The 144,179-nt window shown below is 38.9% G+C and overlaps 5 protein-coding genes and 2 long non-coding RNA genes across 13 annotated transcripts in view; 4 read left to right on the forward strand and 3 right to left on the reverse strand.

The window, feature by feature from the left end:
• Positions 1 to 8,580: 8,580 nt before the first annotated feature.
• Positions 8,581 to 11,233, reverse strand: LOC130570859 (uncharacterized). Its single transcript, XR_008965025.1, has 3 exons — positions 11,058 to 11,233; positions 10,614 to 10,692; positions 8,581 to 8,677 (listed from the first exon to the last, which is right to left on the reverse strand). It is a non-coding gene; the product is annotated as an uncharacterized LOC130570859 (long non-coding RNA).
• A 213-nt stretch (positions 11,234 to 11,446) lies between these two features.
• Positions 11,447 to 30,936, forward strand: LOC130570994 (nuclear ubiquitous casein and cyclin-dependent kinase substrate 1-like). 6 transcript variants are annotated; one of them, XM_057361591.1, is made up of 9 exons: positions 11,447 to 11,737; positions 13,596 to 13,645; positions 13,950 to 14,046; positions 14,451 to 14,497; positions 14,578 to 14,730; positions 14,872 to 15,027; positions 15,342 to 15,497; positions 17,367 to 21,302; positions 21,637 to 21,686. In XM_057361591.1, the coding sequence occupies exons 1-8, from the start codon at positions 11,721 to 11,723 to the stop codon at positions 17,606 to 17,608; spliced, it is 918 nt and encodes a 305-aa protein (XP_057217574.1). In that variant the 5' UTR covers positions 11,447 to 11,720; the 3' UTR covers positions 17,609 to 21,302; positions 21,637 to 21,686. The 6 variants fall into 6 exon arrangements, with proteins under 6 accessions (XP_057217574.1, XP_057217575.1, XP_057217572.1 ...); XM_057361592.1 differs by having other exon boundaries at positions 14,875 to 15,027; XM_057361589.1 differs by lacking the exons at positions 11,447 to 11,737; positions 13,596 to 13,645; positions 13,950 to 14,046; ... (2 more) ...; positions 14,872 to 15,027; positions 15,342 to 15,497 and adding exons at positions 25,285 to 25,458; positions 25,604 to 26,212; positions 26,324 to 26,401; positions 26,700 to 26,965; positions 27,311 to 30,936 and having other exon boundaries at positions 17,622 to 21,302.
• Positions 30,937 to 31,236: 300 nt separating this feature from the next.
• si:ch211-117k10.3 (Krueppel-like factor 15) lies at positions 31,237 to 37,093 on the forward strand. Its single transcript, XM_057361594.1, has 3 exons — positions 31,237 to 31,381; positions 32,540 to 33,571; positions 33,689 to 37,093. Exons 2-3 carry the CDS (start codon positions 32,604 to 32,606, stop codon positions 33,855 to 33,857), a joined length of 1,137 nt encoding a protein of 378 aa, XP_057217577.1. The 5' UTR covers positions 31,237 to 31,381; positions 32,540 to 32,603; the 3' UTR covers positions 33,858 to 37,093.
• A 508-nt stretch (positions 37,094 to 37,601) lies between these two features.
• elk4 (ETS transcription factor ELK4) lies at positions 37,602 to 49,352 on the forward strand. The gene is made up of 6 exons (XM_057362019.1): positions 37,602 to 38,166; positions 40,200 to 40,469; positions 41,974 to 42,669; positions 42,777 to 42,959; positions 44,840 to 44,956; positions 45,086 to 49,352. The coding sequence occupies exons 2-6, from the start codon at positions 40,263 to 40,265 to the stop codon at positions 45,185 to 45,187; spliced, it is 1,305 nt and encodes a 434-aa protein (XP_057218002.1). The 5' UTR covers positions 37,602 to 38,166; positions 40,200 to 40,262; the 3' UTR covers positions 45,188 to 49,352.
• A 432-nt stretch (positions 49,353 to 49,784) lies between these two features.
• mfsd4aa (major facilitator superfamily domain containing 4Aa) lies at positions 49,785 to 60,904 on the reverse strand. The gene is made up of 10 exons (XM_057362016.1): positions 60,283 to 60,904; positions 57,610 to 57,808; positions 56,216 to 56,452; positions 55,385 to 55,550; positions 54,159 to 54,274; positions 53,901 to 54,074; positions 52,428 to 52,575; positions 51,111 to 51,181; positions 50,895 to 51,015; positions 49,785 to 50,218 (listed from the first exon to the last, which is right to left on the reverse strand). The coding sequence occupies exons 1-10, from the start codon at positions 60,516 to 60,518 to the stop codon at positions 50,103 to 50,105; spliced, it is 1,584 nt and encodes a 527-aa protein (XP_057217999.1). The 5' UTR covers positions 60,519 to 60,904; the 3' UTR covers positions 49,785 to 50,102.
• Positions 60,905 to 62,452: 1,548 nt separating this feature from the next.
• Positions 62,453 to 111,846, reverse strand: cdk18 (cyclin dependent kinase 18). Its single transcript, XM_057362042.1, has 16 exons — positions 111,493 to 111,846; positions 93,365 to 93,500; positions 81,844 to 81,971; positions 78,285 to 78,410; positions 77,413 to 77,469; positions 76,307 to 76,421; positions 75,197 to 75,291; positions 74,923 to 74,985; positions 74,327 to 74,450; positions 74,027 to 74,147; positions 72,818 to 72,915; positions 72,067 to 72,172; positions 71,868 to 71,910; positions 64,864 to 64,954; positions 64,613 to 64,690; positions 62,453 to 64,059 (listed from the first exon to the last, which is right to left on the reverse strand). Exons 2-16 carry the CDS (start codon positions 93,480 to 93,482, stop codon positions 64,025 to 64,027), a joined length of 1,398 nt encoding a protein of 465 aa, XP_057218025.1. The 5' UTR covers positions 93,483 to 93,500; positions 111,493 to 111,846; the 3' UTR covers positions 62,453 to 64,024.
• A 28,173-nt stretch (positions 111,847 to 140,019) lies between these two features.
• LOC130571372 (uncharacterized) overlaps positions 140,020 to 144,179 on the forward strand; it is a 6,089-nt gene continuing 1,929 nt past the window's right edge. The window contains exons 1-5 of one of the 2 annotated variants that reach the window (XR_008965073.1): positions 140,020 to 140,282; positions 140,578 to 140,651; positions 140,934 to 141,013; positions 141,964 to 142,123; positions 144,132 to 144,179. The exon at positions 144,132 to 144,179 is cut by the window's right edge and continues 1,929 nt beyond it. This is a non-coding gene — a long non-coding RNA (uncharacterized LOC130571372). Of the gene's footprint in view, positions 140,283 to 140,577; positions 140,652 to 140,933; positions 141,014 to 141,955; positions 142,124 to 144,131 lie in introns of both variants that reach the window. The other variant, XR_008965074.1, reaches the window with a different exon arrangement.

Below are 144,179 nucleotides of genomic sequence, written 5' to 3' on the forward strand. Positions count from 1 at the left end.
AATACCTCAATTACGACCGTCTGTAATGGAAATTGTCACCGGCTATCTATACACATTATACAGTTTCCTTAAAGGCGTTTGTACGTCCGCCACTTCGACACGCAATTCGCCAACAAAGAAAACAAGTTCAGCGAGCTTTTAGGGAACAGAAGCGCGAGCGATATTGATTTTATTGTTGTTATTATTGCCTTACAGTTTGTTAGATAACAGCTTTCCGCAGCAGAAAATCCGCCAGTACTTTTTGCTTTTTGTTCTCCGCGGTGGGAGTTTGAAGACAAGATCGCATCAATAACAACACTCTCCAAATAAAGCCTGTACCTACAGCGTTGTGCGTTTCTCGTGCTGTCCCACGGCTCCCTTGATGGCTCGTTCCTTTTAATTTGGGGTCCTCGGGCGAAGGGAGACAACGTAATTGCTACATCGTTTCAAAGGGCGACGTGCCATCCAAGACACAGACGGGGCGCGTTTGTAGAGTAAAACAACGCCTGTTTCCTGCACCAGACAGCCACTACTATAGATTCCCACTTTAATATCGCTCTGCTTTGTTTTGCATTTGTACGATTCATATCAGTTTATATAAGAGATTAGAGCTGATTCAAATATACCCCGAATTTGGCTCAGCGCAAAGATGGGGGGAAATCGGGCGAGCGTCTATATGTGGCCAACTGGAGTGGACGCATACGAAATCTTGTTAGCGATGCGAGGCGAGGGGGTGCCAGAGGGCCTGGCAATGGTTACGTGACTGTAATGGACCGATGCGCGTTAGCTGTCAACTTCATGTCACGGGCTTCAAACTATAAGGCAGTTGTGGAGACAAGCGCTCTTCATTAGGGCCGGGCATGCATCCGATGGCCACAGGAACAAATGGCAACGTTCTGTCATACTCCTCTGGAAGAATTACAAGTCGAGAAAGTTTATTATGTGGTAGAGGCACTCAAGAGGAGCGAGATATGGTAAAAATAAAGCAATGAAAATGATGTATGAGGCTTCAATCTGGGAGCCACGCGACACGTCGCTCTCAAGCTGTGCTCCTCAAAGTTGTCTTAATGAAGAGCGCGGAGGAATCACAGCCAGATCTAATAGATTCAGGAGGAAATAAGGCTCGCTTGTCTTGGCAAATACGTGCGTGCAAGATACTTTTTTGTTTCTTGGTATTAGTTCTTAAAAGAGCTATTAAACAGGCACCAGCGAGTGGCCGTCGAGCGCCGTCTCGAGCCAGCAGACGCAGTCAGGATGCTGCGGAGCTGATTGATGTCGTGTCATTAGCGGTTTGCTCAAGGTAAACTTCCCGTTCTGTTTCAGATGGTAGGTACAGCAGATATTTTGGGTAATGTTTTCTTAAACATAGGCTACTGCATCATGAGGACATCGTGTCGATGCAATACATGTTAAAGGGATAGTTCACCCAAAAATGAAAATTCTGTCATTTATTCACCCTCATTTAGCCTACTTCAAAACCTGGAACTGAAACCTGTGCACCACAAAAGAAGATATTTTGAGCAACGTCTCAGTGGCTTCGTGTCCTTACAATGGAAGTCAATAGGGGCCGATGTTGTTTGGTTACCAACATTCTTCAAAATATCTTCTTTTGTGTTCTGCGAAAGATAGTAAGTCTTACGGGTTTGAAATAACTTCTCAAATTTTCGGCAGTATTTGACTTTTAAATCCAAAGAGAACGGTAAGAAATCATATTCGACATTATAACCTTAATTTATTCTACTTTATTTATTTACTTTGATATATTAATCGCCTAAATAAAGGTGATCCTCATATTTTGATTCCCATTTTCATTAAAAGTGTCTGTTTCCACCCAGGAAGCCTGCAACCCACACGAGCTATTTTTCAACGGTGACGCTTTAAAGACGCTGCTTAGCTTCAGACATATTTCCGAGTGCCATCAGGAAGGGCAAACATCACTCACGCTCGGATGTGACAACATCCCACTTGCTTTAGTTTATATTTAGCATCCCCCTCATCAGGATCACATTGAGTAACTGTCTGTGATTTTGTTTTTAATTGCGGCGAATTAGCATCTGGCTGGAGCGCACGTGTGCTGGAGACGTTTGAAGAGATGCCCACTGTGGTGGCAGACGTGGCCTGACGGGCAGGGTTTTTTACTGACAGCTAGGGACTCTGTGAAATGCAAATGTGCGCGAGCGAGAGATGATGGCCATCCGACACGGATGCGCATTTTGACATTTAAATGGCAGACGCTGTGACAGAGGTCATTGGCTTGCTGACAGTGACATCACATGACCTCTAATCACCCCTCTGTATCCAATACCCTGCTCATCTCCCGCCTGTTAAGTTGAAGATTGAAGTGTCTTGCTGCGAATTATTTGACGCATGAATAAACACTTTATTGGGACATGAGTGACATATAGGAGGGTCTGTGTTTTTTTAAAGCACTTGACATAATCAAATTAATCCCAGATTTAATATTTACAGCAAGTGGCGTTGACTTAAGCAGCACATTAAAAATGCACCGTGTCAGCGTTATTCCGCGCGTTAATTTCAATTTGTTTCAATTCTCTGAAGTCGCCGAGAATAAATGCTTTAGCTACACAATCTCAATGACGAGGCTTTGTCTTTCGTCAGGCGTAATGACAGGTTAATTGTTTAGGTAAACAAATTGCTCCGTTTGCTCTTTTTTAAACCCTGATTGACTTGTTGTATTTCCAACTTATTTAAATTGAGAAAAGCAATTAATCGAGAAGAGAGGTGACACTACACAGAAATGCATCTTCTTATTTGTTTGGAGATGAAGTTGACATTTAACCGGAGTGTCTTCATTTATTCTGCGCTCTCTTTCGTTTCATTTTTTTCCATTTTGTGCTGTTTAACCTCGACCTGACATCTCACGGAGAGCAGCTGGATTAGATTTGGTGATGGAAGGCTTTTATAATTGAGGCTCCGCAGGTCATTTCTTCAAGGGAAACCTAGTTAGTCAACATGATCAATGAAGAATCAATGGGAATTATGTAATACGACTAAAGTCGGTTTCGTATTCATCTTTGTCTGTCTGTCCGTCCAAACGTACTGCAAAAGAAAACATGTTAGGGTCACTTCAAAGTCAAAAGATCAAACCCTAAACTGCATTAAGGAAATAAAGCTTATTCAAAGCGTTTAGATATGTCTTTGTTTTCGCAGTTATTATTCTCTCTCACAGTTATACAGTATAACAGATAAAGTCTTTATAAAACACATTTTGAAAAGGAACAGAATTGTATTTAAGTGTACTGTGAAAACAAAACTTGCTTTATGTTTGCTCTGTGTTGGTGAACATTTCAATTACGAGTATTAGGAACAATCATTGTCGCAACCCCCAAAAAAGGAAGGAATCGATGTTCGTGGTTTTGATGCAGCGTGCTTCCTGAACCTCTCAGCTGGTGTGTTGTGTCTGTTGGCCCTCAGCCTGCTGTGTGTGAAGATCGCGGCGCAGCTGTGATTGAAACGTGTTATAGATCCACAGCAGCGCACAAAAAAACGATCAATACAGACAGTAAAAGGCTACACCTCTGTCTGCCGATCTGACGAAGAGCCCTCGTTCACAATCTATATACTCACAACTCAGGAAAACTTCAAGGTTGAAACATTGAGAGAAAAACACATGTGTTCCATATCTACGAAGGACAGAATAAAAACATGAAGAAAGGAGACAGTCTGAGAAATTATTTCAGGCCGTCGTGTTAGTGCAGCACAATGATGTGAAGAACATTGGATTTAAAGGAATATGTCTGTCTGTCTATTTCTGTGACGTATTTAAAGAGCCATATTTGAAATTCATATTTTCCCAATGCATTCGTTTTGCACTATTAGTTTTCCAATGCATATGTCCATAAGTCGCAGCTAGTAACAAAAGTTTCGTAAAAAGTAACAGAACTCGGTTCAGACAAATAAATATAGATTTCTTATCACAACTTTTTTCTGTTTATAATGTTTAAACTGGCATAGAGGAGCATATTTTAAAGACTACGGATTACCCCCAAAATTATTTTTTTATATAATTTGTGTGAAAACCAGGCAGAAATCGAATTATGAGATAAAGAGCATCAAAGTTTGATTTCAACAATGAATTTCAATCTAATTTCAATCTTTGACATGGCCTTACTCAGGCCTAGTCCACATGTACACGGGTATTTGTATAAACTGAGTTTTTCCTTCTTCGTTTAAAAAAACCCCCGCGTCCACCCGAAAACGCAAAAACACGCTATAAAGCGCTATCAAAAGCATGTCAAACCAACAGGTGGCGATGTAACCCTAACCATAAAGCCGTGTTAGCCAATCAGAAGCCTGGAATCGGACATCAAATAAAGGAGATAGCGGTACGCATTCCAATTTCCAACGTCATACGCCAAATCTCCATCTACACGACAACACTGAAACCGGAGTTTCTAATAGTCTTCGCCCTGGCCGGAGTTTTCAAAAAACTTCGGTTTCAGTGACCGGGTACTGCGTTTGCGTGTGGACGAACGGCCAAACCGCATAGAAAAAACTGTGGTTTTGAAAATACCTGAGTTCGTGTGAACAGGGCCTCAGTCCATATAAAAAATACGACTTCAAACTAATTATTTTAAATTAAATTGACAGAACTTAATCATTTCAACCACAATGTTTGAATGAAGTCATGTGACACACAAGCCATATTTAAATTTCACACTTTTTTGATGTCAGCTTTGCTAAGTAATAACCTCTAAATCATTTTCAGTCATTTTGGACTACCTCGATCATGGATGGATGTGCTTTTTGGTACTTTAAAAGTTTGGGTCCTGTTTTGTTTTAACATGTTCTACTTTTGTGTTCATTTGATGAAAAGTCGTAAAGACCACTTTGGAAGAAAACGCTGGGCCAGAAGAACTCGCTGTTTCAGTTTTTTACCACTGCACCTTTTGTTCAAACGTTCGGGGAAACATTTATAACCGCATCAAAATGTTAAACAAATACCTTTGAGATTTTATTATACATTTATACATTATACATATTTTATATTTTTAAAAATAAATATGAAACTGGAAGTGCTTCTGGACCAGTGTTTACATCTTGCAAAGTGGTCGCTACATCTGGGATGTAGAATAAAAGGCACGATGCATTTGTAATTCTCTTTGACTAGACTCTTTGTTGATGGAAAACCTTGAGCAGGAGTTCAGGAAAATGCAGTCTAATACGTTTCCCATCACATTCATCCTTGAGTTAGCAAGGCCAGACATTTTGCATCCACAGTGAACTCTAGTGGTGCGGACTGCAATAACACGCCGTTAATGTCTGCTCATCTTTCAGAGAACTAAGATGTCAAATACTATTATGTCAAACAGCAAACATCTCTATCATTCTCTGGTGGACAGGGAGAGAGAGAGAGAGAGAGAGAGATGTAGAGCGAGGGCGAGCAACAGACAGCACAGTGTTGCAGTGGGTTTCGTTGTACTTGGCTGTAGGCTAGTACGACAACTAGCGCTGATGTAAACTGATCTGTGAACGGTGTAATAATACACAAAATCGGAGGGGGTGATCACTGTCACCCAGAGAGCGTTTCGAGTTTTACCTTATGAACCAACACATGGGCGTCCATCTGCTATAGTGTCTTGACAACCTTTTTTCTTCAAACGTTTGATTTTCTCAAGTGGCGTTTCAATGCACGATGTTGGAAATGCACAACACAGCATGAGCATCTAACAAGGTTTTTATAGGTCTTCAAAATGTCAGCACTTCCCCAACTCATTCAATTTTCCGCCGCATCTACGTACATACACGTCTTGGCCACAACTTGCACTTCTACCAAGCGATGATTATTTCATCAAAAGAAGTCTGATTTTCAATCAAAGAAAGAACGCAGCGTGACCCCCCCACCCTCTTTCTCTCATCGGCATTCTTTTTCATCGCATACGGTTTGAAGTTTGATGTCTTAATTGAATATGTTTACAGAGAAATATGCTGCCTTCAACACGACGGCAACTAGGTTACCATGTTTTGCTACAAAGGCGGCGTCCTCTAGTTCACCCCGAAATCTCTCTCCGTCTCTCTCGCTCTGGCTGCCAGTTTTCACTTTGATCCCTCTCTGCAGACACCAGAAGAGACGACAGCTTTTCGGCGCGTGTGCGCCACTGAGGACAGAAAAAAACAAGCCACGTTTTAAAAATGTATTGCCGGATCTCGTGTGCGGCATCACACAAGCTGAGTTTTGAATGACCTGAGAACAGTTTCTTCACTTACACATATGAGCGAACACACAGCTCTGACTCGCTGGTGCCAGATGCCAAAAGCCGTCGTGTCACATTATCGTTCTGAATCGAGAACATCAAGCTGTTTTTTTCCAACAGGTGGCTGACGTCTATAGGAACAAACAGTTATGACACGACTCACCGTCTTTGTTTACTTGCAGGAACATATGGAGAGATCTGCAGTATATTTGCTTTGCCAAGGGAATGGTTTATGATGATCTGATTCCCATTCTGAATACTGGGAACCCTTGAAACTTGCGTGTGCGCCCTGGATAGACTATCGATGTGGAATTAGATCACGCGACTCTATTAAACTCTTTCGCAAACTCTATTACTGTAAATGACTTGAAAGACATACCATCCCTAACACACGTCGTGTTCTGGATGCTGGTCTCTAGTCTGGGATGCTTCTGTGCTGGTGTCCCCGAGGTTTTAACTAGCTTAAAGGAACAGATCATCCAAGAATTTAAATTTGTTTGGGATTTACTCGCATTCAAAACGCATAAAAGCAACAACTGACCAGGAATAATTTAGGAGGCCAAACCTTTTCCAATGTTGACCGATGTCTCTCCATTAGCAAAGATGTCATTAAAAAGAATGATGTCGTCTTGCTTCGCAGGTGCAGGTTACAGGTTACGTCCGCGCTTTAAAAACCTCCCACTCCCCTGCGTTGGCCGGTATCTCTGAAATCTGAAATCCAGCCTGCTGAACCTCTGATATCACACTTCAGTCAATGCTGTTGGGAGTTTATTCAAACACATTTCAGCTCCCTGCAGCCGCTGTACACACAAACGCACGAGAGCCGGCAGTCTGGGTATTTTGAAGACACTTATTTACAAGCTTATTCTTGGACAAGAACCCTGCAGAAAAATGAGAGCAGACACACAGCGAGAGGACAGCGGGAAACTGCAATAATGTTAGACGCATGATTCGAGTCATTTGAAGTACTGTATATCACATCAAATGACTCGGTATGTCTAATTCTGTTCACGAGTTTAATAATAAGAATCATTATACACAGAATCATGAAACCAAAGCCTATTTCTCATATTTTTTCATGCTGTCAAATGAACAATCGCATCCAAAATAAACCTTTTTGTTTATGTAATATGTGTACTGTGCATAGTAATGTGGTATTTATAAAAAATACACATATATGTATATATTTAAGAAAAATATAAAATTACTAAATATTTATTGATTTATTAGATGTTTTATTAAATATTTGAATACATATTAAAATATTATACTATAACCGATAAATACAAATATAAAATAAATATGCACAGTACAGAGTCAGACATATATTATGTAAACACAAACTTTATTCTGGATGCGATTAATCGCAATTAATCGTTTGATAGTCCTAATGCTGGGTTCACACCAAGCGCAAACATTCGCGTTCGACGCTCTTTATTACTGGCGGGAAAATTTCATTATTTTCGCGTGAGTGACGCGATCTGACAAATATTTTCGAGATTGAACATTCGCGGCAATCGCGCCACCCGATTCTCGTCATTCGCACCGCCTGCCGCGAGTTTGCGTCTACGCGTCTTTGCATTGACTTTGTATGTAATTTACTCGCGCAAAACGCTTAATTCGTGTTACAATTGTGTGTACATATCAACACTGTTAATTTTTTATAAATCCCAATTTATAAATGTGCGTGGAAAATTGTGTATGCACATATTGACAATGTAATTTATATAATAAAAAAAACACAGATAGATCACATCTATACTATTCATATTGTAATAGTCCAACTGTCCTTGCGTTATATGGACACAACATACAGTAAACAATGAATGTTAGACGTATGTGGTCTTTTAACAGCTAATCGCAAGAAGCTTCTAAAGGAACCATTTTTCTCATTTGCTCTATGCAGATTTCTTTAATCCCAAGAGTAATTGGATTCCAAGATCCTCCCCAAAAACATTCTCTTACATTTCCGCAAAGCAACACTGGGTTTTAATCTGCAGCGAACTCCAGATGGCTCGCAGTAGGTCTTTGAAACCAACAAGAAGAAATGGCTGAAAATTAGGGACCGCAGAGCTTCATCACCCCCCATAGCAACTTATTTAAATTAGAACAAAGACATTTTGCAATGAAACGTTCCACTCAGCCAGAGGGCATTTTAATGCTGGAATATATTCAATGCTAATGCCTTTGAAACTTTGAAGAGAATGGTTTTAAGGAATTCTTAAACTGTATTGAAGGGTTTAAAAACTTCCACACGGTAAGATAAAATCTTTCAATTATTAAATCTTCAAAATGTTAATTTCTACAAGACAACTTAGAAAGTTTATAAGCTTTATACATTACGCCTAAAAAGGAATGCCATTAAGTTGAACTGGAGATGAATTACCTCTAAAATAAATCATATATAAAAATACAGACGTATGCATGAAGTTGGTCATCTTTCAAATAGGAGGAGGGTGAGTAAATGTGTGACTTTCTTTACTCTGCAAAACAAAAAAGAAGATATTTTTAAATACATTGGTATCAAACAATGTTGGCCCCTATATTGACTGCTATTGCATGGACATAAAACCACGGAGACATGCCTCAAAATAGATTCTTTTGTGTTCAAGAAAGCAAATGTCATATACAGGTTTTGAATGGCATAAGGGTGAATAAATGATATTTAAATTTTGACATCATTTTTATTTTTAAGCAATAAAAGTGAAAGTGACCTATTTGTTAGGTGCATGGGCTAAACTGTGATTATAATCACACCTGAAAGGTATCGAACACAACACGAAGACACATTACACATTATGATATATTAAAGACAAATGTGGCCGACTCGAGGGTCCTGCAGAGACCGCACACTGAGGGTGAAATGTCGTGGGTGTGTCAGGTAAGGGAGACAGACAAAATGTGATCCAGAGAAATGGTGTTCATACATTTTTAAGTGTCCAAACACTTTCGGGGTCACTGTGTCGTCATACCATTAAAGGATCAAAGTGGGCACATTTTACTTTCATTACGAAGAATGTGTCATACTTCACAAAGAAATAAACATACTCTGATATTCAATCATCATAGTCACGTAAAGGGATAGTTCACCCAAAAATAAAAATTCCATCATCATTTACTCACCCTCGTGTAATTTCATAGCTGTATAAATGACTTTGTTCTGATGAACACAGAGAAAGATATTTGGAAGAATGTTAGCAATTTTCAGTTCCCGGGACATCATTGACTACCATAGTAGGAAAAATTAAAAGGAAGTCACAAAGGTGCCCCAGAACTCTTTGTTTTCCTAAATTCTTCAAAATATCTCATTTTGTGTTCAATAGAACAAAACAAACTACAATATTTTTTTCCTACTATGGTAGTGGATGATGTCCCAGAACTGAAAATGCTAACATTCTTCCAAATATCTTTCTCTGTGTTCATCGGAACAAAGAAATGTATACAGGTTTAAAACAACCTGAGGGTGAGTAAAATATGACAGAATTTTTTTGGGTGAACTATCCCTTTAATGAGGCTGGACGAAATGTTTAAAACTAACCGTCCCACAGCAGTGTCATACTGCCCTCTAGTGTGTCTATTTTGTCGCTGCACTGAGAGTCTGAAAATTCTAGTAAGACTCTAATAAAATGAAAAATATATATAGTTCCCTTTGCTGAGGACATGATGACAATTTTAAATTAAAACCATTCAATTAGTTAAAAAGAATTTATAAACATTTTGTCCATTTAAAAGCATTGCAAATGGCATTTTACATGCCTCAGAAAAGCACCAAACAGAATTGAATACGGAGTATTTCTTAAAATTTAATTCATTTCCAGGATTTGAGGTAGCAAATATGATGCAGAATTAGGTTGAATTAAGTGTCTTAAAATTATACAGTTGGATTTAAATGAAATGAAGTTTATAAAATACTATAAGTGTAGTTTTAATAATAAATATCTTAAGAGAATAAATAGGCATAATTAGTTGAAATGAGTGAAATATTGTTCTGTCACAAAACGTGCTGGACTAATACAATTCTCCCTTTGTGTTACTCAAGGTTATTTGTTATTGCAATTTACACTTTGTTCATTAACCATGAGCAATTAGAATGCAGTTTGTGCGTGCAGCCCGCACACCTGTCTGCTATAAGAGCAGTGTTGTCGTGCATGTCCTACTTTTTGCGTCAGCGTTTTGTATGTGAATTTAAGATGTGATTTCTATGTGCACTCCAGGCAGAATAGTAAGCGGTTGCTGTGGCAACAGATGACATGCTTCCAAATAAACAAAAGCAGTATATTACTGACCCTGGATGCTAACACACCCCCTCTTCAGAAACGCATACGGCTATGTTTTTGAAGATTATAGAAGGTTAAGAAATGCAAACACTGATGGATGGCCAAATAAATAAATAATAAAATGAAAGGATGAGAACCTTACCTGGTTGCCATGGAGATGTACCTTCTCCTCACTTCAATAACTGCTGAGCAGAGAGGATTCCAGAGTCTGAAACCAAAGGCTAAAGAAATAGAGGAAAAAGGCGTTTTCCAGCAAATAAAGCAAATCAAATATACAGTCACTGTATATGTTTGCTTAAAAATTAAAACATTTAATTGACATTAGACACATACACTGTTTTTACTGTGTATTTCGGCCTAATACACATTGCCTTCTGTGTTATTCTACAAACTAAATATTATGAAACCTACAAGGCTGTACACGTTTATTTTTTAATAATTAGTAATAATATTACAATACGAATGTAAAACGTGAAACATAAACGATGAATATATCATCATTTTGTTAAATAAATAAAAAAATTACACGGTTCTCTTCGAATAAAATTACACTTTTATTATTAATAATGTTATTTCAATAGCCTACCTATCAAGTTAGGTCACGTTGCCGTATAAATAGCCTGATCAATTCAATACTTCTGAGGGTCTCAACCCCCTGTTTCTTCGCTCTCATGAATGAAAACGTCATGTCCATTTCTATGAACTTATATTCAAAATAAACAACCAAAAAGTTATTTCACACTTAAACTGGGACATCTTTAATGTCGTTTGGGCCTTTTTTTGTTTCTGAGCCATGCTGTTCAACCTATCCGCAAACGAAGGGGGAGGGTAGACGGTTTGTACGCACAAGGTGTGATGTACAACCATGTTGTCCAATCACGGACCACACTATCCTTCAAACGGACCAATAGCGACCCTCTCCAGGCAAATCCTTTTTCCTAGGACAGCCGAGTGGGCGGAGTTTGAGGTAGAAAACCCGCCCATTGCCCAATCGTTAGGTTGCGCGAAGGCTGCAGTTTCAGTTTGTTTAATTCACCATTTTGAGTAGCTGAAGGTAAAATTTAAACTAAATACTTTCGTAGGACAGGGATATTTCCCGCATTGTTTAGTTTTCTCCACAAGGAAAGGGCGTTGGTTGTTCGACGTTACCTTTAGGCCCTCTTGGCTTTTAAAAGATCACGTTTTGTTAGCATTTTCCTTGCTTTTCTTTTGCTCTTCACAATTTTAACCTCTACAGTTTTCCTGCAAAATGGCAAGACCAGTGAGGTACGTGGGTTTACATTCGTCCTGCTAGATGGCCGCTTTGCGTGCACGCTGACTTTCTAGGGTGCACGCATGTGCCGAGCATACTTAGGTTTGGGATAAAATAGCGTTTAAATATATATTTATTGGCTTATTCGTGCATGCATTTCGCTCGTTGTTGTATCTTCCAGTGGCGGTGGGCGGTCGATGTATCTCTGTTTTATTTTAATGCATGTATTTTGCACGCGCCAAATGTGCATCTTGCTATCTAATCTTCCTCGTGCATCACCTACCTATGAAACGCATTATATTTATGGGCGAGAATAACTAAAGGCTTCATGTTTCCTCGTTATGCCTGCGAGAATATGGCTTCCCATTCATCCTCGCCAAATGCTTCAGGAGGGGGTAATAAAACCCCACATTGGAGGTGTTCATTGGCCCGTTCTTGTGATTTTGCACCCTATAATGCCCCTCCAACCAGGCAGATATGCGCAAATTCCGTAACACACCTTCTGATGATGCAGAAACAAAAGATTGCGAAATGACCGACGGCAGCCCGTTGGTATTTTTTTCGGGTGGAAACGAGTTTTGAGGTCTTTTTCGATCGCGGTAAATTAACACGACGCCATTGACGTCGGAGGGGGGCGGGGCAGCGGGCAGCGACCACACCTCCAAATTGGTGTTCTGAGAAAATGTGCGTTATACACCTTATTTAGCGCACATTACAAGGTGTAATATACGAAATGCGAGCGGATCTATGTTGTTTAGGTTATTTATGGCCACAGAAAAGACTGAGGGCTGAACGTAAAGTGAAACCATGCGTACATATTGTCGCGCGCTGTCCTTAGGAACATTTGCCATGGTAACAGCCGTTTCCGCTACATCATAGCTATTACAATACAATACAGCTAAAACATAATATTAGCGCCATCTGTCATAAAAATAAATAATAAAGCTTCTTAATAAATGTTACCACGAGAAATATGAAAGGTTCATTACAAAGAGTCATAATTACATTAAAGCATCAAAATTAAATATTGTACATTACACACAATTAAATATCTTTTTATACAAATGTACTAATATGATTTTAGCTAACATAAACTTGCTGCTTGTGCAGTTTAACTGAGACCTTTAATTATGGTATTTGGGGCAAAACCATGATTTTGTGTAAGGTATGTGATGGAGAGAATGTTGAAATTGTTGTTAAAAATAGGCGAAAAATAAACATTTTGTCTTTATATGCACGTAAAATGTCAATTATCTCTCATTGACATTTTACCTTAGAGCAGCGTAGTACTATGATTTTATTATCATAGATTTTATAAGTTGCATTAAATAAACGTGCCTGCTAAATAAACAATGGATATGTCTTTAACATACATTTATTTTATTATTAGCTTGGCTTACCGTGGTATTCTTTCGAAATACCACGTGAATGCCATGGTATACGATATTGGTAATTATGTTATAATCGTTTCTAAATCTCATTTTAGGTTTAACGCATGGCCTTCTCATCTATCCAGAATGTCTGCTTTTAGGAATGAAAAACAAATTAAAAGTCCTGCTGATGTGACGTGCAAGAGAAAAGTTTTAATACACAGGACAGTCGAGTTCAAGTGGCTTGTGACTCTTGGTGGTTAAATAGAACCGAGCTGCAGTGTTAATCAAACCTTCATTGAAATGCCAATTTAGAAACTGTTTAATAGCCATTAATCCAAGTAAACCCAATGAAGTGAAGGACGTGAAATGTGCTTTCATTTCTGAAAGAATGTCTTCTTGTCTTTAAGCTCTTCAAACTTGAATGACTGTTATTGGCACTTCTGTGTAACAAATGCACAGTTTGGAACTGCTGTTAAAGTGTTTTGTTTCTCTTTCACAGGAACAGAAAGGTGGTGAATTACTCTCAGTTTAATGAATCTGACGATGCAGGTAAAAACACAGTCATTACTTTAAAATGAACATTTTAATTAAATTTTCAGCTTAAACTGTCAAGCAAATTTCGGGGTCATTTGACCACAAAATTTTGTTTTATTTTAATACATATTTTTTGAATTATTCATTCATCATCATTGGCATCATATTTAATTCAATTACTTTTGACATTTGACAGTTTTTATGAATTTTGATGAGTTCGTGAGATTCATTCAGTTATCCAATTATGTCAGTTTTACACAATTAGGTTATGAATTTCATAAGCATTTTATTGTGTGATTCATCTTCTTTCTGTCTTCAGATGAGGATTATGTGAAAGCTACTGACACTGTAAAGAAGGTACGCGCTCCTCCTCGTGAAATCAAGCACAAGAAGACCAAGAACTCACAGGAGGACAGGTAAGGATCTCTTTAACTTCTGAGCTGTCATGTTGAACGGTGTGTTTATGGGCCGTAAAATAGGAAATATACTAGATGGCTTATGGGTCAATTTAACCAAAAATGCAAAATACAGTCTTTTTTTCTTATGAAAATGTCGCATGCAAAAGACATCTTAACGATCCTTAAAATTGTGAAACAAAATAAAATGTCTTTTCTTTGAAAATTTCATGTTCATGGCAGGTTTTGTGAATATCGTCCGTGTGTTGTAACCGTTCAGGGACCATGAACCTTTTTGATTCATTTTCTCCCTATGACCCATATAAGCCGTGGTTAATTATAACTAGCGAGCAAATACAGCAGACGAGGACGTTCTTTTATCTGACATGTCTCTCCTCATTACCTGCTATTGTGTCGTTCTACAGTGAGGATTCAGATGACAAACTCTCCAAATCCAAAAATGATTCGGCAGGTAAAATATTCTGAGATGTTTCGTCAGATGATGAATAAAGCGATGAACGGAGTGATTCACCTGCAATGTTGTGTTCTTAGATGACTTCGGTAGCGATGAAGACAACGACTTTGGAGAGGAGGAGGACAAGGAAGACGGAGGAAGTGACTATGATGATAAAAAGGCCAAAAAGGGAAAGAAAGCCAAGGTCGAGAAGCCTGGCAAAAAACTGCTGAAGAGGAAACGAGGTGGAGGTGAGCGACAGAAAAATGTTGATCTAGAACTGTGCACATCTGAACATTTTTAGGCGAATTTTGACCAAGTCTAAATATGGATGCCTCAACAGTTGATCCGGCATGTTGTTGACTCGTCCGTGTTTGTTTGTGATTGGTCAGCAGATGATAGTGATGATGACAAAGAGGTGAGCAGGAAGCCGAGGCAGGTGAGACAGGCCGCATCAAAGGCCGTGTCCAAACAGAGAGAGATTCTCTTAGGGGACGGAGGCAGTGAGGATGAGGAAAAAGATGAGGAGGAACAGGCCTTTGTTGACCGTAAGTTTGGCGCTTTTTTGTTTACAGTCAAGTTCACTCTGAATACGGCAAGGAGGAGAGGAGAGATGTTGAGGAGAGATGTGCTGTTACCTTTCTAATTGATCCGACCTTTTTTTTTTTGTCGTGCGGATGTCAAAACTATTGAAAAAATCCTACTTGCTTGTGAGGACAAATTCTAGGGTTTTACAAAAGCTGTTTTGAAGTGGACAGCCATACAGCAATCCCCTGACAAGCACCCACAACACCTGCTACATGAGCAAACATCACCCACGTTTCATTATGGCCTGGCTTACGTTTGCGTTTTTCTTCTGCAGAAGAGTCAGGCAGCGATGAAGACTTCATGGTTGATGACGATGATGACAGCGACTACGGCCAGTCCAAAAAGAAAGGCAAGAAGGTGGTGCCGAAGGGAGGAAGAAGAGTGGAGAAGAAGGAGAAGAAATCTCCTAAACCCCGGCTAAAGGCCACAGGTAAAGGCCGCCGCCTCTCTTACGATGACACATGCCCTGCGTCTCGATCAGCTCCCGAGATGGTGAATCAGTATGTCGTGTACACGGGTCCGGGCACTCATTGGGACACCGTTCACTTATTTTCCTGTGACGTGACTGCTTAAGCGCGTTGTTCTACTTCACAACTGGTATTAATCAACAACCAGCAAAACCGACATTTCTCTGACTTCAAAAAAAAAAAAAACTGATTGAAGTACATATGAGAGAAACACTTTCATTATTTTGTTACATGTCAGTGCACAAATTTGGCCGATTAAATTGAACTGTTGTGTTGCCTGCCGGTCTAGCAACGTTTGTTTATACATAACATAAAATATCGTTTGTCTTTTCAAAAGTTATATCGCATTTCATAAAGTTCATTGAGTTGGCTCCTGTGATTTTGGTTAAACGTCTTCAAAACTTGTCACGTGATTTCAGGTAAGGGAACGGTTTTTGCGGTGCATTGTGGGAATTTTTAGGGAACGAACATTTCAGTGCACTGGAAGAATGAGACAGAAGTGGTGCTGCCCCCAAAGATGAAAATTCTGTCATCATTTACTCACCTTCGAGTTGTTCCAAATGTGTATACATTTCTTTGTTCTGATGAACACAAAAGAAGACATTTTGAAGAATGTAGGACAGCGAACAGTTCTGGGGAACTTTTGACTACCAGTGTTTTTTTCCTACTATGGGGGTTGACATCTGTTTGGTTATAAGCATTCTTCCAAATATCTTTCTCTGTGTTCATCAGAACAAAGAAATGTATACACATTTGGAACAACTCGAAGGTGAGTAAATGATGACAGAATGTATCCCTTTAAAATGGCTGACTCCCTGGTCAGTGCCCTTACTAGTGAACAAGGGAGCTGGTTGAGATACAGCTGTGCTTCATGATAACATGTTTAGTCTTAATGTTGTTCATGTATAGTTGTAAAAACAAAGAAAAATGCACAATGGATTGCGTAATATATAATGTAAGAAGACAGTTTTGGTCTAACCGGAACGTTTGTTTTCAGTTCAGACAGAAATTAATCGTCTGTCTTTATTTCTGTTCTTTAAAGCCTCTGATTTTCTTTCTTCTGTTCACACAAAAGATATTTGTCTGATTTCCCCCCCAATGATTAAAATGGCCATACTGCTAAAAGACCACCATTAAACTACTACAATAGGGAGGGGTCCAACAAACTCATAAATGATGTTAAACATTACATTAATGATCTGATATTATGTGTTTTAGTTCTTTTTGGAGACTTGCAGTGTGAATCATTGCGCAAAAGATCTATTTATGTGTTCCCAGAAATCAAGAAAGTGTAGATGTAAAGATTCACCGTGATCCAGTTGAGGATTCAAGTCTGTTGAGATGTTAAATGAAGCGCAGTACGTGTTTTGAACAGCAGGGGCCGCTGTGTTTACGGCAAACTTGGATTTGCTGATATTTCTTAAAAAAGCAGACAGTCTTAGTTTGTTTATTTTAAAGATACTTTTATATTATTCAATTTTTATTTGATTTTGAATTTGTCAAATAACAAAACTAATTTGCAATTTTTAAACGGAAGGTATTTTTATTTTACAAAGAAATGTGCAGCATTTGAGAAATAATAAAAGGGCAGCTGTTCATTTCTAATTTGTCTCGACTCATTTTGTAAGAAAAAGTCATATTGTGAGATCAGTATCGTGCATCGCATCATGAGCTGAGAGAATCATTGCATCCCTACAAGAAAGCCATACAGATTTGAGCTTACAAATTTCGATCAAATGTTGTACTAGAGTTTTGGGTCACGCTGCACTTGAGCATCTCCACGAATGGAGTAAAAGTTGAGTCCTGTAAACGCTCTTCCATGTTTTCCTCAGTGAACCCCAGTCCCATGAAGGGCAAAGGAAAAGGTCGCCCCAGCGCAGCCAAAGCGCTGGAGAAATCATCACCAAAAGACGATGACGAGCCCGAGAGCCCCCTCGAAGACGAAGAGGAAGATGAGGTGGAGAAGAAAGCGTCTCCTCCCTCCAAAAAGACAAAGGAAGACGCCCCCGATGATGAGGACGAAGATGATGAAGAGGACGGCTCAGAAGAAGACGCTGCATCCGGGGAAGATTAGCCATGTTATCCACAACTTTCCCCTTTTCTCTTTCCCTTTACTCTCTTTTTGTTCCTTTTTGTCTTTTCTGGTTGATTTGATTTTTGTTTTTTCCCCTCCGTGTCTGTTATGGCCTGGCTCAACGGTTTGAACGGTTTTTATTTTCCTTTCTTAGCCTTTCATTTCAGTATCACAGAAGACATTTTCCTGGAAGTGAGCATATATATATTATTGCGTGAAATGAGTCTGTTTATTTATAGGTATATAAACTCGAGAAAACCTGTTTTTCTGACCGGTAGGGTTGGCGCTCGCCCAGGGTAATGACATGACATGACAGTATTCTCCAACAATGTCGTCAGCTTTTACGCAAAATCTCATGTGTTTGTTTTCATAGCATGTATAAAGCTTGGCTTCACTTGCGCTCTCAGTCGGCTGGCGTCAGTAATGCAACGGATGCAGAAGAAAACTGTGGAAATGGTTCGTAAAGCCTTTGGGCCTTGTTTGTGTAAGTGAAGTTGTCGATTGTTCATAAAACCATTGCTAATGTGATTTGCCGCAGCAAATTTGTTGTGACGGTTCACTTAACAGTGGCTTTTAGTGATGAAACGCAAGAAACATGAATTTCTGTGTAAATCGTTTGTAATTCTCTACTGGTTTAATGAACAACACACACCGCCATTTGTTGGATGCGATCCAGTATTCCATACACGGCATATGAATTAAAAAAGAAAATTGAATGGTTTCCAAAGTAATTTACACAACTCTTCTTTCAGGTTTAGTGGGTTTGCCGCGTAGCGAGTGTACGGGAGGTGACTACGAACAATTCACGTCCTGCGAATGATGTCTGTGGAGTTTTTCTAGGAAGCTGGTTGTCATGCCATTTCTCGATCCGTAATATTTCATGGCATTTGTTCTGTTGTTAGTGGCCAGGGTTTTCTTTTGTCCCTGGATTCGAGTTTGTATTTATTCCAAGTGCGCTACAAGCTTCTTTTCATGTTGTTAGTAAGATGAAGAAATGCAGATGTTCTTGTGAGACCTGACGTTCACGTTTCGAGAGCGGCTTCATCCAGGGTCGCTATTACATTTTCGTTGTCGTACCTTTTAAATAAACGCTCGATTTGTGTAGTTTAAGCTGTGCCGGTTGCCGTTTGAAAGGATTGTTCCAGATCAAGAACTAGTTGAGCTCTATTGACGCGTCTCTAGCATGCGGTCACAACAAAATCTGTGTTTCCAATGAACACCATACGTTCTCTCTTGTTTTCAGACATCAAGGTCGAGTTTTAGGGATGCCACATGCTGTCCGTAGAGCTCAACATGTGTTGTATGCTAGAATAGTCTTTTCTCAAATCGTTCAATTTGCTCTGACCTCTGTATTATGGGTTTGCTTTCTTCGTCCTCCAGATCATCTCGTGTAAAGACTGCATCGAAACCTTTCATCTGTCAAACTGAGACGTGCAGTGCAAGGGTGCTGAGATCGGGCCTTAACATGGTCTACTGTACGAAAATGTGAAGGTCTCGCACACAGTCGCTGCCTTACAAAGTCTGTATTTACTATAGTACCGCAAAGCCGAACCAGCGCTAGCTTTAACGCGTACCCGTTTCGTCTAGAGATTGTATTGCCGGCGCTCTTCGGGAGTCAAATATTGGTATTCTTTGTGCCCTGGATCAGATGTAGTGATCTCATGACAGAGAGAGGAATATTTGCACTGTGATGAAGAGGAAGAATCGTAGGTTACGTGTGTTTGATCGAAGTATATTTGTGTTGCTGCTTGTTTTGAGTTCCAGACACGTGTGATGTATATCCCATGATGCATTTCAAGGGGCTTTCTGTCTACAGAGCATAAATGGCATTCTGACATTGTTCGATCCTTTCTGCCAGGCATCTCTGAATATTTTAGACTTGTGCTGTTTCAATTCGGTTTTTAACCTCTAGCTGTCCAAAAATGTATGAATGTTTTTCGTGTGCTTTTACAATTTTTTTTTTTTGTCCGTTTCATTTTTCCTCCAGATTTTTTGTAATGTTTGTTTTTTTAAGAAAAGAAATAAAATGTATCTTCATTTTAATGACAAACCATTACTGTTTGCATGTCTTTTACTCGAAGGACTCTGACGCACCCACACTGCACCTTTCTTGTGTATTACAGTTCAGTGAAACGTTTCAAATGAAATGTTATTAAATATAAGATCATGTTCTGAGAACTTTGGCATCTTTGTTAAACGTGACGGGTTAATTTCATTCAAACCAAATGTGATGCACTGACAATAGATGAACTATTTACTTTTGTACCGAACTACATTTTACAGTTCCTGGTTAATTTACATCTAATGAAAGGGTTGTAGTCTATGGGCTATGAGTACTTTAATTCCGTTGCTGTAGTTTACCAACGCGACTTTAACTACAGAACAGGAAAGTCAGGTTTATAAGAGCGCTAAAGGAACAGTTGGCAGTTTTGACGTGGTCCAAACAAGCACCTGCACTGAAAATGTGTGCAAGTTTTTGTGCAAACAGTTCACCCAAAAATAAATGACAAAATGTTCATTTTTGGGTGAACTATCCCTTTAAATTGTGTCCTTACAGTAATTTTATTGCCTTAGATAATATTAACAATGAGCAACATATTTCTTAAGCATGTATGTTTTTTATGCAAATACAATTTAGGTTAGTATGTTGTGCATTAACCAGTGCTTACCAAACACATTATTTTTTAAATACATATGAGTAAATGTTCAAATTACCATATTGATAAATGCTGTATTGTTCATTGTGAGTTCATGTTAATAGCAAGAAATATAATCCTTATTGCAAAGTGTGTTTTACACACAAATACTACCGGTCACTTGTATGACAACTCTATGTGGAGATACCATCCAAACTTTCAAAACTATTTTCACCCGGAAGCAACAATTTCGTTCGAGCATTGTGAACTTTGACTTAATTGAAAGCAAAGAACTGTGAAGAAGAATATAAACAATTATGCTGATATGTAGAATTTTTCACAATATTTTCATTCCACTGTTACAATATTGTGCACAAGATCCAAACTGTATTTCAAACTGGCATAAGTTTAATCAATGCTCATTGTTTTGAAATGGACCATTCGCGTGTGAATAAGGCTGTGTGACATGCAGATTCGGGTGGGTAGGGACATGACGTCAGGTAAACACCTCGGCAACATTTTTACCATTCTTGGCTAGTTGTTGTGTGCAGTCTTTATGACCTCATATTAACAGGTTAATTAAAGGTTCTTATAAGAATAATTTCTTTTTTGCTTTTTCATAGTTCAAAGAACCATTTGTGAAACAAAAAGTTTTTGCATTATAAACATTACCTCACCCTAAAATGAGGTGGATTCATAATTTTGCTCACCAGCACTCGGATTATTAAGAATATTTTTACATGTTGCAGTAAACCTTTAAGGGAGACAAACATTTTATTGTAATTGTGGAATAGCTTATTTGAACAATATCACACATAATACAATTTCCAAAAGAATGTTGCATTTTAAAGCACTGCCTCTGTCATATCGTCATATACTGTATACTCAATTTATCCCTCCCACTTTCTGTTACGTTCCTGTAACTGCTGCTCGTACTTCTGATGTCAGAACTTAGTTGTACACATTCACGTGGGAATCAATAAAGGCAATATCAAACAACAGAAGAGGAGACTTCTGACTTTAAGAGACATGTATTACATCTGATGTAGCCTATACCTGTGAGTTGTGTAACCAAAATATCAAAGCATTATTGTGTGTTTATAACTATTTTTATACGAAGCAAAATGTAGGCAAATAGTCACTGTATATTTCTTAAATGATAAGCGGTACTGTATGTGAATAGCTGTTGTATGCCATCATAGATACTAAAGAAGAGAGACTATTTTTAATACTTAACAGTTTAACAAAAGTTCATTTGCATAGTTTTGAGATCAGGGTTGTCCTATTAATAATAAACTAAATGTAAAGTCTAAAGAATGTTTGCCGTTGTTTTACTCCGACACCTGATAAATCTGTCTTACAGTACAGGTGGTTTTGTTTGCGTTGCTTCAGTTTTTCAGATCTCCAGTGTTGAACAGACCTCATGTGAAGTTCACTGTCAGGTAAGAGAGATTTTTCCGCTCCATTGTGTTTGACTCGGGTACTTGACATTGTTTTACTCTTACGTGCGACACGGGTCAGATGTTTTGAATTGACAGCAAAGTAAAGGAGTGTCACATGCAGGACTGAAGTTGTATTTGTTCGTGATCTCGTCGTTTACCATAAAAGTTTTCAAGAACTGTGCAAAAAGGGGAAGTTATAGCAGTTACTGTCATCTTAATAGTAATGTACTGAGTTTTGAACTCAAGTGACCTTAAACTACGTCTACACACAATAAAGTCATTTATTCGGATTTCCAAAGCTTTAAGATGTAGCCACAAGTAAAATTTTCTAATAGGAATTTCGAATTCCTATTAATAATTCCTACCAGTAGCCTATTGATTCCTATTAGACTATCATCACTTATATAGTAACCTACCGTGTTTTATATTTTTTTTACAATAAACATTGTAAATATCAAAATAAAAATCATGTTAAAAAACAGCAATTTTCTGGCAGCTGGGGCGCCAGAAGAAAAACGTAAATTAACATTTTTTCCCATTTTTTATTTGCTGTCTTTTGCTGTAATTTCAATTTTTTTACTGCATTTTAAAAATACAGGGGAAATCTGTAAAAAAAATACTTTTTATACATTATACGTGCAAATACTGTTAAAAGCAGATTCTGTAAAATTAATTCTTTTTTACAGTGGAGATTTTATGTGAATCACCAAATATTATATATATATATATATATATAATGTATGTACTTTATATATACATGAACTTGTTCTTGTTCATCCGTGGCAGGTGGAACTGGGTGGAGGTGAGATAGATATCGATGACCTCAAAGCTAACAGAAATAAACAGACATTAAGCAACACCCAGATCCCATTTTGATTTCACCAGGTCTATAAAGACAAAGATGACCTGAGTGCAAGGAAATTCATTATCACGTTATATGTACTGAACAAACACAACATGTGCTGCTGTTGACTCACGGGGCGTTTTCTCCGATCACACGTTCTGCGTGTTCTGCTGTTTAATGGTCTATGGTGTTTGAATCTCTAATCATCCACGCATACATCCTTGTGTAAATATGAAAATGGGAATATGTGTGCGTAACATAAAATGGATTTGGGTTGATTTATGGTGTTTGCCACACGCTGGCACGCACTATGGCACATAATGCAATGATGTTGAGGGTATCTGTCAGGACAAGAATGTTCTGGTTGGTATTAAGGTGTTACTAGGTGGTTGCTAGTGTTTTGGTCTGTTTGCTGGCTTAAGTGTCTATGATATTCTGATATGTCAATTTGGCTTGGCTCCCACATTCATTTTAAATCTATTTGAATTTTATAAGCATCAACTTAGTCTCTGTGTTTTTTTTCCTAAAATTGCATAGAAGAAATAAAAAATAGAATCATATGAGACAATTGTTAGCGCTAAGATCATAAAGAGGGGCAAAATGAATGTAGATTGTAATCCATTGCCGTGGCTGGCATACAGAGGGGAGGGTTGGTGCATAAGGTGTCTTTATATGCAGACGATCTTTTGGTATACGTGTCTGAACCTGGAACCTCCATTCCTTTGATGTTAGGCAGATTTCGGCTCAATTTCAGAATATAAATTAAATTTGAGTAAGGGAATTAATGCCTATCAATACAGCAGCCTTGAAATATCCACTATCACCTTTGCCCTTCAAAGCCTTCTTGAAAAGTTTTAGATATCTGGGTATAAATGTGACGAAAAGCTTTTCAGACTTATTTGATCACAACGTTGTCTCGTTAGTTAACAATCTTACACAAGATTTCAACTGCTGGTCTCTTCTTCCTATATCTTTGATTGGTAGGGTTAATTGTATTAAGATGAACGTACTACCTAAGTTTTTATATCTATTTCAATGCATTCCCATTTTTATACCAAAGTCTTTTTTTATTACACTTGATGGTACCATTTCTAGTTTTCTCTGGAACAAAAAACCCCCCTAAGATTCGTAAAGGCATTCAACAATTGGGGGGTCTGGCTCTTCCAAATGTTTTAACATATTACTGGGCAGCGAATATACGTTCTATTCTATTTTGGTTCCACTCACACAATTTGGTCAATCCCCCTTCCTAGCTGCACATTGAGCATACCTCGTGTAATAAGGCCTCCTTAGTTGCACTTTTATGCCTCCCATATCCATTGTCCCCAATTAAATATTCAAACAATATAATTGTGAAAAAAAATATGGACCCAATTCTTGTGGCACTTGGTCTTCATAATAAACCCTTGTCTTCCCCAATACATTCCAACCCTTTGTTTCATCCTTCCATTTTGGACAGTGCTTATGCCTTATGGAGAGATTGTGGACTGGTTTCTTTTGAAGATCTTTACTTTGACGATGTGTTTGCCTCTTTTGAGCAGTTGACCTCCCAATTTGACATTCCCAAAAGTCATTTTTTTAGATATCTACAAATTCGAGATTTTGTGAGGAAAAGAATGCCTAATTTTCCAAATTTGCCACCTGCTTCAGATGTGGATATTATTCTAGGTGTACATCCCTGTACTAAAGGGTCAAGATTAGTGAATATCATTTGCAATTTGTTTCGGATTATTTATGCACTGCCCATGAGCGTGACAGGTGTCATTCTTTTTAACTCTTTTGGCCAGACGTTTAATTCTGTTGAATTGGAAAAATACCCAACCTCCGTCTCACACCCGCTGGATAAGAGACGTTCTTTACTTTATGAAATTAGAAAAAATAAGGTATTCTCTTCACCGACTTAGCACCATTTTTGTCAAGCTTTGGCAACCCCTTCAGGACTACGTTCAAACTCTACAGCTTGACCCGGTTTTATTAATTAATCCCCCCATATCCTTTATCTTCAATTTCCAACTCAATAATATATGGCAACATCCTGCAGTACTTTATTACTTGTTCACAGATTGCACAAAAAAAATCTTCCTTTTATTTATTCATTTAGTATTTTTTAATTTTATTTCTGTTATTCAGTGTTTTTCTTCACTATATTTTGGCATGTTTGTTGATGTTTTTCCTATTCCTGTTTTGTTGTGGCTGTGTTGTTTTTGTAATGTAATTTAAAATGGTTAAATAAAACATTAATTTAAAAAAAAGTAATCAAATGTCTTTAACAAAAAAAATGAATGTAGATTGTAGAGGTAGTCTGCATTTGGGTAAATTTGATGAGAAATGTTTGAGTTCATATATTGAGATCTTCAATATTGACTTTTGCAGACTTGGCAAATCTGAGCTCGGTTTGAGACATTGTTGGAACTCTAGATTTCTTGTTGTTTCAACTTAAAAAATTAAGTTAACCTGCTGCCTTAAAATTTTAGTTAATTAGTTATTACGTGCATTTAATGCAAAAAAATGTACGTTAACTAATATTTTTAAGTTGCATTAACTAAAATTTTAAGGCAACCAGGTAACTTAATTTTTTAAGTTAAAACAACAAATCATTTTTACAGTGTTGATTTCTAAGAAAACTAATCGAGATATCCAAGGGATCTCGTCTGTTATTTTTCTCTCTTATGGGTAGAATCAAGAATAATGGTGTGGTTATATTACAGTTGGCATAATGTTGGATGTGTGCATGAAAAACTACTTCTATTGCAGAATAAAAGCGAAATAAGACAGAAAAGGTGGACATGCATGGCAGGAACTCGCAGCTATTCTTGATTAATTCATTAACATGTGGCCTGGAGGTATGTTTGGCTGCTGGGACGATCTTCATCCCACCCAAGCTGCTGGAGGCAGGGGTGGAGGAACGCTTCATGACCATGGTGTTAGGTAAGATCAATAACAGAATAAAATGTCTAAAATGTTTAAGAATTTTATTTAGTTGTTTGTTGGATAGTTAGATAATAGATGGATGGATGGATGGATGGATAGATCTAGATACTATGCTAAACATACAATATTGTGTTTTATCCAGGTGTGGGACCCATACTTGGGTTGATCTTTGTTCCATTAATTGGTTCAGCGAGCGACGGCTTCAGAAGTAAATATGGCCGTCGCCGGCCGTTCATCTGGCCTCTGTGCATGGGCGTCCTCCTCGGACTCCTGATCATCCCTCAGACGTCCACCCTGGTCGGCCTTCTTACAAAATGTGAATGCCGTTGGCCGCAGGTCTCGCTGTTGGTCTTTGCTATCTGCTTGATGGAGTTCTGTGGGCAGGCCTGTTTCACCCCACTGGAAGCGCTGGTGTCAGATCTCTTCCCCGGAGAAGAAGAAAGCCGCAAGGCCTTTTCCTTGTATTCGCTCATGCTCAGCCTGGGTGGTTGCGTGGGCTACCTGCTCTCCGCAGTCGACTGGACCCCTTTGGACACCGTGGTTTACCTGGGAGGACAAGAGGCTTTTATCTTCATAGTGCTGACCTTCATCTTCCTCGCTTGCTTGATGGCCACAACGTTCATCTGTGAAGAACAAACGGGTGATGTTGAGGTGTCCAGGAAGGCGAAGTCCACGACCTGCTTTTGCTTCTGTCCGGTATTGCCCAGACTCAAGCTTCTGCCCAGAACAATCTTCAGCCTTCTGTCTGTGGGTCCGCAACTTTACTCGCTGTGCAGTCGCATGCCCAAAGTCATTGCAAGACTGTTCGTGGCTGAGCTGTGCAGTTGGATGGCCCTCATGTCTCTTATGCTGTTTTACGCAGATTTTGTGGGAGAACGATTGTATGGTGGGGTGCCCAGTGAAAATCCAGGTTCCCTGGGAAGGATACGATATGACGAGGGTACGGTTTTACATGTAGTGTATACTTCCATAGTTCACCCAAAAGGGAAAATGCTGTCGGTTTTATTCACCCTCTTGTCATGCAATATCTGACTCTTTCTTCTGTGGAAGGCAAAAGAAGATATTTTGAGAAATGTCTCAGTGGTTTTGTGTCCATACAATGGAACAATCGTGTTGCTTGGTTGCATTCTTCAAAATATCTTCTTTTGTGTTCTGCAGAAGAAAGTCAAACAGGTTGGAATGACATGACAAATGATAAAAGAGCTTGCATTTTCATCAACTCGCCTCTCTCTCTCCAGGTGTACGAATGGCCAGCCTGGGTCTTTTTTTGCAATGTGTGACGTCTGTGATGCTCTCGTTGGTTATGGAGCGTATGGTGTTGTGTATAGGACCTAGAAAGCTGTATTTGAGCAGTGTGGTGCTGCTGGCAGTGAGTACAGCAGTCATGACCGTCTCAAACAGCGTCGTGTTAGTCACCATCATGGTTGCAGCGACAGGGTTTACATTCTGCACTCTACAGATTCTACCGTACACGCTAACATGTCTGTATCACTCCAACGCACAGGTAAGAGGATGCACATACACCTTACAAATGTGTCCAAGCAAAGTGGATAGTTCAACCAAAAATAGAAATCGTCATCATTTCCTCGCCTTTGTGTCGTTCAAAACCTGTATGAGATATTTTGAGAAATGTGTCCATACAATAGAAGACACTGGGGTTACCAACATTCTTCAAAATATCTTCTTTTGTGTTGTGCAGAAGAAACAAAGCCATACAGGTTTGTAATGACATGAGGGCGAATAAATCATGACAGAATTTCAGTTGTCAGTGAACTATCCCCTTTAAAATATCAAGTAAAGAATGTTGTCTCTATATGGGAGTGTCACAAACATTTGCACTTGTTCACAGGTGTTCCTTCCCAATGAGAGAGACGAACCTCACGGGGACGATCGTGTTCTGTTGATCAAATCAGCTGAGATACCATCCTTGACCACACAGAAAAGAACCAATGGTTGCATCTCCGGGACGTCTGGTGGCACGTTAAAGACGAAACCCTTACAAAGCAATATACCACCAGCCTCACAATCGCTTGATCTGCATGTATCTGTGACCATAGACCCAAAGCCTGCACAACCACCCGCCCTCAGGGGCATGGGTACAGATATAGCCATACTGGACAGTGCTTACCTGCTATCTCAGGTGGTGCCATCGCTCTTCATGGGCTCCATAGTGCAGCTCTTTCACAGCGTAACCATCTACATGGCCTGTGCGTTTTTGCTGAGCATGGTGGCTGTTTATTTCTCTAGAAAGATCGTCTTCGAGAAGGCGGATATGGAAGCATGTCGATGATTGTGTCGTCGTTTCAAAACCTTATGGGACAGCTGGATCTGTTTTTTAGGTCCGTGTGTGTTGTATGTTTTTAGAAGACTCGTGGTGACGTATAAATCATTTATTTGACATGAAGCGTTGGCCGTTAAACGTTTGCTAATATATTCCTGCTTGGGAGGATCAAGCAAACAGCGCAATGTTTGGAAAGAAAGTGTATTAACCGTTTACAGGAGCTGTCAAACTACAAATGGTCGACTTATAGTTAGGGACGGGCACCCAAACCCGGTATTAAACGGGCCCCGGGGCAAAATTATGAAAGACCGGAGCATCGATAAGCTCCGCCCTTATCGGTTCTGCTTTCGGTCCTCGGGAAAACATCTTATATGTTATTGCTACGTTAACGTTATCTTGCACGTTTTATCTCAACAATAGTTTCTCATTTTCAATAACACCAAGAATTTAGTCTTTGGCGCAAGCATATTCGTTATTCCCAGCAGAGCGCGCGAGGCGGCACGTCACGTGTCTCTCGCGCAGTTTGTGTGTCTACACAGCGCGCGCACACACGAACACGAACAGCCGCACAGAAGAAAGACGCTCTTAATTCGAGAGAGAACTAAACGTTCAAAAGTGTGGTTGCACTTAAGCAAAGTTGATGCCGACAGTGACAATGCTTGCAGCCACAAGTGCAATAAAACCTTTGCTTGTAGGGGTGGAAACACAAGTAATCTGTCAAAAGTGCATCATGTACAGACAGAGAGATGCACTGTTTTTGACTGCTTAGCCCTTACTTATGCCCCATCTATGTATGCTGAATGCTAACAGACGTTACCTGAACTCCAACTCCTTGACATTCTTTATATAATATATGCTAATGCCATTCACCCTATTTAAAACAACTGTAAATTCGATCTAAATGGTTTCCATAACCTTACATTAAAACTATGCTAATTCCACATGGGTGAAAGGAAATTACACATTTAATCCATTTTCTATTAGTTAACTACTTAAAAAAATAAATCAGCCTGCATGTGTAATCATTTATTATTACACTGAGAACTAAAATAATTCAGTGCAGTATACACAAAATAAACATGTACAAATACATTACATTACACTATTTAGAGTAAAATTCAATTACCCTTTAGAAAAAAATATGACAGAGTCAGTAAGGATAAGGATTAAGGAAGAACTTACGAAAAAGAAGAATTTCTTTTGTTGTAAATTGTTTATTTTATTTATTTTGAATTATTTATTTATTGTTAATTATGTTAGTTCAAATAAAGCAATGTTAATTCTGTTCCTAATTTGTTTCTTTTTATATCAAACAGTACCGATAAGAATACCGTTAAAGTACCGGACCGATAAGCAGTATCGATAAGAGTATAGTAATACCGTTAAAACGATACTCATCCCTACTTATAGTTGTCTCAACAAAATTATAAAATTCTGTAGTTTATTCAGCATAGTGTTATTCCAGACCTGTATGTGTCTCTTTGTTCTATGGAACACAAAAGAAGATATTTTGAGAAATGTCTCAGTGGTTTTGTGTTCATACAATGGACGGTTCAATGTTGTTTGGTTACCAACAAAATATCTTCTTTTGTGTTCTGCAGAAGAAAGAAAATCAGGTTTGTAATGACATGAGGGTGAATAAATGATGACAGAATTTTCATTTTATGCTGTGAACGTTTCACAACACATTCACACATATTATATTAGAGAATGTGTGGCCTAATGGTATATTTATCAGGGTGTTGACTTGATTTTACTGTTATTATTTTAACTATTGATTTGGCTAAATGATTTTCATTTAACCACCGTCTTGTGTGACTGTGGTTTTTGATATTGTATTTGCAATATTGCGCAGTTTTGTACCCTTTAATAGCCTATTAGAAGTTATGATAAATTATGACCTTTGAATGTAGGCTAATGTGTTCAACTCTAATGCCGAATGGCTGAAGAGACCAAAGCCTGTCAAAATGTTAATAGCAGTTGTTGTTTACACACATTTCAATGCATTTTATGTAATTTATTAAAATGTTTTTTATATAATTGTGTTGTATTTTTAGCTGTACCATTTGTTTGGGTTCTAACAGATAAAAGCGATCTGCAAAACAATTAACATAAAAAATGATGTGTTTAAAGTTTCGTATTCCGAGGAAAATCAGCACACTTATGCTGCCTTCACATGCTCTCGGAAATTCGATAATTCCCACTTTAACCCGGAAGTAATTTCTGGATTTATGCTGCGTTCACGTGCTCTCGGTAATTCGATAATTCCCATTTCTGATGTCATGATTCCGAGCTGGTTGTGTTCAGGCGCTTTGTTGTCGGAAAGAATGGAGGACGCCAGATTCATGCTTGCGTGTGTCTTGGGATAATGTTCTATGGTAATACACATCCTAGTGTATAGTTTTACTGCAATATTGCTGAAATACATGCTATTTTCGCAGTGTACAAAACATTCAGTAGGCTTCAAATGATTAATAATATATATTAATATGTAGGCCTACTAATTTGACGACAAGACAAGGCAATGAAGCTGTTGCGGAAAAACGAACCAATCATATCTGTCACAGCAGAAATCCTTCTCCCATCCTCATGTTAATTGTGTAAGGCCCGCCCATCTCGGGTATCAAAATTATTTCCCAACTTCCCAGTGGGAAACATCAGAGGGCGTTCATGTGCAATTTTTACTCATATTTCCGATAGCACGCGAAGGCAGCATTAGTGACATTAAACTTATTTTTAGTAATATTAAAACATTAGTGTTACTAAGCATTAAAACATACAAGTATATGCTAACATTAAGAGCACTGTTCCATAAATTATTTCCGGGAATTATCGAATTTCCGAGAGCACGTGAAGTACAGTACTTGCAGTATATTACGTATGTTAAAATAAATAAGAGTAGTATGTTTTTCGGTATGTTCTTACTCATCTACTGCCCTCTTGTGGCTTTGTAAAGCTGTTTTCATTTTTACAGCATTCCTAAAACAGTCTTAAAAATTTACACCCTCGTGTTCATTCATTGGCAGATGAAATGAATTCATTCATTCTTCAGTTTTCTTAGATTTTTAACTTTTCAGTTGCTGTTTTTAATTCCATCCTCGACTCTACAGATGTCTGTATTACGTGTTGCCGTGTTTTGAACCAGCCACGTGGAGTCGTGGCCATTTCATCATTCATTATTCCATCTTTAAATAAAATCATGAGTAAAACATACGTCTTTAAACCTGTTGTTTTTGTGTTTATTTCATATTTGAAAATATCTCTCTGTTTCACGACACGTATAAATCATAGAATCAACGCATTTAAATGCAGAAATGCAGTGTGATTTTTTACAGTCTCGGTTTCGTTGGATGTTTTTCCAATCTTTATACATAATTTATAAGATTTTTTACTCCGACCAATCACGCGCTTCGTTTCGGTGCGAGCCCCCGTTCGGACAGCCAATCAGAGACGAGGAATAGGATCCGTGCCCTCTAGTGCATCGCGATGCGTGTCATGTGACAGGCCTCCGTGAAAAATGCCAACATGGATCCGTGGCAAGGACGATGTTCTTCCCAACAATAATATCAGAAGGGACAACTGGACTCATCATATGTCGCACATCCACGATCCGGACGACACGATTCGTATTTACTCGAGGTAACGAGACACGTATAATAATCTTAATCCGGATCGATAAACTAGATCGCTGTAGATTTTCGTGTCGATCTAAATGACCCCAGTCTGCTGAACTTGACACGTGTCTTTGGTGGATGTTGTGGTCGTGCAGCGGGAAATTGTGCAGTTTTTCTCGGCTGCGTGTTGGGAGCATGTGTGTTTGTGCAGGCCTGTTTTCCTGCCTTGCTGACGCACTTTTCTCCAACACATGTTTTGAGCGTCGTGTGTGTCTGGTGTTGTTTATTATGCGTAATGTGTCAAACATTTCTGTCAGGGTCTTAGTTTTTATAACGGGAAAGTGTGCGTTAAGATGTGATGTTACTGTTTTGTGTTGTGATGATGTTTTTAAACAGCCCCTCCCCTTTCTGCCCCATAAAGCCCATAGCGTTTCATCTCTGAACGCATGGCAATGTAGGTCATGTTGTGCATGTAAATATTGTTCTGGAAAGTGTTTGGACTCCCAAAATACTTTTTGGTGTATAAGATGTCACCTGCAAATAAAATTTTCTCATAACTAACTTGAAATTTGTGCCTTGACTTTTTAAACCAGCTAGTCCCAGTGCGATTTTCATAGTGGATGTATGAAGCAAAAACATTTTGTTTGCTTAGTTATGAACAGTATCTGAGTTGTTTTACGATTTAAAGCCTCACACAATCACTTTTTGACTTGATATTTTGTGTTCATACGTTTTTGGGCTGAATCTCCCAAAACATGTCAAGAACATGTCAGTCATATTTCACCCCGACCCCCCCAAAGAGAGACATTATATTTATATTATATTATATTATATTATATTATATTATATTATATTATATTATATTGAGCAAATAAACATTAGATATATTTTAGGACTTTGAGAAGATACGTTTTGCATTGCGACAATTACTGTACTACAGTAAAAAAGAATAACTACTTAATAATAAATAATTAATTGCAATAGAGATTATTTTATAAAAGTATAAACACCGTTCAGCTAATACCGCTATGATGTATAAATATGTATAAAATAAAATATACATTTTTCTTTAATAAGTAATATTTCTCATATCAAATATATTATTTATATTTTGGGTGAATTATTGCATGAAAATTTGTTGAGTATTTGATCTTTCTCATTTTTACTGTTGTTTTTTTGGCAGCGTTTACAAACTGTGGTGCTCACTGGCGATACCTTCATCCTTCCTCTGATCTTCACACCAACAAATGGTCTCCATAAGCGAAAGAGCGGTGGCCACTGCTAATGAATCGTTCGCGGACAACGCCTGGGCCACCTTACACTTCGTAGAGGCAGGCAGCAGCGAGGCGGGCAGCTCCATCTCGTGCTCCAGCCCCGAAACCGGAGATGCCGGCGCTCGGCTCAGCTGCAGCTGCAGCCCGGGCGAGGAAGATGACGACGACGGGCCGCTGCAGATCTATTTCGACTCCACTGAGGACTTGCTGGCTCAACCGCCCAAGCTGCCAGATTTCATATCTCAGCTACCCAGCACCTTCTCTCCCACCCTGGAGGACATTGAGGAATTCCTGATGGAGAAGATGGAGCTGGTCAACTGTGCTCCTCTGAGTCCAGAGGAGAAAGCGAAGGAGGACGACAACGACGACCCTCCGGCTCATCCGTCTTCCCCTGGTGACGCAGGGTCGAAACCCACCGCAACAACAACGACGACGACCCCTGCGGTTCAGAGTCTCGGTGCCGCGGCTACTAGCACCGCTCCAGTGCTTGTCGGTGCTCCATTGGTGCTACAGTTACAACCGCTCCAGCTAAGCCACGCCCTCCCACAACCAGACGCCCAAACGGGTGTGCCCAACGGGCTCCGAGTGGCCCACCTGGTGCTTGGTGTCCAGGGGGCACAGAACATTACCCTTCTCTCACCGCAGGTGCCCTCGGCAACTTTACTCCCTATTGTTGGCGAAGCGTTCAACCAAGACCAAAAGTATGTGAAGATCGCCCCCCTGCCTTTCACAGTCAGGGCGGTGGGAATCACCGGCACGGGTCTGGTCAAAGCCATCACGCCGCGTCCATCCAGGCCCTTGGCGGAAACCCTGCGGGTACACAAGTGCTCTCACCCGGGGTGCGAGAAGATGTACACCAAGAGCAGCCACCTGAAAGCTCATTTCCGCAGACATACGGGCGAGAAGCCGTATCTGTGCAGCTGGCCCGACTGCGGGTGGAGGTTAGACAGTTTTTGAAATGTATTGGTTTAATGGTGTGGGAAACTATAATAATAATAATAATTGAATAAATACATTTAGGTTTTTTCTCACGAGCTGCTGTTTTCTGTGCTTCAAAGGTTCTCTCGATCCGACGAGCTGTCACGCCACCGGCGGTCTCACTCGGGAGTCAAGCCTTACGAGTGCACGATGTGCGACAAAAAGTTCGCCAGGAGCGACCACCTTTCCAAACACACCAAGGTGCACCGGGGTCCGCGTGCCGGCAGACTGGTCAGGGCCAACGTCTGACTCGCGGATCCCCACACAAAGCCGGAGTCTGCCTCTCAGTCCCAGAGGGAAAGCAATGATATCTAAACAGGCTCGCAAGCTGTAACCCTTCGCCTTCATTTTGGTCTGTTTCCTCCCCGACTTTTTTACCGTTAATCCAGACGTTTGTTTTTCTTGGTGCTACAGTCAGCTGACTCGAAACCCAGGGATGTGATTGTCAAGCTCAAAGCAGATTTCTGGCTTTCGGTGGGCTGAAGCGAAGCTTCCATCACGTTTGGTCTCTTATTGTTGTGAAGCTTCAGGTTATTATGGGATCTGTTTTATGCAGGTCTTTAAACAGGTCACAGAAAGTGAGAGTTAAAGGGCGATAACAAATCCATCTTGTACATTTTGTGAATATTGCGTTAGAGGGTGGAAATCCACGAGGAGTTCAGTATTTTGCTTGGCTCTGGAGTGTTAGCTAAAGCCAGAATCCTGTGGAACTTTCCTTTTAGATTAAATCAAGACGATATGCACTATGGCTTAGGCATTGTGGAACATGGCCTCTGTCATTATAGGGTGAAAATAATGCAAACTGTCATATTTCACCTTAAAATCTAAACAAAAATAGAGACTTTGCATTAAGAAAATTAAGCCTTTTTTGACAATTCAGCCCATTCATTTGTAAAAAGTCTGCTGTAATGGGGACAAATGTAATTCTCACAATTGTAATGTGAGATGTAATGGTATTTGTTGTATTCAATACTGTTTGATAATGAAAGTGGGTTTTTTTTTTTACAGTAGGTTTAAACCGGGTCCCCACTTTACGATTTTGAAGATTTTTTGTGATTGTCGCACATCGTAGCCAGATGTCATAGCTGAATCACCGCCGACTGTCATCTCTGTACGACACCTCAACATTTATGACTCTGCTAAAACTTCATCGCAAAGGCAATAAGTTGGTAGTCAGTGAACGTAAAGCATCCGACATCCAACCCAACACGTTATCTCACATTCCTCATTTACAGCGTGGATGCAGTTTTACTGTTATGGTAATAAGAATGAATGTTAACTGTTTTAATTGTTATGAAAATAATTGTGTAATGCTGAAAAAGGCTTAATTTTCTTTTTTTACAAATTATAATTTATTTTACCCCAAATTAAATAATATAAATATAATATAAAAAAAATGACCCAGACTTTATAGCACTATTGAAATACTCTGGTTGAGTATAGTTCTTTCAAATATGTTGTTAAAGGGATAGTTCGCCCAAAAATGAGAATTCTGTCATCATTTACTCACCTTTCCAAACCTGTATGACTTTCTTTCTTCTGCAGAACACAACAGACGATATTTTAAGGAACGTTGGTCACCAAACAACACTGGCTCTCATTGACTTCCATTCTAAGGACACGAAGCAGCTGAGACATTTCTCAAGATATCTTCTTTTGTGCTCCACAGAAGAATAAGTCTTATATTTAAATGAGCCTCAACAAATGATGACAGAATTTTGGTTTGTGTGACCTGTGCCTTAGATTAGGTCCGATTTGTTGTGTGAGGTCACACCATATTTAATTTTTTTACTTGCTCGTATTGTTTTGGTCCCTGTGCTTTGGAATATCACGAATTTCTCTGGCCCAATCACATCCCTGCACCAGCTGAAAGACATTATGTGCATCAAGTTGCTTGTGCTGTTTTCTTGTGCCTCATCTCTCTCAGTCTGTTGAGAGTCGTATGCCAAACCAGAGCCTCGCCCGTTTATGGGTCTCTGGATAACATCACTACATGGAAGAACAAACTTATGTACTGTAAAACATATAAGCTAGAAACAATGTTCTCTTCGATCTGTAATCACAAAAGAGAATTGTTTCCTTTATGTCGTTGTAATGTGCTTTGCATTAGGTCAATGCATTTTTCTACGTAGTGCCGTCACGGTCGATAAGCTAAATCGCTGAGAACAGATGTACTGTTCACAAAAACCGGCAGCTGGTTGCTTCCTGTCGAAATGAAGCTATTTGGACATCATATAACCGATACATCATCGAAGGCTTCTTCTCATCCATTGGACAGGAGTTTATATACAAGATCATGTTCATCTAACACACGGAGGTCATTTTATCCTGTCAAACTCTTAACGTCTTTGCCTTTTAACATCTGTCTTAACATCTGATGCATTTTAATTCTGTTCCCTTTCTTGCTCAACAAATGTTCGGTTTCTTCACATATTAGAACTGGACTCAAATGTGTGTAGCTGTTGTAACGAAGATATCTGAACGATCAAGTAGGTTCATCATCTCTAATATTACACGGTTCTGATTCACAGTATTTAAGATAGTACTATCATGTAACCCTGATTTTAAAAATGCTCTTTTCTTTGTCCAAGAGACATTTCTGTTTTGGAAATTATGCCATTTGTTTTCCTTTACCAAGGGCTCATCCTTGATTCTCTGCCTCCACCCTCATCCCAATAAAAACGTTAAATTATTTCCTTTATCATGTTAATGCATTTACAGTTTCCATTTAACAGCTCATCCAACTATAGCTGCTCTCATACCATATAGCTGGTGAAATGTAGGTTATATTTTTGAATAACTGAAGAATGCTATTTTGCTATGTAAGAAAATAAAATTACAAAAAAAACTTTTGGTAAAGCTGTGATATGTGAACTTTAAGGTTTGGAGAAATCTAATCTGTTCAAGGTTAAATACAAGTTAAGCTCTATCGACCGCACAGATATGTTGCACACTGACAATGATGTTAACTCGGTCCTCGGTTTGTAAAAATAAGCAAAATATTATGTACACTAATGCACTTACAAGTATTTTATATAGGGTAATGCATTGGCATGAATGTCATAAGAATAGGTACAAGAATTACACATGTGAATAAGAAGAAAGTAAGATAAAATCACTAATAATCTTATATACGTAAACTTATAAAGTGGTAAAAACTTTATAAAGAAAAACTCAAAACACAGAAATGATATCACAAAGAACTTAACTTGTGTTGCACCTGGAATATTCTTTAAAATATAATGGAATGGAGTTTTAGGGGGGTTTAAATCCTTTTTGTACAAGGTTGACTTAAGAATGTTGAACGTTGTTGTTTCTTGACAAATGCTTTGTGATGTTAGTACACTGCAGGAGAATCTTCCAGTGTCATTTATTTCTCATGTTTTTCTGCAGTGATGGAGATTGTTTGGAAGGCACGTAAGACATTTTTATCCTGTCACTCTTTCCTACACACAAATGAGAAGGAATGAGGCTATGTTATAAATAAATGCTTGTGTAAATGACGGTGGCCTGAGGATGTGGAAATTTATGCCATTACATTGTGGTTACACTGAGGTGGTGTTTCTGTCATGCACATTTTGATTATCTGAGACCCATCAGGTGTTTTAGTAATGATGAAATTCACAGAAACACAAAGCACCTTTTAATATTCATTCTTATTCTTATTGCATTATTGGTTACTGATTATTATGATTATCAAATGATTCATGAATATCAAACCTCTCAACATAGAAACGGAATGCATTTGACTAAAGAATGTATATTATAAGATTGTTAAATAGTAATGTAGGTATCATCGGTTCAAACTCAACAAGTGTTGATTCATGAGCTCCACCTTTGAACTCCATATAGATACGACCTATATACACACATTCACGCATTATATTAATATAATATATATTCTATAAAGTTGTATAAGTTAAAGAATTGATTTCGTGTTTTATATGCGTTGTGTGCATGAAAATGTCTATCACGAGATGATCTAAAAATTATATCACAGCACAATAACCGGCTGCGCCGCATTGCTCGTGTTTCGCAACTTTCATCAGGAAGATTTTAAACGCTTTAACCAGAACTCCAGGTCGATTTTTATTCGGACCTTTATTCATTTATATCCTCGCAGTGTTCACATGTACTTAGTATGTTCTAATGGAGTGAACGCGTGTTTTCATCTGGTGGTCTTTGATTCTCGTCGTTTCCTGTTTTGTATTTTTGTGGCTGCAGTTCGGTTTTGAGTAATTTACGTGAGATGGAGCGACGTTTCTTTTAGCTCGTCGCGTTTTCTCTTTTTCTGTCCCTTTCGTCGTCTTGTTGTAAATCCGACAGAAAACCGCTTCGAATGGTCGGGTTTTAACGTATATTTTCTGTCAGCGCAACTTCGCTAAGACTTTCGTTGCTAGCAGGCTAGTGCGCTAGGCTAGCTGACCAGACCACCACCTATCTGTACACGATGTAAACATACAGGGAACAGGGTTTTGCTCGTTTTATTTTATTACATTTTATTTTAATTAAATAAAATTGTGCTCGAGGTGGACTCTGGAGAACAGAAAGCTTTCAGGTGAGTTTGATAGACATTGATTTATGCTAATGAGCTAAACTCAAGTTCTAACAGGTTGCTGTTCAGTGTTGTTTCGTGTGAATTCTAACCCACAGTTGCTAAATTTCCCGTTTAATAACTTATTTAAAAGTATTTCAGGAGGCAGTAAATAGTGAATAATGCACTTTGACCCTTTATTAAATGTGCGGCATGCTTGCGTTAGGCTCTTATAAAACAACCAAACGAAAGTGCTGCATGTTTATACTGTTCGTATTATGGATTATAATGCAACGAAAACCGCATGCTGTATTTTCTATTAGTTTGACACAGGCATACAGTGTAGGTGAATTTTGTCTTGTTTAATGGATTCATTTTTTAACATTGACGTGTTGTAATGCATGCTGTTAACGTTGCATTACACTCAATTATACTGCACATCAATACAACAGTTGTAACGTAGATTTTTACATTACTTTTACATTCAAAATCCATGTCAGGTATGTCATTTTAGTTTTTCAATGTGAATGATATAGGTGGTAAACTGTCTGTTAAAAGTCCCTATGATGTAACGTTATAAAAATCCAGCATGTGTGAAATGATGCCATTAAAGGGATAGTTCACCCAAAATGAAATTTACTCACCTTTGAGTTGTTCTAAATCTGTATAAATGTCTTTGTTCTGATGAACACAGAGAAATATATTTGGAAGAATGCTTATAACCAAACAGTTCTGACACCACCGTTGCCTACCATAGTAGGAAAAATTCCTTCATAATGTTTTGTTCTGTTGAACACACAAAATAAGATATTTTGAAGAATGTAGGACAGCAAACAGTTCTGGGGCACTTTTGACTACCACTGTAATATTTCCTACTATGGTAGTCAATGGCGTCCAAGAACTGTTTGGTTACAAGCATCTTTCTCTGTGTTCAACCAAACAAAGATTTGGAAGAACTAGAGAGTGAGTAATTCATGACAGAACTTTCATTGTTGGGTGAACTATCTCTTTATCAGTCAAGGTAGTAAATTAATAAAGTCAGTTCGGTCAGGTATTATCAGGGGTAATATTAATATTTTAGTAGGGTTCTTTTGTCCATATAAATCCAAAAGTTCAAACCAAAAGCCATTTAGACGAAGGCCTGCTTGCTGGTCTTTAAATTTGTGATTCAGGTAAATGTAAGCGAGCTTTAGATCTAGTCACAACGATGTCAAATTTTAGGTAATGCGACATGCAAAATCTCACCTCAAGTGGGGAAAAGGCTGAAACCAATAAGATGGATGTTGGTTTGAAATAAATACATTTAAATCAAATATTTAGTAATTAAATGAACAAAATTCACTTCTGTAATATTCAGCTGAATGTGTGATGCATTGTGTATTTTAGATTTAAAGAAAATTCACAAAGTGATTTAGATGTAGTAAATGTCATTTATGTAATAATATGCAATGCATCAGTATCACCATGTAACATGCCACAATTTTTAACACAAGTTTATTTTGATCTTAGCTCCGTATGCATAGTTCAAAATTCCCAGACCAGCTCTCCTACATAACGGTCTGTAATAAACGCAATGTCTCGCCTCTGTGTTTCTATTTCTGTGTGTTCTGTTCCGTCAGATTGTACGTGGGTTTTCTCTCTTGTCTCCCAGCTGGATGCTGGATGAGTCAAGGCAGATTTAGTTTTAATTTAAGCTGTTTATACACATTCAGCTTGCATTCACCACAATGCTTGGATTACTCTGAAGCCAGTAGCATTTGGTGTTTAATATTGTGTTTATATTTATGATGTGTATTCAAATGTTCACTTGAACTGTTAAGCCTTAATTTAGTTGAAGTCGGTCTCTTTGAATAAAGCAATTATCATTTAACAAAAATCATAATTGACAAACTCAATGTTGTGTCACTCAATGTAATTTCTGATTCACCAATCGATCAAAATAGCCCCTGAATATAAAAGCTTGGTCTGAATGTACGATTAAAAAAAATTGGCCTTTATTGTCGTTTGGTGTCGAGTGCAGTCATCCCGGCATCTGAATGTATCCTTTTATGTTTCAGCTATCGTCAGGATATTTGCCCGAACAGGGTCCCATAGGGGAACGTTTCTCACCAGCGGAGATCATGGACAGCTCAGTGACCCTGTGGCAGTTCCTGCTTCAGCTTCTGTTAGACCCCAGTAATGAGAAGCTGATCTGCTGGACCAATGAAGATGGAGAGTTTAAACTCTTGCAGGCAGAGGAGGTGGCCAGATTATGGGGTGCCCGCAAGAACAAACCCAGCATGAACTACGACAAGCTCAGCCGGGCTCTGCGTTACTATTACGACAAGGTGCGTGATGTCATGTTATGCTGTTTTTTACCTTGAAAGTGAATAGGGACAGATTCACAATACAATCTTTTATATCAAGTATAAGGTATTTTTGGTATTGCAAAAAAACGTGTATTTTATTCATACACTGGCAAGAGAAATACAATTAGCCTACTGCCCGTATTTCCATTACAAAATATTTTGGTAGGTCTTGACTCATGAGATTATATTATTATATCTAGAAGGGTCCTAAATGAAAAGGTTTGGGAACCTCTGCATCAGATTTTATTCTGTTCCTCATATATGGCTTGGAAATGTAGAACACTTGAATTGAATTCATATGAATATGTATGTTTTTGACATGACCTGGTTACTTTCTGTTTTTAGCCATTAGAGTGGGTAAATAATGACATCGTTTTTTATATTGAAGTTATTGTTTATGATAATGGTGAGCTCTGTTGCCTCTCACCACCCACACACCCACACACACACACACCCACACACACACACACACACACACACACACACACACACACACGCACAGGCTTTGGTTGACTATCCCCGTGGGGACAGTCCATAGGCGTAATGTTTTTATACTGTACAAACTGTATATTCTATCCCCTAACCCTATCCCTAAACCTAAAGATCATAGAACACTTTTTGCATTTTTAGATTTGTAAAAAATATTGTTCTGTACAATTTATTCGCTTTTTTGCCCCTGGGGACCTCAATTTTGGTCCCCACGGTGACACGAGTCCCCATGTGTTGGTGTGTATTCAGGTTTAGGTCCCCACCGGGATATACAAACATGAACGCACACACACACACACACACACACACGCACACACACACACACAGCTAAAGTCTCCAGCTAAAACAGTGTCACTGGGTGTGTTTTCACAGTAGTAGTGTTAGGTTAGTCAGCTGTGGTTTATTCCGCATGTTTGAGGCTTTCGCAAGCTTTTGGTGTTTGCCTTGGCACCCTGGGCAAGGGCATTGTTTTCCACATTCCTCCTGCTTTCTTAAAGCAGGTTAATTTACTAGTTAATTGCATGTTATTGTGTTTAGTTGAGGTGACCGAGGGTTGGAGAGTATCACAGATTGGCTGGTAAACATGCAAGGTTCTTCGTTGACTTTTTCATTTATTTGTTTGTGTGATTTTCTTAGTTGTACTGAATGAATGAGAAAGTTATTCATCAACATTCTAACCACCATTCTGAAGTCGTTTTCTGATCCTCATTCTATACATTTTAAGTTATCATTTGCATTTGTAGGTCAAACAGTACAAGATGACAAGTTATTTCAACTTAATACTTTGGGTTTGTGGTTTGTTGCAAAAACACTAAACAAAAGTGACAAGTGACATTTCTTACATTTCTGCACATGGCAGATGCTTTTATTCAACAGTGTATTATGTATTATATTCAACAATACTATATTCATGACCTCTGCACCACTAGCGCAGTGCTCTAATAAACTGATGAATAGATGTCATGGTGTTTATCTTCTCCAATCCCTCCTGCAGAACATCATCAAAAAAGTCAACGGGCAGAAGTTTGTGTATCGCTTTGTGTCCTACCCTGACATTCTGAAGGGAGACGATATAACCAGGACAGAGGGTGCAGATGGGGGCTCTGGTGGGGCTCTGTCCCTTCCTGACAGACCCACACACATCCCTGGGGATAAAGACAGTAAAGCAGCGCCTGACCGAGGCGGTGGAACACCGGGTCAATCCAAAGCGCCCAGTCGGAACGACTACATCCACTCCGGCTTGTACACATCCTTCACGCTGAACTCGCTGCAGTCAGGAACGCAACTCTTCAAATCCATCAAGATCGAAAACCCAGGAGAAAAGCTAGCGGAGAAAAAGGTGAGCCAGGACTCGCCCCAACCACCCACAGTCATTAAATTCGGGACCATTCATCAGAACAGGACGACCACACAGTCTCCTACAGAGAGGCCTGAACTTCAATTGGCCCTCATGCCTGCCAGGACAGAGTCAGAGATCAAACACACGAGCTTTTCACATGTAGTGTGTGCGTTTGTGGAGACGCCCCCTGTAGAGACCACCGCGATGGGCTTCCCGTTCTCAGGAATCTCTCCATCGCTAATCTCTCGATATCATTCGTCCTCATCATCTCCAATGACTGATTCACAGGAGCTGGTGATTGACAGCGAAATAGAGTCAATCTCCTCCCAGCCTTCAGAGATTCAGCTGCAGGTACATTCATCTCTGAGGAATATTGTGTAAACATGTTTGTTAAATATGTTGCAGCATCTAAATGTTAAAAACTGAAAAACCAACGTATCTCTCTCTTGATTTCTCAGATTTCCAAGGACATGTTCTTTCAGGCATCCCATTCTCCACCTCAGAGTCACAGCGGAAAGTCTAAGAAACCCAAAGGCCTGGAGCTGATGCCCACGCTGGTGGTGACCAGCTCTGACATCATCAGCCCTCTCAATCTAAGCCCCTCCCTCCCTACAGCCTCTCTCACTCCAGCCTTTCTGCAGGTGAGTCTGACCACATGACCACTTGTTTAGCCACTTATAGGGAGCGTTCACCCATTTATTCACCCTTATGTCATTCCAAACCTGGATGACTTTCTTTCTTCTGCAGAACACAAAAGAAGATATTTTGAAGAATGTCGGTAACCAAATGACATCGGTCTCCATTGACTTCCATTGTGCAGATACAAAACATTTCTCAAAATATCTTCTCTTATGTTCTAGAGAAAAAAGAGTCATATACATGTTTTACATGACATGAGGATGAATAAACGATAACAGAATTTTTATTTTGTGAGCAGTCTATAAAATGTGTGAAAATCACATAGACTTAAATAAAAAAGAGATCCGTTTTAAGCAAAATAGAGGTGATTATATCTGGTCAATTTCTCTCAATTTCTCAAGTCTTTTTAAACGGGAGTAGTGCAGTCAGTCGATTAAAAATATGAATCTGATTTAATCACGATTAATCGCACATAACATTAATGATTGTAAATAGACTTTTACGTTCAAATTTTTTCGCATTTAATCTCCAAATTAATGTAGAAACAACAGATTTCTTCAACAACATAATTTTATGAATGAAAGCCAACATTTTGATATTATTACTGCAACTGATGTCTCCATTAAATTGGTTATTTCTTTATTTTAACATTAATTATAGTCGTTCAACATTGAAGTACAGAATAACCGAGCGCTCTCATGTCTAACAGGTAGGAAATATACAGAAATTGAATTAAGTTCTCAAACACTTTGTCTTTAATGGTAAATTCTACATTAAATACAGAAGAATTCTCATTTAAAGCTACAAAACACATTGAATTCCTCTTTTCTTTTGTGCTTTGATGAACATTAGTGACAGGAGTCACAGCAGCAGGTTTCAGAACGCGGCCCCTTTAAGAGCTGCTGCTCTACGCAGATCCGACGCCCTCTCCCATTTTCACAACTCTTTGCATTCATTTAGGATTTTATATACCACGTTGAAATCTGTGCTTACAAAAATGCTAGACAAAATGGGCTTTCTGGCATAATCTTGTGTGGTTTTGTTCATTCAAGCACGAAAGAGAACTTAATACTGATGCTGTGCTGTCTGACAGATTGACCGACGCAGCCTTTAGCCCGTGACTGTACACACCAGACGGGACTGCTGTCGCGTTGCTCGTTGTGTCGCATCCCACAGATAGAAGCTGTGTATCTACACTGAACGCGTCAACTGTTTCAAATCCGGCTTAAAGGCCTTTACATGAATAAGAGCGTGATTATTTAATGTAACACTAGACAAAGGATGACCAAATAAAGGGATGCTGCTTTAATCGTGTTAAATATTTTAACACGTTAATCTGAAAAAAATGGAATCGTATGTGTTAGCCCATTAAGCCCTAAACAGGAGTAGGATCATATCAAATAGATTTCTTTCTGGTGGTGTGTTTAGATGTAGGCACAAGAGGGCAGTAGCGCATTGAGCTGATTCTGGGGCGTCCAGGACACTCATTGGTCGTAACTTGATCATATGGTGAGGTTTAGCCGGATGCTACTTTGATGGATCACCTCGTTACCATTCCACAATCTTTGCATTTATGAGCGCTCATACAGCCCGTCCCAGAGGATCAACCCCTGCCGTCTTTTGAGCGAGATGAAAGATGAAATGCAGTTTAATTTAAATCTATTATTTATAGTTTTCAGTGAAATACAGGACCCGTGCGCTGTGATTAATTCTTATCGCTTCATAGTCTCACATTATGATGCTTTTAATGAAACATTTATATATCGAGGTTATGCCTCGTCCCAATGTTTTCGGGGGATGCTGCATTAATTCTTAATGAATGCACGTTGGAGAGGAATTGGGCTTGAATTTAAGGTCTGAATCCAGGTCACGTTTGTTACAGACGCCCCTGCTGCTCACCCCTAGTCCTCTTCTATCAAACATCCATTTCTGGAGTACGCTCAGTCCGGTCGCACCGCTAAGCCCCGCCCGCAGACAGGGCCCGCATTCCCTTTTCCAGGTGAGTCAGTTTGTTTACTCTCAACACATCATTGAACAATATTATTATTTTTTTGGACAGCTTGGTCCATTTGGTGATAACATTACATATTTTTAAGGATGCTTGCCATTTTTCTCCTTTTTCATGCAGTTCCCTTCTGTCCTGAGCTCTAGTCAGTTCACCGTACCCGCGCATAGTTTAAACGGCACCGACACGCCGGGCCCCATCTCGCCCGACCCTCAGAAGACGTAAGGAGGCCGGTTGACCAGCACGCTTCATCTTTGCCCCGTATTCTTGATGCAGATTAACCTCATTTTGTTCACCCCGTTCAGGTAACGGAGATTTATGACCTTCCTTTAAACGTCAGGAGCGTCCGCTTGACTCTTGATGATGTCACAAATCCCTGTGGATACCGTTCTCTCGTGTGTGTCTCTGCAGGACCGTTCTTGCGTTTCTCTTTGTAAATGTGCTGGCCTTCAGGGATTGGCTTTGAAATGATCACCATGTCCTGATAGCAGATGGTTGGAGATCTACGCATCTGTTACTAAGCTGACAAAATGAGCATGGTGTGTTTGTTTATATCATAAAAGGACCAGAGAGGTGTTTGATTCACCTTAACCCAGGTTTGCCTTTTGTTTGGGAAGGTCCTCAAACCAACCTGCCTTGCTAAGCCAAGCCGCCCCTTTTTTGCCTTGTGATTTTGATAAAGGTGATATGACGTCTCTTATCTCGTACCTTTCGACACTCTGCACTTATTCCCATGTGTTCAAAGTGTTTTGTCACGGTAACCACATGATCAGCACTTAGATATGAACAAGCTGCACTGAGGTCCTGTCAAGTACGCAGGAATTCGCCCAGAAACGTCAAGAGCAACATGAACACATTTGCCATGAGATGATCAAATATATTCCTTCAGACAAACTACGAGTTGAAGTCACGTCCATTTCCAAAGTTGATCAAATGTGCATCTTAAATTCATAATTCCATTTTAGTTTGATATGCATGAGATATTTTTGGTGCATTTTGGCGCACAGGTCAGGCTCAAACATTTCTGGTGCTTTGACCATGCCATACATTTTCGAGGGCCAATTTGGCGGCGCCCTTGATGCATACTCTGTGACTTTGTGACAAACACGCCCCAACCTCATCGCACCATTATCGTAACACTGCCAGACACGGCGCTCAAATGATGCTAATAATAATGCACGTCTTTTCACACAAACCATTTCCCCTTTTTGAAAGCCTGGAAGCCATTAGAAATGATGTCCGTTTGGTGAGAAAAACCAGACGCTTTGCTTCACTTCAGTAGACTGCTGATTCACCATTAGGCTAATGGAGCGTACAAAACACAGAATGAATGAATCGGCACCAGCTCGGTGTTTAAAACAGTTTGGCCACATCCATCCATTAGGATCATGGGATTGGTAGAGATCGGTTGGACGTGAAAGCCAGATGCTTTAAATCATTCCTGTACTTGACTGCTTTCCAGCGTCGTGCAAGTCCCTTTGCAGAATCGTATCAATCTGAGATTTGAGAGATTTTGCTGTGTGATGTACGATTAGTGTTGTCTGTCACGTTTTCTTGATGTAGCTGGTCGTGTAAATGTATATTTTTTTATTTTGTACGGCATGTGATTCGGTAGTAAACCATTGCGTTGTAAGCATAACCAAATTCTTTCAGCCAGTGAAATCACTTTGGGATCCAAGGAGGATCAGATTCTGCGTGGGAAACGCCGGCAGAGATTGCTTAATGTCTGTACCAAATTATACAAGCGCTGCTTGCAATCCTCATCTGATCTCAGAGCAGTATCGCAGTTCGTTCAGTACATCTTCACTCTCGCATATAAACTAATTTAGAGAATCAATGGCCAAATGTTGCACAATATAAACCCTACCTCTCTGCTCGACAAACTCAAGCCATGATATTAAACTGATGTACTTTAGATGCCAAACTGGAACGTGAGGCGTAAACGCTGACACTTTGTTCGCAGCTAAGGTGCTTTTCACCTTTGTGTTAGAAAACAAACTGAGCGTTTTAGTCCCTCTTGTAGGACCATTTTAAATGCAATGATAAGAAAGGGAAATGTTTATATAAAAACTATTTCAGCATCTCAAGTCAAGGTCTCAGGTAAATGATTACCCACAATCCTTATCCTTTCACAAAACGTTACGTGCCCAATCAACTCCATGAAGGCCCTTTGACGTGACTCATAACATGAGTTTCTTATTCTCTGAATGTCATGATATGCCTTTGACGCTGTCTTACAACTCGATGTATATATGCTGGCACAGTATCGCAGGTTTAGTGTTCATGCTGACACTATTAGAAAAACAGGGTCGAAATTAAAATGGTTTTAACTTGAAGCATCAATTGACAGGTTTGTTCAAAGAATCCATAACGTTTGAGTCATGTGAAAGGGTCTTTATGGTGAGATCGTGTTATGTAAGATCCAGTAGAAATGTTTACTAAAATGGCTATTTTACATGGTGCCTTGAGGTCCTGTTGTCAGTTGTTTCTCTATTCTTAAAGACTTGTGTCTTGTCCTGTAGAGCTATTGAACTAAAACACAGTTTCGTTTATTTAAAGAAATGTTTCGGAATACAACTTCTTCAAGCTCTTATTGACTGGTTTTCTGTAAATGTAAATGTAGTTTTAAGTTCAACCTGAACTGTTTCTTCAAAGTAACATGTCATGAACAAACTGTAGGGTAATAAAAGCTCCAATCTGTTCAGGATTGTATTTAAGATTCATTAGATAATGGATTGTATGAAACATTGTTTACTCCTCATTTTTGAGTATTTTCAGGATGGATTATATCAGGCATTGAAACCTTTATAGCCATGTTAGTCACCTTTGTGATACAAGGGTGCGAATGTATTTCCAACAGCAACATTTTGTAAATTTCTCTGATCTGTTGTTTTCATATAATGAAACTCGGCAGTGATTCATATTGACAATTAGTTTTTTGTTAGCAATGACTACGTCTTCTTGTAATGTTCCTTAAAGGGATAGTCCACCCAAAAATTAAAATTCTGTTATGACTTACTCATCCTCGAGTCGTTCCAAACCTGTATACATTTCTTTGTACTGTTGAACACAAAGAAAGATATTTGGAAGAATGTTAGCAACTAACATTTCTGGGGCACCATTAACTATTAGAAAAACATCTCAGTTGATAACATTCTTTTAAATACCTTCCTATGTGTTCAACTGAACCAAGACATTTTTACAGGTTTGGAACAACTCGTTATTCATGTATTCAAGTAATTCATGACAGAATTAAATTTTTTGAGTGGAATATCACTTAAGGTGATGTAAGCCTTTTATTGTACATACTGTAATGGGATAGTCAGTAGCATTGTGAATTGATCTGTTTTCCAGAGATTTTGTTGTAAAAAGGCATTCCTGCAGCATTCCGACTGTATTTGGTTGCTCTTGTATTGTAAGCACTGTACATGCAGATGTCTTCTCATCGGGGGCGTACTGTTGCTTTACGCCTTTTACATTGTAACTAATGTTTTTTTTTTTTGTGCAGCGTTCAATGCGAGTTACTTTCATTATTTTAGTTAAATGCTTCCTCACCCGCACAGTTTTCTTTGTGTTCGGGGGAAAGCAGCTCAACATAATCACATTTGATAAATCTCTCTTTTTTACGTTTGTTATATAGTCATTATATTTGTTTTGTTTCTCTGGAAATTTAAATAGTTCTTGTAATGGATAAAAATGGATTTGTTGTATGCGTTTAGCCTATAAGCAATGATGTCTTATGTTTTGTTCCCGCTTTGATGCGTTTTTTTATTGTAGCCGAAAAGAACATCTGTTGTACTCCATGTGAATTTAAAGCCCTTCAATTTGTCTTTGTTTTCCCATCTTTCCTTTGCCTGGCACTTTTGTTTTTTTGTTGTATATCTGTTGTAAAGTTAGATTCTCTTTTATTAATGATACACCTACTACAAAAACAGTTTTGGATAAAACATTAGGCATCTATGCATCCAAGATTTTATAAATGTTAAAAACAAATTTCCAGAAGAATTGAATGCGTTTTATGGTCTCTCTAGATAAAGATTTTGGTTTTATTGCAGAAAACATAAAAAGGCTTGTATTTAGTTAGTTGAATAAAAATGAGATAAATGTTCTGGATTTGATACAGGTTAAGCTCTATTATTGATGTGCTGTTCTTTAACTTTTCTGCACTGTACTTGAAGATGTTTTCTTAGAAAAAAAAACATAGGGGACTATGTAAAAAAAAAAAAAAACGTTTTACGATACAACATTGACACCAAATGTTTTATTCGATATTTTTGTGCAAATGTATTTTCAGATTCGAATGTTTACAGATCTGTTTATTGCCGTACATGTTGTACCAATCTGTGGATGTCAGAAGGGAAGGACATTTTTAATAAAAAAAACGTTTACTAGGATGTGGTTTGTGTGTTTTCACAGCTGACACTATTAAGGATGCTGTTGTGTTAACAATAGCACGTCTGACACCTACAAGCAGCTTAATAAAACTTAACAAAGGTCAAGAAAAATATGCTGACAAGGCAGTTAGATTCACCCACCTGTACTTCAGAGGGACCATTAGACCTGGATGCGCGACACAATATGAGGAAACTTTTCCAGGATGGCAATAAAAGGCATTTTCAACATGGATGTTGGTTTCGAGAAAGAAAAAATTGGCAACTAATGTATAAACAAGTTGGATGGCCGGGAGAATTATGGTAGAGCAAAGAACAATCCTCCGGAGTTTATCTACTTTGATCCTTTCGAAATCATCACTTACACACAAGCACCAACTGATCGACTTGTTTCTAACAATAAGCACAAAACAATTTCTGTTATACATATAATTTGTTTTATTGCACAAAGTTTCACTGAGCATAATTATATTGTGACGTCTACACAATAATACAAGATCCTTCATCGCATTGTTCATTTATCAAAAGTATTTAAATACAAAAATAAATCTTTTGTTCAAGATCTCTGATTTCTAACACTTCTCAGTGGCTTATTATGCTATAAGATCAAACCTGTACATCGTCACTGACTTGCATATTAGTCCACAGATATGTTCTTTTGATGACAGGAACGTCAACCGGTCCTTCGTCCCTTTACGGTTGTCATATTTTCATCCATCGTCTCGGTGGATGACCTCCGAGCGCTTTTGCTATGGATCGATTGATGATTTCCGCTCGGGGATCTCCCATGAGTTCAGCACAGCACCAGAGCAGGTCTTGATCCCGTTTTCCTCGAGTCTTTCCATCGGAGAATTATTGGGCAAAGCTGTATGAAAAAATATCAAAAAGGTACATTCTCAAGGGAAGTCTGCATACGGCAAATAAACTGTGAAAGTGGTTCGGTAAACTAAACAGAATCTGTTTGCGGTGATGATTAGTTTACTTAGTTATTATTGTTTCATTGAGTTATTAGTTTAATCATTTGTTTTGATTGTATCAGTTAATAGTTTAATGAATTAATCATTAAGTTGGTCAATATACTTTGCAAAGTAGAAACGAAATCTATCTGGCGAATGGATTTAAATATGGCAGTGTATAAGAAGCCGAGTTTGATGATATACTTTCTTTGGTTGCAAATAGTTTTCTTTTTAATTCGGTAAAATATTTAAAGCTTCAATTTGTAACTTTTTTGGTGACATAAAATAAAAGGGACTTATTAAGTACATTCTTAACTTCACCCAGATTTCCAACCATAAGATGTTATCAATAATTTATCATTTCACCTGTCAAGTACAATTTTGTGGTAAATGTCAGTTTGACGTCATTCAACTTTAAAGACCTTGAAGTTTATGTTTCAAACACAGATGGCGTTCTGGTCTCTCAGCTCCGTTAAACACATTTTACCACATTTAGGTTCATTCTGATGAATTTCACACAACAGCAAGTCAACAGACTCTCTAAGCCCAATTACAGGTAATGTGTGTTTGCGGGGGTCGGCAAACCTTCAGTGAAGCTTTTGTGATTTTGCTGAACAAAGAACAGCAATATGAATATTGTAAATCCCAAGCAGCCGAAGATCATTCCGCTCAACAGGAAGCTATAGCTGCCGCGATTGTGCATCACCTGCGGCCGGAAAAGACATCAATGAAAACGATTACGAAAACGGTACAAATACAAATAATGTAGAACATATGATCCGTTGAGGTGCTCAGACTTACCGATCCGACAAGAACCTGAAGTAACATCTCTCCCATTCCTGCACTGGTTACCAGAACAGCTGTGGCGCAGCCTAAAAAGAGGATCATGTTAGCATTAGCAGCGCTCAAGGTCGAGGGTTCGATTCTCAGAAAACACATCAAATGTATAGTGTAAATGCACTGTAAGTCGCTTTGGATAAAAGTGTGCTAAAGTGCGTAAAAGTGCAGTGGTTCTCATACTGCGTTATGCGTTGCGCCCCCTGGTGGTGTGACTTGAGAGGAATTACAATTTTGTAAATACAGAATTTGCGATATATGTGCAATATTAGTATAGTTTTACGCATAATAGTTCACGAACACAAAAACGAAGATCAAAACAGCATAAAGTAATAAATTCACAGAATAATAAAACAGAGCTGTCAAACGATTAATCGTGATTAATCGCATCCAGAATAAAGGTTTGTGTTTGCATAATATATATCTGTGTACTGCGCATATTAATTTTGTATTTATAAACAAAACATACACATACTTGTCTATATATATATTAGAAAATATTTAAATGTATTAATTTATATTTACCAATAATTTAAATTCTAAATAAAAGTTTATTAATTGTTATATTTTCTTAAATATATGCATTTATGTGTATGTGTTCAGAAATACAAAATTAAAATGCACAGTATACCGACATGTATTATGTAAATGCAAACTTTTATCCTGGACGCGATTAATCGCGATTAATCGTTTGACAGCCCTAAATAATATACAAAAAACCCACTTGATTTTATTGTTGTAGCATGCGATTAGTTTGCGGTGAGTAGGTTGTACTTGAAATGTCTAAATGTATAAAAGGTTTTACTTCATCTGAAATCTTTGAGAACCACTGGCTTGTTATATGCCGTCTGTTCATTTTTGCCTTTTCCATAGCGCATGATTTAAACATCTGCTAAACCTGCAACCGGTCGGTGAATTTACAGCCCAAACCAGCAGGCCCCGGTGAGGCGGCTGACATACATTCATTACTAATATTTTTATCGCTCTGCCCTAACCGTCCCCTACAGCTAGACTATGCCGAGGGCGCTTAGTAATTAGCCATTTATCTCCCAATACTTCATACCCCCGTGGCTCCGATCGCTGCGTACAAAAGGAATGTCTCTGCCGTAAGATGCAACACCTGTCAAGCCGAGCCTTAGCGTTACGTCAATAGAAAGGATTAAGGGCGTGAATCCGTAGGTGGGTCGTGTTGCTTTCAACTCGGTTGTAAATCTTGAGTAAATACTGAATAACTAGAATCATCCAAACGGCAAAACAGTAGCTGTCTGCGTCTCACAGTACCCTTGTATTCCAGGACGTCTTCGGTGAACGCGAGCATGCAGGGGTAAATATTGCTGATGAAAAGGCCCAGACAGCAGGTGCCAATGAAGAGGAACACGATGCTGTTTGAGAAAACCAGTAGCAGGAGAAGCGTGACTATCACACCCACCTAAACAAAAGAAGAAAGGTTTGCATTTGAGACCAACACCTCGCTCTGTCATGTAAGAAACAGAAGTGGCCCGCCGTTACTTTTAGTGCCAATGAAACAGCGAAAGACAGAGTTTGGTCACGCCAGACAAACAAATCTCCAATATGGACAGGAGAGAGCAGGATGCAGAACAAGGATGTTTGTTTCTGTCCACAGTTTCCCGTGGTGCACTGACGGAGGAGGCACACCTTTATGGCCCCGACCAGTTTGCAGATTTTGAATGCGTAAAGCGCTTTATGAGATTAACTCGACACGAATCTGTCGAGAGTCTGAGGAGAATAATGCGCAGACTGTCAATCAAATAGATCTTATTAATAGATTTTTATTTCGGTAAACACAGGAAAAACATTTCAAGTAAACAGACGGTGATGCTGGTCTGTTTTTGGTCAATTATCTAAACATCCTTGCAAGTTCAGTTCCCTTGAGTCACAAAATGACACGCGCAATTATATCTGGATTTCACACATAATCTAACCGAATTTTGTGATGGCGAAGAAAAGCTTCTTGCCAAAGGGGTAACAAAAATAAGCGTTTTTCTCGGTTTGAATGAGACATTATTTCTCTTAGCCCCGCTGGCAAACAGCGTTTTCTTGTTTAAAAAACATTTTTAGATTTCTCTGAAAGCAAAACATAAAATCGCGTTTTATTTTGCGTCTTAACGTGATAGTTCACCCCAAAATAAAAAAATCTTCATTTATTCACCCTGTCATTCAAAGCCTCTGTGGAACTCAAAAGGAGATATTTTGAGAAATGTTCTCAGTGGTTTTGTGTTCATACAATGGACGTCAATGGGGTCGAATGTTGTGTGGTTACCAACATTCTTCAAAATATCTTCTTTTGTGTTCTGCAGAAAAAAGTCAAACTATTTCTTATTAAGACATTTAGATCATTGAGTTGGAAAACAAGATTTTTTTATAGTGTATTGCTTTAGTTTAACCATCTGCATTAGGTTTGATCTCTGTTGCAGTTTATTCCGAACAACAGACAGGAAGATGCTGTCTAACTGGTGTGCAAAGCGATGAATCATAGTTCCTTTGTGTGCTTTACTGGAAGGTGTCCTAAAAAGAGTTGATATTACACAATTAGACAGATGCTTGTGACTCTCAGTTATTGGCTAATCCTTATTATTGACTTTTATGTTGTTCCTGTAGTTCTTAAAGGATCTTGGGGTCAGTCCCAGGTAGGGCACATACTGATCAAACATATAGCTTGTAATGCACTGTAAGTCGAAAAAAAAAGCATAAAAGTGAATGTCATGTCAATGTTCAGAGAGGGTAAGATCGTACCTGACTGACGGTTAGGAGTCGGATGGGCTTACAGCGATAAGACAGCGGTATAGCAGACAGACGGCCCACAGTTATGGCCGCCCAGAAGACGCACGTCAAGTAGCCGGCCGTCTTGTGAGGTAGATTCATAGGGGGCGACACCGCGTAGGCGTAGACAAACCCTGTGTATGAGCCCTGAGGTACGTGAGATGAAATAAAACATGAATTCAAGTAATTAACCCAATGGTTTTAAATGACAGAAGTGCTAATCCTGCTTACCACGATACCGTCAGAGAAAAAGAGCACCAGACCCCCGAGGATATGAATCCCAAAGAAAGAAAGAGGAAGCCCGTGCTTGTTGCCAAGGAGACAACAGTTGAACATGTCTATAAGGCCTGTGGAGATGACAGGAGGGTTTGGATATACAGGGGGAAGATTACAAACGTGTCCTTTTCTTGCTTTTATGAACGACGTATATGTTTGGCTGTTGCTTAAATACAAAGGCGCACAAGAATATGTTCACAACATCGACAGTCACTGTATCCCATAATGCAAATGAAGAGACCATTTCAAAATTTCACTAAATCGCCATTTCTAGATGTATTGCGCTCATTCCAGTCCAGTGTCTGTTGAACAAAATCAAACCTCAGGAGTGACACAAAGTCATCCAACAGCAAGTGAACGACTGACAGCACGACAAGACACATGAAAACTGTGATACTAGTACAAAGTATTTCAATTATTTAAAATAATTTTTTCTGAACTTTTCCTAAATACACGTACAAACATTACTGTTGTGTTGCTTAAAAGTGAATACGAACTTGTTTTCTTTGCAGTATTTGAGGTCTGAAAAAATACAGTGCATCATTTTCTGCAAATAAATGCAAATAGAATCATATGACACGGATAAAACAAATATTATGGTTTGTTTTAGATGTAACGCAATGTGTATACACGATTTAAGGTTCAAAAACGCTGTATTTTCCGTTCATGTTTGTATCTCCTCTTTGCCCCGCCTCTCTGAAAAGCGAGGTGCGCTATGATTGGCCAGTTAACCAGTGCGTAGTGATTGGTCGAATACTGCAAGCGTGTGACGGTACGATACTTTTATTTTTTCGTGTCTAATACATGCATGGGCAACTTATAACACACCAAAGACACAGAAAAACACGTATTCGCGCCATATGACCCCTTTAAAATGTCAAATTTGGGAGAAATATCGTTAGTAGCTCACAGAACGAAGCAAAAGCGATCATTTTACCTAAACACATATATAGTCAATTCAGAAAAACTGAAAATAATTTTGAAATGGTCTCTCCGCAGCTGTATATTCCATGTGTCAAACAGAAGTAATGAGTCTGTCTCTCTTGACTCATTATTTGACTCAATTAGCGTAAGTTAAGGCTTTTTTCGAACTATTTTTTAAAAAGCAATATACGGTATATTTTTCATGATATCCAGCAAGTACATATTGGGTTCAATCCAAACAAAACTATAAGTCTTACTTTTAGGCTTTTCGTTCTGATGGCCGCTGTCATCTAACTGTCCTGTGGTTCCCCAGGTTTTCATCGCCAGCACGTCTCCATCTAGCAGGCGACGACTGTGGTCCGAAGCACATGAAAACACCCGTTCACGGTACATGAGGATTAAAATTGCGATGGGTACAGGCAGCTACACACAGAGATGAGAGCGAGTCATATAAACAGACATACCATCTATCTGTCTGTCTATCTATCATGAGAGAAGAGGGTGAGATTCGATATTTTTAGCCTTATCAGCCCTAGTTGTTAGGTTTGACACTTATGTTGTGAGTACACTGCACCATCACTATTTATATACTATCAATATCCAATTCAGGCAAAGCAGATACAGCTGAGACAACATTATACTCGATGGATATGCAAAAATTGGTAGATGGAAGACAGTTGCCAAGGAGACGATCTTGATTAGTTTCTTTTATTCAAATTCAACTCTCCTTGCTGGTCCTTCATCTGACATCACGGCTGAGAGAACATTTAGTACGCACACTACTGTCATACAGCAGGTCCGGTTTTAACACCAATCATCAAGGGAGAGTTCATGCCAAAATGAGAATTCTGTCATTAATTCATCCTTGTTTTGTTCTGCAGAACAAAATTAGAAGATATTTTGAGCAACGTCTCTGTGACTTTGTATTCATTCAATGGAAGTCACCGACATTCCTCGAAATATCTTCATTTGTGTTCTGCAGAAGAAAGAAAATCACGCCGTTTTGGAATGGCATGAAGGTGAATAAATGAAAGAATTTTCATTTTTGCATGTACTGTTCCTTTAAGACCCAGACTGATCTCTCTTACGTTGGTTAGAGCCATGATCCAGAAGGCATAGGACACATTTGTGCTGACTTCGCCGTCGGTGTGCAGGTGCACGTTGGACACGTTGTGAACGTGTCTGCCTGCCAGCTTGTTCCTCAGATGTCTTAGTGACGTTGCATTCGCGCTGTTGTTTCCGATCACACAGTTGGTCTCCGAGAGGAATGGGTCGGCGATCAGGGGACTCACCAATGCCCCGAGACCTACAAAGAAGTGAAGAGCCTGGGAGAGATCAGAGAGGACCAAGACAGAAGAACAATCAACAGCAACGTTACCAGACTGTAAAGTTTTAAAAGCGGAATAATTATAAAATGGATAGTTGATTGTCTAAAACCTAAAGTTAACTTCCATTAGTAGTAGTAGTACTTCCATTTGCCACAGGTTAAATAGATGGTTCATGCAAATATGATTTTTTTTGTCATTCCAAACCTGTACGACTTACTTTCTTCTGCAGAAGACAAAAGAAGATATTTTGAAGAATGTTGGCAACCAAACAACAGTGGCCCTCGTTGACTTCCATTGTATGAACACAAAACCACTGAGACATTTCTCAAAATATCTCCTTTTGTGTTCCACGGCTGAGAGAGTCATATACAGGTTTAAACCAACATGAGGGTGAATAAATAACTGTCCTTAAGTGATTCATGCCTTATTTTGAAAGCTATGTAAATAGTAGGGATGTAACGGTATCAAAATCTCACGGTACGATAACACCTTGGTGTAGTGTCTGCGGTACAATATTATTGCATGAGATAGGTCAAATGACTTAAAACTCCCTCTTATAAAATAAAAAACTGCACCATCCTTGACGGAGGTAATATCTATATATTATCATTTCATACAGTCATGTGACCACGATAATATTGAGACAATTTTTCTATTGCGATACCATCAGCAATATTGAATATCAGCATGAAGTACAACAACACTTCTGCTTGAGCGACATTCCAGAAATAAATGCTTAAGATGTCTTAGATCCTTCTCAGTATAGTGCAGGCGTTCGTATGATGTATTTTGCATTTAGTCTACTTTACAAAAATAACACGGTAGAACTGGTTCTGCGCACACACCCAACTCTACTAAGCACATTCTGTACGAATCTCAGGGGAATTGTATTATCCTTAAGAAAAAGTGCAGCTTGGGCTTTATGGTTTACCCAAAAAATAACAATTCTATTATTTATTCACCTTCATGCCGTTCATAACACGTATGACTCTTACTTCTGGAATACAAAAGAAGATATTTTGAGAAATGTCCATACAATGCAAGTCACTGGGGTTCAGTGTTCTTTGGTTACCAACGTTCTTTAAAATATCTTCTTTTGTGTTAGATAGAAATATGTATTTAGACATTAAATCAGGCCAGATTTGAGTGCCCACCTGCAGGAATACAGTGGAATCTTTCTGGTAGATCTTGACCAGCTGTAGGTTAGATATGGTGTCAATGACGCCCATGGCAAGACCAGACACTGCCAGGGCAAATGCCAACATGAGTAACTGATGGCATAGCGGGATGATGGCAAACACCACAGAGATGATGAGAGTGGACACTGCCAATGCCGATAAAGAACATGAAAGCCTGAGAAAAAGGAAACAATGTGCTTTAAATGTAAATAAAACTCATGCGACCTGCGAGGGACGACTGTTTCTACTCTTTATGCAAACGCACCTTTTCTTTTTAATGACCGTTCATTTCCTTGGGGGGTCAAACTTTTTCATGCTGTTACATACAAAGGAAAGTTTCTGACATCCTCAACGTGAAATATCCTAAGGCAGGAATACCACTGACTTTATTTTCACCTTGGCCCAATAAAATTCTGTTTACACGACTTATCAAGCGGCACTACAGCTACATGCTAGTAGATATCTAACACTCTCCTACATTCATGCCAGATTTTCATTTGTTTTGTCAGTCTTGAGTTTTAAGCAACAGACTCACTGACCAAACGAAACGAAACAGAATGTTATCTTGTTTAAATATATTCAGGGCTGGCGGTCATGAAGGATGATAAAGGTTAGGACAACCGGACGCAAACGTATGCTGATATTCATAATGTTTTAGACAGCTGGAAATGGCAGAAACTCCATGTTGGAGGAAATCTTTAGCAACTAATTTGTCCTCAAGAATTGTTTTTTGAAGAGTGGTTGACTACAAAAATCAACAGCGTAACACGTGTAAAGATGAATCCAAGGAAGGAATGAGGCGAGAAGAAGAAAACACTAAACAGTAACATCAATACACTGCGAAACAGAGACGCATTTTCATTGGCCGGTATGAGATTTTGATAGTATGATAACTTTAAGCAAAACTATCATTTTAGTGTTGTCAGTATTACACTTTTTATGTCTGCATGTACAAACAACTACCTTTTAACCGTTCTTATTTTTAAGCAACATATAAAACATATGTGTTAGGTGAAAGTAAAGCCTTTAAATGACAATATTCTTTAAAAAATGTGGGCCTATTTTTGTAATATATATTAGACGTAAACATCAAACATTGAATTACACGATTTAATACATTTGGTGTAAACACAGCTCACAGCTTAGAAACGGTATCACAGAAAATGTTACTCTTTAAATCCTCGGTCACGGGCGCATGCCTAGATTCAACTTAGGTATTCGGTTGTTAAAGGGATGGATCACCCAAAAATGACATTTCTGTCATCATTTACTCACCGTTATATAATTTCATAGCTGTATAAATTACTTTGTTCTGATGAACACAGAGAAAGATATTTGGAAGAATGTTAGTCATTTTCAGTTGCGGGACATCATTGACTACTATAGTAGGAAGAATTAAATGGTAGTGAAAGGTGCCCGAGAACTCTTTGTTTTCCTAAATTCTTTAAAATATCTCATTATGTGTTCAACAGAACAAAAAAATACAATGTATTTTTTCCTACTTTGCTATTTATAACTTACTTTATGATTTATAACGTATGGCACGTGTTCAACCAGATACCTATCTTTGTCTTTGACTCAAATAAATTATAATTGTATGGCCAAACACATCTTGAAAGAAAGGATTCAGGATATACCCTACACTATTTCTAGTGTTTTCTAATAGATACAGAAACCCAAATGAACTAACATGTGTCAACAGATAAGCATACCAATAATTCACAAACACTTGAGGACTTGGGAAGCCATGACAGGTTACAGGCTTGTGGTGAGATTTTTGAGTACAGAGAAACCAGACATTTCCCAAGTTTAAGATAAACGCAACATGAACAACATGTTCTGTATTCTGCATAAACCTTCTGTATTAGGGAGAGAACACGCGATGCTAAATATGTATTCACATAGTTTATAAAACGCATGACATTTAGCTCACACATGAAAGAGTTGTTTATCATGACACACATCTTTGTCTGCCATGCAAAAAGCCTTCATGTGTTTTCGTGGCTCGAGTCCATAGAATTAAACACTAAAACAGTATGACTTTAATAAGCACATGACCACAACACAGACCATGAATGGGTTCTTTGGTTACAAACTCTCCAGACTGATCAGTCAATGTTCTTAGAGAAAATCAAATAATGACGTCATGATGACTAAAAGCTGCCAAAACACAGTTTTTCAATTTATTTTATTAAGTTTAAATGATGCATGAAAAACAACTGATCGCATAGGCAAACATATACACTTTCCCATTTTTTTTTGAGCCGAGCAATTAGTGTCATTACTTTTATTTGTTTTCTTTTCGTTGAAAGGTTTTTGAAAACAGGTAAACAAATGAAACTTTGTCCACTTTTGCTATCGTTGTTAGTATAAACCAAGTGATATTAAACATTTTACTTAACGTAGAACAATTCACAATAAAAGGAGAAATAAACCTGCAATCTGATCTACAGTCATCAAGAATCAGAATAACATTTTACGCACACAATCTTAAAGTTAGATTAAAGGTTGACTTGTTAGAGAATATTTTAAATATACCACCAGTAATAAATATAATGTTTTGTGTTCACACCTTTTGAGGAAGTAACTAAAATAGCAAGTGTGTTATATTTACATGAGTGATATTCGTCTCTTAATAATAACACTCACGTTTTACTGAAGAATCCTCCGATGGTGCTTCCAATAAAGAGGAAAAACTGTTGAGAAAAGAAGACGAGGGTGATCTCCTGTAACGTGGACTGGGTCTGACATCTCAGGTCCAGTATGGTCGGACCCAGAAAAGCGACACAGAGTCCAAAACTGAAGAACACGCTCCAGTATGTTAAAGTATGCTGCCAGTTATCGCGGAATAAAGCGCAGATCCGTTCGTTGATCAAATGCTTCATACTGGACAAACTTCGTGCAGGAGTTGTCGAAGTGTTTCTTCAACATTACACAGTGACATTCATCGTTTTAGGCGTGAGAAAAAAACTCCCAAAGGAAGACACGCGTGTTTGTGCGTTGAGTTTAAATAGTAATGACGTTTGTCCGATCATTGAGTCGTTCACTCGAGTCGGTTCTATTAAGTGATTCAATCGAACCGATTGGCGAAGCGTTCGTGAATCATTTGGCTGTGCAAGAGAACTTGAAGAGCAACTCTGCTTTTAGAGTTTGATCGTGTACGACGTGTTGATAGAAATACTATTTACAAACAATTTATAGGGTAGACTAATCTAATAAGACAAACGCTAATGCTGAATGGTAATAATAATTATGAATAAATATGTTATATTTATTTGATCTGTCCAGGGTGTTTCCAGCATGCCAAGAGATGCTGGGATAGGCCTATAATATAATATAACATGTAAAAGTGTAATACCTTTAGCTGATTTACGAAAACGTTCATTAACACGCCATGACGTGGGTATGACGTACGGTGTTCGTCTCCGCCCCTTCGTCCATGGCTCCGAATCTGTTGAATGAATTCGCTTAATGGATCTGTCAAAAGCGTTTGATCTGTATAGTTTGGTTAAAATCATGGCTAGACGAAAATCCGACTTTTGACTCGAAAATGTATATTGCGCAAGTCTCCAAAACAGAATCATTCCGAAGTTAATTGCAGGCATCGGAAAATACAAGATGGTGTTCAGCAGGGGTCTTCAACCGGCCCATAGGGGGTCCGCGGTGGAACTGCAAGGGGTCCGCTATAATTACTGTTTACTCACAGGCAACTTTTTGTTAAAAATGTAAAGCATGGGTACAGAAATATTACAACCAATGTTCTCTTTAAGCTGCGCACGTGCGCGGACTCATTGAATCTCCCGCGCAGTGACACTTAATAAAACGGCCTGATTTTACAACAGAATGCATAAAATCTGCACTAATTTCTTTCGCATCCAGAGACAACCTCTACCTCCACTAGAATAATCTTTGTGCAATTAACCAGGGTCAGTCATCTCATTGAAGCCTTAATAAAAACTAAGGTTCAAATAAATGTTTAATTGTCCATCTCACAGTAAAATGAAAATGTTTGATGCTGCAAATCCCTTTAAATAATCAAGCAATCTATATTAAAAACAAAAATAATACACAGAAATGTATTAGCCTAACATAATAGTGCAAATGCAATGTCTTAACATAATATTGCTGTGGCAATAGGGTTGTTTCTATTTAAATAGCCCCGTTTACAGTATAAGGGGGTCCCTGCTCCATGCATCTCTCGTCGGGGGTCCTCGCCCCGAAAAACGTTGAAGACCCCTGGTGTAGGCTACTAAAATAAAATCAATAGCAATGGACCATTTGATGCAATATATGCGATTTAGCCTAAAAATATATGCCAAATAAACTGAATTTAACAAAATCGTATGCATAAAAGACAACGTTGCCACGCAGGGAATGACATCTGGGACGCTTTCATGTTATTGCTCAACCGAGCCGATTCTCTCAAATGATTCGGACTTTCAAGCATCGTGAAACAAGAGAAGACAGGTACACACTGAAGTGCACAGGTGTGTTTTCCACAGCTCGACCCTCCCACTCAATGCATTCTAACTAATACACGCACAGGTTTCTGGGGCGACATTAATATTTATACTTTTTATTTATTCTTGCATTTGCATCTGACAGGTCGGATTAGTTCTAGCAGATCCCGTGCTATATAGCATGTCAGCGATGCTTACATGCACACCTAACGTTTATTTATCTGTGAAATCTGATAAACAAGAGGAAGTATAGTCACTATTATGCCGCCTAAGCCAAATATACTTTGTGAAATGTACCAATACCAAACAGACAGTAAGCCTATTGTTAAAATTGTTAAAAGAAAATAAATTGTTCCCAAAGAAGTTCAACTGTTTGCATTTTGTGTCATTTCATATTTATTTAGTCGATTATGTAATTACTTTTGGCATTTTCGCAGTCACAATACATTCAGCATCAGAATATCATAATAGAATAGACAAATCACACAAAATATTTAATATCACATTTCATACAAAAATCTAAATCTTTTATAAAACATTTAGATGTCATTTAAGATCGCCAAGGTCTCGTCCATGGCAAAAAATCACAGAGAATAAAGAAAACACTTGTCAAAATACATATATTTATATATTAATTCTTTTCAATAGAGTATTTAAAATATTTGTATTTACCACAAAACACATAAATTAGTGCCACTGCTGCAGTGATGTTAAATCTAAATCTCTGTAAGTCATAATATATTATAGAATTGACTCTGATCTATATTTCTGTTCCTCTGTGGCCTTGAAAACATCTAGCTTTTCTTTCTGCAAAAGTAAGGTGTGCTCAGTCTCATTCACAATAAAGAGTCATAGTGCTTTCATATTCAACTACAGGAGACGGTAGAAGGTGAACAACATCAGGACGAAATTCAAGAGGACACTTACATGCCATGTGCAAATACAAAGTAGCAATTGGCTTAAAGTGTGAATAACATCAGATTATGTGCAATTACTCGGAAGGAACGAGATCCTTCGTAACATTGAAGTAGATGGTTTTTTAAAGGCGTAATATGGACCCATCGTCTCTTAAGGTCTTCACAAGGCACCTTTGCTGATTTCATAATAGCAACTTTATTTTTAAAGGTGCTGTAAGAGATTCCTAAAATCCTTTAATTTAAAAACCATGTTTAGCTTTTTAGCCAATTATAAACCTTTATGTAAACCGTAGTTCAAGCTGGCAGATTTTGTGAGGTTTGGAGAATCAGACACCAAGTTTGATCACTTACAACATCTTTAACATCCCAAGGAATGGTAATATTAATTCAAGTACTTCTTAAGAGGGTTTTCTACTCAATGGTTCAAATACTAATGATGGATTTATACATTTGTATCAAATATTATAATATTCAATAAATATTTGTTAAATAGACTGTAATGTGACCTTGCGCTATGATTTAAACACAAATGGCAAAACAAGTCAAAACTCAAAAAGAAAGCTTCACTCAAGTAATGGGAAAAGTAGGACACAAAGCTGTTTCTTCCACACACACACGCGCGCGCGCTTAAGACTAATTCTATAGATCTGAACACATGAAAATACTACGATAGATCCAGATGGAGAAGAGACCGAGTTCAACTTCGGTCTCCCTGATGGATAAATTGCAGTCACTATCTGCCTAACACTGAGATTCAAGAATAAAACCGTTGTAGAGACTGCGGTGGAGATTTAACAGCGTTTAAAGAAACAGCCAGAAACTTGCTTACATGGTCATTTGAATCAGACGAGATGTTTTCTGAAATCTACGACTGATTTGCTTCTATCGAGTCTGTTTTCCAAGGCTCAGACTGAAGCACGTACCGTTGTAAAGTGTGTATGAATGAATGCATGCGTGTGTGTGTGTGTGTGGCTGAATTTGTTCTGGTGGTTTCTTGACGCTTTGATTCTTTCCTCAGAATATGCTTTGTCTGCGGTTCTTGCCTCGACCTGAAGAATTGAGAAAATGGCCGACGGTTAGACACATCTACAACTTAATAAGATTGTCGCTTCAACAAAAGCCCTGTTCTATACAGAAAACGTCATTATTTCATTTGATAATGGCTGTATAATATAAAATGGCTATCGTAAGTGGGCAATCCTGAAGTATTATAAACATTTATAGTTATTCTTTTACAGGAATGGAACCGAAACCACATCAACTGCTTCAATTGTCTGGATTCAAGTGCCATCAGGTCACGTGTGGATCTTACGTCAAGACCAACCCAGATGTCTGTTTGCAAACAATGGGTAAGTAGTTCGCTACTATCTTTTGTAGCTCTATAAACGTTATAATGCAAATGATTGTTTATAAACAGGTTAACAGATTTTCTGCCGAGTTCAGAAATGACAAAAAATGGACAAAAATAGGCAGAGCTCGGAAACTCTTCGCTTTAGTTATGCTTGCTTATGTGTGTGATGTGAAACAGGCGTAATAGATTACAGGATTGAAGTGTTTTTGCATGATTTTGCACTCTGATAATAAAGAGACCGAAGTGAATACCTGGAGGCTGGAATACTGAGCTCCTGTGTCCCGGATCCTTCTGTAACTGGATCTCTCTGAGGGAAAACACTGATGAGGCTGGAGAGTTAAACACAGGCCAGTGAGGTTAACACACACGCGGATGAGATCTGAAATCGATCTGTTGTCTTATACAATGACTTGTTTATTGTCTTCAGGTTAGAAGACAGACTCGTGCAGAGCTGATGTTACACAAGGAGATTCTTTGTAAATGAACATACAAATGAACTTACTCTCTGGAATGGCGTGGATGATCTCGCCCAGACTCAAAAAGTAAGAATGTGTCAAAGACGACTCGGCAGATATCCTACATTTGGTGTCATACTGCACAGAGTTGAAAAAAGGAAATATGTTACACATTAAAACTCAGTGTGTTACATTTTTGTAGTGTCTTCTGCGCTTCGGATCTAGCTACACATTTGGGCATAAAATGGCACCAGAAGTAAACTGTATCTAAGATAAATGGTTAGACTAAATATTGAAAACGTTTAGGCTATTTGAAACTTTTCATTTTGGTTAGCCACGTTATGATATATAATTTTATTATATGTAAAAATGTAATGTTAACTATCAGCAACAAATAAATAAATGATATCTAAAAATATAATGATATAAACTAAAGACTGTTACAGATTTTATAATATCTTGACAGGTCACATTGCGCGACATGGATCTAATAAGCTTGGGAACGACGTACACTGTACGATGATGACACCTCCTGAATCTAAAGGCTCGTACACACCGGGACGATAATCACACGCGCTTATCGCCAGTGTTTTTCGGCGTTCATACCCAAACGATTTTCACTGGCGATGAGCCGAGGGAACGTGCACATTCACTCCCTGACATAGATGGCGCTTAATGAAAAACAGAAATACCCCGGTGCACAAGGTGGCGCTGCGCAACTTTATGCTTCTGACACTCGCTTGTCACACAGAAGAAGAATTCATTTTGCTTCCTCTTCGTCAATCGGTGCTTGGCAAGACCATTTTGTGCTTGAGCGCCACCAAGTCGTGTTTTACTGCAACTTCAGTTTTACTGCTCCAGGCACGTCACTATCGTTGGTCGGCCAGTTTTTAACGCGCCGCGTCAAACCAAAAAAATTTTTTCTTTTGTTTTTTAAAAAAAATTACGCTTTTACGCCTGCCGTTTTGCGCGTCGGTGTGCACACCCTTTTCCACCAAGGCAGTTTCAGTGCTGTTTCGGAGCCAGAGCCTAGTTCCAAATCGGTTCTTTGTCTTTCCACATCCAAAGCACCAGCTCCGAACCAGAAAAAGTGGTTCTTATCTAGCACCGAAACGTTGCTGGGCTAGAAGTAAGAACTGCTTGCGTCAGGTGCTGGGGGCGGGGTTACCGTGACCAGGGGCGTAGCAAGCTTTTCAAAAGTGCGGGGGATGGATGTGGTTTGTTTGTTAACAATAAAAACGATGAATACAATGACAGAAGGGTACAAAAGGTATAACATACAAGATATAAAAAGCTTCCCATTTAAATGAGTGATACTAGAACTTGGTGGTAAGCTTCATAGTGACATGGGTCTGACAGGACTGTGACTGCTAAATTTTGCTTACTTGCGGGATATATAAAAAAAATGCCCACACAAAGCTTTTTCTCTGGTGGTATAAATAATGTAACAATTTACTGTTTTTAATCATTAAAATAATATACACTTTTCTTTCATAGTTCTTCAACAGGTATGCAAACAATGACATCATTTCTCACTTTTTTCTCCTCAACAGGTAACGTTACAATCAAACACAACAGGTAAGTATCCACAAAAGTATTTAGCTAATCAACAAACATTGCTCAAAATATCAAAATCAATTGCACTGGCAATAAACCCATAAATACACTGCTTAACAATGACAATTTGTCCCTCCTCCTCGTCAATTCCCTGCCTTCTTCATCACAGTTACTTTATACATTGCATGCCACATACATAACTGAATTTAGCTAGCTGCTGAACAATATCCCAATTAGCAATTAGCATTAGTCTAAAAAACGAAATACAGAAAACACTCGACATGTCAACAAAACATAAACAGAACATCTTCCCAAACACATATCAAGCTTATTTAAAAACCTTGAAAGCATAAACACTCATTCAAAGTACCTGGAAAAGGGAGATGTAAATAACCTTAACCATAAGTTCCCGCCTCCTCAGCACAAGCTGACCGATAAATCTAACACAACTAGAGACGCGGGACTTAAGGCAAAACAGCCAATCATCAGCCGGTCACACTCAAAGCCGGTGTCATGTTTGAGAGGGAGGGGAGAGGAGGCAGCCGCAGCGAGCGCAGGCACAGAGCGGCCAGAGAAACTGAGGAGCGACTGCTGTAAGGCGGTTGTGCAAAACTGCGGAAGAACTGCAGAAAAAGTGCGGGTGTTGAACCCTCTCACCGGGGTGCGACGCCCCTGACCGTGACCACTGACCGCCATTTTTGAAATTCAATTCAATTCACGATGGACGCAAAACAAAAGCAACACTGGTCTGAGGAAGAAACGAACTGTTTTCTTGCACTCTGGTCCTCTGCAGATGTACGCTCGCAAAGCCATGAACATCACAAGCAACGCAACGTCCGCCATTGTTGATGGTGTTTTAAGTTGGGCGCTAACGTTGCTGGGAAAGATGAGACGTAGTCAGTGACGTATGACCTCGCTCCCTTGTGGCTCTCTAACCCGTGGAAAAGCAAACCAATTCTTAGCAGGTTCACCAGTGGAACTAGCTCCGAACCAGCACCCGGTTCATTCTGGTGGAAAAGGGGTATCACACTTTGTTTAGTCACGAGGCGTTAAATAAACGCACGCAATTATCGTCCCGGTGTGGACAAGCCTTTAGGCTACGGTGCAAGTTAGAAAACATCACCAGCGTGCGCAAATTGTAAACAAACGCATCAACATGAATCACACTTTGGCAGTTGTGCTTTTCATGCCTGCTGGAAATAAAGAAGAGGAGGCAGCGGAAGAGAGCAATATTATTATTATTTATTTATTTATTCGCCTCCATGGCGTTACGATAGGTCCTACGATCAAGACACTGATTTGACACTGCCAGAAAATGATCGCAGGCTGTCTTTGATCGCAAGATGCTGACAACGGCCGTCCGTCAGGCTCTCTCACTTTACGACGTAGGACCAGCGTTTAGGAGCCACGACCACAGAAATTGCCACGGTTGTCATCTTTCGTCTGGGACAGCCCAAAATCGTAGAATCTGAACCCGTTTTTACGTTTGAATGGATACCTAGTGCGCATGCGTAAAGCATGGTTCGCATACTGAAGATTTCCTGCTGTTCGTGCTCTTTACTAACGACTTGATTTGCGCATCACTCCTTTGACTTGTTGATCCCTGAGCTATGAAATGGTTTTTAATAATGAAGCAGCCATCACTCCTGTCATCTCACCCAAAGTTATAAAATCGTCTCCAGTGAAGTTTGGCGGCGTTTCATGCGAGCGGGGTGAATTGCGCGAGTGTGACAGCGCGATCAGTCAGCGGGGTTTGATGAGAAACAGGTGCGCGCTTCGGACTCATTAAGGGCGCTGTCACGATTAACGAATCGCGTGCTCCGCAGCGCGCTACAGTCTTTTATCATACTGACAGGTCAGCGCGCACTCACGCTGCGTGCGCGCCATCAGAACGCGCAGAGAGAGAGAGACGCGCTTTTCTCTCTGCACACAGATAATTCATTCTTACGCGCCAAACCTTTTGTATCTCAATGTAAATATAATTATTGCTAAAAGATAATTATACCCCATAAAAACCTTTTGAATTTTACACGTGGTACAGATGTATTTTCTTTAAATGTATATTAATATGGTAAGTAAGCTTATTGTCTCATAGTATGTCTTATTGTATTGTCATTTTGTATTCGTAATTTTTAAACGTTTTACATATTTTGGGGATCGTTGTAAAATTGTGACGTTTTTGGGGTGTAAAGTTATGATACCATGTGTGACTTTACCATGAATAGCCTTTAGTGCTACTGCTAATATGGCGTTAAATATAAATAAATACATTTTTTTGTGTTTGTAAATGTAGGTTAATGAACCATTTTGAGAACCATTATCACTCAATTAAAAAAAAGGAAACAATACTATGGGTCACATGAATCTTATATTTAGTTTATTCTCTTTTATGGTCAATGAATAACACTCAAAATAGTGTAGTGTAGAGAGAGTTTGTATCACTTTGGCTGAATGAAAAGTGCTAAATTCTTTACGATTGTATCATGTTTGTAAAAATAAACGGATATTTCACCCAAAGATAAAATTCTGTCATCATTTACTCACCTCCGAGTTGTTCCGAATCTGTATATATGTCTTTGTTCTGATGAACACAGAGAAAGAAATTTGGAAGAATGCTTATAACCATACAGATCTTGGACCCCATTGACTCCCATAGTAGTAGAAAATACTTTATAATTGAACACAAAAGAAGATGTTTTGAAGAATATAGGACAGCAAACAGTTCTGGGGCGCTATCGAGTACCGTTGTCATTTTTCCTACTATGGGAGTCAATGGTGACCAAGACCTATTAGGTTACAAGCATCTGTCCAAATATCTTTCTCTGTGTTCAACCAAAAATAAGACAGTAATAGGCAGTAAGAGTGAGTAATTCATGACAGAATTTTCATTTTTAAATTATCCCTTTAACACAATATCGATAATGAATCTTGATGGGGTTAGAAATCAATCCCTCTGAAAGTCATCACAGCAGTAATGTTCCTCTGCGTTGTCCTCTAGTTGTGGTACGGATACTGCTATTCTCCTAAATTTAGAAAGGGCTTTAATACATTATCTTTATAATTATCGTCCTCTGTGTGAAGGGGTCTTAACAGTCACACCGCAGTGATTAAAGAATCTTTAGCCTCCGTTGGTCCAGTTGATCATGTCACCCAGCATGATCTACACAATAGTTCTCTGAAAGGTCCTCATTCGTCTCTCTAGCTGAGTGAGGTGTCGAGGTGTCAGCCCACGTTTGTTTACCTGTGTTGTGATAACGCTATAATGCTCTGCTCCTGACACCACTGCCTGTATCAAACTAATTGGACCTGGAGGAGAGCAGGCGGAGAGGGAAGTCGACACTATAATTAGCTTCCGAGTTCACTCCAGCTCGCCAGCGAAACTCCTAACAAGAGCTTTTCTCCCGCTGGGGATTTCTGGGAGCCAAGACGGAGTCTGTTCCATAGTATTAAACTGCACCACACAAGCCTCCGGTCACTGTGTGTGTGTGCGTGTGCGTTTATTAGATCTCTGACAGATGAAAGTGTGCCTTTATCCTCAAGATTGACCACTATTGTTATAAAAAACAGACACTTTGCAGTGAGGTCTCGTTTATTAACATTAAGGCACTAGCTGACATAAACTAACAATGAGCAATTGTTCATTGTGTGTTCGTTGGGCATTAAATAATGTTGATTTATTGATTCATTGTAAAGTGTTTTATTTTTATACAGTTATTTTAAGTGCCTGATAACCAATGCAGTTTTCCTTTTAGTTTTTGTATAAAAATAGAAATCTGAATACCGCTTTCGAACGTATATTTGGATGACATTTATCGATATTAAAGAAATGTTAACCGTAGAAAGTGATTGTCAGGTAAAGTTTGTCAAAAGTTTACTAAAACATTACAGACTTTCATATGATGTTTTGGTAACACTTTACATTACGGTTGTATTTGTTAACATTAGTAAATGCATTAGCTGACATGAGCTAACAATCAGCAATGTAGTTTTTAAGCATTTATTATTCTTTGTTAGTGTTAGTTAATGCCAATAAAATGGTTTATGTTTCATTGTGTGCTATCTAATGTCAATGGTTACAACTTTATGTTGGAGGAAACTTTTAACAATATATTTGTCCGCAGGTTGAAGATGTTTTTTTGTAGAGTGCAGAATGTTCTGGTTGACTACAAAAAACAACAACGATGTAACACGTGTTAAGGTGAATCCAAGCAAGGAATGAGATGATAAGAAGTTCTTCTCAGGTATTGAAACTAAACAGTAACATTACTGCACTGCACTGTTTTTGTTAATATCTGTCCCACTGACAGAAATGTTGAAATTTATTGCGCAGGACTCGGATTGCGTTCGTACTGCACGCTCTGGATAAAACATGAGATTCCTTTTCATTTCCACCCCAAAAATCTCACCAGTTTGAAGTGGAAAGCCGTTGAAATTCCCTCCCCAGACACCCCACATTCCCCTTCATTTCCAGCCCTGGCCGTATGTCGTCCTCTGATGACCTCTTTCAACCGCAGGACGTTTTTCTGTTAATTGCTGTCTTGGTATTACCGGGCTTTTGGATGATTTTCAGACTGTAGAGGTTTTGTTTCTGACCTCTGACACAGACTGGTAAACCCCCCAAGATTGTAACATTTTGTCTTTTCTTATATCGGGTTGACATGAGGATGGCTTTTAATAGCATGGCTACGCAATTTTCACTGGCTACGCCAGAAAAGTTATAGCGGCTATAGGCTGTAGTGGATGTATTGTAAAGTGTAAAGCAACAATTTGAAGAGAATCTTACTGTGAAAGTGGATATGTTTATGGATGGTTTCATTGGACGTACGCTTTTACGCTATTTATCTTTTATGTCATTTATATTAATATTGTTTTGTGTGATAGTTATATTAAATAAACGATTTGTTGAAAGGGTCTTGTAACTTTGTCGCATTTAAGGCCCTGTCCACACGAACACGGGTATTTTCAAAACCGCAGCTTTTTCTATGCGGTTTGGCCGTTCGTCCACACGCAAACGCAGTTTTTTGAAAACTCCGGTGAAGACGTTCAGTGGTTTCAGTGTTGTCGTGTAGATGGAGATTTGGCGTATGACGTTGGAATGCGTGCCGCTATCTCCGTTGTTTGACGTCAGATTCCAGGCTTCTGATTGGCCAACACGGCTTTACGTTTTCGTGTGGACGCGGGTTTTTTTTAAACGAAGAAGGAAAAACTCTGTTTATAAAAAACCCCGTGTACATGTGGACTAGGCCTACGTTTAGCCAAGTAACGGTTCTTCTACTCGTAACCCCAAATAATACTGTCTAGACATACTTTGAACTTGCTAGCTAATGTCATTTACGTGCGATTTCTTTTGCTTATCAGAAATAATCTACAGCGATTCTATTTTTTGCCGATGTGTACCGGAAGTTACGTTTTTAGGTTTGTTTAAGTTGTTGCTTTGAAACCGTCTATAGGTGTCTATCCATTACTTCATTTTGTCTCCGACGTTTGTACTCACCAGCAGTAGAGCTGTTAGAAGGTCTATGCCTTCTGTGTCCAGTCTAAAACAAGAAACCACAAACATTAGCTTGACAGCATACTCACAATTCATAGCACACAAAGTCAACTCCATACATATTCTTCTCTATGTTTTATGTAAAAGGAACCAAGAGTTTGTTCCATTGTGTGCTGGTCAGTGTTTTGTGTTTCTCAGGTACCTGGGCGCATGATTAATGAGCGCTTGAGCTCGATACTGAGGAAACAGGTATGATTTGTATTCTTCATTGGTTGTAATACCAGGCCAGGTCTCCTCTGTTGGGGTGCCTGGTTACAAAGAAATCAAAGGTTGCGTATGTCTTTAAAATGACATTGTTCACTCAAAAATATAAATGTCATCATGATATACACTCTAAAAAGCTGTTGGGTTGTAAATTAACCTACAGTATGCTGGAGCTTTTTTACCCATTGTTGGGTCAAATATACGTCTCTTTTTGACCTAACACTGGTTTGAAAATAAACATTTTTTTAGTGAACTGACCTTCATGTTGTTTCAAACCTGTGTGATCTTTTTCTTTGTTTAACTGACCTTCATGTGGTTCCATATATGATTTTCTTTCTTTCATGGAACACAAAAGAAGATGCGGGGCACAATGTTTTTGTTTTTTCCATACAATGACAGTTCATGGGGACTGAATGACAAAAGGCCGTCAATCTTCTACAATGTCAATGTGATGTTTGAAGTCAGTGATGGCACCAGTTTTAAGTTCAATGAGTTGAATAATGAGTTTCTATGGAGTTGATCATCTTTTTGTCAGCTTTAGAGTTTGACATCGTTCATCTGTAACTTTCTGCATACTTACATTTCTTCTGTCTGACATGCCAGAAAGAAAATCATGAAGATTATTTTTTGAACTGTTTCTTTTATCCAGTACATTTTTGAAACCGTCAAACCACAAACGTAAAAAGTACCCATGAGTCGAAATATCAGGTGTAGTTCCTCCTTGACCGTTGATCCGGGAAACATGGGACGTCCTGTCGCCATTTCATACAGGATACAGCCCACGCCCCTAATTCATAAAAACACATCCATCATTTCATTACTGCATTAGTCATTTTAATCCTGTTATTTTATATATCAAATCTCCAAATGAATGAAGAATATATCAGATGAGGACTGTCATAGATGCTTCAGATAAGATGGGTTTTTCAGAACATTTTGACGTCTGGAGGGGAATGCGGCGACGTCTGCGAGGTGGAGATATGGAAAGACACATACTGCTGCTGTCACACGCGATTGATTAACTCACTGGACTAATCCTGCGGATTAAACACAACAGCGTTTTTATTGAACAGGACAGCTTAACTTGAAGAAAGCGTTTATGTGCGAGCTCATGTCTGCCGTCCAGAGTTGCCTGAGGACAGTGTGTCAGGACTCGCGTGACGTTGAAAGGTTGTGTCAGGAAAGACAGAATTCAATTTTCAAGCCCAACGTTTCTTCCGGAGGACCGGTCGACAATCAAGAGCCCTTTAAAATGATCAAAAGCCAGTTCGATGTATTATTTCATAAAGTTTATAAATGGGCCTTTTTGCAGCAACGAAAGGTTAGATCAAGCAATTCATTTTGTGCTTTGGACTTGAGACAATGAAAAAATCGAATTTGATTGATATCGAATGTATTTGCGTGCCGTGAGAGCCAAAAGCGACTGAATAAATCAAATCAACATCAAGTTATATAACTGCAGAATTGTTATGGATGATGTATAGCTTACAGATAAACTCCAAAAACTGACTTTATTATATAAATATCTGATGTCGAGAAAAATGATGCTTCCGTTATGCTTTTGTTTGAGATAAACTGAGTTTTGCCTCATCATTATTATGCTGTGGTGGTTGCCGTGTTGTTAGATTGTTAGTTATGGTTTTGTTCACTTCGTCGTTTGTTTTTTGTCAATTTGAGAACTAGTCACACGATTTGAGGTATTAATCCTCTCTGCAGCGCAAAGTGTGGGCGTTCCACGCAGACGTTTAATATTGAGGATTAAGGCTTTCTTTCAATCCCCAATCCAAAATATAAGCAATTAAAAACTTGTATTATTTTTTCAAAGCTCGTACTCAAACCCATAGCAGTTTGTACGGCGTTCATTGTTTTAATCGGTGTTTTAGGAGATGACATCTTACCACATGTCTAGCGGTGTGGAGTACTCTGTCGAACCCAGCAGAACATCAGGAGGTCGATACCACAAGGTCACAACCTCGTTCGAGTAGGTTTTTGTAGGGACCGATTTCGCTCTGGCCAAACCTTAACAAGCAAGATAAGACGCATGGTTAAGTCGATGAAAGAATGTTGCCGGGTAACACCGAATCTGAGGGGCGATCTGAAACAGCATGGGATGTCGCTGCTGGGTAATGTAAGGAACACAAGCTAGACATACACTGATTTAAACGCTTCAGTGAACGTTTGCATCGCTCGGGACTCACCAAAGTCTGCTAGTTTTAATTCTCCCTTGTCATTAATAAGCAAATTCTGAGGCTTCAGGTCCCGATGGAGAATCTTCCTCTTATGACAATACGATAAGCCACGAAGAAGCTGGAACATAAAGATCTAAAAGGACAGAAAAGAGGGATGTTGAAGGAATAGGTTAATCAAAATGTTCAGTGAAAAGTACTGTTATACATATACTTAAAAATAAAGGTAAAATGTGTTAAAACTACTTTTATTTTCTTTTATAATAGACTTTTTTAGCCTTGTTAATAATGTTAAATTAAGTAGTGTGGCATTTTGTATGGAGTAGGTTACACAGAATTGTGTTTTAAATCAGTCACTTAGGCTGCTTAGGTAAAGTTTTGGACTAAAGCTTAATTTATAAAGCCTCACGTCTCTCTTAAAACATTCAATTGCAGGTCACTTTACATACTTTTCGTGCTGACATTTCCAGCGAAACTGTGCCCAACAGCTCACTTGATATATCTGTATTATGAGTTTACCATTGTAAATTGGGTTAAGGTAAAGAGACACCGTTTTTCATGTTTTCTCAATAACTATTTGCTCAATTTCAGGGTGTCAGGGCTGTTACCTTCACATTGTTCATGCTCATTAGGTTTCCACAGTTGTCGAGGTACTGTTTCAAGTCACTGTCCTACAAAGACAGGAAGTTACAATGACATCACGTCACCATGCCGGTCCGGTCACATTTTGAAGGTCACTTACATAATTCAAACGTTTGACTGTTTTAGCAGGAGAGGTAAATATGTCAAAAACCGCCACACCCCATAATTCAATGCATCTTGGAATGTACATTAGCCTTCTGTTTGTGCTTTCATAGAATTTAGAGAAGACCTTTGACTTACCAAATACTCAAAGACCAGAGTGAGGCATCTGTTTGTGTGGATGATGTCATGCAGCGTTACGATGTTGGCGTGTTTCAAGTTCTTCAGGAGTGACACTGTTGCAACACAAGAAGAGCCCGACAGTAAATCTGCCGCCCGGTTTGACAATGCCGAATCGCAACATTTACTGCCAGCAGGCTTGTGCGCCATTCAGAAAGAAATTGGTGATGGAGTTTAAATTCTGACTTTGTGGTGCATTATAGTCAAATGTTTGGACACACTTTCTATTCTTTATTATTACCGTTTCTCATATTCTAAAAAAGTTGTAAAGTCATTGAAACTATGAAATAACACAACAATGGGAGAATTATGTAGTCACAAAAATGTCTGTAAGACATTTTAAAATGCTTTTTAAATATGTATTAAAGGACTTTTCATATGCTGGACACGCATTGGCGGTTTCTTTTACATTTTCAACTTTTAGTCCATTCTGCAAAGAACTTCATATATAGCCACAGTTTGAAAATTTGTGTTTAACACACATTTAAGAAAGTCTTTAAAGGTTGTGATCATCATAATTCGGTGCGTCCAAACTACCAGGATGTAGAAAGATAATGGAACTGAAATGAAGTTTATTGATATGACTGCTATGGTGAAGTGCTTTTAATTTTCAGAATAAACGAATTATACATAAGAAATGTTTGTGAAATTCCAAATACTCGTGCATGGTTCATATTATCAACACAATGTTTAGAATGCATTTCATTATTTAAATCTATTTATTATCATTTTTATATTTACTTCAATTCACATGTATTTGTATAGCGTGCATTTCCCACAATGCTGTCGTTTGCCCACCCCTTTACCTCCAATGACATTTTCCGGAAAGCAGTGCATCGTGTGCCCTGAAAGTCATTCAGCGGCCACCGGGTGGCAGCATTGCGTCATGCCGGCATCTTTCATTAACAACCCCGCTCACGTACCTCATCTCATTTAGATGGAGTGATTCAGGCATGTTGAAGAAGATGCCCGTGGCTCGCTAGTTTAGAATGTGTACTCTTCGTGACAATCTGCCTTTTGAACAACCGGGGAGCTCAAAATCATAAGTAATTCAAGCGCCATGTCCGTTACCTTCCCGAATGGCCGTGCACGGGGCTCCCTCGTCGTGCTCCAGACGAATTTCTTTCAGGGCCACCAGATTTTCCGTGAGCTTGCTGCGACCTTTGAATACCGTGGCGTATGTGCCCTGAATGACAGACAGAACGCGAATGTCAAGGTTTTGGGAAACAGAAGTGGTGTGGAATAAACAATTAAGAAACTTTTGACTCGGTTCTGGACTTTTCTTGCCGAGATTAGGGTAAATATAAAAAAATCTTATTGTGACACATTCATTGTATTTATTTATGTTAATGTTCAAAACTGTTGATACAAAAATATAAACTCGACACCAAGGGGCCATTCAGACAGAACGCATTTTTCCATTCCAATGCGCTACTTTCCCATTGTTTTTCTATGTAAACACGCGTTTGACGGACGTGCGTGATTACGCTCGCGTCTCGCGTCTTTTGAAGCGCCGCGTTTTTAAGACGCCGTGTCAAGTAAAGAAATTCAACTTTTACATGCAGCGCTGCTCGTCAGTGTCAGTTCCAAAAGCAGTGAACCAATCAGAAGAATTTGGAGGCGGGGCAAGCGTTGCTAGCTTCTGTTTACAGTAGCAAGTTGGCACGATAACTGTTTTATTTGACGGCAACATGGCGGAGGAGGCGCACACCCGCGTCTCGAGACCCTCGCGTTCTAGGCTGCGCTTTTTAAAAAAACATCCGCGCTGCGTCTCGCGTTTTTAGACGCAAAGACGCGTTATGTCTGAATGGCCCGTTAATATTTTTTGATTCACTGCAGTCGCCGAACAGTATTTTTCCAATACCAGGTTTCGCTCGGGGTTGCGTGTAGTACATTATTTCTCACGATTTGCAATGCTTTGTTGCACTTAATGGAAAATTGACGGGCTCTCCGTCGCGCGGCTTCGAGCGTATAATAGAGGGATGGGTCTTCACGCCACGAAAAAGCCCATTCAATCAGAATCCACATTCAACAAGTCTCTCGAGCCTGCGGGGAATCACGCAGTAATGAACAGATCTGATTGTTGATTTCGATGGCTTTTTGTCTTTAATTTCGAGAGAGCCTACAGCCTAATACCTTCGCTTTATTTTAAACCAGGGAAGAGAAAGCAATCTTACCTCTCCGAGTTTGCCAAGCTTCACGTAGGTCTCCAGTTTTCCAAAGCCGATATCCGACTGGAAAGAATAGCACAGCATGCGATCGGGTCTTTAATGCTAAAAAATGTGTGTGACTATTGAGAAATGTGTTTGAGATACTTTGTGAACGAGATTCATAAACAGTTGGTAGAAAAAGTTAGAAAAGTCAAAGCGTTTGTCTCCTCCATAAGCAGGATTTACTGTATCATGTCGCAGTGCATTGTGGGATTGCTCTAAATAGAGAACGCATCCGTCTTAAAGGGAAGTTCACCCAAAATGATTAATTCTGTCTTTCGTCCTTATTCATTCTGCCATTTAAAAACCGTACATGACTCTTTCTTCTGTGGAGCACAAAAGAAGATATTTTGAGAAATGTCTCAGTGGTTTCGTGTCCATAAAATGGAAGTCAATGTTGTTCATTCTCCAAAATATCTTTTTGTGTTCTGAAGAAGACAATAAGGCGAGTAAATATTGAAAGAACACTTATTTTTGGGTGAACTGTCCCTTTGAGACCGCAACAAGTGACAACATCAACATCCAGTGTTGTTTGGTTTCGTGGAACAGTTTCTTACCAATGTTGTGCAAGCCAACTTTTTGGAAATTCAAAATTAAATTTGTGTATTTGGAAGAAAAAAGTGTTAAGTGAACCCAAGAGCGTAATCAAAAAACGTTTCCCAAATGAAGACACATGATGGATAGGTTTTAGAGATTTTTATGAATGACAGGCGTTCCAATTGTGCTGAAATCTAGTCCTCAGCCGTCTATTATCGTTTTTGATTCCTTCAATTGTTGCTTTTTCATTTTGGAAACATGTATGTGTGTGTGTGTCTGCGTTTAGAAACGTGTTCACTAACCAGCGATGCTCTCCTGGACATGCGGCTTAGAGGTTTGCAGGGTGGAGGACTTTCCATCTGTAACTTCTTCAGAAATTCTGGTGGGAGACGAATATCCATGGGCAGAGACATCCTCGTAGTCACATCCTGCACACACATGCGCAACATCAAAGAGCTGTCAGCTAATAACGTGCCGCCAGCACACACACAGTATAAAAACACAGAATGTCAAGGTGAATTTGACAGCTTTCTCCATCGCTGAACACAACACTACGCCTTAAGGCAGAACCGACTAGTCTCACCGTAAAAAACTCGGCAAGACGATGTGAAGAATCTGTCATTTTCTCAACTTTTACTCTTAATAGACGCGTGGAAATCCACGGTAGTATGGAACTACATACTAAAATGCTAAAATATAAATTACAATCTTCTCGCATCCTAGAAGCTTTAATAGAGTTAGGTCATAACTCGATTCATTGCTGTGGTAGAGCAGCATGGTGGAGGAATCTCTCATCTGATGGGAAAAACCAGAGCGTTCCCTTTTCTTGGGTTAGTTTGTACGGCCGTGCAATAAAACTAGCTAGCGATTCTCAATAAAAAGTCCTCTCCCGTCAGGCCCGTGGGGATAAAATAAGGGTTCGCGGCGGCAGAAGGAACTCGTTGGGTTTGGAAATGGGAGAGAGCCTTCTTTTCAATTTTCCACCTCTAGATTCATGGCCGCTGAATACGGAGGCTGACAGCCGAGGCGGAGAACATTCAGAATGTGGAGTCTCTGGACTAACTTACAGGTGATACTTCCACTCCATTTAATGATGGACGTCATCGTTCTGGCTCGCGAATCTGACGGCGGCTTTTCTCTCGTACGCCCGGTATAGAATCGCATGGATGATTACGGTGAAAAAGGAGACGCGGAGATGATCAAAGCGATGGCCTTGTGGGGGTTGGGATGAATCGGCCGCTGTCACGCGGGAATCCAGTTGGCATGGTTTATATTCAACTTGCCTTTGTAGCGGGTGAAATGTAACATTTGTTCAATATATGAGGGTGTTTTTGATTAGAGTGTATGTTCCAGCAGTAACAGACCAACAGACCTGGCAACGCTTTAGGACTGAGTCAGAATTTGGTTTCACCTTCAAACATAAAGAGATTATAACAAACAAAGCATTTGATAACAAGGCATTAACACCTCTGGCAAGGACTTTATCAAGAATACAGTTCAGAATATCAAGCAGCTTTGGTACCGACTCCTGTTGTTCTGTAAAGGTGACCGCGAAGGTCTCCGTCTGAGGTTTTTGTAAGAGCTCCATGTGGAGATCGATGGAAACAAAGGAATTTATGTTGCTGTGAATATTGTGTGGCCACGAGTAACTGAGCGTTTTAGTCAAGGTTAGAGCTTTAAAGGGATAGTTCACACAAAAATAAAAGTGTACCCTCCTGTCGTTTAAAACTTGTAAATGACTCTTTCTTCTGTGGAACACAAAAGATATTTTGTGAAAATGTGTTCATACAGTGGTAGTCAGTGAGGTCTGATGTTGTTTAGTTACCAGCGTTCTTCAAAATGCATGGATTTTTATGTTTAGCCGAACTGTCCCTTTAAGGAGCATACTGTATGACATTAGAATGAGGGTTTTGTAGCTTTGTGTATATCGGTTTTAGCATTAAAGCCATATCTATGCAGAAACACGTCTTTACGGTTATCTTACACCTGTGTGGCATCATGGATTGCTTAATAAAATGTTCAATGTAAAAAAGTTCATTTTCATCTTATTTGTCACGTTTTTGTATTAGTTTTAATAAAGAGAACAAAACAACTGTTTGCCACGTTTATTTACTTTAACATTTAATACAATTATTTAATATATATAAAATAAAACACCACTGTCTATAACATTCATTTGGACATCACTACAAAATGGCAGAAACACGATACAGTGCACTATATAGGAGATAGGGAGCGGTTCAGACACAGCCCGGGTCATATGTCTGTGTTGTGTTGGCAATGGGTGCGCACATGCTTTAGTTCCCCCCCCCGCATGCGTCGTATGTTTTCGGAAATAGCCGTACAGCTGTATCTGTCTTTTATAAATGTGATCAAACTAAAGACTCTGATATTTGAGTTCTGTAAGTACTCAAGATTAACACGAGATATGCAGAAACTGTCTGTGTTATGGCCTCTTTAACATCACAGGATGTGTAAAATTTGCCCTTTACGAGAGAATAGGGTACAGATTTCTGTCAAATGTTAAGACGTACGGCAGTTGTACTGTAGCTTTAGGTTAATGCCCCAGTGAAAAACTAAAGGTACAAGTATTACATGTTTTCGACATTGTTGGATTGTGTGGTCAAATAAGGCCAAACTATTTCCAATAAATGACCATCGCACAGTGTATACATTGTAAAACAAAAATAACAACTTTGTTTCTCAAACTTTTTCTGCCATTCCCCACGTTGGAGGTAGGGAAAGATTCCGAGCCCCACCTGTTCCCCATCGCCCCAACAAAATGGTAATAAACTAGTCTTTAAGTTTAAATGTTAAAATTAACATCAAATAAAAGCATAAAAACTTTCAAATAGAGAAACAGTGCATTTATATTATCACTTTGAATGAAACAGGCTTCTGCTTTCTGATCTGTCGCATTATACTGTATTTTAATACAACTGAATGCCCAATTAAACCATTCTCACATAGTTTCTGTTCTGTTGTCAGACATAAAACGAGTATAAAATAGTGACTGAATGCGAACCAATAATACCTCGCGTTGAATACAGCAGTCAATTTAATTGTTGCTAAAATTCTGGTTTATACACGAGACATCGTCGGACGAAATCACAAAAACTTGGGCACAAAAATGACCAAATTTGCTGCCGTTTGTTGCGTCCCACTCATCATGTCTCTTTTCCCCACCAGTGAGAAACGCTTTTCTAGAAGAAGAGAGGAATTTGTGGAATAAAGTTATTTGTTTTATTGTGCACAAAGCATATTTTTGTTGCTTCATAAAATGAAGGTTGAACCACTGTAGTCACCTGGACTATTTTATTCATGTCTTTACAAACTTTTTTGCGCTCTCTGCAAGTCTATGGGAGAGCCAGAAAGCTCTCGGATCTCGTCAAAACTGAATCTTAATTTGTGTTCTAAAGATGAATGAAGGTCTTATGGTTGTGAACTGACTCGAGGGTGAGCAATTCATGACATAATTTTCATTCTAAAGTGAACTATCCCTTTAAATGACCATCGTACTGTGTGTTTGTACACTTTTGTAAATGTCTCTTTCTTTCAGCTGAATTCGCCTGTAATGAAGCAAACTATGCCCATATTGTCTGTAACAATGTCCCACAATTTGAACACACCAAGAAATTAATTAAAATCTTTAAAATTAATTACAAATCTCGAAGGGGGTTCTTTAGGGTTTAATACTTAAGAAAAGCATTAGTAGCTTTAAAAAAAGACTTAGCCTATTACATCAAAAATTAATTAAAAAAGATTTTCATCATAGGTTTTTTCCCCGAGAATGTTTCTCTTTGTAGGAATTTAATCGCTTTAGTTTTTTATGGAGTATAAGAAAGATGAACGGTCTCTCACCTCCATGGAGAAGCGGCGATGCTGAACTTTGTTCCGGTAGTGAAGTTGGGTAGGAGACTGGGCCGGGTTTTCTGGTGCCACTGGACTAGGTTGCAGGCTGTGAAGTCCCAGGTTGTTTGGCATCACACCTGTTGAGCAAAACCACAATCACCTGGTTTTTACCTGGTTCCATAGTTGTCAATTTTAGAATTACGCACAAATCCTTAAAGATGTATTTTAGTAGTCATGCTGTGCCCGTTTGTCCATCGCATTGGTCTCTTATAAAACTTCAGCGTTAACCGTGCCATTCATTAGCTTGTAAGCATTGTGTGAAGGGTCTCGACAAGCTCTTGAGTGTGAAAGAGCTGTCGACGTCCCACCTCTTCTCTGATTACCCTGCTAACTCAAGAACCGCCAGGTCAGCGTTAGCATATGTTGACGACGGAAGCGATCATTAATCAAGCCAACCGCGGCCACCAGAACGATCGCAATTATCGCACAGACTAGTTTCATGCATTTATGATGCGCCTATCTATGTACGTGTCAATCCGGCCACCCCAATTAATAATGCTTGTGTCAACAGACTGTCGGCACAAATCCAATTACGCCCCTACGGCACGTCCGATAGGACCCGCCTGACCCCCTCAGCGAGCGTGCGGTAGATGCCCACCGCCGCCTGGCATTATCACCGGCAAACCGGAGGTGAGAACGAAAATCCAAATGGCTTTTCTGCTCCATCAGTTCAATTTGGACGAAGGGGCTTGAGGGGCCTCCGGAGGCATCGGGGTGGGATCCCCGGTCCATTTCACAGCGGCGTGTTGGCGTAATTGAGATCCACCTCATTATTGGGCCGAGCCTGTCGCTGAATGAGAATTGCCTGCCGGGCTCATCCGTTCTCATTTACGGTCATGTCATCCTCTCCAGACCGCAGAAGTGAAATCTTTATCTCGGTCGTTTAGGGGCGAGTGTGGGGAAATGCCACATCTGGACGTCGGTTACCCACGGCAGTCCTTATCCTATCCGAAATGATCGCGGCAGCTGTTTTGTGCATCCCTGTTATGACCCTGATCGAGCATAACACGAATGAATGGGCTTGGGACCCTGTAGCTGACGCCTGATACGCCATTTGAATTCCTTCTGGTGTGCCTGGGGTAATACAGAGCCCGAAAGCGTGGGGTGACGGATTTAATATTACCTGGCATTTGCTGTTGTCCCGAGTTTGTGCAGGGATCAGAATCCCTCCCTTGTGACAGGCCGGGGGTATTAGAAAGAACTGAGCCCTGACCCCCGAGCGTGCGGGAAGACGGGGTCAGAAATTGGATCTGAATCGCTCGAGTGACTCAGGCCCCTGCCGAACATCAAAGCCCATCTCGTCTGATCCGGGCCGGCACACAAACTGACCTGCAACATCACAGAGACGCTGTATCTCTCCGCTCGGGCTAACAGCGATATGATGAAAGGTACAGATGACCACCTGCACCAACTCGGACCGCGAGGGTAGCTCCAGCTGTCACGACGCACGGTCGCTAGTTTCTAACTGGGGGAAAGACGTGAGGCTTTAAAATCATTAAAGCCGTAAGTGGACTGAAAAGGGCAAATGCCGTAACATATGCTCATGTTTCATCATACAGGCACCTCGTGAAAAGCAGGATGATCTTTAATGGCCTAATTTATACTGAACAGCAAAATAAAACGTGAGATCTGATTTGAACCCGATTTTTAGCACCTTTGTGGGAGGCGACGTGTTTGGAATGATGTATATTGTTAATTTGGGTCTGAAGTGACTTCTTTTTAATCCCATTTAGAGAACTGTGTTGTGGTAATGAGTGAGCTGTTTTGGAAAATGTGTGTGTTGATTTCTAAAGATGCAAATCTGTATGGAAAGTGAACAAGGCCATTATAATGGACGTCAATTCAATTCACTCAAAATGTACACTTTTTGGGGTACAAATTAGTGTCCTTTTACTGTTTTAAGGATATCACATGTCATTTTATTGTGAAAGCTTTTAGATTTCTTAAATAAGCAATAAACATATGAAACATGCATAGTCTTAAATACAAAATCTATTTACAGGCAAGTTGTGTGAATGTTTCCAAACAAAGTATCACAAAGTTTAAATGGTCTTAAGGTACTAATATTTGGTAACAGGGTGTAAGGAAAGCCTAACTTAATTAGAAAATATAACAGAATTAATAGAAAACACAACAGATATTAATATAAACTAGGGCTGTCAAAAGATTAATCGCGATTAATCGCATCCAGAATAAAAGTTTGTGTTTACATAACATATGTCTATGTACTGTGCATATTAATTTTGTATTTATAAATACAAACACATACACAAGTATACATATTTAGGAAATATTTACATGTATTTATTTATATTTACCAATAATTGAAATTATATATAAATGTTTATTAATATTTAGATTTTTCTTAAATATATGCATGGATGTGTATGTGTTAATAAATACAAAATTATTATGCACAGTAAACAGATAAATATTATGTAAACACAAACTTTTATTCTGGATGCGATTAATCGCGATTAATCTTTTGACAGCCCTAATATAAACATATAACAGTATAATATTTAGAACAACCTACTGAGACTGATCATGTCAAAGCCTGTATGACTCTTTTAGCTGTGGGACACAAAAGAAGATACTTTGAGAAATGCCTCAGTGGTTTTGTGTCCATACGGTGGACCTCAATGGGGGCCAATGTTGTATGGTTACCGACATTCTTCAAAATATCTTCTTTTGTGTCCTGCAGAAGAAAGAAAGCCATACAGGTTTGGAATGACATGAGGGCTGAGTAAATGCTGACAACATTACCTTTAGCTTCATTTCAGGCCCTATATTTGTGAAAACATGCCAACTGTTGCATAACTGACAGGAATGAATGGATCTGTGGGCAGTGAATGATAAAACACTTAACTCTCTGTATAAATGAAGGGAATACATGACACATCACCCGAATCTCTTTCTCTCACACCTTCGTTTGTTTTCTGCTCTTTTATATGCCTCTTTTCTCTTCCTTTTAAACCTTTTCGAGGTGCACAAAGGATGGCTAATGCTCCTTTATGTCAATGACAGCCTTGAAAGCAACAGAAGGCCTCGCTGGGTGATCAAAGGCTCTCTCGTCCCCCTCCTCTCCATATATAATACGACTAACGCTTCAGCCTCTTCTGTCTTTATTTGGCAAAACCGAAGTATCATCATTAACGCAGCGATTTGTGAAGGTGAATCAACAGATTCCATCCAGCCATATTTGATGTTTCAGGCCAATAAACGTGGCTTAGCGGTAGCATATTCACAGGCTCTCGTATTTGTTTTTTTCATATAGAAATGGCTAGCAATAGGATTATAACTGTAGAGCTTTGCTGAAACGGACCCTGAAGGCTCTTCGGCTCAATGCGGCATTTGGTTCTCTAAAGTCGCGTTATGAAATCTCTCTGTAGATGTTCCAAATGTTGCAGGATTTCTGAATGAATGATGCCAGGGATGTAAGCCAGTCATCTGTCCATGTTTCTTCCAAATGTTTTCGCGATGATGGGTGAACCAGATCAACAATTCAGTGTGATCCACCAGAGAAAAACCAACTCGGAATTCAGCAGCAATTACATTTAGTTGTCTTGTGATTTTATTCATATTTTGAAATACCTTTATTTTTGTAGCAATTTAGTTTTACGTAGGATTTTATTTATTTTTATTTCAGTTTTAGGTGCGTTTTTATTTATTTCCAGTTAATATTGTTAGCGCCTCAACTCAATTCACTTTATTGCTAAGGCAACATTTGTAATATTTTCTCTTGTGCAGGAGAGTTTAATTCTGTCTTTTGTTTTACTTTTTATACTTCATCAAGGTTGGTTTGGTTCAAAGCTAAAACTTTTTCATTGAGGAATGTTTTTAAAAATCTGTAGAGGAAACAAACAGGAAAAACTCTTCTGTGAAAAGTGAGCGGACACACTTGCAGCTGAATTGCATGTATAATTTAGTAAACTAGATTTTAAGTGCTGTTGTATTGTAAGATATAGAGGTACTTAAGTTCATTCCCTCGTTCAGTGCCTCACAACTTCTCTCGCTCACGTCGAATGTTTCTTTCTTCTCGATCCCCCTAGCAATCGCACACAGTCTGCTTTTTCCCTCTCTATTGTTTGGCAGCATGAATCTCAACTCGTCTCTGATGTTTAAATGGATGCTGCCATTTAATTGCTTGTTGCTATGGCGACGTGGACCGTTAACAAAGGCAGCAATGGGATTCGGATAACAACAGATAGCTATTCTGTCTCTCAGGTAGCCATCTGATTCATCAATATTTATATCACATCGTGCTCTTCAACATCTGAAATTCAATAGCAGGTCCCCCACACAGCGTTAGATGTTTGTTTCTTCTCTCATGCTCTTTCTGTGTCGTTCCAGCATTGATTTAATTGCATTTTATGTTCACACCTGGTTCAGGAATGCAACGGGGAAGGGGTTTTTTTTGCCAAAGAGACGGGTAAATGCTTTGGCATTCGTGATTTGTTAGCATAGGTAAATGTCATGGAAGTCTATTTGAAGAGTTTGGTTCCAAACTGAGATAACTCCGTTTTTTATTTTTTTCAAAAATCATGTTTTTTTTATTGTGCATTCCAATTAATATCAATCATGTTTTGATTTAAGCCATAATAACAAAAAAAACAGCTAACTAACACAATAAAACACATGATAACATAATAGTCATTTACTCACTCATATGGGTCAGAGTTATTATAGTTTTCATTTTAGTTTTATTTAGTTTTTTAATTAGCTTTTATTTTTAGATCTTTAGTTTTTATGTTAATTTTAGTTAAAGTTTTAGCAATTTTGGTATATGCTTTTGTCATTTTATAATTATTTTTTTTTTTTTTTATGTTGCTATTTAATATTAATTAATTTCTATTTTAGTTTTATTTCAGTTTTTGTTTATTATTATAATTTTAGTGCTTTAAACTTATTTCAATTTATTTTTGAGGCAACATTTCAATTTTTCCTTTAGTTAAGTTTTTCCCCATAATTTTAGGTCAATATTTTATTTGATTTCAATGAACAGAGACGTTTTCAAAGTTTTAATTTTAGTAAACTAAAATAACCTTGATATGGGTAACTCAAAATTTTCATGACTTTCTCTCTTTTGTGTGACGTGAAGGATGAATATTCACTTACATGCTAAGAAACTAACAGCAGATTGTGAGACTTAGTCCCATTCATACACACATACATACATTCACATTTATCATATAGAAAAGAGCAGCCTTGATAATATACTGTAATAAATAAATATCCTAATCTTTGAAATATCCACCGGTTGTGTTCAACAGAACAGAGAAAGTCATCGACATGAGGGTGAGTGAATGATGACAGAATTTTTATTTTTGGGTGGACTGTTTCTTCAAAAAAAAAAAAAAAGTTTGAAGAACACGGCAATAAAGAAGTGCATAGCACTTTATTTCATTAATTTTCTGTGTTAGGCACGAGCAGCGGTGGTACACTGCTTTCAAACACGGCACAAAAGCACCGCCAACGAGAGAGAGAGAGGCTCAGGTATGAAAAGCAAGACTCATCATTTAAATATCACAGTGGCAGCGAGCGCTTTGATCTCCTCGGCGGTAATTGGGGTCGTAGCAGGCGAGTCATTTTCCGCTCTTTCTCGCTCTCTCTCTCCTCCTCGCACACTTTATAGGAGATTGTCCTCTCCAAGCTATCCAACTGCAATCTGGACTCCCCTCCGATCTTTCACATCCGTCCCAAACCTTCATCTACGTGTCAGATTACATCCTCGCCTTCTCTTGCAACAAAATCGCAACGTACGGGAAACGTAGCTTGTGGGCTGGGTGTGCTCTGCGGATTTGTCTTTCCATTTCATTTGAGACCCTTGGGGATTCAAAAAGGAGAGATGACGCTGTGTGACGTTGAGACAAAAGCACGGGATGCTTACAGATCACAAGAGTCCACTGTGGGAGAGAAAGAAAATGGAAACCGTGCCCTGAGGTCTGACCCTTATGTAACAGCTCCCCAATGTCTCGGCACAGGTCAAAAGGGATAATAGATACAGAAATGTCAAATAACATCTTGTTGCGGCTTGCTGTCTGTTTAGGAGTTGTGTGTGCTGTCCTGAAATGACCTTTCGCACAACCTTGTTCGTCCGCTATTATTTGTGTGTGCCCGGCTAGAAGAGTTGGTCTCGGCCCGTAATGGCGGAGTATTTGTGCGTCCTGTTTCTCAGAGGCCCCGGGCCCAGACAGCACTCCATCCAGTCTAAACACCCACTTATCATGTCTATTATGAACCTCTGTGATCTTCCAACAATCACAGACCTACAGGTGCGGCTTTTACCATCGATGGGTTTTACAGGCGACTATATCAAAGGTACATGGACTCTCATGGGGACACAAATCTGATGGTACTGTGGCACTACCATGTACTCTAGAATACCATTTATTGTGTGTTTTTCATCATTTTCATGTTTTCAATACTGTTTTTTTAAGAGTTGAGCCCTGAAGCTTGACACATGGGTCGGCTCATTTTGCATTGCAGCTTGTAGGTTAGAGAATTTCATGACCCTTTGTTAACTAAGTGAACTTAAAGCTCTTAGTTTGGGGCTACCGGTGGCACACACTCTCAGCTCATTATTCAGAATTGATTGCAGTGTCCAGGTGAAAGTAGGCCGCCAGATATTAGGCAAATCCTGTGTCATAAGGCTTCGGCCCTCGAGGCTGCGATTGATTATGTAGAAGAATATTTGGAAATGTTACCCACTTGAGTGCATGCTCTGTGTCGCAAGGACATCAAGAAAAAACGTGTTGTTAGTAAAAGTGATGATGCTGTGTTCGACCAAAATTTGAGGAAATTGTAACTGCATCAGATGTGCTGTTGTGCTTTTTGGGAACAGCATTTTCTTAAAGGAGTAGTTCACTTTAAAATGAACTACGTGTCATACAAGCCGTCCGTGTGTTTATTCCTTCTGTCGAAAACAAATCGAGGCGTATGAGGAAAGCGTTCCAGGGTTCTTATCCATAGAATGCACTTAATCGGGGGGCTGTTGGTTAAGGTCCAAATTTCAGTTTCATCGCAGCTTCAAAAGGCTCTACACGACACCAGCCGATGAATAAAGGTGTTGTCTAGCAAAACGATTAGTCATTTTTCCAGAACACTTCATAAATCATAAACACTAAAAAACTCTCAAGATCATGAATTTCTACCCATCAAATGCTTCATAGCTTGCATGGTGCATCGGTGCTCTTCATGTAAAACTACATTTACAATAGGTTGAATGGAAGATGTTGTATGCGAACTCAAGTGAGGACTGTATGATATTTTAGAAAAATGTGCAAAAACATAATGCTTTATAAAATCAATATATTTTCAACCTAAAATTTATACAACCAACAACTTCTGATCCAAACTACACTGTAAAAACGAATTGCTGCGTTAAATTTTATAACCAACTTTGCTTTACAAATCATTTGAACTTACTATTTTACGTTTATGGTGGTGAGATGATATAACTTGACATTGAGTTGATGTAACTTAAAAAACGTATTTGCTTAACTTATTTTGATGTGATGTGTAACAAAAGCTGAAATTACTTGTAAAGCCAAGTTGATTGTATTTAAAACATAAAGGCGCGTTTTTTGATTATTCGATTTTTTTACAGTGTGGGATTGACCTAAAATATCTCGTTTTTATTTCTATTTTTTTCTATATAAAGATTTCTTCTGCCTTTATAAGTGCTGTCTCAATTTTTCTTTTAAAAATTTGTGTTTTTATCAGGCTCCATATGTTTAGGTTCAGTGATGTTACTTTAAAGGCAATGAATACAGTACGCCCTGTTTTTTATTCAAGTGAAAAAACTTCTTAGTTTTAGAAGAATTCATTGATTCATTGCAGCCTTTGAGTTTTTTCATTGGAAATAAGGACACATGTCATTCATGCCTGACCAGCGGCCACATGAGAGCTTTTGAGCGTTTCTTTGAGTTGACTCTAAACTTCAAACTTTTCTTTTCTGTTTCGCCTAACACGCGGTACATTCACCCTATAAACTACTTAGTGGGATTTTGCTGTGCTTATAAAATTCCATCATAACTTGCATGCGGGCGTTTCGGGGTCTGTAATTATGCAAGACCCTCCAAGGAATCTGTCGAAAAGCCATTTGCAAAGCATTATCGTTAAATATAGCTCACATCTTTCTGGTAATCAAGAAACACTTGTTAGCCAAAAGACTGCCTCCAACATTTGCATGATGACTCCATCATGGGCGTCTCTCCGTGGAGAATTACTTGGTTGCGTTGCGATCAACGATACATCACAGATTTAATGAGATAATGGGGGAGACGTACTGGCAGGGAAGATATATGAGGCTTGACTCCCTAACGTGAATCAGATCGCTTTCTACATTTAGGTGCCATATTAACCTTATGGTAAGTGAGATTTAATCATCTAAGGTATGTAGGCAAACAAATTAGAATGAAGTTTTCCATTTCTGGGGCGTCGCTTTTCCACCCTGACCCAAGGTTTTTTATCTTTTTTGTCTTTTAATAAAAAAAAAACTTAAGTAAACATTTTTTATTCATATTTTTTGTTAATATTTCATTTTAGACCAATTGTAAGGCTAAAACTAAAAACGTCTTTAAAAATGAGTATATATTATTTTTAAACATGTGTCAACATGTAAAAAAATATACATTATAATTATATATAATAAAAAATAAAACATTTATCGATAACACTTTAGAAAACATATAATAAACTCTGTTATTTAAATCAACAGAGTATGTTGGGTATATGCTAACAACATCAAGGTCACGGCTTTAAATCCTCGAGAACACATGGACTAAAGAAGTACATGTAAGTCTGCCAGTTGCGTAAATTTAGATGTCTTTTTTAGAATCTTTAAAAACCGCCAATAGGCTTAGTTTTAGCTTGTTTCCATTATCATCGACAATATCAATGAACAAAGTCATCTGTAATTTCATTAATAAAATGAACACTGTCCAGTTGTTGTACTCATCCCATGCTTGGTTTATTCATTTGCAGCTGGAGGGAAGGAGGATGATGTAAATATAAGAAAATCACTCTTGCATCCCCTGCCCGCCTGTCCTCGCCATCCTTTCAAACTCCATCGTGCTCCAGCTGTCTCCATCGCAGCCGCTTCTCCTGAGGGGAGGGCGAGGCAACATCGTGCCGTCCCATCAACCAATCAGAGCAGCTGGTCCACGCTGGCGAAAAATTGAGCGTTGTGGAAACAGCTGCCTCGAACAGACAGCTGAAGAGACCGATCGCTCCCCAAACAAATGTTTCATTCCCAGCATACACCGGGGTCCCAATCCCCATCCTGTTATGGACCGGAGGTTCGTTGCTTCATTTCATTTTCATTTCTCAGTATGAGAATATTCAGTGTTCATTGACTTTGTTCTGGTCCACCTTGCGGTTTATTGTATTGATTTATTTTCCCAAAGTTCATCGTAAATGAAAGTTTATGAAATTAGAACAAAATACAAACTGGCACGTCACAAGTTTCTTCTTGGATAAATATGTCTACATGGGGAAATCACAGGTGTTGGAAATGCTCTTTAAATCTTCAACACTCATAAAAAGTGATCTCGCTCACGCACGCTCTGGATGTGATATTGATTACGGAGGCGTTAGGACCGAGCTGAGCTGAACTCTGCCGTTACTTCAGCATGAATAATGTACGATAACCACGATTGCAATTTCAGTGGAGATGTTTGGTGAGATGTGTGGAGATGCCGGAGGGTCAGAAACCGGTTTCCTCATCATCTCCTGTGGAAGAGCTCTGACCCCCGCAGGGCAACACGGGCTTGATAGAGCCACCAGCTCTGTGGCCTTCTCTCCCCTCACGGCTCTTTCTGTCTCTCTGAGAGATTACCACAGCCTCGCTGATCTCTCTCTCAGCCTCTTAGTGATATGCCTCTCCGATTGAGAAAGAGCCAAAGGGCTTTAGATTGATGAAAAGCCAGCATCAGGTGACGGAAAGTCCGCGTGACATCGAAGTTTACCATTTACTTAATGTGCTTTAATGTTTTATTATTGCATGTTATTCCAAACCAATGTTCATAATCTTTGCAATTCCTTTACATTTAAAACCTCTTTTGATTTTGGATGACATCACTGATCACTTCGACTCTTCTCCTCCAACCCACTGCTTTAATTCATGTATATGTACAGCCTATCAAAGGGGAACCACTTTTAGTGCTATATAGAACCATATCTTGGTGCTTCAGCGGTTCTTTGGGATGACGGAGCTGCTATATAGAACCGCTAAAGAACCATACGGTGCTATATAGCACCTCGGTCACCCCAAAGAACCTCTGAAGAACCGCTGAAGCACCAAGGTATGGTGCTATATAGCACTAAAAGTGGTTCCCCTTTGATTACGAGCAAAGAACCACTTGTAGTGCTATATAGAACCTTTTTTTTTCAAGGGTGAACAGAAAGAATTAAGGCCATTGCACATTGAGTCCGAAATTTGCATCCGAATTTTCCGCACGTTAAAAAATAAATACGACCTCACGTTGTGTCAATCACATTTACACACTGCCTCTGATATTTTTGTCCGTCATAAAAAATTTGGACTGGGTTCCATTTTCTGTGTTTTTCGCATCCGTAGCAAGCATTTTGAGAGCCTTTTTGACAATTCAGAGACACCGTACAAACGAGCGGCAAATACGAAAAAACTCGTAGGAAAATTTCGGACTGTATGTGCAAAGACCTTTACTCTACTTAAGTACATTTTTCAAGTATATGTAGTTATGTGTTTTTTATTTGGAAAAAGGTTATTTCATTACATTATAAAGCATACATATATCATACTTTTTACTTCAGTAAAATTTATTATTTCTTATAGGGGCCGTTCACATTTTGCGTCTAAAACCGTGCAATAACTGCATTAACTCTGCTCCTAGATTTATTTTTGCTCATCTGTGTCTTCATCTTCGCTGCAGCATTTCTATGTTGTTCCAGAAAAGGTGAAGCATTCTGAAATATTTTCACCTCATGCATGTTGCGACTATGTCGCTCCCTATTTGAGCGCGCTTGCCTCGCGTCTACTTTTCAAATAGCAAACTTGAACTCGTAAAAGACGCACATGTGAATGGCCTCATACTCCATTTCATGAATACTTTGTACATTTTTATGTGATTTTTTTACCTTTAGTGCTTTCTTACTTTTGCCCAAGTACAATTTTTAGGTAAGAAAGTACTATATTTTTTACGTAATAAGTATTAAAGGTAAAACATCGAAGTGCATTTAGGACATGTGATATATGCTTTATAATGTACTAAAGTAATTGTTTCCAAAGCAAAAACACTTGAAAATGTACTTGTGAGTAAAAATAGTTGCAAATGCAAATATGCAAATACTGAAAACAAACGTTGAACACTTGATACACATAAAATGAATGCGGGACAAACAGTTCCTCTGATGCTGTAGTGTTGACGTTCAGCTGGACGTCTGGGGCTTTGAATGAAAGATATGAATATTGAAATGAAATCTGTACCGTCATTGCAGCGGATGTTGAGTTGGTTTATCTGCTCCGTGAACTCGTTCTCGGCTATCGTCTCCGTTCGTGGCACAGAAAGTGAGAAACGCCTTTTGAAGTTCTTCATCTTGTTCATCTCGCTGGACCAGAATTCCTGCGGGGACGCAAGAGCAGTGTGAATAATTGTGAGCTGTTTGTTTTTTGAAACATTGGAAGAAAGTCGGACTTGTTATGATGTTGTCGGCATTGTTTTTTACAGTCCAGTTTTCAAAATCTAATTACTGGAGTGGAGACGTGGCATTGTTTGCAACACTTTACAGAGATTTGCTTCTTTGTAAAAGTGAATTCAGTGTTTGTTAGACAAACTTTTTTTGAGTTGTACCTTCTATGTCGACAAACCGCTATCGCTCATAATCCAAACCTTCCATCCAGATGCAACAACTAGTCAGACATCACCACGATTGTGATGCCACAACCGTACGATCGCCTGTTTATACATCTGTAATGGTTTATATGATACTTGACAGCTCAGCCGCATCTAATGATCAACAGTGTGATCTACACTCATTCACATTGTACACAGATCAGTCTCCAAACATCTTATCAAACTCTCTCTTTCTCAGTTCCACTCTTTCCTTCCTCCGTTACCAGGCAGATCGGTTGCTAAGCGCTGTTATTTTTTTAGCTGCGGGTGCGAGATTGTGCTGTCTGCTTTGCTAATTATTTTGAAATCAAAATGGGAGACTGGCCAATACTCTCATCGCCTATTAGTGTCAGTGATGCCCTAAATAATCATCTCACAGCACCTCTGATTCCCAAGATTTTGTTTCTCTGAAATTACCAAGTAAATAGTAATGCCGAAAACGTGACAAGTGTTGATTGTTTTCTTTGGTGCTTTTCTCATTTCATTTCTCTTGCGCTCTGAATGATCTCTACCACATTTGATTGTTTTTGCTAAAGATGACACTTCAGTCGCCTTGTCTTTGAAACACGACTCGTAGGATTTCACTGCATCTTTGTTCATAAAATAAGAGTTAAAAGCGACGACTGCGACTGTCAACATTTCCTTTTGGGTTCCACGAAAGACATAAAAACATATGGGTTGGAGCAATGATGTACAGTAAGTGACGACAGAATTTACGTTTTTGAACGAATTGAATGAAACTGTTCTTTTCTTTGGCTATATTTGGACCAGGTCTCTTTAAGAGAATTCATCCCATTTGCAACACGTCCGGGCATCTATTTCAGTCACACAAGACCAAATCTTATCTATTTAGGGAAGGCTGATATCGGCTTACTAAGGTACATATTTCAGACCGAGTAATATCAAATTGGTTTCTTAAGCTTAAATGACACTAAAAACTATTTTCCAGGGCTTTGCTACTGTGCAAAGGTTCACAACACTGTATCGACATATCGGTTCCATCAGATTTGCCTGGCCCAAGGTTAACTTCCGGTATGTGTTTGGTTAATATATAAGAATGTATTTTATAATTAATTTATATTCATATTCATTTAAATCAATATTTTACTGTGTATTCATTGTATTAAATTAAATTAAAACTACTCAACAGTTATCGGTTCTTTGCAGAGGTCTACCGGAAGTTACCTTTGGGCCACATAACGTTTGTTTGTTGTGGAAATGTCTAAAGTCGTTGGTTTGGTGTAGCACTTTACTATACTATTCTTATTATTCTTCAGTATATATTATGTATATTTGTTTACCTTATGCATCCTGTTGTATCCCACAATGCAATGCAACAGACTTCTGCTACCATGCAGGAACCACCACCAGCAACACATGTACTAAAGTACAATATTTTTATGTAATTATTGCAGGAATGTCTGTTTCTGAATTCTTATTATCAGAAAAAGTTGCTTTTTATGCTAGGCAGGGACGCCCAGATACTTGAAAGCAAAGTATTAAGATGATTTTAAAAGAAGTCAGCACATCGCACAGAATGGAAATATTTTATTGATGCTTTCTCTTAGAATTTCATCTAATGTATTCACTCTGAATCCAAAATCTCATCAAAGTGTTCGACTGTAACTATGTCTTAAGCTCCAGGGAGCCGCCAATGATGTGAAGGTGTCATAAGCAGATGTTAACCGAATCATCCGGAGAGGTGACCTTATATTCTCTGTCCAAACTTGCTGGCTACTTTTCCCATCCATCATTTATTCTAATTCTTTTTCACAAGGTGAGCTTTTCATTCTAATACTATTTCTTATAAACCGAGTTTGTATTTATCCAACTTAACCAATGTGCTGCCAACTCACTCGTGTTCAGAGATTCTCAATGTACTGAAGCAATTCACAGCTTTCTCGTTTCAGCTGACCTGACCCGTCCATCAGCCAGGCCGCCTCGCTGCCTTTTTCTATCTGCCAAAGTTCCTCCGGGAGCGCGATGACTCAGAATAGAGACACCTTCTCCTCCGGCGTGATGCTATCTGCTTCAGACGAGCCGTGGAATACTCGGAGTGACTCATTCGGCGCTCTGTACTCACTATGCTCAGTGGGGACGTGACTTGTCTTTGACAGGGAATCTATTAATAAGGTTTTTTATTTGGCTGGGCGGCTGGTGCATATGGAGCCTGATGGACTGTGTGTTCCTGGAGTGGGCTGGATTCGCTGGATCTGAGCTCAGCGGAGACACGTGCACTTGCTAAAAGTAATTTAAGAGTAACTGGTGCGTGGAGTCGTGTTCTTCTCTGATGCTTTTGCATTTGGCTGAAGAAAATCTTAAAGGTTTTTGAGATATATTTAAAACAGCGTTGGTGACTTGTGATAATACAGTGCTAGTTTTTAGTAAGGTATTTTATTAGTGGTTTTTAATATGGATTTTTAAGACGAGCATCACTTCTTTTGCTTAGGAGAACTTAAGGATGCCCACAAAAGATTTATTATAGTTTTGATGTTAGTTTTATTTACTTTGATTAATATTTTAGATTTTATGTTCATTTTAGTTACATTTTTAGCAATTTTATTATTAATTTGTTTATTTTTATGTTGCTATATAAAATGATTATTATTTTAATTTTATTTCGTTTTTTGTTTATTATTATAATTTTGCAGCCTTAAATTTATTTCAGTTTATTTCGTTTAGTTTAAGTTTTTCAATCATTTTCAGGCCGATATTTGATTTGATTTCAATAAACAGAAATGTTTTAATTTTGGTTAACTAAAATAACCTTGAAAAATTGTCCCAAATCGCTTGTTCAGTGATGGTCCCTTAAATCATAGAGATTTTTGAGAGGACGTGTAGTATTTTTTACCTGATTAAAAAAACAGATGAAAAATCTTTCGACATTCAAGTACATGTAATTATGTACCAGAGTTTTGGGGGTACGCACTTTTGACTTTATCTGCTGTAAGTCCTAGCGACCATATAGCAAGACATTAAAAACCACTATTGTGTACAACAAAAAAGCACAGCAGTCGTCAGCTTTGGAAGATGTGATGATAAATAATCAATAATCAAATTATGATTTTACTGGTTAAAATATTCCTTTGTAAAATAAACCAGTAAAACAAATCAATCATTAATTTAACTAAATACATCCCAGACGTCTCATTATGATTCAGCAAAGAAATGAAATGACACATTCATTAAGAATCACGCTCTCTTTGTCTTTTCAATCTATTTTTCATCTACCAGCTGTTATTCAACACTCCGCTATTCCTGTGTCACAGCCACTTATATCCCCAGAAAACGTCGACAGGTAGCGTTAGTCTAAATTTAGCCTTCCACGGTTAGCAAAGCACAAACACACAGTCTGATACATATCGACCTCTGAATGAGACGGCGGATGAACCGGAGGGAGAGTCCAGCCACAGCTGTGGAACTGCCCCCACCCCAAAGCCCCCACTGTCCTTGGCTACCTCTCTCCACCAGACGCCAAGATCAAAGATCATATTAACATTGGGAAGATGTGCAAAGACATTGGGGAATGTTTAACCTCTCTGGCTACGAAAAACACGCCAGAGAGGAACAGAGAAACTAGATTTTTACATTGCAAGTTTGTGACGTGATGCTAGGGTGTTGTGTTGGTTGCTAGGGCATTGTTATGCAGTTGCTATGGTGTCCTGAGGGTTGCTGCAAGGTTGCTAGGTGGTTGCTCGGGTGTTCTGAGTGTTTTCTAGCACATTGCTATGTGGTTGCTAGGCATTGCTAAATGGTTACTAGGGTGGTTGCTGTGCAGATTAGATGAATTTAGTGTCACATATTTAGTTATACATATACAGTAGATGCTTATAGATGGTGTTTTTTGTAGTGTGGTTGCTATGGTATTGGATGGTTGCTATGGATCTTATTGCAATATGGCCAAAATCAACAGAGCCCACGCCCTAGTTAATGTTTTATTGTGGTCCACGCGTCCTTTAATGCGAGTCTGGTGGGTTTTCGTAGCAGAAGTTATGGCTTAGAATAACTATTTCACACCTTTCTACAAGGCGTAGTTTTAATTAAACATGAAAACAAAATTAAAAGTGAAATCTTGAGAGTTTTTTAATAGGTCGTTATTTGAAGTAGCGGCTCTAAAACCCATGTCCTCCTGCTGTTTTATAAAAAGACATCACAGAAGCGGCATCTAAAGACAAATAAATATAATGAAATCAATGAATAATTCATAAAAAAGGTGCCTTCATCAAAGAGGCGGCACAAATGCATTTACAAAGGAATATTGATTACAAGAAAACAATGTATTACACTATTGAATATTATATTTTAAATAATGCTGTATTCTTAATGTATTAGTGTTAATATTGAAATAGTTTAAATGAATAATTTAATTGTTGGATTGACTTGAGGTGCACTATAAATTCCTTTGGATATAAACATCTGCCAAATGCATATATTCAATGTCAATGTAATGATGTAAAAGTGCAAAAAAGAAAAAAAAGAGAGAGTTTTAGTCACTTTGGTTGTATTATAATTTTCTACATATCTCTCTAATTATCCCTTTTTTATGCCCAAAACAGCTTAATCATTCATCGGAATGCGTTCCAAATCAGGATGCGCCCCATTTGTTTTCTTTACAGACCACAGATCCGGCGCGGCACGGGGCAGAGAGCACACTGGCACATTGTGCGGCCAGCCAAAGGGCCTGTATTCACAAAGGTCTCGTTCGCGGGCGAGAACGAACCCGCACGCAGAGCGAAAAGCGCAACCAGAAGGCGTACGCACTAAAAAACAAAGCAGTGGCCCGACTAATTTTGTTTTCTGCAAACTCCGTGGACTGGACGCTCTGCGGGGTGCGTCGTTTCTGATTGAGAACACGACTTCCCTTATGAAAGATGTGAGAAAATAATGAGAAGTTTCTGATCTCTCTGACAGAGTTTGGCCGCCCCGTCTCTGGCTTGCCATCATCAAATGGCATCTGCTCCGCTCATCGTGCCAGCTCGACTTGGCCCACGGCTCCGAATGGGAAAACCCATCATTTGGCAATAGGAAGACCTTGATGGTGAAACAGTGATTTTTCTCCACGGTAGCGTGTCAGATCAATTCGCCTTTTTCTGCGTCTGTCTAAACTAGAGAGAAAACATAAAGGAGTTTTTTGACAGTCGGGTTACGTTTGATGTCGGGTTCGTCGTATTACCAACGCTGTTGCTTCCCCAAAGAATGACGCAACCACGAGGTCATCACTATGCGGCCGTTGTTGAAAGAATAAAGAGATTTGATCATTTTGTTAGGACAAGCGCTTAATGATGTAGATTTCACTTAATTGCCATCTCTGAATGTGTATGAAGCGAGCGTCTCATCTCTTGTTAGGCAACTGAATACCCTGCAGACATTGTTTTCACCGCTCCATCTGGCTTTGCCTTTGCAATTACTGTACTGGCATTACTGCACACATATTCGTCCACCAAGTCCATTTATTGAACAATGGGAGAAATGAAATGACATTTGCCTCTAGCGCAGCAGAGCCCTCCAGCAGGGCAGTGTTGTGGAGCCTGAGCGCTTGCGTGCGGAGAGGGAAATCATTTCACCTACGCTTTAATTGATACTTAGGCATCTGTGGGTGAAGTTCATTCAGTCCTGCAGTTGATCAAACGCTAGTTTTTGTCCAGGAGAGCCACCATGCCCTCAAGACCCCTGAGAGGAGCCAATACTGCAGTTTCTGGAAAGGATTTGTGATTTCATTTGAAGGTAAAACAGGATCTGCTGTACACATGAAGACTGAAAAGCTCCTCCAGGTGTACTGCGGAAAGGTCATTGGTAATCATTGGTAACGCTACAATTGAATACATCTTTACTGGATTTACTAGTGGCAATGCTAGATACTTTCCCTGGTTAAAGCATTGTTTACTTAAAGGGATAGTTCACCCAAAAATGAAAGTTCTTTCATTATTTATTCGTCCTCCGTCATTGGAAACCTGTATGACTTTCTGCTGCAGAACACAAAAGAAGATAGTTCGAACAATGTTGGTAACCCAACAACACTGAACCCCATTGACTTCCGACTTCCACTGTATAAACACAAAATATCTTCTTTTGGTAGCACAGAAGTCATATAAAGGTTTTGGAGCATGAGACTGATGATTTTTTTGTGAACTATCCCTTTAAAACTTAAATCACTTGATATGAGATGCAAATACACAGAAGAAGGAATAGGTCACCCCAAATTGAAAATTCTGTCATCATTTACTCACCCTCTTGTCATTTTAAACCTGTCTGGCTTTCTGTCTTCTGCAAAACACAAAAGGTCTTTTTTTAAGAATGTTGGTAAACAAAAACCGTTGGTCCTTTCGCACCAATGCGAATCAATGGGGACCAACTGTTTTCTGTTACCAGCATTTTTCAAAATATCTTCTTTTGTGTTCTGCATAAGAAAGAAAGTCATACAGGTTTGACTGACATGAGGGTGAGTAGATGATGACAGAATTTTAATTTTGGGGTAATCTATTTTATTCACATGACAATCACTGGAACCATCACAGTGTCTTTCATCTAAAGAATTTGGGCTGCCAATCTTATACATTCATTTTTGTTGACAAATTTTGTGACTTTACTATTACTTGTATGAATTTTTTTTATACTATTGTACATGGATGTTATCGGTAATACAGTGATACACACGGTCTAAAAAATGTTGGGTTATTTTCAACCCAGCGTTGGGTCAAAAGTGGACAAACCCAACAGTTATGAGTTATCTTAAACTGGGTTTTTTCACCCTAAAATGCTGGGTTGTTTTTAACCTCAAATATAAACATTTTAATTTCACTCAACAATTGAGTTTGTCTATTTTTGGGTTGAAAAGAATCCAAAATTTTTTAGAGTGCGTAATTATGTATTAAATGTATTTATTTTGGTGGCCTAATGCAAGGAAATATGCATGTGTCACAAAAATAGAGTTCTGGGTTTTTGTTCAAATGCATACGCTTGCTGTGATATTAACTGCAGTTTTTCCCCAAAAACAAATCATGCAGAAACAATGGCCATATTTTGTGTAAAACCCCTGTTTCTTAAAATACACGTCTGCACAGATGACCTAGATCCTATCAGACGCCCAAGGGACCGACTGACTCATTCATCTGGAAGTGCGCTTCTGTAATCTCACTTCAGGAACATGGAAGATGCTAGTCCACTAAATGGGTAATCATCGAATAAAGACACTTTTGCCGCCATATTCCAGTTCTGACACACAAAAAACATAAATCCTTCAGCCCTAAAATTATGGAGCTGTTTTGTAGTTAGTAAGGAAAAATATCCTCCTACGCATTTCGCTTCACATTTGCCAGTGTTCCCAGTGATAACAATGACAATTTGGAACAGACGTGTAATTTGGCCTTTCTGTGTTTTGAGCTAAATCAAGGCATGGATGACTAACAAGACAAAAACAGATCTTTTTCTGCACATTTCTCTGCTTCTGCTTCTAGTTTTGTGGAAGTTGTGAGGAGACAGAGGAAGTGCGGTAACTAAGCAGGGACATTCAGGAGTCTAGATTAATGAGCAGAAGAGGCGCTCTTGCGTGGTCCACGCTCGGAAAAGTAAGAGTGTGTTTTTCCTCACTTCTGAATTCACCACTGCCGTGTAATGAATCTTTTAAAAGATTGTGGAAAGTTTCTCTATAATAAAAACAGACAGATCTCAAAAAGCAGGATGTTATTTTAGACATCTCAGTCTTCATCAGTCAGTGCAGTGAGGATCAGCTTTTTATAGCATTCACTGGGGATATACAATAATGAAATGTAACGAAGTACCTAGTCTCAGTTTGTCTTAACAATTCTTTTGGAAAAATAAAAATTGACAAATGAATCAGTAAGAGTATTCAAATAATGTGGATGACATAGTCCATGTGACATTTATGACATCCTTTCTGAAACTTGAGTCGAGACGCATGTGTGAAACACCTGAGAAGCAGGATTTAAGAAAAAGTCATTTGAATGTCTTTATGTCTTTGCAAAATCTGTATTTAATATGCATCAGTTTATCAGAAGTTTATCATCTTATCACTTCCATAATGTACTTAAAGTGTCACACATTAATTTTGTACTTATTATACTGAAAATATGTTTTTTTTGCACCTCTGTTCATGGTGTCTCAAAATAGCACTGTTGAGTACACTTAGATTTTCTTAAGTTTATCTTAAGAAGTAAAAACTTTTTTTTTCCATATTAAGTACTATAGTACATTAAAATATAGTGCACTTTATTCATGGGCGTGCTTTAATAGCTATTTTCGGACATAACCCAGATTTTAAACCTCATAGGTCCCATAGGCTGATTATTTGACGGCCTAGTACACAAGATCTTAGAACATTCATTGAAGTGCACGCTTTGTTGTGGTTTGACAACAACTCACACTATGCCAACATAGTGTGAGTGTACGTGTGTTCACGACTTGCTGTGCGTGTGTTCACTACTCTCTGGATGGGTTAAATGCAGAGGTCACATTTCGGGTATGGGGTCACCATATCTGACTAATAGGTCACTTTCACTAAAAAATTTCATAACGTTGCCCGTTTTAAGAATTAGAACCCTATAAACTGTATTTGGCATTTTTCTGCTTCGTTGCTGAAAACATTTTATGAGGTTAGCAGTTAAATATTAACTTAATTGTTTTTTCATTCGTATCATTTGGTTTTAAATTTGATGTAAATGTGCTTCCAAATTCAAGCACCATTTGAGGACTTGAGACATGAGAGATTAGTCAAATATCTTTCAGGTTAGAAATATAAAGTCCCACATCTTTGTTGTGATTTTTCATGGGATAGATGGATTCCTCCCACATGGGAAATTGAGGTGCGTTAGAATCAATACAAGATGGAAGATTAGTCCAATAAAATGTTGAATGACATTATAGTTTATAGTATATTATGTTGAAGCGAGATTTAAATATTTTTTGTTCTTGCATTACAGATTTTCAAATCTACTTTGGTAGTAATTTGGTGGCAAAATAGAATTTTCCATTTTAAACCATTTCAGAGGAAATATCGAGACATACTGCATTAAAAACATTGTGGTTTTATAGGCTGAAGGTATCATTATTTTTGCATTTACTGTGGAGTAAGTTGTTTAACTATTATCTTCTTGTCAGCGTAGTAAACGATGCTCAGCTGGTGATTTTATTTGATGGAATACACTGTAAGTGACCTCCCGCTGCAACGTGTCCGGCCCCAGCCGTTGCCAAATTGAAACGTCCCCCCTTAGACAGATAGCGATACCTCACACGCGCGGCCCCCCGATACAATATTCCTGCCTGTCAGACTGAAAAGCGTGCAGCCAAACTAAGACAAATGGGTTTCATGGACGCAAGGGCCTAATATGCAGCAAGGCCGAAAACGACATGACGGGAAGGGCTATTTGTCACTGGCTTCGGCTCGCCGGCGTGTGCGGACGTCGATAAAGATGCAGATTACTTCAGCTGCCATATAACTCTGTCTGTTGTGGAAATGAGTGGGTTGTGAATGATGCGTTGGTGCTCGTGTCGTATAATTTTGCGTCATTTGCTTTTCATTACTCGAGTAAACACTTGACACGGCTGCTAATGTAAAACAACTGTAAATTCGCGGGTTGGACCGATGGTGTATTTTTAGAAAGCCGGTCAGGAGTAATGCGTGTAAACCTCGTGTCTTGTGATGGGGGGATAAAGATGATCTCTTGTTTTCTGTTGCTTCGACACAACAAGCTCTTTCTTTAGTTAATGTAAATGTCCGACAAGACTCATTGGCCGTCAAGCTAAAACAAAGACGCCAGTGTTTATATTTAAACAAAGTACATATGCACCAGTATCAGCTTAGCAAACCTTGTTGTTTGTGGGATATTTTTATGTCCCCTTAAGATCATCCCCCACTTATGAAAATTTACCATGGTTGTATTATAGTAATAGTGTAGTAACCTTGTTTTTTGATGTAGGGGGGGGGCAGATTAGGTTTTACTGCACATACCATGGTAAAATGATGGTTATTGGGGTGATAGTAACCACATGGTCAATTTCTGGTTGCTATGGTTTTACCACAGATTAAAAGCAAACAAATGAGGTTACTATGGTTAAACCATTGTCATAAGGTACTAAAAAATGAGGATTCTTACGTGAGAAACAGCAAAATTGGGAAAATATTATCCATGATTTTTTTTATGAATTCTGTGACATTTTGTGGTTTTATGTCATGGTTCTGCCCCATCTTGTCTTGCTTTTCTTGATCTTGTGGCAGAGCCGTGGCAGAGCCATGGCAGAACCTCTTGTTTAATGTGGAGAGAAGCATTTTGGCCCACTTGGCCTTCCACATGCTCTCTCCAGGTCTCCTCTCCTCATTATTGCTTGTTATTGGTTTCATGCCCTACACCTGTCCCCTCTTGATTTGATCCCTTATTTAATGCCCCTTTGTTCTCTGTCCTGTGCTGGTTCATTGTGTGTGTCATTTGTGTGAGCTGTTTGGTGAGTTCTAGTCTAGTCTAGTCTAGTCTAGTCATTTGTAGTTATGTCAAATGTTTAACTTTAAGTGTAGTTAGTCTACTCCTGTCATGTTATTATAGTCCCCTGTTTTGTTGTGTTACCCCCACGTGGGTTTTTGTTTCATGTTTTGTAGTTATAATTAAAGTCTGTTTGTTAACCCCTTACCCGCTGTCTGCACTTGGGTCCTCTGTCCGTGTCTCACCTCCACGTTCCGTGACATTTTATTGTATTAAATAATGAGTTAATAGTCTTGGATGAGCCAACTGTCTATTAATCTATCTTTCTATCCTAAATAGATTACAAAACAGGCATTTTCATTTATTTCTTTTTATTTGTTTGTTTGGTATGTGTTCATTTGGCAGGCCGTCAGTTGTTTATAAAGACACTGAATTCAGTGACAGGGAATAAAATGTGATTTTGAGACTACAGTTCGTGGTCATTTTGTCACTGTTTTGATCCACAGAGTTTGTTCTCTCCCGCTGTGCGGATTGCTAACAGGATTTAGCTGCTGCCATTCGTAAAAACAGCGTCCTACTGCTGTTTGTCGTGACGGTCAGCATGTTGCCGTTTTTATGAGGTAAACCTGACTTGCCTGACGAGTTGGAAAACATTCCAGCAAAATACTGTTTTGTTTACAGCAAACAGAAGAGCTGCGACAGTAAACATTACCGAGAAGAAACTAGACTGAGATGCAGATGACCGTTAGTGGTGCCTTTTGTTTTTGAGAACTTTGTGTTACATCAATTAAGGATTCGAAAGGAGTTGAGATTTAGAATGTGCTTGAGTCAGTTACCGTCTCTTTTATTTTGTATGCTGTTTCTAAAACTCATTAAGACTCAAATGAGACAAACTAGGGCAAATTATTTAATATTCTGCTGTATTTCACCATATTTACATTTTGGTTGTAGTGAGGTTACATCACAGTTTATCAATAACTACAAATCATGACATTTACCTTATTTTTAAATAAATGTATACCAGAAATGACCTGTTGCCTACCAGATTGGAACTATAATGTGTGTTTAACTTTTGTTTGGTTGTTTTGTTTTAGTTCACTGGTAAGTTTACAACAACTCCCTAACGTTTTACATAGGTAAATTGCAATTAATCATATTCTTTCAACTTTTAACAACGGAGACTTTCTGGGAGGATGGAGCGTGAATTCCTCATTTGTGATAAAAGAGCAGCTCACGCAGGGAATCCTGACAGGAGGTGAATTTTCTGATGTGAGACGCTTTTACTTTCTCAGCTTATGATGGCAAGAACTTTGACAAAGTTAATAAACGCGTTTCTGTGAGTGCAGACTTTGGTATCATCTCTTATTTTGTCCCCAAAGAGAAACAACCGAGGATCTCGCATGTAATTTTCATTTGTCGTGAGACTGTAACTGAATAATGGAGCATGCAAATTGTCTTCTCTTGTTTCCACCGATACCACACAACATAAAGCTGTGCTAAAGCACTAGCCCGATATAAAATATTCTTCCCCGTGTAAGATTTATTACAGCCGTGCTAAAGAAATGGACCCGGGCTGGATTGCTGGAGTTTATGAGCTGATGCTATGAGTTATGATTTATAGATATTAAATTGTGCTGACCGGTTAACAGCCTCAGTTCTGTTGAATGACCGGCTCTATTTGCAGTGTGTGTGGCATTATTATATAATACAGTAGATTAGACTGATCTGAGATCAGTTTGTTGCCATTTTAAAGTGTCAAAATTAAAGGCTCGAACAGGGATAGTCAGCCTTACAAACAGGCCTTTACACAGAGGACTTTAGCATGACTAGCATTTAGTGCTTGTCTGTTGTTACAGGATCGAGTCACAGCATATGATGATTCATTTACATTTCATGGGTCATTTAAAATAGCTTTACTTCAGAGCCAAAATCATTATTACAATCAAATATATGAAAGTGAAGTACGGTATAAGTACAGCAGGAAACAAACAATTTGCATTTTGAGTATTTTTAACATGTTCTTAAAAAGTTTTTTTCCATCTATCATTTTCCATACTGCACTATTTGATAACATTCATGTTTTTAACGATGACAATATTAGCAACCACATCAATGGACGTTGACGTTTGTTTATTTCTAAACTTTCATGCTTGTAGTTTCACATTTTAAACTCCCAAGCCCTTTAAATTTGAATAGATTTCGCTCTGATCTCAACTTTAGTTATTGTTATAGTGTAAACTCTGCTATTCTTGTAAAATATTATAGTTATTATAGTTACCGTTTTTGGTGTGAACAGGCCTTTACTCGCGGTTTCCCCGACACCATTTAAAATAAATCAGGAGTTGGCCTAGTTAATTTCCATTGTTTTTATTTGCTTTTCAGTTCTACTCAATTGAACCTTTTCTTGTTTCATTCCATGTTTTATAGACAACCTTAGATCAGCTAATTCTGATTTGCACATCTAGGTGGTTTTAAATTAATCCTGTTTTATTCTAGTTCAGGTTTTCCTAGTCCCGTTTTAGAAAAGACGTGATGAACTCAAATTAAGATCCTGGCTTAATTTAAACCCTTTCAAGGATTATTAAACCTGTGAGGTAAAGGCCCGTTCACACCGAGAATGGTAACTATAATGATAACTTGTGAAAATCTTTGTAAATTTACAGTCCCCACCACAACAATAACTACGCAGAGGGATGATATAGAGCCCTTTTGAGAACGTAAACAACGCTGAAAAACTTTTTTTACTTTACACAAACTTTTGAACAAAATAGAACCAATAAAAGCGTTACATGAATATCTTTAAGATTTTATTATATATGAAGAGTTTGGTTCCAAAATCATGTTTTTATTATGTTATCATGTTTTTATTGTGTTTAAGTTACCATTTAAGTGGCCTATAGTTGGGATCAGAGCGAAATCTATTCATACTTAAAAGGTTCACACATAATGTAAAAACAACAAACGTTATCCTCCTTTGATGTGGATGCTATAATCTAGTCATTCTTGGCAGGCTTTTGCACTTTTGTGATACTACAAACAAACTGTGCATTAAATAAGATGTATGACTTTAAATCTGTTTTCAAAACAAATTTAAACCAAACTAACCTACCAGCATGGTGATGTCCAAAAGTAATACAGACGCTCACCTTAGCAAAAACCATTAATGAAGTGTTTTTTAATGACGCAGTGACGGTTTTGAATTATCATGTCGATGTGTTACAGACAGATTAGACCTTTAGACCTAGTAATTAAAACACACACTGCTAAATACACAACCTTCGTCCATTTTTTGTCCCTTAGTGCCATATGCTGTGTAATAAATAACTGTAGTAGTCGAGGTTCAAATGATGAAGGTCAAATAATCTGTCCACTTAACTCTCCATTCATCTCCAGTAATCGCTCACACATTTATACTTCTGTCATCAGAGTGCTAAAACAGCTATAGATCAGAAATCTCTCATTTCTCCAAGTTATTTCTGGTAAATCAATAGATGCCCTATAGAGACTCTGTGACCATTGGTCTTTGCAAATCAATGGTATCTCTCTCTCTCTCTCTCTCTCTCTCTGAGTGTCTGTATTTTAAAGCACTTGTACATCAGTAAACAGATTGAATTTAGTATACAAGTAATGTATGTATGCAATGTTTGGTCAGCACATCAGTTAGGTCACAAGCTAGTCTGAGCGTATAGTTTCAATGCCGCCGATGTGACGTACACCGAGTCATGTGAGCAATAGTCACGATAGCATGAAGAGGTAACTATAGCAACAGCATACCACCCGAGTGCTTTCCGTTATGTTCGCATAGGTACATTGGAATAAAAGCACAAGTGCTCTTGGTATTCATTGGTTTGTAAAAGATTTACATATCAAAGTGCCGTGTATCTGTGTAGCGTTGTGCTTAAAAAGGATAATTGACTTTTGGACGACCGTATTGAGGGTCCTGAATTACAATCAAAGTTCTTGTTAAAAGCCAATCTGGCAACCAAGCTGTATATTAGAAACAGTAGAAATGTAGAGATCCTGCGTTATATGTTTCGGTATATTTGCGCGGATGTCAGCGCTGAACATATGTACATGTTCTCCTCGATAACTATCTCACTTTAGCACTGCCGATGGACAGCATCTTGTTCTGAATCTGCCAGCCATGTGTCAATGTTACCGGCTAGCAGCGTGAATGCACAAACGCTATCTAACAGAATGGAGTGAGGTTATTAGTTCACAGGGCTGTGAGCATTGACGCCAGCGAGGCGAGAGCAACCGAGGGCAGATGGTGCAGAGGTTGAACCGAGTTCCTCTCGCCACCCTGGGTCTGTACCCGAGCGCTCGTGATGGGTTGACCTTGTTCCCGTCTTTCTGCTGATATTAAAGCACTTAAAAGCTTCAGCCACAATGCTGTATGACGGTTGTCCGTCTCCTGATGGGATATTTCATATGGCACTGGGAGTTTTATTATGTTATCATTACAAAGGCGGAGAATACAGACAGAGGGCTTCTTTATAATCATAGAGGTCTGAAACCGTATCTTTCCTCGGAAACAAACCTCAGGGAAATTCCTTTTTGTCGTTTCGTGAACCATTAGCATCGCCGGATCCAAGCACATGATATATGACCCTCAATTTCACTTTTTTTTGTATTTATTCTGCCGTCGCCACAGTTTATCTCTAATGAGCAATAAAACCCCTCGATTCTCTTCTCCGAGGCGAAATTGCACAATTATCCTCAATCGCCTTTTCGAGGTACGTCTGCACAGACGAGGAGAGAAATTAACTGAGTTTGATGACCAACAGAGTGCAATTTCCCCTCCTGAATGCACGATTACAAGTAGACAAGAACCGCAGGCCGCTTAGACGTATAATATCTGTCATCTTCTCATCCTATAAAGGAATTCAAAAACAGACGTAATTCAATACCAGTCACACATCTCATGTAAGGTTTGTTCTTATATTCTGCATCTCTGTTTAATGAAGGTTATCTTCCCACAGAGAATAAAGTTTGGAAAGCAACTTACTGTATGAGGAAGCTGACAGCTCAACATGACTAACTGATAAAAATAACCTGACATGGACTAAAAGAAAAGAAATATCACACATTACACCTCATTAATACTTCCTATACACCAATGATGTTTAAAGGTATGCAAATAGAGACTTCTTTGTTATAAAAGATGCAAATAATCTGACGTCTCCTAGAGTTTCTCAACAATGTCTCTCAGTGTGCTCAGATTGGTGCCATCAGTGTTTGCCGTCAAAAGTAAGATTTCACTAAAAACAAGTGCTGCCAAATCTACTGTATGTACATATATGAATGCACAAACATACATGTATATATTTAAGAAATATGTGTAATACATATTTATATATATTCATAATGTAAGTCATATTTAAATATAAGTTTTAGGGCTGATAAACGATTAATCGCGATTAATCGCATCCAGAATAAAAGTTTGTGTTCCATAATATATCTCTGTCTACTTTGCATATTACTTTTGTATTTATAATAACATACACATACATGCATATATTTAAGAAAAATATAAATATTTAAAAAAATGTATGTATAATTTAAATTATTGGTAAATATAAATAAATACATGTAAATATTTCCTAAATATGTATACATGTACGTGTATGTTTTTATAAATACAAAATGAATATACAGAGTCATATATTACGTAAACACAGAGGTTTATTCCTGATTAATCGTTTGACAGCCCTAAGATAATTGTGTAAATATTTGTTATATATGAAGAGTTTGGTTCCAAAATGAGATAACTCCATTTTTTAAATGTCAAAAATCATGTTTTTTATTATGTTATCATGTTTTTATTGTGTTACTGTAGCTAGCTGTATGTTTGTTAGTTATTATGGCTTAAATTAAAACAAACCAACTGCATTTTGATGGATATTAATTGGAACGCACAATAAAAAAACATGATTATATCTCATTTTGGAACCAAACTCTTCATATACACATGTATGTGTGTGCATTTATATATACATATAAATATACACGCCACACAGACATATATTATAAAAACATGAACGTTTATTTGGAAACCGATTAATCGCAATTAATTGCTTTGACAGCACCACTATGAACTCCAACATTTCTCATAAAATGATCTGAGCTATGCTATCGACATTAATGTTATAGCCTCATATTGTAGACGAACGTCTCATTTGTGTCTGTTTTTATTTCTCCTCAGGTATGAAAAGCATATGAGACCTGTAAATAAAACCTAACTGAGATTAAGTCTCGTGAGCATTTAAAGAGCATTATCTGAGAAATAACTTGGTGGGTATCAAACTCATATAAACATTTGGTAGATATCCTTCAAGATAATATGGACGTGTTTTGCGTCATTCCATTTGTCTTCACTGGCTGATCTCTGATATCACGTGATCCCTGTAATATAAAAAGTTCTTGTTTGATGACTGAAAGTGAGAGGTTTGGTCATGGATTCATGATTCTTGTTCCCAGGTACCTTCTCGAGGCAAAAAGTATTTGACAGCCTTATACAGAACCATGTTAAGCTTCACAATTCACTTTTTATTCATACGGTGGCCCAAAGTACCCAGAAACCAATACGCTGATCTTATAAACATATGACGTAACATTACCTTCTCCAAACAACCTATGTTGCCCAAAGAGCAACCTTTGCTCAACCTAAAAAGAACCAATAAACAACTGTTTAGTTTAAACAAAGAGTTTAGTGTGTTTACTGTAAGTTACATGACTTTTATTAACAGCCTTCCTCCCACTTCCACTGCCAACCGCCTATTCATACTGGTTCTCCTCCACACTAATGTTATTGGTGTGTGCGGTTATCTGATGGGCTGTGCTATGTAAACATTGAAATGTGCCACTTAAAAGCGTGTCGTTGTTGTTCGCCGACGCTTAGAGCACTCAGCACAGATCTATAGTTCCAACCCCATGCGGCTGTACGCGCAGCCGCGAATCATGTGCACATCAAAGCCCACGGCGCTGAACATGCATGACCCCGACCATGCGCACGTCAGCCTAACGCGTGTGTGGGGGTTCAGAAAGATGAGCGAGCGTGTGGTGCCATCCTAGAAGAAAATGCATCACATATACATGCTTGCATATATCTATACGTCTCCAAACACTGCAGAACTCGCAGTCTTCATGCACAGCTGCTTTCTAGCTTTAAACAACAACAATGCCAGCACATGTAAAACACGTCACGAGCACATGCGTCCCAAACTCTGTCCAGTTCAGTTTATGGCAGTAACAACGTGCAGGTATGAATGCATGCAGAATTGCATACTCACAGGGGTGGTTGAAGTCTGCAGGAGGCAAACAGGAGTCCGTCCTTCTTCTCTTAGTATGAAAGGGAAGATAAAGAGTAGGTTGGGCGGCCTCCAGGTCTGAGGCGGTCAGCACGCCGCCAGACAGATAATCCAGAACTTGAGGTGTCTTAATTATTCTGCAGCGTGCACGCATGCATGCTGTAGACACAGACGTGTGTCTTGCCTTCCTTACTTACTGGTGTGTGTTTCCTCTCGCCGTTCCCTCCTAATTCTGCTCATCAGAGACCTTCTGACAGGAGACAGAAAAAACATAACAGCTAAAAATAAAAAAATAAACATACAGGAAGCAAACGTGTCTCTCTGAAGGATTTTATAATCAGCCTGGGTCTCCACCCCCACTTGGCTGTCTCTCCTCCCCTATTGTTATAGCAACGGCCAATCGGAGAGTATCATGGCACAAGCCCTCTCTGCCTGCAGAAACACTGTGATTCTTTTACACTAAAGCTTCTTCAGTATGCCTGTGCTTGTACCCGGTTTGTGTTTGACATGGTTGTGGTTACTCTCTCATGTGAAGTAGTGGAAGGCTAAACAGGTTGAACTAAGCTGTCAGACGGGTTGGATTTTGTCCTTTGTGGTTTACTTATCTGTACACAACTCGTGCGCATTGGAGTGTGTTATTGGGAAGATATCACAATAGACTAATTAGGTTTTTTTAAATGCCAGAGATGAAGATTGCTGAGCTTTTCCCTAGCTATTGAGTTTCTGTTTAGTTTTAATGGGCAAACGGTTCAAGTGACATCATTATATACTAATAAGTGTTGCCAAGATGTTTTATGTATTCCCTGAAGAAAACTCTTTAACTTTTAATTGTTCCAAAAAAGTCATTATATACACAGTGTAATACAATACAGTATGTGATGCAATGCAAAGATGTTACTGATATCTTTGAGGATAGTTTACACCCTAATGTGGTTCCAAATCCATGTGACATACATTTATGTATTAATATTCAGCCGCCGGTTTACCAACCAATACAGATTATTGGCCGATATGTCAGTGCATCTCACAATATACGTATATATATATATTGTGGACCACAATATATATTATATTGTGAGATGCACCGATAAGTTGGGGTGCCACAATATATCCTAATATCGTAAACTATTCAGTAGTACCCATTCAAAATTTTCAACAAATCCTTTACGAGTCATAATAGTTAGAAACTCTCTCTCTCTCTGCCTCCATACACTTGTATTTTGAGCGTGATTCATTGATTAAATAACAGACAAAACATAAAATAAAATAAAAAATGAAAGATAGATTTACTGATGGCAGCATTTGATAATAGTCAACTGGGAAATTGTTGGCAACAATAACCGTGTAGTAAAAAATGGGATATTGTGACAGCCCTAATAAATAAATATATATATTTCTTCTTTCATTCTTCCCTACGTCATTATTTATTGTTTGTTTCACTGTGTGTTGTCTGTACAGCTGCTTTGCAATGACACAAATCGTAAAAAGCGCTGTGGATAAATAAATGTGACTTATTTTGTAGAATGACATAGCTTTTTATACAATGAAAGTAAATGGAGACAGGGCAGCTATGATGACCTGTGTGCTATACTCGAAGGTCCGGTTTCACAGACAAGGCTTAAGGCTAGTCCCAGCCTTAACTGAATATAACGTGCCCAGAAATATCTTAAAATATATCAGTGCCATTGTTTTATCTCAAGATGCACACCACTAATGTATTCTTCTAAGGCATTTTTATGAAAGCGACATTTAATTCAAATAAGGCATAGTCCTGGTTTAAGCTAACCCGTGTCTGTGAAACCGGGCCGAAGTCTTCTGAAGCCGTTTGGGTCTTACAGTAAATTACATATGAGTACTTTTTGTGATATTTGGTTGAAATATTCATTTAAAAGGCTGAAGATTTTACCATCAATTTTTACTGTAAACCTTTACTGTAGTGGGCGGAAATAATCATTTGCTAGTACCTGAAGTAATACAGACTTCAGCGATAATGGTGAATAAAGACATTCAGTATTCAGGATCTAATGAAGTGTTTGTGTAACTACTGTACCTCTGGTGCCATAGTGACTCCCTAAGGACTCATGTGTGAAGTACAGTCACCTAACATACTGTATTTTTAGTATAGTTGTTAAGTTAAGCTTTTGTGTCATGATTCGGCCTCATCATGTCATGTCTTTCTTGGTCTAGTGGCAGGATCATGACAGATCCTCATGTTTTGTGTGGAGAGAGGCATGTTATTGTTGGTTCTGACATAACATGCGCTCTCTCCAGTCTCGTCTTCGGCCCCGCCCCTGCCCCCGCCCCTCTCGTTTCCTCGTTTAGCTTTCCTTCAGTGTTTCATTCCCGACACCTGTCCCTTGTTAATTATCCTTTGTTAGTCTCCCTTATATAATGCCCTCGTGTTTGCTGTCTTGTGCTGGTTCGTTTTGCTTGTACTCCTTGTATGACGTTTCGTCATTTCTTGCTCTGTGGATTATCCGGTCAAGTCAAGTCTTGACCCCCATGATAATGTTACAGATGGACATAATCTCTGATCTTCTGCTCATCAAGTGAGCGCTTCAGATCTCCATACAACTTTCAACCTGGTTTTAAAAACGAGGTTTGTTGATATTTAGATATTTCTGTGTATTTTCTCACTGTATATGCATAGGACATTGCATAGATAATATAAGTATACGGTCAATGACCTGACTAGCAGAAGAACAGAGCACTCAACAGACATTCAATTCAGTTTTTTAACACAGAACTGGAAAAAGTGAATGTGAGGAAACAAGATGCAGATGGATTTTGAGCACCTTCAGGCATAGCATAGTGAGATAAGAAAACAAAACAATGAGTGCAACAATTGAATTCACAAATACTGAAGCACGGCAGCGGTACTTCTGAGTCAATAAACAACAATAATAAGGTTGACAGAGGACAGATGCTACCAAAGTTACTGACAGAAAAATGGAAAGAGTTTGCCAAACTTCAACACAGGACTGTATGTTACTAAGCATTATAATGCATTTTAAGATTTTTTATTTTTTTTGCAATTCCTAAAATGTTTCCGATACAGATTTTAGTGCTTGTTGCCGTGCATTCTTATACTGTGTCTTCCGCACCGACAAGAGACAATAGATCGCATTAGATCCCATTATAATTGTACATTTTGCAATGTACAAGGTGTGTGTCGTGTCGCGTCCGTTGCAGACACAGTGTTAGATTGCAATTGTGCATTTAACGTAGCGTCTGCACATTCTTAGAAATTACATATAATATAACTAACTTTATCTTGCATGCCAAATATACAGAATCATATTTTACCATTTGTGCAGTTATAATACTTGATAAAATATAAGAGCTTATAAGATTTGAGATTTAAGACACTGTGTCAAGTATTGATAATTATAACGATGTTATTTTTCAATTTGAGAATGTTTACACAAACTGACAGCTTTCATATCTCTGATCATTCATCAGCTTTGATGTTAACATTAGCGTGAAGAACATCAGTGAACCGTTAAAATATCTGCCCTCCTCCGGTATATCGACCAAACGCATCTGTGTTGTCAGGACTGACAGCATCACAGACGCTCTGCTGTGATGGAAACTACCGGCACACTTCAAACATTTGTCAGTGATACACATTTCACCACCGTCTGAACATGATCAAAGCTTGCGTTTGCCTCTTAACCTTGTTGTTCCAGTGTGCGGTACAAATAAGTTTTGTGTGCTGAAGTTCACTGTAGCTTTTGCAACTCATTTCAAACGGGAACACTTTGTTCGGGAGTATAAAAGCTCCAGTGAGTCAGTCCGGCGGCAGAGGTCATGATTAAGAACTGTTTAAGTGAAAGATTGAAATCAAAAGGCTTACTCGGCATCAAAAAAGACCAGTGACCCACGAATCGTCCAGAGGGGCGTAAACATCTGATGTTGATGATGTTTATTAAATTACTTGGTTTGAGGTCGAGCAGTACCAAAACAAATCATTCTTTGATATCAGAATTTGGTAATGATCACTTGCAGTACACAGCAATACCCAAATAAATATGATATATGACTATGTTCAGATGTTTGAAATTATGGAAGAATTGTGACCATGTAGGCAATAATTATTTTAAGTATATGCTACATGTTGCTTGTTCAGTAAGTTACATCCATTAACTCATCATTTTAGAAATAAAAGCATCTTTACCCAATTTTGCCAGACCAATTATATGAGATACCGCATAAGAACGTTTTCTTTTTTTCAATTTGATCTCTTTCTTTACCTATTGTTTTAATGACAATGCAGAGAAATAAGACAACTTTTACAAATGTTTGAAATGCAATGATAACGGTGGAAAAATGCTAAATGACATGGAAAAGGAAATATTACAAAATACTAGGCTTTAGAGTTTGTGCTGTATAGTGTGCAGTATGCTAGCATCTTTGAAACAAAAAATAGTTTGCATTTTTAAAAAAACAGTTTGCATTATACAGTATTTGCTGCATAGTATTGCTGTATGCTAGTATCTCATTTGAAATTAAAAGTAGTATACAGTATTAAGAAAATAGCGTGCATTATACAGTCTTTAGGATAATAGTACATTATACATTCTTTTGCTGCTTAGTAGGCAGTACCTCATGTAACAACAGTATGTACAGTACTCTTAAGAAACTAGTATGCATTAGAAAGCACAATATTTGAGAAATTCTCACGCATTAAACAGTATTTGCTGCTTTGTATGCAGTATGCTAGTTTCTCGTTTGAAACAGAAAATAGTGTGCAGTATTAAGAATTATTTTGCATTATTTGAGAAAATTGTATGCGTTATAAAATATGTAGGAAAATATTAGGCATATATTCACTAGTATGCACGTATCTAATTTGAAACTAGTAAGCAAATGACAAATAATGTATTATTAAAGAAAATGTTATGCATTATATAGTATATTTGCTACTTAGTATTCAGTACGCTAGAGTCTCATTTAAAACAAAAAATAGTATGCAGTTTTACTAAATAAGGATGCATTATGCATTATTAAGAAAATGTGCATTTTACAATATTTGCTGCATAGTATACAGTAGGCTAGAAATTAATTCGAAGCAATATATACAGTAGTATGCGGTATTAAGAAAAAAGTGTGCGGTAAGGTATTTAAGAAAACATATTATAAGAAAATATTCTAAATATTTGCTATGCAGTATGCAAGTATCTCTTTTGTAGGAACTAATATGCAATATTTAAAAAAAATGTTGAAAAACTACAGTGTATGCATTATACAGTATTTGTTCAATAGTAGGCTTGTATTCCATTGAAATAAAACTAGTAAGTAGTAAGAAAAAATGGTATTATAAAGTATTTGCTGCATAGTATGTAGTATGCAAGTATCCCATTTTAAACATAGAAAATACTGTAGCATGTGAAAGAAAATAGTACTGTATGCATTGCATTATACAGTATTTGTTGTATAGTATGCATTATGCTAGTTTTTTTAAACAGAAATGAGTACATATTATGCATTATTTATGAAAATTGTATGCATTAGCTGCTATAGGCTATACTCTCTTCTCTAACGAACTAGAATTTATCTGTTTTTGTGTGTGTGTGTTAACTCCACACACCAGTAGATTATCATCCCGCATTTTGTTGCAAACTAAAATTATCAACATAAGTATCTAAATCGCTGACAAATATGAGTATATGAATAACAGAGGTGTGTTGGTAACATTAAACCTTCTCACCTGATTCACTGAGCCACCCAACCCGCAAAACTCAACTGACAACAAAAAAGATCCAGCCGGGTGACCTTGTGAAGTAGCAGAACAGAGAGAGAGAGAGAGATTGAACATTTGAGAGACAGAGTTTCTCTCCCTGCAGGCCACACGGTGAGATCTGATTAGATCAGCGATGCCCTTCACAGTGGACTCAAAACCGAGCAGTGGCCAAGCGAGCGGTCCGGAAAATGAAATCCTATTTCAGGGGAAGCAGGCACCAAAACCCAGGGTTAATATTTAATGAACAAACATGAGCGTGATGCTGCAAGCTGCAGGTCCCACTGTGTTTGCACGAACGATCTGGGACGTTTTAAAGAGCCACTTTGATTTATGCCAAGAGAGAGGACACCCTGGGCGAACGGAAACGTCTGACGGAGTTCTTAGCCGGAAAATCATGGCGTCAGCACACTGACGGGATAACAAGTCTCTTCATCAAGTTTCCCCCGTGAGAAAGCTCGTTTCAGTGGCTTTCCATCGATTTAGCTATATCTTGTTCTTGAGCTCCATTTGTGATGATGTTTGCATTTTGTGGCAGTGCCAGATGGGACTCCTGGTGGTCTTCAGAATTATAGAGAGTATTCATTGGAGACTGTTCCAAGCCTATTATGTTTGAAATTTGTTTGTGGAAAGAAATGCATGCTTCATATTGATGTCATGATTTTTTTCTTTTATGGCGGTTTAATTTACAAACTTTAGGTAAGCAGTATGTTGATTTCTCTGAAGAGTGTAAACACAGTGGCACAGCAGTCAACATTGAGTCAAACTTGTTGGCAGATGGGCGGAGTGTTTGGGGAATATGTTAGAAAATATTCATTTATTCAATATCATTCCGTGACAAATTGCAGTTCGTGGTGCACAGTTCATCTTTAAGGAAGTAGGCCAACATAAAATTGGCATAAAAAAGGCCACTGTTTTTCATGAAACAGAAGTGGATGATGACTGGCGGCTGTCGAAAATCTCAAAGCGGTCCATGTGACTCGTGCTCAATATTCAAGAGAGGTTCTTGCATGTATCGTGAGCACAAGAGCTGTTTGCTTTCAAGTCAACATGAGAGCAAAATTGACCGTTTATTTATCAGTGCACGCTATTCCAAAGTAATAACATATTCGCCTCTAAATCAACTTTTCTCTTTGGAGAATGTCACCCAGGGCGTGCAGCTGTTGTATTATATCAATTCTTCCATATAAAATTTAGTCCCGTCCAACTTTTTCCTTTTCGAATGTTTTGTTTCACACAAACATGCATGGCGTTATGTAGGTCGTGTCATGTTGGCGAAGTCGAATCATAACCGCACAGCTATTAAAAACATTACACTTGTTTATCTTCTCTTTGATTAAGCCAAAATAGATGAATTCTCCGCACGCTTTGATACCCGAAATATAATCAGTTCACAAGGTCAAAATAATACGAGAGATTATTCTCCTGGCGGAAATTCCATCTGAATCCAGCTGTGAGGCGAGCAGAGGAAAACAAGACACAACGTGCCGTCGAGGTTCCTGTGAATTCGTGTGCTTTGAGATGCCGGTAAGGGTTAATTCTGATTAGCGATGCTCTGTGTCGGAGGGCCTCGTGCACGCTGTGTTCGGTCGGGCCGTTCGCTACTTCTCTGATGACCTTGGAGGCAATAAAAGCTCCATTATCAAAGCGTGATGTCATCATTCCGTTACACCGCGTGAAGTTGATATATTGTCAGAGGCCGGAACAAAAGACATTTCACAGTGTGTGTGGCTGGTGACCTCAACATTCTGGAAATACACTGGAGTTTAGTCAAAGAGAAACACATGCAGGCTTTGAATAAATATCCATGTGACCTTTAAAGATCTTAGCATCTGATTTTTTACAGGTATGTTGGTAATGAGTAATGCTTGTTATAAATAGCATGAGCGTTAAAGTGCCCTTGAAGTCTTTTTGGCCTCTTAGTATGCTTCCGTCAAAATTAGGCTACATCAGTGCACTTCAGTGGGTGCTTAATGTTTGTCATATATACAAGGTTTGAGATTAAAATCTCTTCACCATTTATTCGCCCTCATGTCACTTCAAACCTTTATAACATTCTTTGTTCTGCGGAACACAAAAGAAGATATTTTGAAGAATGTTGGTAACCAAACATGGGCCTCCATTGACTTCCATTATATGAACACAAAACCACTGAGACGTTTCTCAAAATATCTTCTTTTGTGTTTCTTGCGTTTTGGTTTGAATAAGTACAGACGAGATAAAATGTCAAATATGTGTCAACAGATCGGATCTGTGCATTAAATCTTGCAAAGTAAACGTGGCCATGTTGATTTTAAAGGTATAGTTTAATTTAGAAAGGATGACTTGAGGATCACGGCAGACTTTGAATTGTCTCGTTCCTTTCTTTACTTGGAACATCTCTGTCATCTGTTTTATTATGCAGTCTGGACATGAGGAGAGAAGCCGCCCTGAGCTCCCTAATCTGCCTCGTGTCTGCGGCTCCAGGTTTCACGGCGAGCGCGGAGATGCCGAGGATGAAAGACAACACAAAGCATCAGCTGCCCTTTGAATTATGCAAGTCCCACCGTCGGTAAAGGAGCTTCCAATTGATTCTTCTTATTTTAAGAACAAAAGAGATAAAAGGCCGAATCTTCCTTGTGAACACAGACGGACGCTCTTTCATTAACACTGTATGTCTTCCTTCAAAGAACAGGCTCTTCGACGCTTTAGTCTTGAGACGATAAAAACTGGCACAATATTTTATCGCTCTGCCCAGAATCTCTTCCATCTTTGCCTCTTCTCGTATGTCTACGTTTAATGAGTAATAGATGACAACATTTAAAAGAAAACTTGTTTTAATGGCTCCGATTCATTTGAAGGGCTCCTGTGATGCAAATGAAGTTTTATAAGAGATTAAGCAGTACATTGACATGTATTCATTTACCAGATCCTTTTATCTAAAACAGCGTTTAAATGAACATTTTGTTTAATACCTGTACGAGTTGCTCACCTAGACAGACACGTCTGATCATCCTTTACGGTTTGTTTTGTTTTTGTGTGTTGTTTAGGGGTGGGTTGACCTTCCATAATTGATGCCGCCGTAATGACCGGTGTGGAAACATGTAAAGCGTCGGGAAGCGTAAATTAGCGCGTTGTAATCAGCCGTGGGTGTGTCGTCTGGAGGATAACACTCACGATCAGAGGACAACACGGTAAAACAACTTTTTTTAGTCCATTTGACATTTGTGGGAAGACAAACTTTCAGCGTTTCATCATCTGAGTGTTCGACACAGTTACACAACAGTAGCCTACATAATGAACCTTCGCTTCCACCCCCTCACAGCCTCATTTCCCTCAGGTAAATGAAATATGACGCGAAATTTTCTGACTAGAAGCAAACCTTTTGCTGACATATTTCACAAAAATGGCTGAAAGAGCTATGCTTATATAACCAGCATGCACGCGACATTAGACGTCACTAAGCGACACGTTTAAACTACCGTTTAGTGAATTGAGCTCACCTGACACCCATTTTTATCACAAATGGCCATTCCAGAGTTATCTTTGGAGTCCACACTCACCCTCGACTCGATGTTTAGCGTTAGTTTGTGTGTGTTGGCAGCGGGCCTCTCATTAAACCGATAGCAGCTCAGAATAGACGCACGCGCACACACTCCTCCCCGGCAGCGTGTGAATTGCCTTTACACCGAGATAATTATGGCTGTTTTCAGTAGAACATTTGTTTGCAGTTTTTTTCACCGCTTTTATCTGTTGAAAGACGAAGCGACGCCTCAGGGGATGCTGAGGTGTTTATTTTCCTCTGTAGAAAGTTTTTCGGGGTTGCGTCGTGAGAACCGATGTTAACAACCGAAATCAAATCTGTTGCGTAAGCGCGCGCCCGCGTGGGGTTACGCTGCAGAGTAAATGATGTACGCCGAACTCAAAACAATTCTGAGTAGATATTGCTCGCCGGGAAATAAACTGCATTACATTTAGTTCGGCTTCATCTTACCGCTCCATCATCGCTGCTGTCACGACACGCTTTCTCGTTTTGCGTAACGTGGTTGGTTTACACAGTTCTTTGTAATGCATGTGTTATCTTATGCCTCGGAGCGCAAAACTCACTTACGCAATGAATTTGTGATGTTTTATGCATGCGTCTTGCTTTTAAAACTTTCAAAGTGAGCAGCTTTTTGAACAGGAAGCATAATCGATGTCGCGTTGAAAAACGCAGTTGTTGCGGTTCTTATCATATGGACCTCGGGGTAGACGGCATATTTAATTTGTGAAGGATACGTTGTGCTTTCTTAAGGTCTTGGATTTTATCTAATTTTCATGAGCTGTGTTTTTGTTAACTGGAAGATTTTGAAGGTATTATAATCGTAGTTTCGACGATGGCCGAGCGATTAAAGACCAATGTGTGCAATAATGATCAAAGCATTTAATGTCAGTTGTAACTTGACCAAGGTCCATGAAAAGAAAATAACTCCAGCAGTGAGAGAAACATTCTCCAAAAGCTCTTTTACAGATTCAGAAGTTGTGAAAGTCTTCCATGAAGTTGTCTCAGCGGTTTGCCCAGATACAGAGGTCTGCTCTCCAAATGTCAGTGTTTTCGATATATAGATATCTCGAACATTTCTCATCAAATTCTTATTGGCTCTATTATTGTTTATCCTCTTTTCTGTGTCTCTGAACCAACCAACGGCTTGGTTCACTTTGCATTTAAAGCTCTGTTATAATGAAGTATATAAACATAACATTATACATATAAACCTTTAACGAAGCAACACAGAGTCCCTCAGGTCTCCAAAGCTGTGAAACATCAGAGCAGTAATATCGTTTATTTATATTTATCTTTGCTCTAAATAAACCTCTCTTCCCTGTAATGCATTGGCAGACATTGAGATCTCTGGTTTTCTCATTTCTTGCCTGTTCCCTCTCTACTCCACATTTTAAACCCAATCAACGGCTCTCATACCAGCCCGCAAGCGAGATGGCTGACCTCAAAGGGTGAGAGAGAGAGAGAGAGATGAACTAATGATAGAAGTGAAGAAGAAGTTTAGAGTGGATGGATATCAGAATCAGAGGCAGAGAAAATGTCTGTCTGTCTATCTATAGTGATATGGCTGCTCTCTAAATGATTTATGCTCGGTGTGAGTGTTCTCCACTAGATGGCACACCTGTGTCATGTGCCTGTTTGTATGGAACAATTCACATGTCATCTGCTGCAAAAGGCCAAATCACGCTCTTATAAAAAGACAGTGATATTGTCTGTATTACAGTGCACAGAGATATTGGATTTTTTTTTTTTACAAAATGATGCTGCAGTGCCTTTCTGATGATACTGAATATAATAGACCATCTTTCTCATGAAGTCACGCGGTGGAGAAGAATGCATAGCCCGCAGACACATCTCCAGCATCGATGTGATGGAGAAAGATTTCAAGAGACTCCTTGTGTGCCTTAAACTAGAAGAACAGATGTGACAGCAAACATCGTAAATCAGAACTCTATGAATTTTGTTAATGCGTTTCTCATCACGAACATCATTTTTGCGGTCACGGGCAGGAAATTGCGGCCGAAAGTTTTCTTCCTCCACGCAGAGGTCAGCGCATCTCGAACAATCTTCCGACAATAGTCTTTTAATGAAGAGTATTTCCAGCTTTCTGCACAGTTGGTTCCAAGATTGGCTATCTAATAGTGCCACCCCCACTTTTCCATAGCCATTACAATTCTGAACTATCGGTTTGAATAATTTCAGGGGTGTAGCATCTCGCTAAAGGCTATTTAATTTCACAGCGTATTCTCTGTTTGAAATTGATTCATGAGAGGATCCAATCTGTGCGCAGGAATACAAATGCGGGCTTTTGGCGGCCGTCAATAGAGTGCCAGACTCATTTGAGGAGAGCCGTTCCATTAAAACAAGAAATTTGAAAAAAGCACGACACTTCATTCTTTGAATCTGCCAAGGCTTGTCGTGGGATTATTAACTAACAGATGAGAATTAGGAGCGCTGGAATGCATTAATGATGTTTGTTGTTATTTTTTAAATGCTTTGCTGGATGTCAGCACATGGTGGAGGATTTGCATTTGGCCTAGACCCAACATGAGAAAAGTGTCCAAAATTGTATCGCTTTATCAGTAGACGTTTATCAATGGAGTCTGTTAGGTATGTTTCACTTCCAAAAATTAGTTCATCATCCAAAAATGTAAAATTATATTTTATAATTTATTTATATTTTTTAAGTATATTATAATGATATTTTTCACCCTTGTATCGTGACTCTTTTGTGGAAAACAGAAAATATTTTGTTTGGGATGACAAATCTTTTTTTTTTGGGTGAGCTATCCATTTACATATTTAAGTTTGTTTCTTTTCAAATTAAAATGGAATAAGACAATTGATGACATACGACAAATGGTGAATATAGAGCATAAAATAAATGTAAATATTGTAGCTGGACTCACGTAATGTTATCTCAGAAGAGCTTGGTTAGAAATGATTGCAATTGCAGACTGTGATTTCTTCTCTAATAGACTTATGTCATTATTAAGATCTCTTTTGAAACTCCAAAGGAGACACATTTAGAGTACTCAAGTCTTTGATCTGAGAAAGATCTGAGACCTCAACAAGAGTCAATGTGAAACTGCATTCACAACTCATATTCCTATAATGTGAAAATATCAGTGAAAATGAAGGACGGGGCTTGATTTTATCAATCAGAAATTGAATGGATGGTGATAAGCGGGTGCTTGATAACAGAATGGAGACAGACATGAATGCCAGTTTGCAGTGGAGATCTGAACCCACTTGTGAAGAAGTGACAAGGATGTGAAAGCTGAAGGTCAAGGTTACCCTTGAAGGCATCTTGACGGATCCAATGGTGATGTTTCTTTTTCAAATCTGTCATTGTTAATGTTGACCGGTTTTTAATTCTGTCAGTAATTGTTTGCAAGATCTGAGAAAGACAAACCTTTTTCTGTAGAATAATGTGTAGCAATAAATCATTTAGAAAATGAGCAGAAACAGAGGAATAGTTCATTCAAAAATGAAAATTCTGTCATCATTTACGCATCCTTATGTCATTTCAAACCTGTATGAGTTTCTTTCTTCTGCAGAACACAAAAGATGTTATGAAGAACGTTGGTAACCAAACGACACTGACCCAAATTGACTTGTGTGGACACAAAACCACATAGACATTTCTCACGAAAAAAGTCATACAGGTTTGGAATTACATGAGGGCGATTAAATGATGCAAGAATGTTCACTATCCCTTTAAGAAAGCAAAAAGTGTCCATTTTTAATTCATGATGAAAATGTATTCTCATATTTCTGGGTTCTTCCTTCTTAGTAATTTCCAACTGTTTGTGCACTCGAAAAATGCACCGTGTTCCCGAAAGTCCACCGACACACACACACACACACACACACACACTTGCCCTCTTTCCCATCCCCACATGTTGAGTCAGAGCCCAGAACCCCTCCCACAGAACCCATCGCCCCCACTTCAGAACCCACAAAACGCACCTCTCCTTTTCATTGCCGGCAATCCAGCGCCGTTTGGGGCCGGTGGCCGTATCATTAGTTGATCGACCTCTGTGGGAGCAGGTGGAGGGGGTAGACTGTGGCTCTGACTCAGTGTCGGGGGCAACAGCGTGGGCAGAATTTTAATAAATCTGCTCTGCCATGTGTCACCGCTGTCCTCTGCTGCGTTCCCTCCGTCTCCCCCGGATGACGCACACACACCGACCGTCCACATGTGCCTGTCTGAGCCCGTCTCCGCCTCCCCACATCGGTACATTCGCCTGGCAGGGAGCGTTTTGTCAGTCCTGGGAGAAATCTGGAGGTCTAAAAGCTTGAGCGGTAAGCTAGTCACATCCTGTCTCAGGGCCAGCTCCTCTGAGCTTTTTACTGCACTTTTTTTCTCCCAAAAGCTCAGTTGCAGTCCGAGCGTAAGCCGGTGTGCTGAATTACAAGTGAGGGAAGCGCCGTCAAGTGAGATCTGTCATGTCCAGAGGCAGTCGATGTGAGTTAATGCTGATTAATGGAGCCCTTTTGCACGCCCGGTTTGATCCATAAAATGACACGAATGAATGTGGGCTGCAAATAGAGGCATTGGTTTTTACGCCGCTGTCATCTTTACTGATTAAAACACTTTGACTGGACGTAATTGTTGGATAATTTCTAAGGAAACTGTCTCAGAAGTTGCACCTAACAAAAATCGCCCGTGTTAACCAATTTCTGCCAAAATACTAGTTACTGAAAATATTAGTGACTGTGTTACTCTTGAGAATAACATAGACAACATAGAGGTTTATTCCTACAAAACATTACCATGGTAACCAGTTAGGGATAGTTCACCCCAAAATTAAAAGTCTTTTATTATTTATTCACCCTCAGGTATTTTGTATATTGGTAACCAAACAACATTGACCTCCATTGACTTCCATTGTATGGACACAATACCACTGAGACGTTTCTCAAAATATCTTCTTTTGTGTTTCACAGAATAAAAAGGTTCGTATACAGCGTTTGGATGTCATAGAGACATTAAGTAATGTCTCTCATGAATAACAGGCTTCTATATTTTCATTGTAGAAACGAAATCTAAATGTTGAGTATCTTTAACTTTAGTATTATGGTGAAAATTCCTTCCTGTAAGCTTTGAATTCATAATTTTCATAAAATATCTTGTGTGTTCAGACGATTTAGGTCGAAAAATTTAATTTTTTGTTTGTACTTTAGGAATTATTGTTCTTCTTTTTACTTACCTACACAGATATGAGTGTGTTTAGCAGAAGTTGAACAATCTGAAGAACAGAGAATGTGCATTATGTGCAAGTAATGCTTTTTTCCGTGTATTTTATCATTCTTGTGCTTCCAAAAAGAAATGTAATCATAGGCTTGTTGCTTTATAAACCAAATAACATTTGCATTAACAGTACATTAGTATGTGCAGTATATTTCAGTCTATCACCGTGTATATACCGGACGTGATTGGCGCGACATGACATGACACGACACAAGGCTTGTTCTAATGGGATTGTCGTGTCACGCCGCATCCAGTGTGGACAAAATTTTTAATTATAATGCTTACTATTGTCTTTTGATGCGCCGCGCCCAGTGTAGACTTGGTGTAAGGTTGGAAAAAATATGGACAAACCTAAATGTTGGTTTAAATGAAAAGAAAACTAAACAATTTGGGTTAAAACAACCTAGCATAGGTTCATTGAAACTAACAGTTGGGTTATTTCACCCAAACATTTGTCGAGACAACCCCGCTTTTGGTTATTGTTTTTTTTCCCCCAAATGTAATTCTGATATCAATTCAAGCCCTCATTTACTCCTATACAATCATTCTGACATTTGAAAGAAGCATGTAGTAGTAATTTGATAAACAAAAGCCTCTGCAAATGTCAACTATTAGATTGTACACAAAGTTCCCAAGTTAATTCACATAAGGTCCCGTCTTTCCTTTCGGTGATGTTGTAATGCGGAACACATCCCAAACCCCAGGAGTTCTCCACCGGTAAAGTTTCACTTTGAATTGTACAGTAAGTTCCTCTGTCGAAAACTTAGTACTCTTCTCGCAGACACTCCAGCTGAACGCTTTATATAGAGCCGAGACAGAAGCAACACTGCTCCAGTTAGATTGTCTGGATAACAAAGAGATATGACAGACAGTATCAAACTTCCCTACAGCTGCGTGCGTGCGTGCGTGAGTGTGAGTGTGTGTGTTGCTCAAGGTCACATGGCTCCACGTCTATCACACCAGCCAAGTTGATTCTCTGTTCTGCACCTGATTCCCTCATATATGACAAATGAATACCCGTAAAAGCCATTTCGTAGAGGACACGCCGGGATAACCCAGTAATCACGCTCGCTAGGACGAGGCCCAAACGCAAACAAATAATTCTAATATTTTTTGTTGTTGTATTCGATACTGTAACCGCTCACCACCGCGGAGCGGATTCTATACGTTGCGCGATGCGTCTAAGCTGTCAAAGATCTCCAAAGATTGATGAGAATCGGTTCTTTAAAGAAGAAAAGGGGGTGGAGAAGCAGATAGGATCACAGATATTGGCAGGATGTTGGTGCTTTCCTGGCTCAGTCCATCAGAGAGCTAGAAAGAGACGAAGAGAGAGAGCGTATGAATGGGGGGCGAGAGAGATAGATACACAGGTTTAAAAGAGAGAGTGTGTGTTGGAGAGAGATAACGTGAGACAGGGATGTCAGAGAGATGGAGAGGGATAAACACCAGTAGGGACATATGGTGAGAGAGAGATGAGTAGGAAAGGGGATAGAAACACTTTACGTTACGTACACAAACACACACACATATACTGTGTACACTAAATGTTTAACTCACAATGTTGTTACACATGGATTTTTCATGGACGCCTGAATGGTTTTATGGATACTTTGAAGGTGCCTTTGGTGTGATTGTGTTTCAACATATCTCATTTTCTCATATCTCATGAGTGTTTAGTGTCAGGAGGAAAAATCAAAATAGATTTCCAAACATTCCTTGTTTTTAACTAAAATGATTTTTATGTGTACAAGAAGTCTTTTGACAGATGGCAAGGCCAACAGAGTGATCTGATACCATCATTCATTTAGTCAGGGATTTCATTAAAGGACTTCAGTGTTATGTTTTCAGTTATATTGTAGTTGTTTTAATATTTCATGTTTATTTTTATTTATTTATACATGTTTATTTTAGTTGAATGTTTTTGCTATTTTGTTATGTGATTTTTCTTTTTATTATTATTATTATTATTATTTGTTTTTACATTGCTATAAAAGATAAATTATTATTTTTTTGTTTAAGTTTATGTGTTATTTATTTTCAGTTGATAATTTTAGTGCTTCAACTTAAATGTTTATTCCTGATGCAATCTAATTTATTTCATGTTATATAAATAATATTTAGGCCAAAATTGTATTTGATTTCAATAAACGGAAATGTTTAATAGTTTTAGGGACAAAAACGGAGACAGTCTAAATCCATAAGAACACTGGCAACATATCCAAGTTTAAAATGTTAAGGTGGCCATGCCAAATATTAATTTGATTTGATTTTTTAGGTTTTTAATTAACCAAGTCTATTAATGAAATTATTTATGAAAATGTAATCATAATACCTCTATTGTTTATGTTTTTATGAGATGTCATATGTACAATTATAATTTAGTTTTAAATAGTTTTTAGAGCTTTATGGACCCTGGTCACTTAAAACATTTTTATGGCAAACTACACCATTAAAAAGCTTGAAGCATATTTTCTGTTCAAGGCGAGTAAACGATGATTGTTTTTTATATTTATATGTAATGTATATTCTTAAATGGTTTATTTAGAGTATATATCCTTTTATATTTACCTTTATTAAACATTTACAAACATCACAATGTTTACAATATCATTCGTTTTCTACAGCTGAACAAGAACACAACAAAAAGGTATATCTGTATAAATCTATCTTAGATCTTACAGTGTGAAGCGTTTAGCACAAAAAAAGAATGCAGTCATAGATCATTGTGATATCGGGTGTTCTATCTCTGAAAGTAATGCAAGTGAAGCTTCAAGAATAGGCCGCACTGAAATCGACTTATTTTGTTGGTTGTAAATGTCAAAAGTGTGATATGAACGTGCTGCAGGTCTTGATCACTTCAGAGAGACTGTGAGGAAAAAACCAACGGCAGCTGAGAAGGGTAATGAAAGAGAAGGATGCTGGCATAGATTGCACTTAGAGAAATGGGGGTGCTGTGGATACTGGATGATTGACAGCAAGAGAGAGAGAACAGGCTTGATTCACACTGTTTTGTCCGCTACACGTCCTCGATCTGCCATACGTGCCTGTGTTGAGCGGGATGTTGAAGTCTCGTCACGTTCAGGTTGCTCATCAGAGTGTGTCGTGCGGGGGCTCCCGGGTTCAAATGTGGAGATTTTCTCCCACTGTTAGTTTTCTATTAAAACACATCTCCCACAGCCTGCTGTGAGGACGTCCAGACGCAGCGTGTGTCCATACGTTACTTCGTAGTAGAAATGTGACATTTACTCACAGTGTACACTACAGTCTTCAGGCTCATGGAATCTCCGACATCAATATTTTAATAATTTGTACAAAAAAGAATCGCAGTGTGGCCATTTGTGATTTCGTTATGGAGATAAAGACTGGGATCGGGGGTTTCCGGCAGTTTCACATGACTACACGAGTGTATATTAGCTTTTTCCTTATTTTGCTATGGGTGGAGCAGTTGGACCCGGAAACGATATATGTGACCTTTGATCGCAAAACCAATCTTAAATAGCATGGGAATATTTGTGGCAATAGCCAATAAAACATTGTATGGGTCAAAATGATCGATTTTTCTTTTATGCCATAAATCATTATATTAAGTAAAGATCATGTTCCATGAGATATTTTGTAAATTTCCTACCACAAATATATCAATATATACATTTTTGTGAGTTTTAATGCACACCTTGCAGCCAATCAGAATCGAGTATTCAAACAGACCATGGTATAGTATCAATATAGATCATATCATCGGACGCGCGCGCCTGACCCCCAGTTAACTTCCGGTTTGTGCTTGGCTAGTGTCTAATAATATAACTATTTATATTTTATTTAATTTGTTAATATTAATTTGTATTATTATTTTACTGTATAATAATTGTATTAAATAAACGTTTTTTTGAATTTTGTTGTATGTCCATTTTATTACATAAACAATTTGTTGAATGGGTCCTGTAGTTCGGTCGCATTTCCGTATGGTACATTTAAATGGTGTAATTTAAATATAGTTTGGCAATTTGATGATAATAAAATTATACACATTTTTTTAAGTAACTTACCCAGCATTGCTTCTGTTCAATATGGAAAAATCTAAACTTTAGCATTTCACAACGTTGTTTAAGAAAGACTCATAGAATCACCCACTCACTTCACGTTGAGGAACCCAGACGTATTGAAGTGAGCCATTTCGGCCGACGCTTGCCATGTTTGTGTGCCATTTGTTGCAGGTTGTCAGTGAATGGATTGTGGGCGGCCTGTGAGCGTGCCATCTGAAGCTGAGACTAGCAGGGATCCGGCTTGCCCTTTGAGACTCAACCAAAGCGTTTTTTTTAGAAATTGTGTATGCCGGTGCGCCTGCACACTGAAGTACAGTATACGATGGCCTTTTTGAAGCGCGTAGGCTAGTGTATGTTCTGCCGCTGGCTTACCCACGCTGCCTCCTGTGTGTCATCAGTGAATGAAAGGCCCGTGTCTCGCTGGAAACGTGAGGGAAGATCAGGCGTCAGATCTCCGGCATCAATTATTCAACTGACACCGACACGCGTCTCTCCCCGTCTTTCCCCTTAGCACACGTAGCTTTCGCGAACGTAATGAGTCATCTGTCTTAATCAACAGAGCGCCAGGACCTTCGGAGGAAGCGAACTGTCACGCTTGTTTATGCGCCATCTTGTCCCGCTGAGTTTTTCTTTTGCGGCAAAGCAAACACGCGATATTGCCGACTCAGAACTCCTGTCACCCAATTAGCTTTGAATGATCGCAGGAAAAATGTAACGCCGACGAATGCTAGGGGTATGGGCGAACAAAGAAGTGCTGCCTATCTCTCTCTCGCTCTCTCTCTCTTGCGGTCTAATTCAGTCCCTGGCTTGTTTTCTCTTCAAGGGTCCCCTCAGGGTTCCCACGACGCTTTTCAAATGAATAGCCTGCCCTGATAAGGACTATTTGTTTGTTTGCCGTGGTCTCCTAATGTGTGGCTGTCTATTCAATATCCATTAGGGTCTGGCGTGAGGCGCTCGGCATCCAAATGCGATGTGACAAAAACACCTTGATGTGGAGTTTGTTTTCTCTCTTCCCTCGCTCGCCGTGTTCGTTGCTTCCTTTTGTTTAGGATGAACACGATCGTCAGTCATTCTTAGAGCGGCTAATTGCTTGTGTGGCGGTGCGGCTGGAGCTTCGGCTGTCTGGCTGCTGATAAAGTATCGATTGGCTGTCTATGAGGAGGAGACGGGTGTGGATGAGGTTAGCAGGGGATAAAAGAGGAATTGGGTTATTTGCACCTGCTTCAACCTGTGGCACAAAAGCGGCCTAAGAGGACAAAGGTGGCGAACTAGATATTTTGGAAACACTTTGATATGGTTGTATTGGCATCCGGAGAGTCGTTTTAGTGCCACTTGCACATCAAAGCTGATAGTATTGTTAAATATTGTTTCCTTTATGTTTTTAATTGGTTCTTTTTAATGAAGAAGCGGTTTGTGAAGCGCCATTAGACTTTTGGCACTTTTAAACATTTGACACAGTTTGTAGAGTTTAAGTGAACAACAGCCATATTTCATAACTTTTTTCACATTTTCTGAGGGAACACGAGAGCTGTTATCCGCCACAATGCCATGCTACTGTAGGTTGCTGTGAATTTATGCAGAAGTTCCTAATTTTTTAATTAGTTAATTTTTTCTAGCCTGTTGACAAATCCTTTTATGTTGTCAAATAAATAAACTAAATTCAGATTCCTTTACAAAAACAATAGTTTAGATCTTGTGAAAGCTTTCTCTTCAAGTAAATGTATCGCCATCTAGCAGTGAAGTTGCGAATTGCAACCAACGGCTCACTCCATCCCTCCCTTTCGAAGCACTACGGTGGCTGACACAGGATTAAGATGTCATCACGTTTCGCTTCAACGTATTTACCAAACGCGTTCTGTAGAGCAGTTTGTCCGTTTAGGGCTACTGTAGAAACAACACGGAGAATTCCATGTACGGGGACCCGTGGTGTATGTAGATAGAAATAGCTCATTCTAAGGTAATAAAAACATAACCCTTCATTATGTAAGGTCTTTATACACCTCTGAAGACATAGTTATGTTTATTGCATTTCTGTCGAAATTCTGTCACATTTCTGTGTAAAAAAATTACACACAGCACCTTTAAGGTTTTAAAACTTTTTGGCTGAGTTAAACCAAAATTGAATACGATGAATTTGGGCATTTTAAAGTCACACTCTTAAGTAAGAGCAATAGAAACAGTGATGCTTGCTAACACCACTAACTAAACATTTATTTCTGCCCAACTGGTTCATTGAAATAAATGAACTGATTTGCTCGAATGCTTCAGGCCAGCGGCCTTTAACCTGTTTGCTTCACTGAAGCTCATTTCCTTTGTGTGCACTTGGTTACATCTATACACGGTCCTAGAGCACAAAGAAAAAACACTGGACATTACAGAAGTAAATGTAAAGTATGTTTTTTTTGTCCATTTTCTCATCCATCACGGTAAAGGTCGTGCACTTTAAAATGTACTAAAAATGTGTAGAAATTCCTCTTCCACAAGCTCTACACAATCTGAGGTATATGACTCTCTGTTCTGTGGAACACAAAAGAAGATATTCTGAGAAACCGTGAATGTCAATGAGGGCCAATGTTGTTTGGTTTCCAACATTCTTCAAAATATCTTCTTTTGTGTTCTGGAGAAAAACAAACTCATACAGGTTTAAAATGACATGAGGATGAATAAACGATCAAAGAATTCTCATTTTTGAGTGAACGCACCAGAGTTTAAAGGAACAGTTCACTCTAAAAATGAAAATTCTGTCATCATTTACTTACGCTCAAGTTGTTCCAAACCTGTGTCATTTGTTTTCTTCTGATGAACACAGAGAAGGATATTCGGAAGAATACTAGCAGTTTTCAGTTTGGGACATCTACCATAGTAGGAAAAATGGTCAAAGGTCCCCCCGAACTTTTTGCTTCAAAATATCTCATTTCGTGTTCAACAGAACAAAAAATATACAATATTTTTTCTACTATGGTGTTGAATGATGTCCTAGAACTGAAAATGTATAACATTTCCATATATAGTTATCTGTGTTCAACAGAACAAAGAAATGTATACAGATTTGGAACAACTTGAGGGTAAGTAAATGGTGACAGAATTTTCATTTTTGGGTGAACTGTCCCTTTAATACTTAATGCTGTGGGTTAGTTCACATAAGCAATACTTAAGAGATGCTTGCGTTAGCAAACGCTGCTCAATATTAGTAGAAGGGGCTGGAAGTTCAGCATGACTTGATTTTGAGAGCAGAGCAGGAACGAAGTGATTATATTATCCAAACCTTTTTACCCCTCTCTCTCTCTCTCACACCCTCACAGAGTGTCATGATTGCATTGATGGTTATTTGTTTTGTTTATGCGTTGGTGTTGGGGTCAGTCAGAGTTAGTGTTTGTGCGTCTGATATTAGCGAAGGGTAGGACCGCTTGCCAAGAGAAGCGATTGTTTGTTTGAGATCGGTAGCGGTCAGTGGCATTTGTCTAAGCTGTGAGTCAAGAAACGGCATGACGTTGGTGTTGCCACGGGGATGAAGTGACCTTACAGAGCCCATAGATCAAGAGTAATAGGAGATGCTGGTGTCAGTACAACATTATAAACTTCCCCAAAGAGCAACTTGTTTTAGCTCAAACGTCATCGCAGGGCTTTATTAGTGCGGCCGGGAGCTGAAAGGTAAATCAACAACAAGGAGCGCTGTACTGACGGCGACAATCTCTTGCAGGAAAACATGTTTTGGTTTTATCTCTGGTCGTGCTCGTAAACATGGCTTATTTGTAACTCACTTACAAAATGTTAAAGGTATAGTTCACCCCCAAATTAAAATCTTTCGCCATTTATTCACCCTCATTTGATTCCAAACTTGTATGTGACATTCTTCTGTGGAACACAAAAGAAGATATTTTGAGAAATGTCTCAGTAGTTGTGTGTTCATACAATGGAAGTCGATGGGGAATGTGCATATTTGTAAATCGCATAAAAGCATATAAATAAATAAATGTAAATGATTTTATACATCTACAACTGTCTACAAAATAAAAGTCGCCCAATCAATTTCTACACGATAAACTGTTTTACAGCTTGGAATATCCAAAATATAAATGAATTATGTAAAAATAACCAGACACTAAGAAACATCTTGATTTTTTTGTTGTGTTAGCTTATTTAATGCTTATTTTGTCTTATTTGATTTAATTTTAAGTCCTATGGATGCCCCCCCTTGAGAAGAACTATATGTCTGCAACAACTTAATTTAAATACAGAATTGAAACCTTGAATTTCTCTTTCTGTATGTTTGGACAATTTTGGAGTCCCTTTTGAAGTTCCCATGAGATGACTGCATAAGCATTGCAATGTTTTACGTCATGTGGCTTTGTAGAAGACATTTTTGTAAAAGAAATATGTCAATCTTTATAACCGAATGAATATTGACTGGGGATGTTAATGACAGTTTTAATGAATAGCCATTGACAGAGTCTTTATATGTTAAAATAATCTGCTTCTTTTAAGGATGGTGTGTCTCTCTCTCATAATGCAGGATCACAGCTGGTGTCAGAAACTATGGGTAAGAAAGACAGACTGGTATTAAATTTGCTCGGATGAGCTGTCAGTGTCCAGAATAGAGCGATTCATAAACAACTAGTTTGCTTCTGCATGCGGTATGCAAATGTAATGTAAAGTTTCCGCAACCTAACGCTTTAAAAATAAATAACTGAACTCCATGCCAACAGAACGCACACGGTAATGCTGCAGAAACACTTTATTTGTCCTTTCAGGCTTAATATAGTCTCCGATAAATGCAGTTATTACAATTTACAATAAATATATATATATTACACACATACACATAGCCACAGAAAAAAATTAAGAGACCTTTTCAAATTTTCATTAAATCAGCATTTGTATTGTGGTCATTCTAGTCCAGTGTATGTTGAATTTCAATAAAATCAAACCCCAGGAGTAATATAAAGTCAACCAACAGCAATTTAGAAGACTGACAGAATGACAAGACACATGAAAACTGTGATACAAAATCAAGGTTATCACATTAAAAAATCATTTTCGAACTTTGACATGTTGAAATGATTTTCTGTTATTTTCACCTGTTTCTCCAGTTTTCATTTTCTGCAAATAGAAAGATTTTTATTTGAAATTTGGAAGAAATATTGTTTGTAGTTCACAGAATGAAACAAAAAGTACATTTTAAAAAAGGGAAAACAATCTCTGAAATGGTCTCTTAATGTTTTCTGCGGCTGTATATTTTCATTCATCAACCAAATGCATGAATAAATATACTAAACTCTATGCCAGCAGAACCAGGACAGTGTTTAGGAGGAGTGACAGCCGGATTCTACAGTGTGGTCATAATGGTTGAACTGGATTCATGTCCTTCCATAGATGTGTGCTTTAGTACTGCAATGAAAAGGAATAGGTGATGAGTTTATTCATGTAAAGCTTTGATGATATATATACGCTTTTTTCCTCTGTTTGATCTTTCAATTTCTGTATCTCTCTTTCTCTCTCTAGAACACACATACACATTCCCACACACACACCCAAAAGTAACATCCCCAGTTAGAATCCCATCAGAGAAACAGGTCAAGAGGGTCAATATTTACAGCGTCAAGCCCAGATTGCAATTACTTTGGCAGGGGACGGGCGGCGAGGAGAGAGGAGGCGGCCTCAGAGCGGTTCAGGATGAGCCGTGATGCGATGCCCCCCCAGATCTCTTCTCGTCTGATTGCGGCGCACCCCTGCCTCTTGTGCGGCTAACACTTGTAGAAATTACCTGACAGAACCAATTTAATGTTATTACCCAACCACGTGCATCCAGCTGTCTCCGAGAGAGCCGTTTGTCGTGATATTGGCACGCGGCCTACCCCTCCCTTCGCCCCCCAATTTATTTCTCACAAATGAAAATGAATTATGCATTTTCCAGTGTCACTCTTACACATAAACCCGGAGAACACGTTTGGCTGCTTCTATTACTTGCGAAGACGATATACGGCAAATGTTTAAACTTGCCAAGTTTAGTGAACACGGGGCGGGGGGCATTTAAAGAGGTTGTTCACCCAAAAATGAAAAATTGGCGTGTTTACTTTCCCTCGTGTCGTCTGCACTTGTTTGATTGGCTTTCTTCGTGGAATACGAAGAGGTGGAATTGTGAAGAATGGCTGTCAGTAGGCACACAGTAATGCTGAAGAAACACTTTATTTATTCAGGCTCGATACAGTCTCAGATAAATGCAAATTTTACAATTTACAATAAAGCAAGTACTACTATTTTAATATAAAACATGACATAGTGTATGACATTATATACATATATTTTCATTTAAACAAGCAAATTAATTAAAGGAGTAGTTCACCCCAAAACGAAAATTCTGTTATCATTTACTCACCTTGTCATTTCAAACCTGTATGAGTGTCATGGCTCTGCTTCCTTAGTCATGTTTTTCTTGGTCCTGTAGCAGAGCCATGACAAAGTCTTTGGTTATGTGTGGAGAGAAACATATTATTGTCCTTTTGACAATAATATACGTTCTCTCCAGTGTCTTGTCATTGGCCCCACTCCTCTTGTTTCCTTGTTATCTTCCCCTGAGTGTTTAATTACCCACACCTGCCCCGTGTCGTTTATCCCTCGTTTGTCTTTCCTTTAAATACCCTCTTGTTTCTTTGTCTTGTGCTCGTGTATTGCGTGTGTATGTGCTTGTGGATTTTACCAAGTCTGTACTACGTCTGTTCGGTGTTTGATTGCTTCGTGTTCCTTCCCGTGTCATTTGATCAGTTAAGTTTAGTCTGTGTAAGTGTTTGTCTAGTGTTCTAGTTAGTTCATGTGCCTGTGTAGTCTGAGTTGTTATCCCTTTGTTTTTGTTATTTTACCCCCTCGTGGGTTTTGGTTTTGTCTTGTTATTTGTATTAAAAGTATTTTGTTTAACCCCTTCACTGCTTGCCTGCATCTGGGTTCTCTCTCACCACGAGCGTGACAATGAGTTTCTTTCTTCTGCAGAACACAAAAAAAAAGATATTTTGAAGAATGTTGGTAACAGAAACCATGGGTCCCCATTGACATGCAGTGGTTTTGTGTCCATACAGTAGACGTGAATGGGGACCAACATTCTTCAAAATATCTTTGTGTTTTGCAAAATAAAGAAAGGAATACAAGTTTAAAATGGTGTTTATGAATTTGCTTGTTTTAATGAAAAATATGCATATATAATATATGATTGCATCTATGAGATGCATTAAAGTCTCCAAAAGAGTCTCAAACTGTGCTCGGATTTTTGAAGTCTAAAAGATTCTAATATCTTTCTCATCTCTTTTCGTTTTTTCTAATAATCACGTTTTTTTATTAATCATACTGAACATTTTTTTTAAATTGGCACCATGTAAAATTTGTAAACCATGTATGGTTTCTCGTAACATCAAAACTAAAGTATCTGCATATATTGTATTGCTCTATACTGTATTAACAGTTGACTCGTTTGTTTGTTTTTTACCTCAGGATTTTCAGGAGAGCCGTCTAAACCAAATTCAACTTCATTACAGTAAGTCTCCTGAGCTGTGAAAGAACAAGCTTAAGGCTCTAACACTTTCCCCTGGGATTGACCAATCAACATCCAGAAGCGTATTTGTTTTAGAATTCTTTTCATGGCAGTGTTATCTTTCAAAGTGGTGGTATCAGTTCAACGGTGGCCATTACATTAATGCTCTTCCTCTTTCTCCGCTCTCGCAGATTTCTCGCACGTCTCCGCACTTTCTCTAGCTCATTAGAAACGGCGAAGCCTCATCTCCCCCATCAATACCAGCCTGATATTCTCGCATGAATGCATTATATCTATAACCACAGTCTCCCTGCTGCAAATGGCTGTCCTTCCCATTCTGACAAGGTCGCTTCACATCTGCCGACTTAAGAATTCTCCTCACATTCTCGCTAATCCTCGGCATTTCAGCCGGCAATACAAACAAATTTAACTCCGCCTGTAAGACGGGCTTTTGTAATACCCAGCGGAGTGTTTAGTATTCTGGCCATCACCCATCTCTGGATCCCTATTCCCCATGCTTACCGTTCTGCACAATACAGTAAGGGAGAGGGAAAGACTGGCGTTCTAACCGTGCCCGTGAAAAGAGCAAGCGGGGAGCTGAATAAGTTGGCCGCTCTTTTTCCAGAAGCTGAACCACGATGCTTGAAAAGCTATTATCTCCCGCTAAGCTGCACGGGACGCCGTCAAACCACTGCGATAAGTGATGCGTAAGATGGGTCCTGCGTGTGCTCCGGCAGTAAGTAGCTATTAGGACGATGACATTTTAGTGGGGTCTTATTGACCATGACATGCACACGCTTGAGATGGGCTAATGGCCGTCAGGTCCACATTTTGGCATCCGACGCCCAGAGGGCTGTCTAACGAAAAAAAAACATAGTCGCTTGCGAAATTACCTCCTTATTTTCCATCACTTTTAGTTGGGAATGTGACATATTTCAAAGATGTCAAAAAACAAGGTGTTCCACACGCGCCTGGGTGCATTCCGTTCGGCAGTGAGCGACATTGTCGAGATGGAGTTCTGGATGTACTCGAGCAGAGGTGTCGTGTATCTTGTGAGTTGTGCAGATTGAGGCCTGAGGGATATTCGTGACGGGACTCATGCACCAGGCTGCACTGAACGGTGGCGGTGACACAGGCTATCGAAGTGTAAAGTCATGTGGTGGTTATCCCATTACGCTTCATTTATCAACGCCCCACGCCATCGTTCACTTTTGACAAGTTTCTTAACCGTTGGAAAACAGTCAGGGGGCACGGGGGGAAGGTATTGTGCACAGAGGGGGCAGGGACGGAAGGCTGTTGTGCCGCATCTGGAATGGGATTCTAATAAGCCAGCTGCTGCCATGGAAACAGGAGAAGAGCCACCCCGCATCCTCTGAGCGGGGAGAGACCCCAAGGAAAACTGCAAGCTTCCTCTTTCCTTTCTCGCCCCTGTTTCTCTCGCTCTCTCTTTTTAGCGTGGCAAATAGCCCAGAGCCTCCGACCCACCGACCCAGGCGCCTCGCCAGCGAAAGGGGCCAGATAAGGGTGCGTAAAATTAGCCTCGGCTTCCAGAAAAAGAGGGGGAAATGTGCAACCTAGTCCCCCGTGAAAGAAATTTCACACAGCCGCCTCTTTCGCATTTTCCCGCTCCATGCACCGTGACTGCCAGTCCTGCAGTCAGACGTCCACAGGCGGAGAGGAACATAAAGGGAGAGCAGACAATCGACAGAAGACCGTGTCTGCTGTGCGTGCACTTGCGGGACGAGTGCGATTGTGGGATTGAGTGGCACCACATCGGTGAGTTTCAGCTGGCTGCATTAAAAGCAGATAGCAGTGGGCTGAATGCACCTGCCCGATACACTTGGTTAACTCCTGCACTCGGTCGCATTCATGCAGAGCGTCTTCTGAAGGAAGCCCTGCTTCAGCGGCCTCTCTTCTGTTTCTCACCGCCGCCTTTCAAGTGACACCAGGCTGATGAAAGTGGAGGGAAAAAAGGAGACAGCAGAGGCAGGGAAAGAAAGAGCGAGTTGCGAAATGAAAGAGTTGACTTGTTTCCCTGGAGGGGGGTTTCCCTTCGCCGGCGTGTGAAGTGATGCCCTGAGTGATTCATGGGAAATTTACACATCGAGCGCGAATGTGAAAATGCCCCTCGGCTCACATTAAAGATTGGGTTTTAATATCTGACTAATACAAAGCCTTAATAAGATCCCTTTTTCTGCCCCGTTCCTCCTTTCCATGGTTTATTAGGGAATTGATGAAAGAAGCAGCTGGCCAACGTCTGGCTTCGTATTTATTCACAAATGGATTCGAAAATTGCCTGTATGCAAATGGTTTTGTGGGGCAAAGCTTAATACCTTAATTTCTGTCTCTGAAAAGGAACAGAATTGTCAAGGGTTGAGCTGCAAACCTCATCTGATGCAACCGAAGGTGTTCTTCAAAAATTAATAGTTTACCTCTGACGATTGCCATTGAACAGGCGGATCCCCCTAGGAAGAATACATGTTTTCTTTCAGGAAGTTCTCCTTAAGTTTCTTTCCTTGCTTCATTTTTACAGGTTGTTTTCACTTGCCATGGCGTTCTTCTGAAAACTTGACTTTTTCCATGTCATACTTCTTGCCCTGCTTTTATGTTCAGCAGCTTTGGAGAGAGTGGGACTGTCAGAGGGAGACGGCACTTGATTAAATCTGCCTCCCGCTGAGCTTTGATAATTTCAAGTAAGGAAAACACAACAGGACGTGATTTAATATTCAAACACATTCTTCTACATTCTAAAAACGAAGAATTACAGACAACAGCCATTGTTTGGTCCAGATGTTGAACATTACATTTCACCCAAGATTATTCATACTTTTCATGGCTTTTAATATACAGTAGTATGGTGCTCAACAAAGCAGACATGTTCTGAAACATGTAAATCTTACTTCCATCAGAATTTACATTTTCATATTTACCACACAATAATAAAACGCTTGGTTGTTTTTAACCCATGGTTTGACCCATAATTGTCAGTATTACAGAGCCGTCGATCAAGACCGGGGTGGAAAATGGAGGAATGCTGAACCTACAGCAAAGCTTCGTTTACGGTAAAAAAGTTCACTTCCTTTTCATTAGCTCAGATCTTCTGCAGATGACAAGTTTCAACCCCTGATTGGGTGCAATATGGACAAAACCATATGTTGGGTTTAAATTAACCTGGCTTGTTAAACCAAAAAGATCCATCACATGTGAATTTATAACCCAACAGTTAATTTTGTCCATATTGCACCCAACCATGGCTTGAAAACAACCAAGAATTTTTGGAGTGCACATTGTCTTGCTTCTTAATGTTGTGTGTTGCGTTCCTGAACAATGAATGTTTCTAATAGTTTTCCAAGGTTTGTGTATCTCCAAAGTTTGAAAAGCTGGATTTCATAATCACACAGTGACTGCGCATAAGGATTTAAAGGTGAATCAAATATCTCAAAACATGCAAGAAGTCATTGGTCATCCTGTAAACACAATATTAAGAGCCAAGGTTATGTAAACTTTTAACCTGTCTGATTTGTATAAATTTGCTTCTTTTGTCTAGAATAATGCTGCATTGTGTAAAATAGTTACTTTATTGGTGCATATGGGACTAAACATATTCAAGCCTACAATGTCTTGTGTTATATGGGAAAACTGATATTTTGAACGTACACTATTTAGCGATATTGGAAACAAAAAAAGTTGCAAGTCCATGTTTCTTGGGTGGAATGATTACCATTCATATAACCAGGGGCGGTCCTAGACCATTTGGTGCCCTAGGCGAGCTTGACTGATGGCGCCCCTTCCCCACGAGAAAAGAACTCATGTCCAAAGAAGTTTAATTTATTTTTTATGTCAAAGTATTGTTGTAGATAGATGGATGGCAAAAACTCTCGAAAAAAATAAATAGACATTATAATTTTAATTATATATATTTTTCTCGCCGCATATTTGGCGCCCCTCACTATATGGCACCCTAGGCAAGCGCCTATGTCGCCTGTAGGAAGGACCGCCACTGCATATAACCTCAGTTTTACTACAAATATCATGTTTAAACTATGGTTATTTTTTGTAAGGGATAAGTGCAAAAGGCAAAATACAACACATTGATAACTTGAAATTCCATTTGGCCTGGTGAATATGTGTCATATGATGTATTCCTTTAATTAGACTAGCAATATATTGAAAAACTAAATGTAATATTTATGATACATCTTATTTATATTACTTATTATTTCAATAATATCTAACCTGACCTGTTGTATTGTGAATATAGAAAGCTAGCATTAGCCTGTGTGAGAATGATTTTATAGTTCACGGGTTCTTCCATACTGTGTTTATTTAGCATATGGCAGATACAACATGTTCTCATTTTGTTCAGTGTTGCAGGGCCACCATTGTGATGTTCAGCAACCTCATCTGCGCCAATCTGCCAACCAAAACCACGACAGACGCCGTCGCTCGTCGCTAACCCCGAAAACAGCTCAAACTCACAATCGTGTTGATAGAAGATGAACAAATGCTTGCTGAGAAACATGACAAAGCTGAAGTGAGTCAGAGACACTGCTCAATGAAGTCAATGGACTTTCATGATCTCTGGCATACGTTTGACGCGCTCAAAGGCCTCTCGCTCGGAGGGGTTTATCGCCCCCCTCATCTGACGCTAAAGTGGAGATGATGTGTAGGATTACATTGATGGCTTTCATCAGCTCCTAACCCAACAGCAGCCTCATGAAAGGGAATATAAGGTGTAGCGCTGGTGTGTGCGGGACGGCTCTGTGATGTGTCCTTCCCAATCATCCTCACCGATAAACTTCGCTAAGGGCTCAGCCGATGAAGGTGGCAGTTCTTTTCGTTTTATAATTGTCTTTATTTCAGAGCCGTTGATCGGGGTTGAAAGTGGAGGAACGCTGCTCCTATGGCAACGCTTTGTTTACGGTAAAAGAGTTCACTTCCTGTCAGCCAACTCCCGTTTCATCAGATGGCTTCAACTTTTGCACATGACAGCAAAGTTCCTAAATTGGTCCGAAACGCCGCAGCCACGCGTCTCCCGCTCGGGGTTGAATAACAAAGAGTTAGCTGTAAATAGTCATTCTGTCATTGGGCCGATATCATCCCGTTCAAACAGGAGTGTTCGCTCGCTGAATCCCGCTTTAATTAAACGGGGGTTAGGTGAAGGGTGTTGAGCGCAGATGGTACAGGAGTGCGTGTGGTTTTGTGAATAGAAGTGTGTGCGAGCACCTTAATCGCTTCCTGCGGGAATCAAGTGAAGTGGCGGGCGCAGTCGCGCTATGACATTTTTATTGCATTTATAATGTCTGTATACACAGCGGCACGAGGAGCGAGTCGGGGAAAGAGAGAGGGAGACAAAATCGTTGGCTGTCACTTTGGAATCCCTCACCGCGCTTCCGGCCCCTCACTTCTGTCAATCATATCCGTGAAAAGGGCACTGGCTTTTAATACGTTGAATGACAATGATTTTTTTAATAATAATAAACTGGATCCATTGGAGGCGCGGGCGGGGGCATCCCTTTATATTCTGACATTTAAGATAAGCAAACTTTCTCATAACGTCAACACGGATAACAAATACCCTAGAATAGCGCACAGTTGCCCTTTCGTGGGATTTGCGCAGCTAAGAGAGTTTGAAGCTGTCTAATTATGGCGAGTTTAAGCATCGCGTTGGTCAAACTTCCACTGAGCTCAACTAGGCGGTGAGTCATGTGGGAGGCGTCCTGTACGGGAGGACTCGTGTGAGAACAGTTTCCACCCTTACGAAAATGAACAATGCTAACTGACAAAATACTAGGAAAAATGTAATTGCTCAGAAATCGGTTTCATGCTGTTCTGGCTCATGTAAGTGTCAACTTTGTCTCATGTTCTGAAGCGTAACAAGAATAGACGCAAATGAGGCAATTGAGGTACTTGATAATAAAAATAATGTGGGTTGTATAGCTCAGGTGGTCTTGGAAGAACTTGAGTTTAAGTTTATTGTGAAGTCTCTGACTTTATCTTGACAAATCCAGGTAAAGTTTGAGACTTTGTTGAGAACAATTTTCTTTCGCAATCTACTGGAGAAATTGACGAGGCTTTTCTCTAATGCAACAGAAAATTTTAAGGTAGATTCTTATGATAGTTGTCAAATCTACAAAGTGAAAGTGTAGTGACTTGTCATTTAAATATATTATTCGTCATTAAATGAATACAAAATGTATAGTTTTGTAAAATATAATTAAAGAACCAAAAAAAATAAACATTTTGCCATCATTTATTCACCCTCATGGAGTTCAAAATCTGTGACACTTTCTTCTGTGGAACACAAAAGAAGATATTTTGAGAAATGTCCATGCAATGGAAGTCTGGGGTTCAATGTTGTTTAGTTACCAACGTTCTTCAAAATGTCTTCTTTTGTTTTCTGAAGAAGAAAGAAATGAGTTAATGATGACAGAATTTTCATTTTTGTGTAAAAGATTTTACCATGGTAATGTTCTTCAAGGATTAACCTGTACATAAAAATAACAAAGCCTGTTGATGTGATAACATTTCTCTTCCCACAGGCGTTCACAAGACTTCTTCGACTCTGGCCTTCGGTGAAGTGTTTCGAG

This window comes from Triplophysa rosa, linkage group LG20 (genome assembly GCF_024868665.1).
Source record: "Triplophysa rosa linkage group LG20, Trosa_1v2, whole genome shotgun sequence".
Lineage (NCBI taxonomy): Eukaryota > Metazoa > Chordata > Actinopteri > Cypriniformes > Nemacheilidae > Triplophysa > Triplophysa rosa.

Coding starts and splice junctions, on each gene's coding strand:
- LOC130570994 (XM_057361588.1), top strand. CDS start 25,317: ATGCATGGCAGGAACTCGCAGCTATTCTTGATTAATTCATTAACATGT. Junction 25,459..25,603: donor CTTCATGACCATGGTGTTAG/GTAAGATCAATA, acceptor TGTTTTATCCAG/GTGTGGGACCCATACTTGGG. Junction 26,402..26,699: donor AAGGATACGATATGACGAGG/GTACGGTTTTAC, acceptor CTCTCTCTCCAG/GTGTACGAATGGCCAGCCTG.
- si:ch211-117k10.3 (XM_057361594.1), top strand. CDS start 32,604: ATGGTCTCCATAAGCGAAAGAGCGGTGGCCACTGCTAATGAATCGTTC. Junction 33,572..33,688: donor TGGCCCGACTGCGGGTGGAG/GTTAGACAGTTT, acceptor TGTGCTTCAAAG/GTTCTCTCGATCCGACGAGC.
- elk4 (XM_057362019.1), top strand. CDS start 40,263: ATGGACAGCTCAGTGACCCTGTGGCAGTTCCTGCTTCAGCTTCTGTTA. Junction 42,960..44,839: donor TCACTCCAGCCTTTCTGCAG/GTGAGTCTGACC, acceptor CGTTTGTTACAG/ACGCCCCTGCTGCTCACCCC. Junction 44,957..45,085: donor GCCCGCATTCCCTTTTCCAG/GTGAGTCAGTTT, acceptor TTTTTCATGCAG/TTCCCTTCTGTCCTGAGCTC.
- mfsd4aa (XM_057362016.1), bottom strand. CDS start 60,518: ATGAAGCATTTGATCAACGAACGGATCTGCGCTTTATTCCGCGATAAC. Junction 55,551..56,215: donor GGATCATGGCTCTAACCAAC/GTAAGAGAGATC, acceptor CTCTGTGTGTAG/CTGCCTGTACCCATCGCAAT. Junction 54,275..55,384: donor TCAGAACGAAAAGCCTAAAA/GTAAGACTTATA, acceptor TCATCTCCACAG/GCCTTATAGACATGTTCAAC.
- cdk18 (XM_057362042.1), bottom strand. CDS start 93,482: ATGAACAAGATGAAGAACTTCAAAAGGCGTTTCTCACTTTCTGTGCCA. Junction 78,411..81,843: donor ATCGCCGCTTCTCCATGGAG/GTGAGAGACCGT, acceptor ATGTGTGTGCAG/GATGTGACTACGAGGATGTC. Junction 74,148..74,326: donor ATTAAAACTAGCAGACTTTG/GTGAGTCCCGAG, acceptor TTGCTTGTTAAG/GTTTGGCCAGAGCGAAATCG.